At 39.9% G+C, this 144,179-nt stretch overlaps 1 pseudogene; it reads right to left on the reverse strand.

The window, feature by feature from the left end:
• Nucleotides 1-1,261: 1,261 nt before the first annotated feature.
• On the reverse strand, nucleotides 1,262-119,833 carry LOC122033880 (annotated as a pseudogene).
• Between the last annotated feature and the right edge of the window lie 24,346 nt (nucleotides 119,834-144,179).

The raw sequence follows: 144,179 nt of genomic DNA on the forward strand, positions 1-144,179 counted from the left end.
ATCACAACAAGACTTAACTTTAACCTTTGACAACATCAAAACTTAGGTTTGATTCTGGTGCAGCTTGCACCAACAATCTCCCCCTTTTTGATGTTTGGCAACCACGGTTCAAAGTTAAGTTAATAATATGCAAAAAGTAAACAAGCAATTTCAATTCTTATTTCTCCCCCTGAAATAAACTTCTCCCCCTGAATATACTATCTCTCCCCCTTTGACACACATCAAAAATAGGGGAAGACAGAACAAACAAAAATTTAGAAAACTAAATGTTAGAATAAAAAAGAAAACTCTTAGTAAAAAATAACCATTCAAAAATTTACTAAGGTAAAAAGTCTAATGAAAATATTTTTACTAAGTTATAAATTTTGAAAAAAGATTAATTGAAAAATATTTTTTAAGGAAAACAATTTTACTAAAGTGTTTTGTAAGTATATCTACTAAGTTAAAAAAAAAAAAATATATATATATATATATATATATATATATATATATATATATATATATATTTAAACAATTTTGAAATTACACTATAAAAAAATGTTTTTTTTAATAAGATTTTAAACAAAATTTTGAAGAAGATGTTGAAGAAAACAATTTGGAAAATTAAATTTACTAAGTTGAGAAAATATGTAAAGAAAGCACTAAAGTATAAAAATATTTTTGTAAAGATAACTCCCCCTAAAAATGATATTTATCCTAAAAGTCCAAGCATGGGTAATAAAACTAAGGAAATGAGATCCTTATGATGAAATGTCCAACCTTTGTACAATGCTAACTACCATAGGATAGTAGCCATAGACTCAGGTTGGTCAATTTGAGCATTTATAACTAGCAAGGTTTTACTTACTAGTCAACTCAAATTGATCAATGTTTGTTATTTAAAGCCCAGATTTATAGCGATGCACTGACATAAGCATCTGAAATCTAGGGCTAGGACCTAAGCATCTCACCCATTCTAAGTTATCAAACAAGGGATCCTACTGTGCTTGTGAGATGCTGACTCCTAGAACTATAGGATCATGCAATTCTACAGTAAGACCTAGGCTATTCCAGAAAATTTAAAGAATTTTGAAAACAAAAATTTTGAAATGGGGATTCTTACAAAAATAAATTTGAAAATTAGACTAGATAGTAATTTTCCTATTCTACAAAAGTTATCAAAAACTACTAAAGACTGAAAAAAGAAACACTGAAAATTAAACATAGTCATAATTCAAGGTAAGTAATAGATACAATAAGTCACAAAAGATAACTCCTTAAATCACTCATTCTCATCCTCATCATCTCTCAGATAATCAAAAATCCTCTGCTGCTCCTTCTGTAATGCATCAGTACGTTCTATCATCTCATGACGAATATCAGCAACTTGTCCCTGAAGAGAGCTGTACTGATCATCCATTTTTGTTTCCAATGAGTCAAAGCGACTGAAAATATCATCTCGCAGACGGGTAAAGAAGTCACTAGTTGGAGGAGGAGGAGGAGCATATGAACTGCTTTGAGGAAAATCGAAGAAGGGTGTCATGGCAAATCCAGGATCAATGACCACAGGAGGAGGCGCAGTAACGGGAACCGGATCATCCTCATCAATAGGATCGTCAACCACCGGTGGGATGTAGTGTGGATGTGTTCGTTTGTACACAAGGCCTTCAGCGCTTGTCTTAATCCCAGCCAAGGATAATTGCCTAACCCCGACAAGATCAAAGTCAGACAACTCAATCAACTCGCCTCGATGAACTCCTACTCCAAGATTGGCAATATAAGCAGTGAGAACATGACACTGAATCATATGAACCTTAAGTGAAGTACTGTACCCTGAATAGTAAATGATAGATCTGAATACCCAGTAGCCTAGGTCAAAGTCTAGTCTGTGTTTAAGGGCGTACATCAGAAAAAGATGAACTGGACGCAAAACGCCCTGATCTCCAGATGATAAAGGATAAACACAAAACACAACCATCTTACAAAAAGCGTTATCTCTTGGACTAAGAGGTACAGTTGACATTTTTTTAGGACGAGGTCCCTCAAAGAAGTCAGCATACATGAGGTCTAAAGTCAGATGAGAAAAAGGAGCAGGTAATGGATCAGGAAGAGACTTACTAAAAAAGATACGGTTAACTGACGGTCGGATCCGTAGAAATCGAAGAAACATGTCAAGATCAAACAACATGTCTCGAGTAGCAACTCTAGTCCTAAAATGATGGGGATCAAGTTCGCACAAGTTGTGGTAAAATTTCGAACAGAGAATAGGATTGTATGCATGTCTACAAAAGATGACGCTATCAAGTTGATAGTGTTGATTGATCTCTATGACCTCAGGACAAAAGGTTTGATAGAATTGGAGATCCAAACAACGAGTACCGATAACCTTAAATTTTTTATTAGGAAAGGATAGACGCAATTCGTCGGTAGAGAACCTAGGATCTTGGCTAGGATTAAGAGAGCTAGCCTCTCTTTGTGCAATAGCTCTACTTTTCTCACTATATAAAAATAAAATGCAATAAGTAAATTGTGCAAAAAAAAAAATTGTAAAAGGAATAGAATAAAAGAATGTTACCGAGGCATTTTCGGATAGGAAGAGGCTAGAATCGGCGAATAGATAGAGGAGTAGAAGAATTAATTTGGATGAGTTGTGAGGGTTGCTCACGTTTGCTTATATAGAAGATGATCGGTCGACCGATCAAGTGTTCGGTCGACCGATCCCTTAAATCTCTCGTCCTTTTGACCGATGAGTAGTCGTTTGGTCGACCGATAAAAACATTCGGTCGACCGATAATTTAACTTTGGCACAGAGAGAGGGAAGGTGAAGGGTAGTTGAACGGATGAGATTTAATGTTTTCGGTCGACCGATAACCATGCCCGGTCGACCGAATAATTGAATAGTCTTAGTGTGGCATAAACAAGGTTTGGTCGACCGAACCAATTGATCGGTCGACGGAACCAAAATTTTTTTTAAGTGTAAATGATTTTTAAGTAAGTTTAAATAATGTTTTAAAATAATTTTTAATTAAGTTTAAATAATGTTTTAAAATAATTTTAAATTAAGTTTAAATAATGTTTTAAAATAATTTTTAATTAAGTTTAAATAATGTTTTAAAATAATTTTAAATTAAATTTAAATAATGTTTTAAAATAATTTTTAATTAAGTTTAAATAATGTTTTAAATAGAGTTTTAAAATAATTTTAATTTAAGTTTAAATAATGTTTTAAAATAATTTTTAATTAAGTTTAAATAATTTTTAATTAAGTTTAAATAATGTTTCAAAATAATTTAAAATTAAGTTTAAATGATGTTTTCAAAATAATTTTTAAATTAAGTTTAATTAAATTTAAATAAAGTTTTAAAATAATTTTAAAATTAATTTAAATAATGTTTTAAAATAATTTTTAATTAAGTTTAAATAATGTTTTAAAATAATTTTTAAAATAAGTTTAAATAATGTTTTAAGTTTAAATAAAGTTTTAAACTAATTTTAAATTAAGTTTAAATAATTTTTTAAAATAATTTTTAATTAAGTTTAAATAATTTAATTAAGTTTCAAATAATTTTAATAAGTTTAAAACAATTTAATTAAGTTTATAATATTAAGTTTCAAATAATTTTATTAAGTTTAAAATAATTTAATTAAGTTCAAAATAATTTTATTAAGTCTGAAATAATTTTAATAAAGTTTAAGATAATTTAATTAAGTTTAAAATAATTTAATTAAGTTTAAATAATTTAATTAAGTTTCAAATAATTTTATTAAGTTTAAAATAGTTTAATTAAGTTTAAAATAATTTAATTAAGTTCAAATAATTTTATTAAGTTTAAAATAATTTAATTAAGTTTCAAATAATTTTATTAAGTTTAAAATAATTTAATTAAGTTTAAAATAATTTAATTAAGTTTCAAATAATTAAGTTTCAAATAATTTTATTAAGTTTAAAATAATTTAATTAAGTTTAAAATAATTTAATTAAGTTTAAAATAATTTAATTAAGTTTAAATTAATTTAATTAAGTTTAAAATAATTTAATTAAGTTTCAAATAATTAAGTTTCAAATAATTTTATTAAGTTTAAAATAATTTAATTAAGTTTCAAATAATTTTATTAAGTTTGAAATAATTTAATTAAGCTTAAAATAATTTAATTAAGTTTCAAATAATTTTATTAAGTTTAAAATAATTTAATTAAGTTTAAAATAATTTAATTAAGTTTGAAATAATTTAATTAAGTTTAAAATAATTTAATTAAGTTTAAAATAATTTAATAATTTAATTAAGTTTAAAATAATTTTAATTAAGTTTAAAATACTTTTATTAAGTTTAAAATAATTTTATTTAGTTTGAAATAATTTTAATAAAGTTTAAAATAATTTAATTAAGTTTAAAATAATTTTATTGAAAGAGGTTATTGAACTCATGTTAGATTCAAACTTAGCTTTTGGTTAATCAAGCAGGCATCCAAAGGATAAGTTTCAGTTCAGTGGCGAGGCATATGGCCTACTTGAATATCATTAGACCACTTGCTGAAGACTTTCCAAACTGTTCCTGCCCAAAAAACTTAATACTAAATTTTGGTCTAACTAGCCCATGTTTGACTGGGGTAGCTTCGGTCAGATCATTAGACCACTTGCTGAAGACTTTCCAAACTGTTCCTTGACGTACTATCATCCCAATCCATTCCGGTGCTATGTTATAGGGGTTGGTAAACCTTTTTCATCTAACCGTTCTAATAATCCTAATCCTAAGTATTGTGTTTGGTTTAATTAAGTTGGTTGGATTGTTTTTCTAGTTGCTCCCCCTGAGTCATAGCTTAGATAAGGTCTATCTAAGTAATTGATTTGACTCTTAGGGACCAAGTAGTGGTTTGGTTTGATTGGTTTGGTTAAGTGTTTTGTTTGAACCCATGCTTGGACTTGACTTCTAACATTTTGACTGATTAGAGACATGTATGATTTGTTTATTTTGTTCGGTTTATAGCCAAGCCCCGATTTGTTGTACACGGCTCGTTGCGATCCAAGTACCATATTTAGACACTTGGATCTCATTTCGAACCTTTCAAAAGTTTTCTTGAGTCGCTCGACTTGACCTTTCAAATCAGAATTTTCTTCCTCGAGTTTTTCAACTTGAGTCGAAGTTCCGACTTGAACTTGGTTAGTCGAGTCACTCAAGCTAACTTGTTGCTTAAGGTGGTCTATTTCCTTAAGTAACAAGTTATTTTGTTTTTCCGAATTTGCTAATTTTTTAAACAAACATTTAACTACTTTAAGTAAATTTGACTTTGAATAAATCGTTACCATATTCAGATCTTTCGATCCGGGGCTTCTCTCGGAATTGAGGTCGATCTCGGACTCGTATTCTTCGTCAGACTCGGACTCAAAATCTTCGTTCCTTGCCATAAATGCAAGGTGACTCGAGTGCTTCGTTTGTTCCGTGTCGGATTCGTCGGAAGAGGTTTCGTCCCAAGTCGCTTGAAGTGCTTTCTTCCGTCTTGTCGATTTGGGTCGTTCTTCTTTCCGATTTGGGCATTCGTTTTTGAAATGCCCCTTTTTGTTGCATCCATAACAAATCATTTCTGATTTGTTTTGGATCTGGTTCGGTGGAATCTTTTTGGTATTTCTTCTGAACTTTTTCTTAGTCAACAATCTTTGGACCATGTTGACTAGTTCTTCTTCGTTTGTTGAATCTAAGTCTGACTCACTTTCAGACTCGATCTTCATTTTTCATTTTGTCTCTTTGTTTGAACCTACATACAAAGCAACTCCTTTCTCGACATGGCTCATGTTAGATTGCTTGTGTAATTCCAACTCGCAAAACAATTCATCTAACTTAAAAATTGAAAGATCTTTGGAAACTTTGTATGCATCTACAATTGATGCCCACAAAGCATTCCTCGGAAAGGCGTTCAGAGCGTACCTTATCATGTCACGATTTTTGAGTTCGTGTCCGATCAGGTGAAGACCGTTGAGTATGTCTTTCAGTCGGGCGTGTAGTTGCGAGGCCGTCTCTCCAGGAAATATTTTTATATTAAGTAAATTATTTAAAAGAAGATCTCATTTGTTTACCTTTGAGTCGTCGGTTCCTTCGTGTAATTTGATTAGTGAGTCCCACAAGTCTTTGGCGTTGTCATAGGGACCAACTCGGTTCAATTCCTCCATTGTGAGTCCACACTGAATGGTGTTGATCGCCTTGTAATTTAGTTGTGCCTTTTTGACCATTTGTGGAGTCCATTCTTCCGGTTCTAGAGTTGTTCCGTCCTTCGTTGGAGGAGTATAACCTTTCAAGATTGTGAACCAGAGCTCGATGCCAGACTTCAGGAAACACTCCATCCTATTCTTCTAGTAGCTAAAGTTTTCTCCTTTGAATAGTGGAGGTCGGACCGTGCTATAGCCTTCTTGATATGAATTCGACATCCTTGCAAAGCACAGATAAAAAGAAATATTTCCAAGACTTTTGTCTTGGGATTAGTAGTGCTTGAAAAAATAGAGATAATGAAAAATATTAAAGAAATTTTAAGAAAAGAAAAGATTTTAAAGATGCTTAGAAAATCGGCTAAGAAATTTCAGAGCTAACCTTGCTCTGATACCAATTGATAGGATCGAGTAGCGCGATAGAGGGGGGGGGGGTGAATATCGCTTCTTTTTTTTAAAACTATTATTTTCTTTTTAAGTCAGAATCGTGCAGCGGAAAATAAGAAAGGAGATACAATCGTTTACTTCGTTCGGAGCCTAGCTCGACTCCTACTCGAAGGCCCGCGGTCCTTGACCGCACCGATGGGCAAAACACTATAATCCTTCTTTCCGAACTCCTCGGAAAGAAGTGAATCGTACAAGTACAGATATGTAAGATAGTAACACTTCTACTATCTTACAGAATTAAAGTGCAGTACAAAAATAAAGCTATACCGACAATTGCAGAATTTAAGTTGTAGCTCAGTCGACAATCAGATGAAGTCGCTTGCAAATTTGATGAAGACTTGTAGTGTGGACAGATTGCAAACGAGCACAAGAGTTGATCAGAAAAGTTGTTTTCGCCTCTATCTTCGAGCCTGGTTTTATAGGAGTACTGAGGGTTCGGTCGACCGATCCCCTGTTCGGTCGACCGAACCAACTTCGATCACCTCCAGCTGGCAATCTAACGCTGGCTCGTAATTGTGCTTTAATTTGCCTTCAATGGTTCAGTCGACCGAATCCTTTTATCGGTCGACCGAACAAGGTTTTTCCTTGTTCGCTGAAATCTGTCAAGATCACCCTTTAATGCTGATTAAATGTTGATTGGATCGATCGACCGATCCTCTTGTTCGGTCGACCAATCAGCCCTTCTTTCCTTTGCTTGCTGATTCGGTGCTAATGAACTGGCTTGCTGAGTCAATAGGTTCGGTCGACCGATCTTACTTTTCGGTCGACCGATCAAGCTTTGACCGGACTCTAGCTCAGTTCTGATCTGGACTGACTTCTGTGCTGATCTTACTTGGTTCGGTCGACCGGTCCTCTGGTTCGGTTGACCGATCCGCTTAGACCTGCAAAACAGTGTTAGAACAACAAAACACCCTGCAACACAGATGTTAGCATAACAGTATAATAATGCATGAGTAATAAAAGAACAGTAGAACTGTTCTTGATCTCAACTTGGAAACCTTCCCGGTTTTTTCAGTTGGATCAGCGACCTAAGGTTGTTCCCTCGGGGAACCCGACCTCACTGTCGCTCCTCCAGTTTGCTTACCTCAACCTACCTGCCAAACTTTGATCCTCCAGATCTAGTTTGGACTTCTCACTCAGCCTTGATCGGCTCCTCAGGACTTTTCCTTTGATCTTCGGTCCTTCAGACCTCTCGATCACACTGCCAAGCTTCGTCTCCCCTCGACCTACTTGGACTTTCACCTGTGTTCCACGATCTGCTAAGATTTCTCCTGCCTAGCCTCCAACTAGGTCTTTCCCGGTTGAGTAAACATTCTGCACACTCAGTAAACTTGTTAGATCACAACAAGACTTAACTTGAACCTTTGACAACATCAAAACTTAGGTTTGATTCTGGTGCAGCTTGCACCAACACCTTCCTAACCTTAGATGAGGTAATCCTAGCATGAAATGATTTATAATTTACCCTTGGTTTTTCATGCTTTTTATTTTATGATAAATAGTATTAAAATAATAAAATTTATTTCTAGTATGATTTTTATCATTATTTAAAGAAATACCATTAACTAATGGTACTTTAGTATTATTCTTTGAAGCTCACCATTGATTTGATATTTCTTTCTTGTTAAGCCTTCCCTTAGGATATTGATTTAGATAATGTACCTTTTGATTGAAAGAAAAATACACAATGTTCTCCTTGTCTTTTCATACCATGGGGCTGACTTCTTCTTCTTCTTGCCCTTGGGACACTTAGGTGCCACTTGACCCTTCTTCTTGATCAATTTGGGACACTTGCTCTTATAGTGTCATTTTTCCCTACACTCAAAGCATATAATGTGATTTTTATTTTTGTAACTTGAAATTGATTTATCTTCATAATTTTTTACTTTGTTGACTTGTGGAAGTGACACTTTCTTCTTCCTTATTAACTTCGGATGATGATGATGCTTTTTTTTTGTTCCGACGTCAATGGTCTATGCCCCCCAATCCTTGAGGTGGATGCTTCTTAAATTTCTTCTTCGGATGTTGAACATCTTTCAACTTCTGAATTCTCTTCCTCTTGATCCAATGATTCTTCCTCTTTATATTTTTCTTAATTTGGAAAAGTGGAGGGGTCTTCATTAAGCTTGGCAAATTTTCTCCATAACTCATTTGTGCTCTTGTAATTTCCTAGTTTGCATAAGATATTGTTAGGAAATAAATTAAATAAAAATTTGGTTACCTTATCATTTGCCTCAAATTTTCTTAGTTGCTCCTCGGTCCATTGTATTTTCTTGACGTGTGTCCCTTTGCTATCCGTTGGAGCTTGAAATTCTTCTATTAGAGCAAACCATTACTCTATCTCCATCATAAAGTAATTTTTGTCCCTTGATTTCCAAAGATCAAAGCTTCCAATTTTGTATGGTGGAGGTGCTCGCATATCATATCCAAATCCATCTTGACACTCTATTTTTGAACTTGAGCTCCTTGAATGATAATTTCTTAACTTTGAAATTAAAGGCTTCAAGCTTTAATGTCTTCTTCTTCCTCTAACTCGTTGCTCTCTCGACGATTAGTCCAATGAAGAGTGATCTCGCTTTGATACCACTTTTTAGGATACTTCAGGAGCTAGAGGGGGTGGTTAGCTCCAATTGCTTCAATGATGATGATTTGCAGTGGAAACTTGAAACAATGCTAACACCCTTGATTTTACTTAGTATTCATCTCCTTGAGGTGACTAATCCAAGGGTCCACTCTCCTCACTCATAGATACATTATGAAACCTCTTTCGTGGAGGTGGAGAAGCCTCATATAAGCACAATAGGAGAAATATAGCAATAATAAACACATGAAAATACAAAGAAAATTGAACACAATTTACAACAATGAACTCTTGCTTAGCTTGCTTTCTTCTTTCTTGTATTTGCCTCTTGGTGGTGGAAAATACATCAACACTTTGTTTCCAAGCACCCAAGAACCGACAATGAAGAGTGGAAAAGAAGATAACTTCAACCTTTTGCAAAAAAACCTTTTCTAGGATTCACTTGACACCTCTAATCAATTTAACTTTTCCCCAATCAATTGTCATGTCATCTGACTGTTTGCGCACCTACAGACGACTCTTTTTTTATTGGCCTAATCGATTCAGCCATTCTTATCACGATTTTCCTTTGTGAATCTCCCAATCGATTGAGCTTTCTTCTCAATTGATTCAACACTTCTAATTGATTAGGGATACTAGAATCAATTTCCCAATTGATTCCAGCACCTTCTGTGCTCTTGCAAATTAAGTTATGATCGATTAGATTAGGGTCAATTAACTATCCCCAATCGATTTCCGAATCCTAACTTGATTAATCCAAATTTTGAATTCCCTTGCCCAACATTCTGTCAACCATAACCTTTTGGGACTTCCTCACTAAGTGTCCGGTCAACCATTCACCCACTAGGATTTTGCCAACTTCTCGATGGACTTTCGATCATCAATTGCGGTCCTCCTTAACCCACATAGATTTTCCTCTTGCCTAACCATAGTTAGAACTTTCGATCACTAAGTGTGCAGGAACTTAGAAGCACAAGAAGTCGAACGGAAGATGCGACGGATGAGAAGGATGGCACGGAAATCGAGTTAATGAGCTAGGTGTATCCAAGGGATGAGAACCTACGGAATAGTACACCAGTGGATGAGAAGGACACGCACAGTGTATTCGAGGGACAAGAAGCCAGGGAGAAAGCCTACTCAAGGAGAAGGTCATAGTTTGATTTGGGTGAGCTCAACTCCGGATAACCAGAGCATCACCCACGTGAAGAAGACTAGCTAGAGGTTGATCTACCTTGTGGCAGGCTCCTTCTATAGCCTAAGGAAGGCACCCTCAAAGCCCCATGGAAGGTGCCTTCAAGCTTGTTGAAGGCGTCTTCAATAGCCGTTAGCTAAAGATAAAGTTTTAACTTTGGCTGATAAAACTTATCTTATTAAAGGAGCCTTAGACCATCTTAAAGGCGCCTCCGAACAATAGATAGGTTTTTCTCGTGGCTATAAAAGACCCATGAAGCTAGGAATTCAATAACAACTTACGTATTAACTTCGTAGTTACTTTCTTAGCTATCAAAGAGTATAAGAGGCTTCTCCACCTTCAACGAAGGAGAATTTTAGTGTGCTTTCAATTGGCTTGGATTAACAACCTCACTGGTTTTAACCAAGTAATCTCTAGTGTCTCTTAGTCATTTCCCTAAGTTGTTATTTTTTTAATGCTAATTGTTTATACTTAACTAACTTGTATCCTTGCTAAGTTCAAGCAAGAGAAAATTCAAACTTTAGTTTCAGGGCTATTCACCCCCCTTTAGTTGGCCTAACATGGACTAATAATTGGTATCAATCAGAGTCTAATTGCCTCAAAAGGACTAACCGCTGACTAAAGCACCAAGATGATGTCTGGACCTAACATCTATCCACCAAAATGTGAGGGGGAGTTCACTTCATAGAAAGATAAAATGGAGGTATTTTTTAAAGTAGATTTTGATTTATTATTAATAATTAAATATGATTTTGTAGTGTACAAAGATCAACAAGGAGCTAAAAAAGAAGAATACCAATGGACCAAAAAAAAACAAGCGACTTCGTAGTGATCAGACGAGCCGATTTCCATCTGTTGAGTGTACTTCCACCCTAGGAAGTTAATCGGGTCAGAGCCTATGAGATAGCCAAAGAATTCTAGGAGAAATTTTTGGAATTGTATGAAGGAACGTCGGAGGCAAAGCTAGCGAAATAAGACCTATTCTGGAATCAACTAACGAACCTACGGAAGGAAAAGGAAGAAACGGTAGCTCATCTACATGCTAGAATCAAAGAGCTGATCACTGGTCTGACAAACTTCGGATAAACAGTAATGAATCATGACTCTCTCTGATATGTGCTTAACGCCTTAACGAGAACACCGAAGTGGACATCGATTGTCGACTCCTACTACATCTTAAAGGACTTAGAGGTAATTACACTAGAGAATCTTTTTCCTATATTCAAATTACATGAATCTCAATGTGTAAACTCAAGAAAAGAAAAAGAGTCAACATAGAACCTAGCACTAGAAGCCCAGAAGAAGGAACTAGATTTAGACTTATCAGTAAGCGAACACAAGCAAGCATACATGGTAAGAAAACTAAATAAATTTTTTAAGACTAACAAATTTAATAAGAAGCAGGCCAAAAAGTTTCTCCCCGAAAGAAGAAAAGTACGATGTTACAACTGTCAAGAAGAAAGACACATCAAGGGCAACTGCCCGAAGCTGAAAAAAAAGGAAAAAGGGCCAAGACGGATAAAATACAAAAATTGTAAGGTGACGTGGGACGAAACATCAACATCCGAATATCAAATCAAGGCCCACGTTGGAATCGCGCTCACAGCCAACTACCAAGAGGAAAGCATCGATGAAGGGGGAGCCACTTCAGAGGAAAGCAGCAACGAAGGTGGAACATCCAATTTCGAATTCGACATATTAAGTGAGGTATGCCTTTTACCTCCTCACCAATTATACTAAGGTATTAAGTTAATATCTAAATCCTTATGTAAGCTTAAAACTAAGAATATCAAAATAAAAAGGGAGAATTTAGAAGTAAGAATCACCTTAGCAAAATCATGCTTATTAGAGGATTTTCATGAAATAAAAATTGGAAATGAGAAATTAAAAGAAGAGATAGAAAAATTAAAATTAAAAAGAAATCTTACAAGTTCAAATTCATATGCTCCACAAAATAATTTTAGATTTTCTGGAGGACTAAACTAATATTTATAATTTTACAAGGGCCAAATTATAAAAATTCCTAGAAATCATATACCATAAAATTTTTTTATTAATCTAGTAGGAGATATTTTATTTTGGATATCAAAATCATGCTTAGCTCGATAAATTAATTTTTATGCATGCTAGAAAATTAATTTACTTAATTTAATGTTTTGGCAAATTCAATTATTACATCAACTTTTTATTCATATTTTCTATTCAAAATTTTATCGATTCAAAATGGAAATATTATCTACAAATAAAAAAAATTGAAAATTTTGGGCTGTTAATTTATTTTCTATGAATTTCTTAAAGAAAATAGTATTTTAAACATTAAAATTATTTTTCTGATGTGTTTTTATAAAATTTTATTTTTTTATGATCAAACATAATGTTTTCTATCATTGTAAAAATTTTCAATATTTTTCAAATATTATTTGAATTATTATAATATTTTCCCAAAATAAATTGTTTTATTATTAAAAATGATATAACATTATTTTTGAATACTTTAATTTTTTTCTTTGGATAACCATTAAATTTTACATATCCAAAAAAATTATGAAATTTTTTTAATAATTTAATTGTTACAATCAATATTCATGCTCAAAAATATTATTTTAGTTAAAATTAATATTTGTTTATTGTTAAAAATTTTCCACTTATGTATCTCCTTCTTTTTGACCTTGATTAAATTTTTTAGGGTTTCTCTGAAAACATTAATAATTTTTAAATTATTTTTATCAAAATAAAGAATTAATTAGTAAAATTGAGAAGTTTTTAAAAATTATTTTTGAAAAATATTAGTTTACTATTAGTTCTATTAAAAAACCCTTAGTTTTTTTTTAAAAAAAAATTCTAACTATTGTTTGTATTTTTTTCATATTTTTTTTATGTGATCAAAGGGAGATTGTAACGCCCGAAAATTCTCAAAACTGTTTTAGAAATATAGTATGATTTTTCTGGAATTTTTAGATATTTTTCCGGAATTTTCCGAGTAGTGGAAGTAGCAGAAATCAATATAAACGAAAACGGCCTAAGCGGGAATCGAACCCGAGACCTATGATTTAAGGGATAATGTTAGTAACCAGTGAACCCAGCAGGGCTGTGCTGAGAGAAAGGAGAAACATCTATATTTATATTAGAGTTGACCGGAATTACCACTTAATATAAATAGAAGGGTTAAGTGGGTTTGGTTTATTTTGCTTGGTTCGGCAAACTCCTCCCTCTCCAAACCCTCAACGCCGACGCCACCTCCTCCTCCTCCTCCTCTCTCGGCGCCCAAACCCAAGGACTCTCGGCTCATCTTCCGGCAACGACTCCAACACGAAAGAGGTTCTTCTCCGCGAGAGGAACGCGAAGACGTGAGCGGGTCGTCGAGAAAGTCATCTCCACCGGAATTCTAGCGAATAGAATTGTAAGGAATTTAGCGTACGAGGTAAGAAACCCCTCACCTGCGATATAATAGCTCCGGTTGGTTTCCTACGCATTAGTTTTAGCTATATGCAGGTTTTTTCGGCACATAGGGTATGTTTAAACCCTCCTCGAGGATTTAGGGATCTAGTTGAACACCTCTAGACGGGCCGGACACGTTGTTCTCCTTTAGTTGGAGATTCTTGACGTTGTCGGGTGCCTAGAGGTGATCTCCCTATTAGAGGAGAGAGTTGGAGCACACCAAGTGTTCGGTAAAATGTTAGTGTAGCTAAATACCACCTCAGTTGTATTTAATAGCTCAGTTAAATGCATTAGAGGCATTTAAACCAGCACATTAGTTTAGTTCAGTTTTATGGGACTACGGTCCAATGGGTGGGCTCCCACAGTCGCCTCTAGGTTCAGATAACCTAGCTCTAGGTTCAGATAACCTAGAAACAGCATGTTATATCAGTTAGCTATAGATATCAGTATTTTATTTTCAGTGGCACTGTACTGGATTAGATATCCATTGGGTTGGACTCCCACAGTCGTCCCTAGGTTCAGATAGCCTAGACAACCCTGCTAAATTCGGGACTTGCAACCCCGGGTCTAGTAGGGATGTGCGCACAGCAAGTACAGTTGCCGGGCCCAACAACATGTTTAGTATTTTCACCTATTATGTATTAGATTTCAAAACTCAAAATCAATTATGCTAGTTGAGTTTGTTTCCAGTTACAGATTTAGTTTCAGTTAGTTTAGCTTATGTTCAGTTCAGTGTTTTATTGCTTGCTACGATATGATTCAGTGCTCATGCCATGCTTATGTGTTATGCTTTATGATTTCAGTATACCATGACTTAGCAAGTTCAGTGCATATTTTCAAATAGCATGCTTTAAAAACCATATTGCACCGAATGCATGTTTTTGTGATGTAGATGGTTTCTTACTAAGCTTGTTAGTTTACAGATACTACTTTTCTTATACTGCAGATAAAGGTAAAGGAAAAGTGGACTAGCAGTGGAGGCTGGAGGTCAATGCAGATGAGGATGTGTGTGTATGGAACTGGAATCAAAGGTCCTTAGGGGACATAGCAAATTGAGCATTAGACTCTTTAGCATTTACTTTAGCATTTTATTTATTGGTTTTGGTTTCCATGTTCTAGGCACTTTTAGTTATGTGTTGCCATGAATTCCTAAACTATGCCCTATGTTAAGTCAGATTACTAGTTTATGTCGTTGGAATGTTATTATATGTTGTTAGAATAGTTATGATGCATTAGTTAGGTGTTAAGTGGGGTTTTGGCACGCCAAAGTGCTGAAATCCGAGTCCCCGGGTGAAATCAGACTCTGATCGGTCTCCCGACCGATCAGGGCCTGGCTATGTCACTGGATCGGTCAGCCGACCGATCCAGCACGATACAGTAGCGTCCCAGGAGATTTCAGGTGCCTGGATCGGTCAGCCGACCGATCCAGACATACCTGGATCGGTCCGACCGACCGATCCAGCCACACCTGGATTGGTCTGCCGACCGATCCAGTCGGGAACAGAACGTTCCCCAGCTCCGATCGATCCACGGACCGATCCAACCAAGAGCAATCGATCCAATCCAGCTCGGATCGATTGGGAAGCTCAGGTTTCGTCCAAGAAACTTATCAGTCCAGCTCCTTGACCGTAGGGGATGTAGGATACACCAGGTATCCCTTAGATCATCTCCCTTAGCACAGGTAGAACCAATATCATGTATTAGGTCAGATATCAGTAGCATTAAAAACTCAAATTAGATCAATTTTCCGCGCAGCTTAGCACAGTAACCGTAGCGATTCGCCTTACAGCCTAGTAGTGGAAGGTGGGTCGTTACAGAGTGGTATCAGAGCAGTGTTCCATACTTCCTACACACACATCAGCATTGTACCTGCAGCTTCCAAGTAAGAATACCTCCCCTCTCTTTATTGTTCTTGCTTTCTAGTTACAGTTCATGTTTATATGCCTACTTCCTGTTAGTATGAGATAGTCTTTGAACATGATATCAGTAATTATATAACTGTGATAGTATTAGTTATACATATGTTCTCTATGTCTTTAGAAATGGCACGAGGACGCCCAGCTAGAAGGGCACTAGCTACTGAGCCCCAACAAGAGGCAGGCAGTTCAGTGCCTCCTCCAGACCTTACAGCATTAGTGGCTCAGTTACAGCAGCAGCTAGCTGAACAGCAACAGGAAATAGCCACCTTAAAGGCTAATCAGCAGAATACCCCCACAGTCACCCCGGAACCGAACCTGACGACTCCAGAAGTCTTAGAGGTTCCACCAGCTCAGCCTACAGCGCCAACACCAGCACCAGTACCAGCACCAGCAGTCCCAGCAGCTGAGCCAAGAAAGGAAGCCTATCTGATCCAGTGGCAGCGAGTCAAGCCAGAGAACTTCTCAGGCGCTAGTGAACCATGGGATGCACAAGCCTGGTTCAAAACACTGGAGAGCACGATGGAGCTTCTGGACTGGCCAGAACACGAGAAGGTGAAGTGTGCCTCCTTCTGCCTGACAGGAGACGCACGCATGTGGTGGGAAAGAATCAGAACGAAGCGCCCAGTGAACCAGATGACATGGGCCGACTTTGAGAAAGAATTCTTTGAGGAGTTCTTTCATATGCGGGTTACAACCCGCCACTATGACGAGTTCACTGAGTTTCGCCAGGGCAACCTATCAGTTGAGGAAGCCGTGAAGAAATTCAACAGGTTGGCTCGTCTATGGTCAGCACAGAAAAGGAACGGATTAGGTTGATGCTCAAGATGCTGAGGCCAGAGATAGCAGTGAACGTGGCTGGTGGCATACATAGGCCACAAACCACAGAGGAGTTGGTGAGCAGCGCCTTGACCACAGAGCACTACCAGAACAGCATGAAGCAGCAGAGGCAAGTCTTCTCAGAGTCCAAGGGCCAAGGAAACTCTCACACTCAAAAACAGCAAGGCCACAGCTCTAACTGGAAAGGGAACTCCAATAGCAAGCGCAAATCAGGGAGTGACTCAAAAGGAGGACCATCTAGCAAGCGACCCAGTTATCCAAAGTGTGCCACTTGTGGGAAATTCCACCCAGGGGTTTGTCGCAAGGGCACACGAGGATGCTTTGAATGTGGACAAGAAGGGCACATGGCCAAGCAGTGCCCGAACAAGACCGGTCTTCCTCAGCCACAGCAGATCCAGTATGCAGGCCAGCCAGCTCAGTTACATCAGATGTAGGCATCTCTAGAAGGTCCACTCATCAGCCAGGGCCGATTAGAAGCCCCTCCAGCTATGGCGAATGCGAGGATCTACTCACTCACCAGAGAGGACGTAGCAAATGCCTCGACAGTCGTCACAGGTCAGATTAGCATTTTTCAGTATAGTGCTACTGTTCTATTTGATACTGGGGCAACCCATTCATATATAGCCCGGATGTTCTCCGAGAAATTAGAAATACCCCCAGAGGTACTCAGTGGTCAGTTTCTGACGGCACTACCTTCAGGAGAGGTCATGGCATCAACGCACTGGCTCAGAGCAGTGCCAGTCATTATAGCAGACCGGGAACTCTTTTGTGATCTGATCCTGCTGGAAATGACTGACTACGACGTCATCCTTGGAATGGACTTCCTGATCAGATACGGTGCTTCCATAGAGTGCCGTAAACAGAAAGTCGTATTCCAACCCGAAGCAGAAGCACAGTTCGAGTACATCGGAGAACCAAAGAGAAAAGCCAGAAAATTTCTCTCAGCTATGAAGGCACAGAAGTTGATGGATTCGGGATGTACGGGGTACCTAGCACAGGTAGTCAATACCAGCCAGGACCAGGACCAACAGCTAGCAGAGGTCCGAGTTGTATGTGACTACCCAGCAGTCTTCCCTGAAGAGTTACCAGGCCTAGCACCAGTCAGGGAGATTGAATTTGAGATAGAGCTCTTCCCCGGCACAAATCCTATTTCCAAAGCGCCTTACCGCATGGCTCCAGCAGAACTGAAGGAACTTCATGAGCAACTACAGGAGCTGCTTGACAAGGGCTTCATACGCCCTAGTCACTCACCCTGGGGAGCGCTTGTACTGTTCGTGAAGAAGAAGGATGGAAGCATGCGGCTATGCATAGACTACAGAGCACTGAATTAGGTCACGATCAAGAACAGGTATCCTCTTCCCAGAATAGATGACCTGTTCGACCAGTTAAAGGGAGCAGCAGTGTTCTCTAAGATTGACCTCAGATCAGGATATCACCAAGTCAGAGTCAAGGAGGGTGATATACCGAAGACAGCATTCAGGACCAGATACGGACATTACGAGTTCGTAGTCATGCCTTTTGGCGTGACAAATGCTCCAGCTACATTCATGGATCTCATGAACAGAGTATTCAGGGAGTATTTAGATCAGTTTGTTATTGTGTTTATCGATGACATTCTTATCTACTCAGGAACTCAGGAAGAACACTCAGAGCACCTGAAACTAGTATTGCAGACCCTTCAGCAGAACCAGCTATACGCCAAATTCACGAAATGTGAATTTTGGCTAGATTAGGTGTCCTTCCTGGGTCACATCATCTCAAAGGATGGTATTATGGTAGATCCCAGCAAGATAGAAGCAGTAAGTAATTGGAAGAGACCCAAGAACGCCAGCGAGATCAGGAGCTTTCTGGGATTAGCAGGATATTACAGGAAGTTTGTAGAGGACTTCTCCAGGATAGCCTCCCCACTCTTACCAGAAAGAACAGAAAATTTCAGTGGACAGAGGACTGTGAGAACAGCTTCAGTGAGCTAAAAAGGAGATTGACCAGTGCTCCCATTTTGGCTCTACCAGACGACATCAGCAGCTTTGACATCTATAGTGATGCCTCTAAGTTGGGATTAGGAGCAGTACTGATGCAAAATGGCAAGGTGATCGCCTATGCCTCCAGACAACTCATGGATTATGAGAAGAATTACCCTACTCATGACCTTGAACTTGCAGCAGTAGTGTTCGCTCTCAAAATTTGGAGACATTACTTATATGGAGCTCAGTGCAGAGTGTATACAGATCATCAGAGTCTGAAGTACTTCTTCACTCAGAAGGATCTGAATATGCGACAGCGCAGATGGCTTGAGCTGGTCAAGGACTACGATGTAGACATCCTCTACCATCCAGGGAAAGCCAATAAGGTAGCAGATGCCCTTAGCAGAAAATCCAGTGCTACCTTATTATCTCTTACAGCCATGTCACCGCCCCTACAGAAGGATATCGTAGATTTCGGTCTTGAACTCATCGTTGGACAGCTCTCTACTATGACCTTAGAGTCCACCTTGCTTGGTTATATTCAGTCAGCTCAGGAGCAGGACCCTGAAATTCAGAAAATCAAGCAAGGGCTAGCAGAATCAGGAAGTGGAGAATTCAGAGTGTCCGATAGCGGGGTGTTGTATTTTGGTGACAGACTCGGTGTTCCAGATCAGGAGGAGCTACGGAGACAGATTTTAGATGAGGCTCACAGGACTCCTTATGCGATGCATCCAGGTTCCACCAAAATGTATCAAGACCTGAAGAACCATTTTTGGTGGCCCGGGATGAAGCGAGACATCGCCAGATATGTTAGCATCTGCCTCACCTGTCAGAGGGTCAAGGCAGAACATCAGCGACCAGGAGGAGTTCTGCAGCCTATACAGATCCCAGAATGGAAGTGGGAGGATATCTCTATGGACTTCATAGTGGGACTACCCAGAACCACGAATGGTTTTGATGCCATCTAGGTAATAGTTGACAGGTTGACTAAATCAGCCCACTTCTTAGCTATTAGAATATTCTACTCCATGGAGCAGCTAGCTCAGTTGTATCTCAAGGAGATTGTCAGGCTGCATGGAGTCCCACGGACCATTATATCAGACAGAGACAGCAGATTTACATCACACTTCTGGAAGTGTGTGCAGTCAGCTATGGGCACCCAGTTAAAATTCAGCACAGCCTTCCATCCTCAGACAGATGGTCAGACGGAGCGAGTAAACCAGGTACTCGAAGATATGCTCCGAGCTTGTGCCCTAGATTTCAAGGGAAGTTGGTGCAAATATCTGAGTCTAGCAGAATTTGCATACAACAACAGTTATCAGGCCACTATCGGCATGGCTCCTTATGAGGCACTCTATGGGCGGAGGTGCAGATCACCAATCTGCTGGTATGAGAGTGGTGAACATAAGGAACTAGAGCTTCAGACAGATCTAGTAGCAGATACCACAGCAGCCATACAGCAGATTCGCCAGAGGATAGAGACAGCACAGAGCCGTCAGAAGAGCTATGCCGATACACGACGCAGACCCCTAGAGTTTTCAGTTGGGGATACAGTTTTCCTCAGAGTAGCTCCTATGAAGGGAGTCATGCGTTTTGGGAAGAAAGGCAAGCTAGCTCCCAGATATGTGGGACCCTACCTTATCACGAAGAGAGTGGGCAAGGTAGCATATGAGCTAGAGCTACCTCAAGAGATGTCAGCTGTCCACAACATATTTCATGTCTCCATGCTGAAGAAGCATATTCCATACGCCACCCAGGTGATTGAGCCCCAGTTGGTACAGGTCCGTAATGATCTCAGCTATGACAGTCGGCCTATTCAGATAATAGACTGAGCAGTAAAGAAATTACGGAACAAGGAGGTACCATTAGTCAATGTCAGCTGGCAAAATCACAAAGCAGCAGAGGCAACTTGGGAGACAGAGGCCAGCATGAGACAGAAGTATCCAGAATTGTTCTAAGTTCGAGGACGAACTTTTTATAAGGTATGGGGGATTGTAACGCCTGAAAATTCTCAAAACTGTTTTAGAAATATAGTATGATTTTTCTGGAATTTTTAGATATTTTTCCAGAATTTTCCGAGTAGCGGAAGTAGCAAAAATAAATATAAACGAAAACGGCCTAAGCAGGAATCGAACCCGAGACCTATGGTTTAAGGGATAATGTTAGTAACCAGTGAACCCAGCAGGGCCGTGCTGAGAGAAAGGAGAAACATCTATATTTATATTAGAGTTGACCGGAATTACCACTTAATATAAATAGAAGGGTTAAGTGGGTTTGGTTTATTTTGCTTGGTTCGGCAAACTCCTCCCTCTCCAAACCCTCAACGCCGACGCCACCTCCTCCTCCTCCTCCTCACTCGGCGCCCAAACCCAAGGACTCTCGGCTCATCTTCCGGCAACGACTCCAACACGAAAGAGGTTCTTCTCCGCGAGAGGAACGCGAAGACGTGAGCGGGTCGTCGAGAAGGTCATCTCCACCGGAATTCTAGCGAATAGAATTGTAAGGAATTTAGCGTACGAGGTAAGAAACCCCTCACCTGCGGTATAATAGCTCCGGTTGGTTTCCTACGCATTAGTTTTAGCTATATGTAGGTTTTTCCGGCACATAGGGTATGTTTAAACCCTCCTCGAGGATTTAGCGATCTAGTTGAACACCTCTAGACGGGCCGGACACGTTGTTCTCCTTTAGTTGGAGATTCTAGACGTTGTCGGGTGCCTAGAGGTGATCTCCCTATTAGAGGAGAGAGTTGGAGCACACCAAGTGTTCGGTAAAATGTTAGTGTAGCTAAATACCACCTCAGTTGTGTTTAATAGCTCAGTTAAATGCATTAGAGGCATTTAAACCAGCACATTAGTTTAGTTCAGTTTTATGGGACTACGGTCCAATGGGTGGGCTCCCACAGTCGCCTCTTGGTTCAAATAACCTAGCTCTAGGTTCAGATAACCTAGAAACAGCATGTTATATCAGTTAGCTATAGATATCAGTATTTTATTTTCAGTGGCACTGTACTAGATTAGATATTCATTGGGTTGGACTCCCACAGTCGTCCCTAGGTTCAGATAGCCTAGACAACCCTGCTAAATTCGGGACTTGCAACCCCGGGTCTAGTAGGGATGCGCGCACAGCAAGTACAGTTAACAACATGTTTAGTATTTTCACCTATTATGTATTAGATTTCAAAACTCAAAATCAATTATGCTAGTTGAGTTTGTTTCCAGTTACAGATTTAGTTTCAGTTAGTTTAGCTTATGTTCAGTTCAGTGTTTTATTGCTTGCTACGATATGATACAGTGCTCATGCCATGCTTATGTGTTATGCTTTATGATTTCAGTATACCATGACTTAGCAAGTTCAGTGCATATTTTCAAATAGCATGCTTTAAAAACCATATTGCACTGAATGCATGTTTTTGTGAGGTAGATGGTTTCTTACTAAGCTTGTTAGCTTACAGATACTACTTTTCTTATACTGCAGATAAAGGTAAAGGAAAAGTGAACTAGCAGTGGAGGTTGGAGGTCAATGCAGATGAGGATGTGTGTGTATGGAACTGGAATCAAAGGTCCTTAGGGGACGTAGCAAATTGAGCATTAGACTCTTTAGCATTTACTTTAGCATTTTATTTATTGGTTTTGGTTTCCATGTTCTAGGCACTTTTAGTTATGTGTTGCCATGAATTCCTAAACTATGCCCTATGTTAAGTCAGATTACTAGTTTATGTCGTTGGAATGTTATTATATGTTGTTAGAATAGTTATGATGCATTAGTTAGGTGTTAAGTGGGGTTTTGGCATGCCATAGTGCTGAAATCCGAGTCCCCGGGTGAAATCAGACTCTGATCGGTCTCCCGACCGATCAGGGCCTGGCTGTGTCATTGGATCGGTCAGCCGACCGATCCAGCACGATACAGTATGCTACTGTATCCTCCTGGATCGGTCAGCCGACCGATCCAGCACGATACAGTAGCGTCCCAGGAGATTTCAGGTGCCTGGATCGGTCAGCCGACCGATCCAGACATACCTGGATCGGTCCGACCGACCGATCCAGCCACACCTGGATCGGTCTGCCGACCGATCCAGTCGGGAACAGAACGTTCCCCAGCTCCGATCGATCCACGGACCGATCCAACCAAGAGCAATCGATCCAGTCCAGCTCGGATCGATTGGGAAGCTCAGGTTTCGTCCAAGAAACTTATCAGTCTAGCTCCTTGACCGTAGGGGATGTAGGATACACCAGGTATCCCTTAGATCATCTCCCTTAGCACAGGTAGAACCAATAACATGTATTAGGTCAGATATCAGTAGCATAAAAAACTCAAATTAGATCAGTTTTCCGCGCAGCTTAGCACAGTAACCGTAGCGATTCGCCTTACAGCCTAGTAGTGGAAGGTGGGTCGTTACAGAGAAATAGGAAGTAAGTTAAGGGAGAGTTTTTTTGTATTTAATTGAAAATTCTTGGTATAATAACAAATTCATTTACTAAGTACCAATTACTTTATTTTGGGTTACCCGTAACTTTAACTCAGATTGACGCACATAAAAAATAGGGAGATTGTAAATATCCCATGGTAGTTTTGATATGGTCAACCGAGTTAAGTTAGGTCTTGTTGTGTTTGATACCTTGAGTTTAAGTGTGCGGGAACTTAGGAGCACAAGAAGTTGATTGGAGGACAAGAAGGATGACACAGTAATCGATTCAAAGGACTCAGTGCATTCAAGAGACGAGAAGCTGCTGAAGAGTACATTGGTGGATGTGAAGGACATGCGTGACATATCTGAGGGACGAGAATCTGGGGAGGAAGCCTGCTCAAGGAGAAGGTTAGAGTTAGATTTGGGTGAGCTCAACTCCAGATAACCAGAGCATCACTCATGAGAAGAGACAGCTTGAGGCTGATCTGCCTTGTGGAAGGCCCCTTCCATAGCCTATAGAAGGGCCCTTAAAGCCCCAAGGAAGGTGTCGTTAAGCTTGTTGAAGGCGCCTTCATTAGGCTTGCCAAAGATAAACTTTTAATTTTGGCAAATAAAACTTATCTTATTGAAGGTGCCTTGGACCATCTTAAAGGCACTTCCAAGCAATATATAAGTTTTTCTAGAGGCTATAAAAAGACCCATGGAGTTAGGAATTCAATAACAACTTTTATATTAACTGCCTAGTTACTTTTTGAGCTATCAAAGAGTATAAGAGACTTCTCCACCTTCAACGAATGAGAATTTTAGTGTGCTTTCAACTAGCTTGGATTAACAATCTCCTCGATGGTAACCAAGTAATCTCTAGTGTCTCTTACTCATTTCCCTAACTTGTTATTTATTTTTAATGCTAATTGTTTATGCTTAACTAACTTGTATCCTTGCTAAGTTCAAGCAAGAGAAAATTCTAACTTTGGTTTTAGGGCTATTCACCCCCCTCTAGCCGGCCTAACGCGGACCAACATCCTTGACCTAACCCTCGAGTTAAGACTTTACCCTTGCCTATGTGCGGTCCTCCTAGACCCACTTGGGCTTTTCTTTCCCTAACCACAGTTAGGACTTTTCCCTTTCCTAACCTTCAGTTAGAGATTTCTAGTCAAGTATTTAGTCCTTCATGACCTACTTGACTCCCGTTTCACATATCGTCAAATATCCGATTAGCCCTGACCTATTTGACATCTTCTCACATATTATCCCACATATTGTCCAAACATCAAAACTCAAACTCGAACCCACTCGAGCTTAGTCAAATTGGTCAATCTTGACCCGAGGATGATTGCACCGACAATCTCCCAATATTCTCGTGATTATGTTTATCTCCAAGAGCATGATTTTGACATAGGGTTAGAAAGTAATCCTATATCTTTACAAGAGGTCAAACAATGCTCTAACCATGAAAGGTAGATTAATGTCATGCATGAAGAGTTAAAGTCTATGGTAGACAATAATGTTTGGGAACTTATCAAATTTTTTGAAGGTAAGAAGCTTGTTAGTTTGTAAATGGATATTTAAAATCAAGTGGGATTTAAGGGGAAATATCAAAAAGTATAAGACTTGTCTTGTTGCCAAGAGATTCATTTAGAAAGAAGACATTGATTTCAAGGAGAGTTTCTCACCTATGTCGATGAAAGCATCCCTTAGGGTAATTATGACACTTATAGCTCATTATAATTTGGAGCTATATCAAATGGATGTAAAGACTGCATTCATTAATGGAAACATAGAGGAGTCTATATATATGGTGGAACCAGAGAACTTTGAGTCTAAAGACTCAAAGCACCTAGTATGTAAATTAAAGAAGTCCATTTATGATTTAAAATAGGCATCCCGTTAATGGTACTAGAAATTTGATCAAGTGGTTACCTCATTTGGATTTGAAGAGAACCCCATTGATTAGTACATAGATATTAAGTTCATTGGGAGCAAGTTTGTTATACTTATTTTGTACATGGATGATATATTACTTATGAGTAATAATAAGGGTCTGCTGCATGAAACCAAGTCATTTCTATATGGTAATTTTAAAATGAAAAATCTTGGTGAAGCATCTTTTATTTTAGGCATATAGATCTGTTGTGATTGTTCAAGAGGCATTCTTGGACTTTCACAATAGGCGTATATTGAAAAGGTGCTTATAAGGTATAATATGTTGAACTGTACACCTAGTGATATATCTGTGTCAAGAGGAGACAAGTTTAGCTTGCAGCAGTGTTCATAGCTTGAACTTGAAATCAAGGAGATGAAACAATTCCCATATACGTCAACAGTGGGAAGTTTTATGTATGCACAAGTTTGTATTTGATCAGATATAGAGTTTATAGTGGGGTGTTAGGCAGATATATTAGTGACCCAGGACTATTGCTCTAGAAAGCGGTTAAGAGAGTGATATGATATTTGAAAAGAACTAAAGGACATATGCTCATGTATTAAAGGTTAGATCACCTGGAGGATTGGATATTTAGACTCCAATTTTACTAGATGCTTGGATTACAAGAGATTCACTTCGGGCTATATTTTCATGCTTACTGAAGGGGATATATATTAGAAGAGTGTCATGCAGATGCTAGTAACCACTTCTACTATGGAAGCAGAGTTAGTAGCATGCTATGAAACATCCAATCACATGATTTGGCTGTGAAACTTTATCACAACACTGTAAATTATTGAAGGTATTGATAGGATAATGAGGATCTACTGTGATAATAAAACCGCAAAACTTTATGCCAATAATAATCGCAGATCGTCAAAGTCTAAGAATATCAACATCAAGTTTATAGCAATTAAAGAAAGAGTTCAAAGTCGTCAAGTTATGGTAGACCATATTAGTAAAGATTCTATGTTGGTTGATCTACTCACTAAAGACTTGGTGTCTAAAGCGTTTCATGCACATGTTGTGGATATGAGACTTATTGAAGAAGAATTCATCTAGTGGGAATTTATATTTATTTTATTGCTCTATATTTGATGATAAAGAGAAAATTTTTTGTTTTAATTATTGTATGTACTTAAAATTCAAAACATTAATGAGATTTTATTTGTTTGATGGACATTCTAAATTATAATATATGATTTACTACTACTATTAAGAATTTAGTGATTCCTTTTGGAATCATATAGTTCGGATCATAATTTTCTCTTGTAGTTTACATAAAGTATTTACAGATATGATTTCAACTTTTTTGAGGTCATCTTAGGACCAGTTGGAAATTGACATGTACTGATCACATTTCATGTAATTTCCACTTTGCACATCCACATCTTGATCTATGCCATTAATGACATTGGTATTGTGATAATTGTTGGGGCTTGTTACAATCATATATAGTAGTTATGACCTCTTTAGTCATATACCAATGAAGTTAATGGACTAGATTATTGCAGGGGTATCTTGTATCTATAAAGTTTGATATCAACTAAAGTTTTGCTTATATTTTTTATAAAACTCATAAGTAGCTCAAGTGGGAGATAGTTGGTTATTATCTTTAATTAGTTGGCTTAATTGTAAGTTGTGCATATGAGTACAAATCAAATCCATTAAAATGATCTAATTTAAGCTTAGTGAGTTTCAGATTATTAGATGTGGATTGAATGTGTAGAACCCTTTAGTTCAATTTGTTATCATCTATGGGTTGATAACGGATTGGTTGCCTATATAAGGGGAGACCCCCAAGAGTTTAAGCATAATCTTGACAAAGCTTTTTGGTTCTCCATTGACTTAGAGTTTTTCAACGTCATCATCCCCTAAGCCTCTTGGAAGATCTCTTCATTTTGCTTTCACTTCTTCATCTACCTCAGGAATTATTTCTAGATGATGTTAAAGATAAGGATGACTCTTCAATCAGGTTCCTTGTCTTTATATTTATGTATTACTTTCTTATTTCATGTTTAATTGATGAAACTAAATCTTCTTGTTATTGTATTTCCTATATGTGAGTTCTTCATGTTTTAGAATTCATGTGGTTTAGATTTTCCAAGAACTAGCATTAGGATGTAGAGTCATGGGAGTTACTCGGAGTGTCAAGTCATATCAAGGATATGGGTTACTTAGTTAGATAGAATAAGTTGTCAGACACTTTGGAGATTAAGGAAGGTGCTCGAGCTAATGGACGTTCTGTTGTAGCAAACAATGATTACGTTCATCCCAAACGCCCATAGTCTATCCCAGATTATGTGAAGGGAGATAAATCACGAGGTCAGCTTATAGCCGACCGTCAAGTGGCTAGGAGGTGGGAGGAGTTTTTTTCCCGAGCGCATTTACCCACTGGGAATTGATCTCTACCCTATTATAGTAAATCTGTCACCCTCTAACCAACTAGGCACCCCCATGGGGACAAACTAATAAGCACTCCAGAGACTATGGAAGGTGCTCAAGCTATCAAGCACTATAGATGTTGGATGAAGGTGCTCGGACTGCCAAGCATAAAGGCTACCATGACAGGATGTGCTGAGGTCCGACTAAGCTAGGAGGAGTGCTAACACCACATGTACTCGACTTTCTAGCATGGAGTCGAGCTAGGTAGGTTTAGCCTATTGAGCTAGAGAGGGAAGGGTATAATAAGCCCTCCCTTCAAGTCTGGCTAAGGAGCAGAGTCAAACAAAATTTGACATGACCTAACCTGAGCTTATGAGCTCCCTAAATTGCACTTCGTTCCACAATAATGACATGAAAAGTTTGGTAAATTAATGTTATTAAATGAGTTCAAAATTAATTAGCATATGCGATATATATCAAGTGCACATCAAAAGCATATGTGATGGTATACCTTTATGTTTGGTTGTATGCTAATATTGGAAAGTGACCGTGTCATTAAAAAATGATGAACCAGGTAATACCGAACTTGGGATGATCGACAATTGTGATATTATCATGAACACAAAAAAGATGTTTATCAAATACTTCGAGATGTACGTTATGAGACCTACTGATATCATCATAGGGATTAATTCTCTAATACATATGAAGAACTGTCTTAATCCAATCTCACCGTATTATGACAATATTGAGAATGTATGATGCATACAATACAATGGTCCTAGCATCAAAAATTTAATAAACCTTCATGTACACGTAAGGAAGAATATCAGAAACCTATCTCTCAACTCAAACATGGTGGAATCATAGGTTGTCTCTAAAGTATTTGAAGTACATCTTGACCTACGGATTAAATTAAATTAGATATCCAATCATATCTAAATTGTATAGTGATACAAATCCGATACTAAAAATTGAAGACTCCAAGCCTACAAATGGATACATATACTCTAGTGAAGGAGGGGTGTCCTAGTATTCCTCAGAATAAACTTGTACAGTCCACTATAGAATTAGAATTCATTGCATTGCATAAAGCAGAAAGAAGTAAAATGACTCCACTATTTTTCAGAGGACATTTCATATTAATTACAAAATATGTGCCGATAATTATGATATATCAGGATAGTCAAACAACAATAGTAAGAACATAAAGTAGTGTGTATAATAATAAGTTTTGACATTGATATCAAAGACATAATACTATTAAACAATTGATCATAAATAATATTATCTTTATTGATTTCATGAAGCTAAAGGAGAATCTTGTGTATCCACTAAACAGAAGATTTTCTTAGAGATCAAGTATATATCTTGTCAAGGGAAAAGAAGTTATGGCTCACATTATAAAATTAAGTAGGGGATCATATTAGTTGGTTTGTTCCTAACTCATTCCTAGGACAAAGAGGTGTAGAAATTTGCAAATGAGGGTGAAGGTTAAGCGTCAAGCTTTCAGTGATTCATATTTATCTCACTTGGGATAAAGGGAGTGTAACAAGATATTCTTATATAGGAGGAGATTACTCATTTAGCTTTGAGTTGAAAGCACTTAAGAAACCAATGTTGATCCAATGCCAAAATGGGCACAACCAAATGAATACGAGTCCAGGAGGGCTATTACATGGGCATGATCGTATTGATGTGTGCTATCAGATGACAATTCATTGTTCTACCAGGGGCACCTACCATGGGGATTTATAACATGACGTTTATACTATAAATTCCCCATTATAAATCCTACCCTCACTATATGGGTAGGGTTTTAATTTTTTCAATAAACTGGTTCTAAAATCTTGGTATCAATTTATATTTTAAAAAAAATTGCAAAGAGGGTTTATGCTTTCTCTTGATGTGTGCAAGAGGGTAGCAGGCAGCAAAGCAAAGGCCTGCTGCAGTATTTAATATTTTTTTTAAAAATTATTTATTTATATTTTTGTTAAACATTTATTTATTTTTATCGAATTATTATTTTTACATAAATAAATGTATAAAATTTAAAATACTAATATAATTATAAATATTAAATTAAAATATTAATTAATATTATATATAGTAAATAAAATTATAAATAAAGATAAGTGAAAATATAAATAAAAATAAGTAAATTGATAGTGAAGTAATAAAAAAATTATTGGAGAGGTTTATAATAGCGGAGAGGGGTTTTTAAAAGGAGTGAAGTTAAAAAAAAATAGATCCGCTACCTTAACGTTCTCTAGTGTCAGCCTATGGATATGGAAAGAGGTAAATGCAGATTAGAATCAAAGATGTGACATGGCAATTAGAATCAAGATGATATGACAATCAAATTCAAGAAAGAAGAGCATCCCCTCACTTGGCTTTGATTAGTCGCCCAACGCTGAGGTTCTTAGATCCAACCCGACCGAGTTGCATGCCGACTTGGGAGAGGTGGCCAACCCTCGAGCCGATTGAACCCCAATTAAGGATTACTGACCTTGCGTGCCGACTAGAATGATTGATTCACTCCACAATAGACCAATCGTAGGTATGGTCAAAGGGAAAGCTAAACTCCTTACTTCGTATGAGTATCCCTGTACAAACCATGGTGACTTTGATTGTTGGTCATCCTAATTGGTTTCTAGGTGATAGTATGTATGTATACCCGTCTAATTATAAAGTCGGACAAGTTCATACGCCCTAGTCGTACAGAAAGCCAGCCGGGCATAACACAGACCAACTTAACATATTAACTTAACTATTCAGAACATATCTTCATTTCTCTGGCAGCCCATTATACGCCTAGTCAGATAAAAGGATGACCGAGCCTATAGTACTTGGTTTCATATTATTTCTCAAACAGATTTCCAACATGACAAAGACATTATATTTTTCTCCGAACAAATGTTTCAATGATGTTTAGAGGATAACCGAATGACTTAAGGATCGACCGAGATATACTCAGCAGATAACATCCTAACAAGGCGGTCGACTTAAGGATCAGCCAAGATATCCTCAGCAGATAATATCCTAACAAGGCAACTAACTTAAGGACTAGCCGAGATATACTCAGCAGATAATATCCTAACAAGGTGGTCGGCTTAAGGACCGACCGAGTTATGCTCAATAGACAACATCCTAACAACCTGTCATAATAATAACTTTGTGTCAGAGAATATTCTTTTGGAAACTTGTTCAGGGACCATCGTGTCTCCTATTAGTAAACCAGTAATAACAACATAATTCTTCAGCAACATTGGCAATAACAAAAGCTATAAACGATAAAAGAGGTATACATATGGGTAAAAGAAAGGTTCCTCGGACAATTATGGTGTATTACCTAACAAATCTTGACACACTTTGTCATCTCATGATTGCGGAGGTTATGTGAGGTGGTATATAAAAGGGGAGTCCTCTCTTTGGTGGAGGTACGTTCACTGAACATTTGTAACTTTACTCTCACGCACACGCTCTTACTGTTCTTTATCCGCCCATCCGGATTTATACTGACTTGAGCATCAGAGGGCCTTTACTAGGGGCTCCCCCTAGTTTCTAGGTGTTGATGTTTTATTAGCTCGTCTCCTCGTCCGTAAGATTGAAGGAAACCTTCTTCATGGAGAGAAAGGTCTTCTACAGGTCAACCACCAATCCACCGTTCCTAGCACGTCATCTTTGTAGGTTTCAGATAGGATCAAATTTGGCACTGTTTGTGGAAACTTTCACCTAAATTTGAGAATCAAAGATGGAAGAAGCTGGAAGATTCACTACCGTTACTTTGACACAAGAAGTCCTGGATATACTTATCAACTCCCTAGCACAGAGATTACTATAACCGCAACAACAACAATAACAACAAGGAGCTACCGGTGGTACTCTACCAAACCCAACCCCGTCGCATCAACAATGGCTCATCATAGCAGGAGAGAACCCAAGGAGGAATGCCCAGCTCATTAGGCTTGGGCGTCTCATTCACCTGCTCCATCCTACCTAGCTCTCTTTCGCACGCTGCCTAAGCACTTGGGCCAAGAAGGATCACATCAGGAATCTTTTGGAGAAGCACCTATCCGAGATTGATGTAGGGGAAAGGCTCTAGGATGGTCCTACTCCTCGGAAGAAATTGGCACCCTATTCTCTTAAAAGGTGCTAGAAGAAAAGCTGCCAAGGCACTATCAGACTTTGGCGATAGGGAATACTCAGGGTCAACTGACCTTGGAGATCATCTCCTTAAATTTGAGCACACTGCCCTTCTCCATCAATATACTGATGGGGTAAAATGTTGGGTGTTCCTCACTACGTTCGGTGGCTTGGCATAAAGGTGGTTTAAGCGACTACTTGCTGAATCCATTCATTGTTTTAAGAATTTTTGCAAGGTTTTCCTTCATCACTTTGCTAGTAACCGACGATATCAAAAGACCCCCTGAGTCTTTTCTCACTTAAATAGGGGTCCAAGAAATCACTGAGGGCCTATATTTAAAAATTCAATCAAGTGGCTATGAATATTCGTACAACCACTACAAAGATTTTGATGAACGCCTTTTCCCAGGGGCTCAGCAATAATGAGTTCTTTGTCTCCTTGGTTAGGAAACCTCCAAGAAACTTTGATCATCTGTTGGATTGGATGACTAAATTCATTAATGTCGAAGAGGCATAGGCCACTCGGAGGAAAGACACCACTGCACTAGTTGTGACTCTAGTGCCTGAAAGCTAAGTATTACTTGCTCCCTCTCCTAGGGGACCCCATGTAGGTCCTCAACCTCATCAAGAACCATGACCTCAGGTCGTGCAGTATGTGGAGGTCGAGTAAGAAAGATACACTGAGTGCCCCTCTAGGAGCTCTACAATATTGGTGTACCCTCCATCGTTCGGCTACTCATAATATATAAGACTGCTATACTTTAGCCAATCGCCATGGGGGAAATTGGAGATTTTATTGGTGCACTCCATCACCTAACTGCTGCCCCTATCGATAATCAAGTGGCTCACCTAGAAGATATCAACGAGAGGTCGAGCGACACCAAAGGATGCCACCTCCACCCATGGACATGACACCAACTCTCGCTTGAAACCAACCAGAGCTCCTAACTCAACAGGAGGAGAACCACAATAATGTCGACGAGGGCAACATCAATATGATAGCTGGAGATCCGACTGACAGAGGCTCCAACCGAGTAAGGAAGTCACACTCTCGGCGTTTGGAGATTCACGCGGTTGGCTGTAGCACAGAGCAGGTGGCTAGGCCCGAAATTAGCTTTGGGCCCCAAAATCTAGAGGGGGGGTGAAAAACCCCATGATGATGAATTAATAATAATTAAGATTGTTATAACCAATTATAATATTTTCTATACTTTTGTTGACACAGACAACTTTGTGAACATCATTTTCAAGCAAGCGTTCGAGCAATTACAGATAGACCCTAGTGAGCTTTAACCCATAGTGACTCCTTTGTATGGATTCATGGGTAATGAGGTCCAACCGCTCGGTCAAATAAAATTGGTCATATCCTTAGGGGAGAACCCCTAGTGAGGATGTATCGATCAATTTTTATAGTAGTGGACACTCCCTCAGCCTATAATGTCATTTTAGGCTAACTGGCCTTGAATGAGTTTCAGACAGTAGTCTCCACGTTTTACCAAAAAATAAAGTTTTTCATGGATGATCATGTCAAGGAAGTCAGAGGAGATCAACTAGTGGCACGTAAATACTATGTTAATATAATAAAAACTGAAGCCAACTTCGCCTAGAAGATGCAATGGATGAAAGTCAACACCATCCAGGAGGCACCGCCCACCCTGGTCTATGAAGAGAAAGACGAAGTCTAGATTCATCCAGGCTGTCCAAAAGCAATTACACAAGTGGTTGCGGACCTACCTCTATAACTTAAAAAAGAGCCTGTTGCGTGTCTTACACGTAACAATAATATTTTTGCCTGGGCGCCTGAGGAAGTAACCGGGGTGTCACTAATGGTCATGGAGCATATACTTCATGTCTATCTAGGCGCTCGGCCAGTCAAGCAAAGAAATAGGATTTCAGGGCTGAGTAGAATAAGATTATCAAATATGAGGTGGATAAATTACTAAAGGTAAGCTACATTTGTGAAGTCTAATTTCCAAGTAGGTTGTCCAATGTTGTTATGGTGTCTAAGCTAAGAAATAAATGGCGGGTCTGCATCGACTTTAGAGATCTTAACAAGGCCTACCCAAAGATTATTATCCATTTCCTTGCATTGACCAAGTGGTGGATTCCACCTCTGTGTGCGAATTTATCTGTATGTTGGACGCGTATCAAGGATATCATCAAGTCTCGCTTGCCAAGGATGATCAAGAGAAGGTCAGTTTCATAACTATTGAGGGCACTTATTGTTATAACATTATGCCATTTGGATTGAAGAATGCAGGGGCTACATACTAACAGCTCATGAATAAAGTATTTCGAAAGCAGATCGGGCGGAATATGGAAGTGTGCGTCGATGACATCCTTATCAAGTCCCACAAGGCGACCGACATACTTTAAGGTAGTACAGACTAAAACTCAATCCTAGCAAGTGTTTGTTCGATGCCAAGAGTAGGAAATTCCTGGGATACATCATGACAGAGTGGGGGATAGAAGCCAACACAAGCAAGGTGAGGTTGCTCTAAGATATGTCTCCTCCACACAATTTGAATGAGGCATAAAGACTGACTAGTTAGATTATCACCCTTTCTCGCTTCATCTCCTGGTCGGCCAATCAAAGCCTGCCAGTTTTTAAGATACTTCGCTGGCAACTAAATTCCAATGGGATGTCGACTATGATAAAGCTTTTGAGGAGCTAAAGAACTACCTATCAACCCTACCTATACTTGCCAAGTCAATAGTAGGAGAAATGTTGTGGGTGTATTTGTTAGCTAATGATCATGCAGTCGGATTAGTATAGTGAGATAAGAGAGAAAGGAACAGTAGCCTGTGTACATTTTAAGTCATTTAATGAAAGGAGCCAAGTGTCATTATAACGAACTCGAGAAATTAGCGTATGTATTGGTTTTAGCTGCTCAGAGGTTACGTCCTTATTTTCTTTCCCATCTGATCATAGTATTTACTAATAGCAGTTTAGGCCATATACTTGTCAACCTAGAAGCCTCTAGAAGGTTGATCAAATGTACCACTGAGCTTAGTGAGTATGATATATAGTATCAACTCCGAGTAGCCATCAAGGCTCAAGCTTTAGCAAACTTCCTAACAGAGGTTCAAAATCCTGAGCTGGAGGAGACATGAAAAATATATGTGGATGGGTCCTTCATCCGTCAAGGTAGTAAGATAGGTATTCTTATGATATCATCCCGAGAAGATAGAATGCAATTGTTCATTCAGCTGAATTACTGGGATACCAACAATGAGGCCGAATATAAAACATTGATAGCTGGCCTGCAAGCCACCCAGCATGTGGGCGTTGCTCGGGTTTTAATTTATTTAGACGGGTAGCTGCACAGCAGTTATCAGGCAACTTTGAAATTAATAATGAGCATCTCAAGCTCAATGTCGAAGCCTTTGAAAAACTTAGAGAAGAGTTCCAGGAGGTAATTATTCAGAAGTCTCCCCAATTAGAAAATTAAACGGAGAATGACCTTGCCAAGATGGCTTCCACCATTAGTAGCTTGTATTAATAGTAGGTCGATAGAAGGTCGATAGAGCATACACTATTAGTAGCTTGTATTAAGAGACAGGCCGACCTGGAGCTACAAAGCAATTGGAGAATGCCTATAATTTTATTTCTACAACAAGTCATTTTGCCAATAGATGGAGAGCAAGCATGCATGATTAAGAAAAAGAGCCAGTCAATTTACTATGATTGGTGATCATTTTTACAAACGGGCTTTCACATGTCCATTGCTTAAGTGTATCAGACTAGACGATATTCAATACATTTTACAAGAGATATATCAGGGATTGTGTGGAAGTCATGCTGGTGGCCACTCTCTTGCTTGGAGAATTCTATTGACCGAGTATTGTTGGGCTACTTAGCAAGCAGATGCAACTCAGTTAGTAAGAATTTACTTATTCTATCAGAAGCACCAGAATATTCTACATCACCCTACAGAGTTGTTGAAAACTTCTATTATCTCCTATCCCTTCGATCAATGGGGTATAGATATAGTGGGACCTTTTCCCTTGACTCCCACCCAGAGAAGATTCTTGATAGTGGCCATGGATTATTTCTCAAAATGGATAGAGGCTGAACCACTAGCCAAGATAATAGAATAAATGGTTATCAAATTCTTATGGCAATATATCATTTGTTGATTTAGAATCCCATACAAACTAGTGTCAGACAATGGAAGGCAGTTCCAAGGAAGGAGAATCCGAGAGTGGTGCTCAACTTATGGTATCACCCAGGCCTTCACATTCGTCACGTATCCCCAGAGTAACGTCTAAGCAAAGGTAACAAACAAAGAAATTATCAGAGGGCTAAAAACTAAATTGGACCATTTTGGAGAAAGTTGGGTAGTTGAACTACCTAGTGTATTGTGGTCATATCATACAACTCCTAGAGAAGCAACGGGTATTACCCCTTTTCACCTGGTGTACAATGGTGAAGCAATGGTCTCGATCGAGGTCTATATAGAGTCCGATCGGAGGTGAATGCATAATGAAGATAATGACATCCGATGCTTGATGGAGCTCGATTTGATAGAGGAAATCAAAGACAAGACAACATCTCCGTCAATGGCAAAGCGTTAGAGGATGAGGTAAAATTATAATAGAAGAGTTATCTCTTGATTTTTTCAGGTTGGCGATCTGGTTTGAAAGCAAGTCAAGTCGGTTGGGAATGTTAACAAGTTGGAGGCTCAATGGAAAGGACCTTATAAGGTGGTGCAAAAGCTTGCTTCAGGTTCTTACTATCTTGAAGATGTAGAATGCAAAAGGTTGGAGCGACCCTAAAGCGTGAATCGTATACAACCTCAGGACTTAAAAAGTACGCCTATAATTTACTCATGTATTATGTAAATTCTTTTACACTTAATGAGAATGCAGGTGAATTCATCCAAAAAATCGCTTACTTATAGCCCCCGGCTTATAGACCGGGCCTGTCCCAGACTCCCGAGCCACCAGCCAGATTATAAGCGAGCATGATCTCGCGATTTAGAGAAATCCAGAAATTATATCCCCTGGCTTATAAACCAGGCTTATCCTAGACACTTGACCCACCGACTCGGTTATAAGCATGCTCTCACGACTCAGAGAAATCTAGAAATTATAGCCCCTACCTTATAGATCGGGCCTGTCTAAGACTCCCGAGTCACTGACTGAGTTATAAGTGAGCATGCTCTCATGACTTAGAGAAATCTAGAAATTATAGCCCCCAGCTTATAGATCGATATTATCCTAGACTCTTAAGCCACCGACCAGGTTATAAGCAAATATGCTCTCACGACTCAGAGAAATCTAGAAATTATAGCCCCAGCTTATAGATCGGGCCTGCCCGAGACTCCCGAACCATCAACCAGGTTATAAGCAGGCATGCTCTTTTGGCTTAGAGAAATCCAGAAATTATAGCCCCTGGCTTATAGACCGGGCTTGTCCCAGACTTCCGAGCCACCAACCGGGTTATAAGCGAGCATGCTCTTGCGAGTCAGACAAATCCAAAAATTATAGCCCCTGACTTATAGACCAGGCATGTCCCAGATTTCTGAGCCACTGCTAAGTTATAAGTGAGCATGCTCTCATGACTTAGAGAAATCCAGAAATTATAGCCCCTGGCTTATAAACCGGGCCTATCCCAAACTCCTGAGCCACCAACTGGGTTACAAGTGAATATGCTTTAGTGACTCAAACAAATCTAGAAATTATAGCCTCTAGCTTATAGACCTGGCCTATCTCAGACTCCTATGTCACTGATTGAGTTATAAGCGAGTATGCTATCATGACTTAGAGAAGTCCAAAAATTATAGCCCTTGGCTTATAGATCGGGTCTGACCCAGACTCCCGAGCAACAAGCTAGGTTATAAGAGAGCATGCTCTTGCACTTCTATATTTCATATTCTTAAATTCCCGTTCGGTATCATATTCTCGCTCGATTTTATCATTTAATTCGACAGGTGACAATGCAAATTATCGACTACTATATCCTCGATTCCTGAGCCATTGGCCGAGTTATAATTTATTGTTTAGCTCAGAGGTCTACTATAAAGGACCCATTCACAAACCCATTATTCAATAGCTATAATTATTTGGATTGATGGACATGTTCGTCATGATTTCCTTAGCCGGGTTATCATTCGGCTCAACCTGCAGTTATAACAAGTTCACTCAGAAATTATTTCACAAATGTATTAGGAGGTTATGGTCATCCAGTCTAGTTATCCCAATCGGTGTTGATATATATCGTTCATCATATCCTTCAATCCTTATGACACAATTTATTTAGGTGAATTGGTTATTCGGATTATCATTTTTACCACACTCATTCTATGGTGTGAATTAAGAAGTAACTTAAAATACTGGTTGTTCTGAAAATGTGCTAGAGGTGTTCAAAAAAATAGGTGTAATTTAACAATGTTCAACGTGTATTTTAATATTTTGATTTGTACTTTACAACCCATTATAAGTCATGGCGTGATAAATATGGGTATACGCTTAGTCAAACTCACTTAAGATGTAGACAGTGGTAGCTCTCTATTAAGACAATGATGATCTATGAATCGCGGAGGAGGTTCTGTGGACAAATAGCCAACTTCTCATAATTGTTTGGTGGCTCCTCCAGGTGCATGGGAGAGTGTCTTAGAGATGCGTTTTGCGAATATTATCCCAAAATTTGAAGAATTGAGATAAGTCTTTCATCTAGCCTCACAATGTTCATCCTCCCTAGCCTTGTATGTCTCCAACTTAGCCCTTGCTAGGTCTAATTCCGCTCACAATAACCCTAGCTGAGCTTCTTGCACATCTAATTTTTACCGCTGTTCTTCTATCAGCAAGTCCTTGGAGCATGAGTCATCGACTAGATTCAAGGATGCAGGCGGGTGAGAATGTTGTGGCTCCTTTAGCATAGTAGCTTTCTAAGCTAGGTCAGAAATGACCCTAGCTCGTTTAACGCTCTCAGCTCGAAGCTGGGATTCCCTAGTTTGCAGCAAAACTTCTAATCTCTTCTTATCTACCTGATGATAATCTACTAGTCATTGGGATTCCTTTAGGGTCTGCCCCATATCTGATAAGAGCTCGGTCTGGGCCTTAATTTCTTCTCTCAAGTCATTCACTTTAGTGTTAGGAGCAGAGGCAGTAATCTCTAGCTCCTTTGCCCATTCTCTTCAAATTTTGTTGGCATGCTTTAAGTCAATAGTCATTTGACTTAATATATCCTAGAAGCAAAAAATTGAAAAAGAACAACAATAAGGTTTTAGTCTGTGAGGTATGGCAATAAGATCTTAGTCCACAATATATGCTAAGTCACAGACTTACCACGGTCACATTCAGAGCGCTTTCATCTACAACTATTGCACGGTCAATCCTTTTGACTATTCTCGAGCCTTCAACCATGATACGGGTAAAGGATCGTTCAACTTTAATACTCCATAGGAAGGTGTAGTGATATCCTCCATCTCTTGTTGAGTGGGCAATACATAAGATGTTTAAAATGACAAGGGGGACTAGTCGGAGAGCTGTGCCGTGAAGGAAGAGTGATGAAAGTCCTACGTGACTTTGAGCGAGTGGAGGTCAGCCAAGTCGACAAAGGTTCTGAAACTTTCTTGATCGACCCAGGGTCTTGCACGACCACTGAGCGGGCAAGTGTGAGGTCAGCTAGTCTTGTATCAAATGTTTCTTTAGAGCCTGAGATAATTGAAGAAATGGCTAAAACTTGTGGTGTAGTCGGCTGAGTGGGTATTGGCTCGATTGACTGGATATTTACGGTAATTGCACAAGATGCAGATATATGAATGTCCGGCCTCATCATAGCAATTCTAGAATGAGATCAATGATATTTTTAGGATCTGAGCTCTTTACCTCTAGCAAAAGAAACCTTAGTCATATCAAGGGAAGTCCGCTTAGTGGTTGATTGCTCAGGTTACTTAGGTAGATCCAGACTCGAAGCCCCTGATGGGGGCCTTTTGCACTTAAATGTGAGAGGGGTATATGAATTCGAAGAGCTAGAAGAGGAGACTTCTTTGGGAGTATCTATATGAGGTAGACAGCCGGCAGAGGACGACGCCTTCCCAACTTCGTAATCCTTTAGCGGGGCTTCCCCCCGTTGGTTCAAAATATCTCCCTTTAGTTGAGTACATTTGAAAAGGAAGGTTGTGGTGATAGCCTCCGCTGCAATGATAAGTGAAGATCCTAAGAAAAGCTCTTACAAATAACTAAGGAAAAGATGAAGATTTCTTACCAAAAGTGGAACTTAGCCCAAGGTTGACTGGCGTGAGTCCAAACACGTATAACAATCCCTCATGGTTAACTCTGGTAGACTGAATTTTAGGCCTCTCAAAGTCTCTAAAGCCTTGAGTAGTTCTGGGTTGGTGCAGATGTTTGCCAAATCTATGATAGGGGGAAGATGTTGCTGCCAGGTTATGGGACAAGGTAAAGGGGTCGGGAGTCGAATGAAGAAGTATTTATCTCTCCATTTGCCCTAGGCTAGAATCCTATCGAATAAAGCCATCTTAGGGTGAGCACGGAATCAGAATAGGTCATCCATCACTTGTTGAGGATAGAAGTAATGATGAAACAGATGTGGAGACAAAGAAAGATCAAGTAAACAGAAAATAATGGTGGCTCCACTCAAAATACGGAGAGAATTGGGGAGAAGTTGATGAAGTGGTATGTGGAAATATTGGCTCACCGCGACAAAGAAAAGGTGGATAGGGAAATGGAGTCTTGCTACCACCTGCTCTCTAAAGACAGTAATGCTTTCTGTTGGGGAAATATGAGGGTGATCTTCACCGGTAGGTGTAACTATATAAGAGGGTAATACGTAGTTGATGCTGAGGTCGTAAGCATCCATGATGGTAAAGTTGGAGGAGCATTGCATATACCACTCGCTATTCTCAGCTATTCTAGGTAAAAGGAAGGAAAAGAAAACGAGTGCAACAGAAGGTGCGGAAGCAAAGGTTACTTTTTGGGCTTTTTTTTGTGCAAAGCCGTTGAATCATGGTTGATAGGCGGGCTGAATTTTTGACTGTGGGATAGGAAGACAAAACGATGGGTATGGGAACATGCCTTCACTTATAATAATGCATACACACGTGTCACCCGTAAAGAGCTTATAGTAGTAACTGATTCGACAGGTAGTCCTCGTGAAGTGTCAATACTTTTATCAAGGTGGACCATATTTTTTGTGCCACTCTTTTAAAGGCCTAGCTAGTCATAAGACCAAATGGTCAGGGGTCCGAATGGTCATGAGCCCGAACGGTCATAAACCCGAACAGGTTCTTAGGACTCGCTTGGAAGAATACTAAGGAAAATAACAAGGAGGGAGCCTGGCCGGATGCGCTCTGAATTGGCCCTTAATCCCAAGCGAGGCTTAGGTCGAATGGATTTAATCCTGATCAATTCTAGACACCTTTATTCTCAGTATCTTTAGTTATTATAGTCCATCTGGTTTTCAAGCTCGGATGAATGATCTCGTAAATTGTGACCGTCCAGACTTTGGTCTTGACATATGTACAATGTCTTTAGTATATCATGCACATTCAAGTAAAAACACAAGTCATCGAGATTCATGTTATTGGGCAAATAAACATTAAAACAAATACACAAAATAAATTTAAAAGCTTGATCGTTCATAATCACAAAGGTGAATATAGATTCCCAGTTCATCACTAAAGGAAAAGAGGGTTACAAAGTAAATCATGGTGAGTCAGAACAGTTGTGGAAACAGATTGGGTGGAGCTTTATGGTTTATCCTTTTGCGGTCCAGAAAATGGGAGGGAGGATCGAAAGCTAAATACCACCTTTCTTCAATTGTTTCACTGTGCCCTCTGCTCAAGAAGAAGTGTCTTGCTGATGGATCGGGCAGTGGACACATTGAATACAGGAGTTTGAGAAGAGCTATCTTCCTCACTTCGAAGCGCTCATCCTCCCTTGCTTGGTTGGCTTCTAGATATCTGCCTGGGCAACCACTAGCTCGGTTGAAACACCCCTAATTCTGATTCTTTGCCCAATAATGCGGTTTGAGTGGTCATTAGATCTGAGTGTGAGGTATCCTGCTCAGTTTCTCGATCCACCAACTTAGAAACTTTGGTAGCTAACTCAACATCATGAGCGACCTTTTGTTCCTTCAACTGAGAGGATAAGCGATCAGTCTCGGTAATTTTTTTTGTCTCACTCTACCTTTAGGTTTGCCCAAAGGGCTACCTTCGACTAGAGTTTAACCTCAGAGGTCTCCAGGGCAGTCTTTAAGCTAGTCGTCTTCACAAGTTAGGCCTTTGATAATTGTCATGCCTCGCTAAGTTGGTCTTCTAGCTCACTCAGCCATTTAGAGGAGGGGTCTGTAGTAGCTTCAGAAAGCTACTACTTCAGCGATTCATTTTTTTGTGCCAAAGAGTATAACTATTGGGTGGCACTCATCTCAATCGCCCATCTTTGAAGAAAGGGACAAACAACATTAAAAACATTTAATGAGGGAAGTGGTATGATTAAAATACTTTACTTTGGTTCATATGAAAGCATCTTCGTCTGTTAACTCCCAAGGAGTTAGCTCGCTGAACTGATTTCCAGTGTCCTCTCAGGCTTTTGTTAAATGACCCCTTAAAAGTATCTATCCAGTCGGGACAGTCGAGGGGGAAGTGGTGACTTGTGCGACAAGATATCAAAAGTGGTTGAAAAGTGATAAGGTCGTCTCGGCCCGATGGAACCTAAGGGAGTCTTCCCCCGAGGAGATACAAAGAAAGTTAAGTCTATCGGTGCGTCTGGTAGGGAAATAATCTCCTGAGTTCGGGCAGCTGTTGACGTTGGGCTAGTAGAAGGAAGAGCGGACAAGGTTCGCTCAGAAGATTGTTCTTGAAAGTCCTCCTGGACGAGCTCTGTCAGGGCAGGAGATAAGTTAGCTGAAGGTACCTCACTCCAGGGAGCTTCGGTTGACGGTGCTAGTTCTTTAGGGATTGGGGTGTGGATAAGTTTGCATCATTTACGCCTTTTTAGAGGGGCAATCTCCCCTTCTAGGGAAGAGCCTTCAAATGCTAGAAGCGGAAGGGAAGACATTTCCTCTGAAATAGCAGTCGCGCTGAACTCGACCACAAGACTATTGGACGTTCCGCTGGTAGGGGTAGTTGGAGGTAAGCCTCGCTCGGCCTGCGGCTCTTGCTCCTTTGCACGGATTTCTTCCTCATCCAAGTCGATAGAGTCATCGACTACAGCCGAGAAAAGGGCATTCACTATATTAAATAAAGAATATCTTAGTTAGTGATAGTATAGTGACCAAGTTATCAAAACATAAAAAGAGAGCCCGGAATCTTCTTTTGTATAAGACTCAAGAAAAATGAATATAAGAGGACTTCATGTAGCCACGGGAGAATTCTGAATTGTTGGCTGCTTAGCTTGAAGAAATATGTGATGTAAGTAGCGTCCTGCTTAAAATTCCCTATGTTAGGAAGGGGAGGAAGGGAAGATTTCCAGTTGGTCCGGTGAGAGGCAGGCTCTGACATCTCAAGGAAGAAGAAACGGGACTTCCAACCCTTGTTGGAAAAGACATATCCTTGAAAAAAATGAATTTTGAGCGAGATTGAAAGAGGAAAACTTTTTATTCTGATTTTTTAGGATACAAGAACAGGAAGAGGTTTCGAGGCATAGGAGGAATTAATGCTAAACAGACGGAATAACATGAATGTGCCACACAAGGCGCGAATAACGTTCAGGGTAAACTATTGTAGGGGGATGTAGAAATATTGACTCACCACTGAAAGCAATAGGGGAATAGAGAAACGAAGACTGGCTGCTAACTAGTCTACAAAAAAGGTTATGTGGTTAGCAAGAGGATGATAAAGATGAGCGTTAAGAGAAAGGATAACGATTCGATAATTCTTGAGGATTTCGTACCGAGAATAAATGTAAGCTTTGTCGGTGGCATCAAAATCCGAAGAGGTTAGTAAAGGATTCTTCAGCCATGAGGAATGAGAAAGCACGTAGTAAGGATAGAACAAAGGACTTACAAGTTGCTTAAAGAGGAGGAGTGAAAAATACAATAGGTGGAAGGTCGTCGATGAAGAAAGCAAGGAAGACGAAAGGCAAAGTGTGGAGAATAGGGATTGTTTAGGGTATTTATAGAGTACAATTCAATTGTGGACGTTGGATTGAAATGACAAGTAGCAGATTGTTGATCTATACGAAGAGAGAGACTATTTAGTTGTACGAGGAGTCGTGCGTCAGAAGTCGTCTCATAAAATGAACAGGGAGGCCACATGACATCAATCCATAAACAAACATTTATGATGGAGGTGACAATGACATCATTCCTTTATCCATACACCTCTCCGCGCGTCCTTGGTAATCTCTCCTGAACAATTGAACACGGACAAGCAGTTTCTAAGTCCGCAACGCATAAAGGAGAGTGTGAATTTCTGGACGGCTGTAGTAAAAGGGAGTGAACGGATGAACGTAAAACATGGGTCCAGTCAGTCGGTTACACCTACTTTGACTAGTCTTGAAGGGGAGACTATTGATATGGGTTATGACAAGTGGACTAAGGATGTGACGTGGTAGTTAGAGTCAAGATGACAAGGTAGTCAAACTCAAGATGACTTGGTAGTCAAAGTCGAGAAAGGAGAACATCCCCTCACTTGGCTTTGATTAGTCTCCCAACGCTAAGGTTCTCATACCTAACCCGACTGAGTTACACACCAGTCGGGGAGAGGCGGCCAGCCCTTGAGCCGATCGAACCCAAATTAAGGACGATCGACCTTGCGTGCTGACCGGAATGGCTGATTCACTCCATAATATACCAACCATAGGTATGGTCAAGGGGAAAGCTAAACTCCTTACTTCGTATAAGTATCCATGTACACACTCAAGCGACCTTGATTGCTGGTCATCCTAATTAGTTTCTACGTGACAGTATGTATGTATACTAGTCTAATTATAAAGTCGGACATGTTCATCTGACCTGGCCGTACAGAAAGTCAGCTAAGCATAACACATACCAGCTTAACATATTAACTAAACCATTCAGAACATAGCTTCATTTCTCTGGGCAACCCATTATATGCCTGGTCAGATAAAAGGACCACCGGGCCTACAGTACTTGGTTTCATATTATTTCTCGAATGAATTTCCAACATGATCAAGACACTATATTATTCTCTGAACGAATGTCTCAATGCTGCACAGAGTATAATCGAACGACTTAAGGACCGACCGAAATATACTCTTAGTAGATAACATCCTAATAAAGTGGTCGACTTAAGAACCGACCGAGATATACTCAGTAGAGAACATTCTAACAAGGCACTGGCTTAAGGACTGGCCAAGATAAACTCAACAGATAGCATCCTAACAAGGCAGCCGACTTATGGACCAGCCGAGTTATGTTCAGCAGACAATATTCTAATAACCTGTTATAATAACAACTTTGTCTTCTGGAAATTTTTCAGGGACCATCGTGTCTCCCATTAGCAGACCAATTATAACAGCATATTCCTTCAGCAATCTTGGCAATAACAGAAGCTATAAATGACAAAAGAGGTATACATTTGGGTAAAAGAAAGATTCTTTGAACAATTATGGTGCATTGCCTAACAAACCCTGACACACCTTGTCACCTCATGATTGTGGAGGTTATGTAAGGTGGTATATAGAAGGGGAGTCCTCTCCATAGTGGAGATACGTTTACTGAACATCTGTAACTTTACTTTCGAGCACATGTTCTTATTGTTATTTATCCACTCATTCGGATTTATATCGACTTGAGCATCGGAGGACCTTCACCAATGACTCCCCTGGTTTATAGGTGCTAACGTTTTATTGACTCATCTCCTTATGCGCAGGATCGAAGAAAGATTTCTTCTTGGAAAGAAAGATCTTCTGTAGGTCACTATCACTAATCCATCATACCCAGTGCGTCAATTTCTACAAATTTCAAATAAGATCAATAGTGATGTGACAGAAGCATAAATCTATGTAAAAGTTTACACTGTGGATGTGCTAAGTAGATTCAATCGTGTTTCACTTCGGCATTTTTAAATTAAAAAGTTCGATATTGAAGTGCAATAGTCTTCAGACTCTTCAAGTTTGTTTTTATGCATACATTAATTTCATTCGCATAAGGGATTATTGAAAATTATTTTTGTTAACAAATTAATCAAATAAGATTTGATATTTAATAATGGATAACTTATTGAATATGAACAATGTATTTCAGGAGTAGATCAATACTCCAGCTTAAAAAATCTTTAGTAGCTTAAATCAAATCGTTAGTAGATCTGAATGGATATAAAAATTGATCTAATAAATAGATATAAAAATATTTTGGACAGGGTAGTAAGTAGATATTAAAATATAATCAACACAACTTGCAAATTGATAGTCTCTTAAAGTTTATAGAAAGGCATACAAATATTTTAAAAATCATGGACCCCTATTATGAAGAGGAACTTTTATAAATCTTATCAAAATGATCAAAGATAGAACATGACAATTGGTCTGCTGGTTTAAAAAACATCCACTCTTAATCTTAATATTTAAAGACGGCTATGGTTCTAAACCACTAATTATAGTTTGTTATATGGTTTATGACAGTTAAAATATCATTTATATTATAATTTTTTAAAAAATATTTAATTGTTTTATAAATTTGGAAAAAAATAGAAGAATGAAAACATATTTACCTTTTTTAGAAATTTTCCCCTTATGGTAGAGAGGAGAATTAAAATTGATGTAGTTCGCTTACCCTTTTATCCTTATTATTTTAGACAATGATGTTATTTACTCACTTCAATTTCCTATTTTTGTAATGATAGTTCCTTCAGTGTCAAAATTGTCCACCTCTCGTCCTTTAAAAGATGCATTTCTTGTACATTTTTTTCATCTCTGGTCTAATCATCAAAAAAAAAGTTATTTTACTTTCAGTGATTCAGGAGACAAAATATATCATTTTCATTTAAGATATTTTCTTTGGAACTAAATGTTTATTCTAACAATGATTGACATTAGAAAAGTTAGAATTTTCTTTGTTATAATAGAGAAGATGAGATAACTTTGAGTCTTTTACGACCATCATAGTAAAATATTAAAATTTGAATCACTATCTATTTCATTAAAATCAAAGAAATCATAAAATAATTCTTAAATTTTTATCAAAAACTTGAGGATTCTTAGATGTTTCATCCATTCTCATAATAAAAATTATGCTATGTGAGTTTTAAATTACTAATACTACTAATATTATCTGTTTTAGGCACATTACCTTCTAATCTATATTTTAAACTCTAAGATTTATAAATATTATATAGATTATGTTTAGCATTTTGTGTAAAAAAGCTGGATAAGAAGAGGAATCATCTTTAATTGGAATTAAAACACCATAATTCATAACTAATATTTTATATAAAAAAATATCTAATTTAAATGTAGGAATAAAACAAATGCAACTAAATAAATATTAATAATAAATTTTTGTTTTTTCTTGCTTTCATTGCTAATTCGCAAAGAGATTAAAAATCATTTGTAATATATACATTTAAAATTAAAGCTATGTTATAAAATTCATTATTACTAAATGAGAATTATTTAGTCACATTATTAAATATTTTTAAAATTTTATAATACTACTACATATATTTCATTGATGTAAAAAATAAATATACATTGGTGTTATTAATATTTTATAAAAAATAAACACTATAATTTTCTATATTAAAATAAATTTTGTAATAATTTATACATTAATTCCAATGTCAATACATCATGCGAAAAAAATTAGTCTTCTTTCTATTAATTTAACAAGATTAGCCAATTATTTTATTATACTAGAATGTAACACAAATGCTTGAGTAGTTACGATGCAATGATGAGTGATGAGACGAGCTCCTTAGATAATAAGGGTTCAAATTTCACCCAGAACATATTATACATGAGGAGTTCAAATTATTTGTGACACTAGACCTATAACATCACGACCCCTCGGCCCCTTGGGTGGCCACACTAGCGGCCCAACTGGTGGCCCCTGATGGTCTCTTAGGCGGCCACAATGGCGGCCCAACTGGTGACCCCTTATGTCGTCGACCGACGACCCTCGGTCGTGCCGTTACTCACAAGGTCTTCCCACACCTAGCCAGTGGATTTTTGCCTTCCCCAAGATTCGAAATCTAGACCTCCAGGTTAAGTACTAGAGTTTATGAATCCTGGTAGCCAAGTGATTCCCTTCCTCGCCGTGCCGTGTCATCCCCGACGCCGATCCCTTGCCCTATCTGCGATCGGCGGTTTCCTTTCTCTCGAGTACAAAACACAACCCGATCCTCTTCTTTTCCTTTCTCCCCGACGCATCCTCCTCTCTCCCTCCTCGCTAGCGCCTGAGCAAGAGTTGGCCGCCTCCTCCGTGCTAGACACCAAGCACCAATTGACCTCTCCCTCTCCTGATCGTGGTTAATAGAGGCTCGCCGGGAAACCATGTGTCAAGTCGTGCCCTAGGCTCCGCCCTCCTCTCCTCTTTATTAATCATGCCCTAGGTTCATTGTCGGCTTGGGGTCTATTGTGTCGTGCCCTAGTTTGGGCTTCACCTCCTCTTCACAGTAGTGGCGTTAGGGTAAGGTGACAGCAAGGTGAGTTGGGTTGTTGTTGGATCCTTGATCTCTGCTGCTTGATTTTTCTATTTCGGTTGATTCCAGCGATCAATAGAGGGGAAGCAACAGATTTCTGTGGATTCTTCCTATTGCTGATCACTGCTTTCTCCTTTCTTGAAGCTGTGGAGGTCTCGGAGTAAGGTAGGCTCTAGGTATATTGCTTAATTTGTGATCTTCACTGCTTGATCTCTTCTCTTGATTCCATTCAGTGAGGACCTGTTCAAGGTGATCTTGCTTCCAGTGGTGTTTCTTGCCGGCAGCACTCAAACCAGCATCACCAGTGGTTTTGGATCAAGAGCAGAGGTTTGAATTTGAGGTAAGGAGTAGGGAAATTGATCTTAGTTGTAGATCATGGTGTGATTTGATTTCTAGATAGTGATACATATTGTGAATTAGGTTTATATTTGTGTGTTGATTAGGGTTTTTTTCCCTAATTTAGTGTTAGAGATTTTATTTAGCTACTTATTTGAATTTAGCTAAATAAAATATACACATTGATTGGTACAGGACGTTGATTCGAGACGAATATCTCGACGTTGGATTTGACTGGATTGGACTTGCTATTTGAGGCGGGTACCTTGACTTATCTTTGATAATGTCGTGTTGATATGTTTAGTAGGTTATAACCTTTAGTAATTATTATGTTCGTCTTTGCTTCGGTTGGTCACTACCCGATACCTGTTACATGCTTGTTTTGTTTATTTATTATGCACTTCATGTTAGTACCTACCTGATTATACATGCTTATAGGGGTAGTGACACGACCATGTGTTTATTATGTCCAGGATCTAAGATTTTATACCTTATATGATCTATGTACCTTTGATTTGGTTCATTGTCCTATGGTACACATTATATATATATGTGGATATTGCTATGCTGATCAGGATTTTGTCATGCTTAGTGCCATGCATTATCTCGCATGATTGCATGCTGTGCGATAGTTTGCTCTATTATTGTCGAGCACATCGCTAGTTACATGAATCTGCACACACCACCACTCATGGGTTAGTGGTATGTCAGGCAGTTGTGTGACAGTTCTACTGTTAGGCTTCGCTGGTCAGAGGACTCAACATGGTAGCCGGCAGACAGTTCTGCTTTGTTAGGCTCCATTGGTTTAGAGACGCAGCGTGGTAGCCGGCAGACAGTTTGCTCTGTTTGGCTCCGTTGGTCTGCTCATGGGTAGTGGACGTAGCATGGTAGCCGGCAGGGATCCCTCCTCTGGACTAGCTCAGGGAGATGAGAGCATTGAGCCCCCCACTTATGATTTGGGGTAGGAGGATAGGTGTACTCCGAAAGCATCCCGTCCACTCGGTCACTCATTAGGAGCAGTGATGGCAGAGTGCACGGTTGTCACAGCCCTACCCACTCGGTCTCACCATCGTGTGTGAGATGGCTGACTGGCGTCAGGGGTGACCAGGATATGTTATTGGCATCATATGCATTATTTGCATTTATTGCTTGTGTTTGCTGCACTTATATACTGCATTTGGATGGATGCATATGTTTGACATGCATACAGGATTCATGATACTCTTGGTCTGACGACCTGACTATTCTGATAGGAGGCCCTGGTGAGTACAGATCTCTTCAGCCTTTTCTATTGTGCATTTCCAGCTTTTGTCCAGGAGACTATACTCCATAGTTATTACTATTTATTATAGTTTACTATACATGTCAGCTAGGTATCTGCTGAGTTGTTGAACTCACCCCCGTGGGCATTATCTTTTTTAGGTACAAGGTTGTTTATGGAGTCGTTTGGAGTATCCTGCCTGCCGGTCCCCACGTCACATCAGAAGATCTGTCTCCGCTTTTGTTTATTCTTATTTTGGTATATGAAATTTGTGCATTTAGCTTTGTGTTCTGATTTTGTTTCTGGAGTGTTGTTTTGGTTATGTGGTGTAAACCTAGCCGGCTAGCAGTCTTTGTTTTTAGTTTGTATGTGTTGTCCATTGTATTTCCGCTGTGTTTGGTTTTGGTATAGCCGAGTGGGCTATTAGATTTACATATAACTACGTGGTTGTATTTTTATTATATCAGCCGAGTAGGCTGCATATAAACTGCATGGGTGTGTGTATATTCTAGCCGCCTGTGGCTGAGGTATATTGTGTTTGTAGAAATGGTTCAGATGTCACCCGTATAGGGGAGATGCTGTCGGAATTTCTTTTGGCAGGGACTCTCCCGAGGCGTGACAATTTATTTGGTATTAGAGCCAAGTTGGCGATACTTGTTTGTATATCGTGTTACGGATTTCAAGATTTATCTGATACCAATGTATTGGTATCAGAGCCGGTTTACGAGTCTTATTTCCTATGTTTCAGATTACATGTTTTTGTTTTCTCGATGTGACTTTTTCAGATTTTGGGAACAGGCAGCGGCAGGACATCTCCAAGTTATAGGAGGTATGTTGATATATTGTTATCATATATTTCTGTTAGTGTATGCATTGTTGACTATGATAGTTATTACATGTATTAGTATTTTTTATTTAGTACATGTCTGGTTGTTGTAGCACATATTACATGTGATGGGTTAGCTACTGATCATGGTCGACCTTAATAGAGATCAAGGATTATAGTCTCTGGTGATTTTTTTTCATATCATACCACCAGTAGTTTTGGCTTCTGTTACTACTAGTTGGTTAGGAGATGGAGGCACTTACTAGCCTTTGCTATTATTAGCTGGGTAGTGGATAGTATCTACATATTCATGTTGACTTAGTCAGTAGAATATCATTTTTATCTTAGTTAATTTCATCAGTAGATAATTGATTTACTCTTGTTACATCGGTCAGAAGAAGTCTGATTTACACTTGTTGATTTTGGGTAGTCGTGGATTGATATACCTTAGTTGCTTGTGGAGGATTAATGTATTCTTGATTAGTTAGTAGATGACCTATTTAGTTTTGTTGGTCCGATCAGTAGGGGATTGTCATACTCTATTTTTAGAGGTTTGAATCTTTGGGTTATTTGTGCTTAGTTAGGTATTTAGAGCACATTTGAGTACATGGCTTGTATTGACGTGGAAAAGACTGAATTAGCCGTATACCGTTGTCGGTTTGGTCAGTCTATAGAGGATCGATGTATCCTATTCCATGTGGACTTTAATTTTAGACTGTATGTACCTAGTTGGATAACATAGAAGGTAGCATAGGGAATGTCAGGTTGATTGAGTTAAATATGCTGATTATTCATATCTATGTTATGTGTACATATGTTTGGTGTATTTTGGGAGGTATCTTGTTGATTATATTTGTTCTGTGTGTACACTTGTGACTATTATGATTCGTTGAAGGTATTATTTGATTATACTCTTGGCATAGGTGTAAATATGTTAGGTGAGTGTTGTTGGAGGTGTATTGACGATTATACCTATGTTGATATATGCACACGGGTTCAGAATGTATTTTTGGAGGTATCACGTTGATTTATACCTGTGTTATGAGTATGTTTGGTGTGTGCTAATTGGAGGATTATGTCGATTATACCTATGTTGTGTGGGCACATGTGTCAGGTGTATTGTGGGTAGCATCATGATGATTCTACTTGTTAGTTAGAGCCCTAGAGCCAATCATTTGATGATTGTATGGACACATTGTATCATATTCTTGTATATTAATAAAGGCATTTGTTTGGTTATTATACTTATTTGTATTAGTGCCAAATAGACTAAGTATAATAGCGTCCTTGAGTAGAAGGTTCATACATATATCAATCGATTAGTTGAATCAATAGTGAGATGATATAGGGAACACTACTCTAAATCATTCCTAGTCTAGTATTAACATTCAGGGACAATGTTAATGCAATAAGACTAGCATGTAGGTCAGCTCGATGACTTGATCTCACAAGTCATGGATATAGAGATATCATGCTGACACATGGGTATACATTGGAGAATGTATACTGAATGACCCGCCATGAGAAAGTATCATGGATCGTTATATGAGTGTCATATACTTTCTCATGTGGCTATTAGTATGACTATTAGTACTTAGACCTGAAGTCACCATGGATCCCTACATAAGGAGTTACGTACTTTGGTTTCGTCAAACGTCACCCGTAACTGGGTGGACTATAAAGGCGATTACTGGGTATATAACGAATTATGTAGAGGGATGTGAGTGATGTAGATGGGATCTATCCCTCCCATATGACGGGAGCGACATCGGTATTCTTGATAGAGTGAGACCACTAAGTGCATGGCCATGCCCAAATGAGTCAACATTAGATGTTGAGCTCATTTGATCGAGTGAGTCTACTTGGAGTTCAAGATTTAGATTGATTAGAGGATGACACGGTCTATGCCTCATATTGATCAATCTAGATGTCTAGGATAGAAGGACAATGTCACATATTATGAGGAGTCACAATTAGTAGTCACAAGGTGATGTCGGATCTCGACATTCTTGTAACTTGGGTAGTAATGATGTGTTGCTAGATACCGCTCATTACTTATGCTCCTAAATGGGTTTAGGGCATTGCCAACGTTACAAGAACCTATAGGGTCACACACTTAGGGCAATTAGATGGAGATTATGTTCATATGATGAACCAAGAGGATTAGATTCATTTGATGAATCAAATTGTATTAAGAGTAATCCTAATTGGGCTAACTTGAGTTCGACTCAAGTTGATTCATGTGTTCAATGAGTCTAATTTTGATTTTGACTCATTGAATCAATTTAATTAAATGAATTAGATTCATTATATTAAGTTGGCTTGAATCAAATGATTGGATTCGATAGTCATGGCCCAAAAACCCAATATGATTGGATTGTGTTGTAATTCATAATACGACCTGCGTGCCGTTATGTGTTTGCGAGCGTTGTATTATATTCGCGACCTGCGCGTCGTGCCTTCTCTTATATTCTTGTTGTAAATTAGATTTAGACTCGAATGTAACTCGAGTTTCAAATTGTAATGTACAAATTGGAGCGGTGGAGGGTCCACACGAGACGGAGTTCCAAGGCGGGCACGAGCAACACAAGGTGGTCAAAGGGAGGAGCTTGGAGAAGCTGTTGACCCTAGGTTGACCAATCGATCTTCTCATTGGCTTGAGAAGATCGTAGTAGGGCCATGACTAAATCACAAATAAATTAATTAATTGCTTGTGTATGTGATGCATATTTAATAAGTAGCTAATTAATTAGTGCCTTACGATTAGATTAGATCTAAGTCGTGCACATGATGCACCCTTGCGATTAGATTAGATCTAAGTCGTGCACAAGATGCATCCCTTTCGATTAGATTAGATCTCAATCGACTCAACTCTAATGCCTAACCGTGCCGTGATACCTATCACTACCTCGATCACATGTATTGTTGAATCTGCCAAAGCAGAGCAATACATATTATCTTGGTAGGGTACGGAGGGACAATCTTGGTCCCGCCTATCAACACATGGGTGAATACAAACTCAATTAGATTGAGTATTCCTAGTTACTCGGTTGGATCGAGTCAACTATAGACATTCTTCCAATAGTTGGAAAGGTAGGACAAAATCACGTTTATATTAACTCTCGGGCGTATTAGCCAAAGCTAACTCGAGTTTTAATATAAATATGGATCTTTATCCTATAAACAAGAGTTGCATAGAGATGTAATTGGTAATCGTTACCTACCGATCATACTAAGCCTTGGGCGTATTAGCCAAAGCTAACTCAAGGGTTAGTATGATGTGGATCTTGTCCCACATGAATTATAGTATTCAGTGGGAGCATCATTTAGTTAAAGGCCTAATTAAATGATTTTTAAAGAATATGATATTTATTTCTGCAAATTTTCTGTTGTAGATAACCATGACGTCGAACACGAATTCCTTCTCCCTGCGATCTGTCCTTAAGAAGGACAAGCTCAACGGAGCAAATTTCCTGGACTGGTACAGGAACTTGAGAATAGTTCTCACTCAGGAACGTAAACTGTACGTTCTGGAGCAGCCCATTCCGGAGGCTCCCCCTGCCAATGCTCCGCGAGCAGACAAAGATGCTTACAAGAAGCATCAAGACGACGCATTAGATGTGTCCTGTCTAATGCTCGCGACCATGAACTCTGAGCTTCAGAAGCAACACGAGTTGATGGGTGCTTACGATATGGTTGAGCATCTTCGCCAACTATATCAGGGACAAGCGAGGCATGAGAGATTTGAGATCTCTAAGGCACTGTTTCAGTGCAAGATGTCAGACGGGGCTCCTGTAGGTCCTTATGTACTCAAGATGATTGGGTACATAGAGAACCTACAAAGACTGGGGTTCCCACTTGGCCAAGAGCTGGCCACTGACTTGATTTTACAGTCCTTGCCGGATAGCTATAGTCAATTCGTTCTCAACTATAACATGAACGAGATTGACAAGCCACTGCCCGAGCTACTTAGTATGTTACGAACTGCTGAGATTAACCTTAAGAAGGTTAAGCCCATTCTGATGGTCCAGAAGCACAAGGGCAAGGGCAAGCCCAAAGGTAAGGGAAAGTCCAAAACCAAGGGCAAAGGCAAGGCACTGAAGCCTAAAAGAGGGGTCACCAAGGATGCTACCTGCTTCCACTGCGATCAGAACGGGCACTGGAAGAGGAACTACAAGGTATACTTGGAGGATCTTAAGAAGAAGCGAAGTGAGACTTCCACTTCAGGTATATATGTTATAGAAGTCAATCTATCTATTTCTACATCATGGGTATATTAGATACTGGATGTGCTTCTCACATTTGTACTGATGTGCAGGCCCTGAGAAATAGCAGAGCATTGGCAAAGGGCGAGGTAGACCTACGAGTAGGCAATGGAGCACGGGTTGCTGCTGTTGCTGTAGGAACTTATCAGCTATCTCTGCCCTCTGGGCTTGTAGTAGATTTAGATGATTGTTGTTATGTGCCTGCTCTTACTAAGAACATAGTTTCAGTTTCTTATTTAGACAAGAAAGGATACTCTTTTATAATAAAAGACAAATGTTGTTCTGTTTATTTAAAAGATATGTTCTATTGTAGTGCACCACTAATAAACGGACTCTATATTCTAGACCTTGAGAGCCCTATCTATAACATTAGTCCCAAGAGGTTCAAGTCAAATGACATGAACCAAACCTACCTCTGGCACTGTCGCTTAGGTCATATAAATGACAAGCGCTTATCCCAGCTCCATAAGGATGGTTTGCTGGACTCATTTGATTTAGAATCATATGAGATATGCGAGTCATGCCTACGAGGCAAGATGACCAAGACCCCCTTTAGTGGGCATAGCGAGAGAGCAACTGATTTGTTAGGACTCATACATAGAGATGTATGTGGCCCTTTCAATATTGCTGCTAGAGGCGGTTATAGATACTTCATCACATTTACTGATGACTTCAGTAGATATGGTTATGTGTACTTGATGACACATAAGTCTGAATCCTTTGAAAAGTTCAAAGAATTCAAGAATGAAGTACAGAACCAGCTTGGCAAGAGTATTAAGATACTTCGATCAGATCGAGGTGGAGAATACCTTAGCCATGAGTTTCGTGACTACCTAGCTGAGTGTGGGATTCTATCCCAACTCACTCCTACTGGAACACCATAGTGGAATGGTGTATCCGAAAGGAGGAATCGTACCCTATTAGATATGGTACGATCTATGATGAGTTACACAGATCTGCCGACATATCTATGGGGATATGCTCTAGACACGGCAACTTTCATACTCAACCGAGTTCCATCAAAGGTCATGATAAAGACACCATATAGGATATGGACTGGGAGAGATGCCCAGGTGTCTTTCATGAGGATTTGGGGATGTGAGGCTTACGTACGACGTCAAGTCTCAGACAAATTAGGACCCAAATCCGACAAGTGATATTTCATCAGATATCCCAAGGAAACTAAGGGATATTACTTCTACATTCCCAGTCAGCACAAGGTAGTTGTGACAAAGACTGGGGTCTTTCTAGAAAGGGACTTTGTTTCTAGAAAGACTAGTGGGAGCGCGTTCGATCTTGAAGAAGTTCAAGATGCGAACAATAGCACTAATGCCTCGATGGAAATTGAACTGGAACCACAAAGTGTTGTGGATGATGTTGTTCCACAAGGAGTTGAGGAACAACAACCGGTTCAAGTAGATATACCTCTTCGCAGGTCTGATAGGGTACGTCGTCAGCCTGAGAGATACTCTTTTCTCTTGTCTGACCATGATGACATTGTGCTCATAGAGGATGAGCCTACCACCTATCAAGAAGCTGTGATGAGACCATATTCCGAGAAATGGCTAGAAGCCATGAGATCCGAGATGGAATCCATGTACACCAACCAAGTATGTACTTTGGTTGATCCACCTGAAGGGGTAAAACCCATTGGGTGCAAGTGAGTCTTTAAGAGAAAGACTGACATGGATGGACTTATCTATAAGGGTCGCTTGGTAGCTAAAGGTTTCAAGCAGATTCATGGTATTGACTATGATGAAACCTTTTCTCCAGTGGCGATGTTTAAGTCCATTCGGATCATGCTTGGTATTGCAGCCTACCATGACTATGAGATATGGCAGATGGATGTCAAAACCGCGTTTCTGAATGGAAACCTACTCGAGGATGTGTACATGACACAACCTGAGGGTTTTGTAGATCCATAGCATACTAGTAGAGTATGCAAGCTGCATAGGTCCATTTATGGACTAAAGCATGCTTCTCGGAGCTGGAATCTTCGATTTGATGATGCGATCAAACAGTTTAGTTTCATTAAGAACAAAGATGAGCCTTGTGTCTACAAGAAGGTTGTAGGGAACATAGTTGTCTTCCTCATATTGTATGTGGATGACATACTACTCATTGGGAAGGACATCCCTATGCTTCAGTCTGTCAAGACCTGGCTAGGGAGTTGCTTCTCAATGAAGGACTTAGGTGAGGCATCCCGCATTCTAGGGATACAGATCTATAGAGATAGATCTAAGAGATTGCTTGGCCTAAGTCAGAGTATATACATTGACAAGGTACTCCTTCGGTTTGCCATGCAGAATTCCAAGAAGGGATTTCTACCGATGTCACATGGCGTGAGTCTTTCGAAGACTCAAGGTCCCTCTTCTAGAGAGGAGAGAGATCGCATGGATCAGATCCCTTACGCCTCAGCCATAGGATCGATCATGTACGCCATGCTATGTACTCGACCTGATGTCTCGTATGCTTTGAGCATGACGAGCAGATACCAGTCAGATCCAGGTGAAAGTCACTGGATAGCGGTCAAGAATATTCTTAAGTACTTACGAAGGACTAAAGAATATTTCTTGATATATGGAGGCAATGATGAGCTAACTGTAAAGGGTTACAGTGATGCCAACTTCCAGACCGATCAGGATGATTACCGATCGCAGTCAGGGTTCGTGTTTTACTTAAATGGTGGTGCTGTGAGCTGGAAGAGTTCGAAGCAGGACACAGTAGCTGATTCTACAACAGAGGCCGAGTATATTGCTGCATCAGAGGCAGCAAAGGAGGCAGTTTGGATCTGCAAGTTCATCACTGAACTTGGGGTGGTTCCTAGCATCGCTGATCCAATTGAGCTCTATTGTGACAACAATGGAGCTATAGCACAGGCGAAGGAACCTCGCTCACACCAGCGGACCAAGCACATACTACGGCGCTTCCATCTCATTCGAGAGATTATCGATAGAGGAGATGTGAAGATTTGCAGAGTACCTACAGAGGCTAACATCGCAGATCCCTTGACCAAGGCTTTGGCACAGAGGAAGCATGATGGTCACACTAGGTCATTAGGCCTTAGATCCTATACTGATTGGCACTAGTGCTAGTGGGAGATTGTTAGTTAGAGACCTAAAGCCAATCATTTGATGATTGTATGGACTCATTGTATCATATTCTTGTATATTAATAAAGGCATTTGTTTGGTTATTATACTTATTTGTATTAGTGTCAAATAGACTAAGTATAATAGCGTCCTTGAGTAGAAGGTTCATACCTATATCAATCGATTAGTTGAATTGATAGTAAGATGATATAGGGAACACTACTCTAAATCATTCCTAGTCGAGTATTAACATTCAGGGACAATGTTAATGCAATAAGACTAGCATGTAGGTCAGCTCGATGACTTGATCTCACAAGTTATGGATATAGAGATATCATGCTGACACATGGGTATACATTGGAGAATGTATACTGAATGACCCGCCATGAGAAAGTATCATGGATAGTTATATGAGTGTCATATACTTTCTCATGTGGCTATTAGTATGACTATTAGTCCTTAGACCTGAAGTCACCATGGATCCCTACATAAGGAGTTATGTACTTTGGTTTCATCAAACGTCACCCGTAACTGGGTGGACTATAAAGGCGATTACTGGGTATATAACGAATTATGTAGAGGGATGTGAGTGATGTAGATGGGATCTATCCCTCCCATATGACGGGAGCGACATCGGTATTCTTGATAGAGTGAGACCACTAAGTGCATGGCCATGCCCAAATGAGTCAACATTAGATGTTGAGCTCATTTGATCGAGTGAGTCTACTTGGAGTTCAAGATTTAGATTGATTAGAGGATGACACGGTCTATGCCTCATATTGATCAATCTAGATGTCTAGGATAGAAGGACAATGTCACATATTGTGAGGAGTCACAATTAGTAGTCACAAGGTGATGTCGGATCTCGACATTCTTGTAACTTGGGTAGTAATGATGTGTTGCTAGATACCGCTCATTACTTATGCTCCTAAATGGGTTTAGGGCATTGCCAACGTTACAAGAACCTATAGGGTCACACACTTAGGGCAATTAGATGGAGATTATGTTCATATGATGAACCAAGAGGATTAGATTCATTTGATGAATCAAATTGTATTAAGAGTAATCCTAATTGGGCTAACTTGAGTTCGACTCAAGTTGATTCATGTGTTCAATGAGTCTAATTTTGATTTTGACTCATTGAATCAATTTAATTAAATGAATTAGATTCATTATATTAAGTTGGCTTGAATCAAATGGTTGGATTCGATCAACCATGGAAGAGATTTGGTCAAGTTTGACTTGACTTGAGAGGAAGATTAAAAGTCAAGTTTGACTTGACTTTATGCCACCTCATTGGTGAGTTGACATTGAAGTGGACCAATGATGTTACTCCACATCATCATGGGTGCCACCTCATGGAAGTTACAAAGCCATTCTCTTTAATGGCTTCATATTAATTGCAATTAATGCAATTAATTTGGGAGTTTTTCACCATTGAGAGTGGCCGGCCACTTTGGGTTTGAATGTGAATTCATTTTTTCATTCCAAGTGGTGTATCTTCTTCCTTCTTCCACTCAAGCTCTCTTTCTCCCTCTCCTCCTTGCTTGGCCGAATCTCACTAAGGTGCTAGCACATCTTTGTGTGAGGTTTTTCTCCACCTACGTGTCCGTGTGGATACTTCTAGAGGACCGACGCTTGACGGTCTAGAGATCCGGCAACTCCTTGGACGAGCAGGAATGCGAAAGGACACGCAACAAGGGTAAAGCTCTTAACATGTAGATCTAGGAGTAGATCTAAAAGGGTTTTTGAAACTCGTACTCGTAATTTTTCGTTCGACTTTCCTTGCACGGATCTACGGCTTTGGGTGATTCGGGGTTTCCGCGACGCGAAAAGCGGTTTTCGCGGCCCGAAGAACCCAACACTACTTATGTAGAGTGTCTACATTTTGTCATTTGTTGTATTGCCTTATCAACTAATTCTCCTATTAGTGGGTGACCCACTACGATGTTGATTGATTTGACGATGGATTTAATTTGCTTACTGGATTGTGATACCCTTGGTTGCTCATAGTGATATGTGGTAGAGTGATTTCGTGTAGTCACTAGTTGGATAGTTGATGTCTTGTTCACTTATGAATTGATTGTCGTGGAGCGTTGCTCCCACATATTTTAGATGGTTGTGGTGGAGCGTTGCTCACACATGTTATAGATTGTTTGTGGTGGAGCGTTGCTCCCACATATTTGGATTGTGTGTGGTGGAGCGTTGCTCCCACATATATTGGATTGTTGTGTTGGAGCGTTGCTCCCACATAGGTTGCCTTATTGGTGGTAGAGTGTTGCTCCCACATATGTAGTATTTCGTGTGATGGAGCGTTGCTCTTGTTAGACCGATGCGGCCGGCTAGAAGGGGGGGTTGAATAGTCCTGAGTAAAACACAACCCTTTCTCGGACAATTAAACTAACACTTGAAAAAAATAGATTAAGCAGAAAATAAAGCATAAAAACGAGGCACCGGTTTTGACTTGGTTACAACCGGGGAGGTTGTTAATCCAAGGAAGATTGTTGCACTAAAAACTCCTTCATGCGGAGAAGCCTCATTTACAGCAGTGTAGGCACAAAAAGAAAGAAGCTAATCAAAGCAATGGAAGCACACAAGTGTTGTTACAATTTCTGAACTGATGAAAAGCTTCTGGACCAAGGCTATATTTATATCCTTGGTCGGGGCGCCTGGAAAGGTTCCGGGCGCCCTGGGGGGGATAAAATTTATCCCCCAACGTTCAGATCGAGATAATTCTCGATTTGGTCAAAATTACTGTTCCGGGCGCCCGAAAGGGTTCCGGGCGCCCCGGATGGGTCCGGGCGCCCCGGTCAGTTCCGGGCGCCCCGGACCCCGAAAGTCAACACAGTTGACTTTTTCATCTGGGACCGCTTCTCTGGTTCAGTCCCGCTTCGGTCCGGTTCTTCTGCTCCGGATCCGCTCGTTTGGGTGATCTCTACCTTCCGGAAAAGGGCTCACCCGAACCCAACTTCCGGTCTTCTCGAGCGTGCTTCCCTCCGGCTTCTCGTCCCTCGGAATTGCCGCGTGTTTCCTTCTCGTCCGCCAGCGTACTCATCCGCAGTCTTTGTCTCTCGGTCGTCGACCTTCTCGCTAGCTGCGTCTCTTGCTCCCCGAGCAATCTTCCGCTCCGGCTTTCGTCCCTCGGAACCACCGCGCGCTTCCTTCTCGTCCGCCGGTGTACTCTTCCGCAGCGCCTCGTCCCTCGGACGCACAGTGTGCCGTCCTTCTCGCTAGCTGCGTCTTCCACTCGAGTACCTGTGTTCCTAAGCACTTGCACACTTAGACACAAGGTTAAATACACAGGACCTAACTTAACTTGTTGATCACACCAAAACAACCTTGGGGTTCCAACAATCTCCCCCTTTTTGGTGTGATCAACCCAAGTTAAGCTAGGGTTAAAATAGACATAAAATTGAATTAAGTAAATTAACTTAAATTGCAATTTAAGTGCAAAAAGATAGAAAAGAAAAAAAATCTATCTACCTCCCCCTAGACTTATACTTTCCCTTCTCCCCCTTTGATCACAAAAAAATGGGGTTCCAAGAAAAATAATCTAAGGGTTAAGGACTTAGAAAAAGTATTTCAAAAAAAAAATCTAAGTTTTTAAGAAATTTAGAAAAATTTTCTAAGTAATTAAAGCTGAGATTTCTAGTTTCAAGAAAAAAATTCTTAACTTAGAAAAAAATAATTTTTGAGAATATTGAAATAAAATGTTTTGAATAACCTTTTTCAAGCACTAATTAATTCTTGTATTAATGCTTCATTAGTAAGTTAATTAAACATTTATTTCAATATTTTGGCTTCCAGGTCGTGGCGAGGCACTAGGCCTTCTTGGTTATTGGAGCAACAACCACTTCCTTAGACAAAGCCTTATAAAGAAATTCTTTATTTAATTTTCTCACTTAAAGCGCTAATTTTACTTTTAAAATTAATTTAAGCATGATTTAGGAACCCAATATAGGTTCCAACCTACTGGATTAACTAAAAAGTTTTTAGGGACATATTTTCTAGAGATATTTTTGATTTGTCCCTGGTGATATCTATAATACCAATTCAAATTATTGAACCTTCTCAAATTAGATGAGCAAGCAGAGTTTTTCAAGTTTTCTACTTGGATTTTTAAATTTTGAATTTCTAATTTTAATTTTTCATTTTCTAAATTTGATTTATCTAGCATTTCTAACGGACAAGATGTAGCTAATATTGCTTTTAAATCTTTATTTTCATTTTCTAATTTGCAGCAATCTTTTGTTAAAATTTTAATGAATTTAAACATTTTATTAGGAGGAAGAGATCGTACATCACTTACCTTGTCGATCTCGTTGTCGGTTTCTCCCCCTGAACTGCTGCTCTCTTCGGACGTGGCTCCCCCTTCATTGATGCTTTCGATGCTCATTTCGGAAGAGCTTGATTCGCAGTCGTCGTCTTGATGACTCGCCATTAATGCGAGCCCGGAGAACTCCTTGACTTCTGATTCCGACGACGTATCGTCCCACGTCGCTTTTAGGGCCTTGCGATTTTGGATAGGCTTCTTACCCTTGTCCTTCCCGTTGTTCTTCAGTTTAGGGCAATTGTCCTTGACGTGCCCTTCTTCATCGCAATGGTAGCAGCGGATGGTTCTTTTCTTTCTTCCCTGCGGATGGTTAGATTTCCTAGATTTACAAATATTTTTAAATCGTCTTACCATCATTACCATTTCCTCGTCGTCGAGAGAAGATTCTGACTCAGGTTCGTCTCTCGAAACTTTAAGGGCGACATTATTCTTGGGCTCCTTCGGACCTGCACATCTTGACTCATGCACTTCAAAAGTTGAAAAGAATTCGTCTAATGAAATTTTTTCTAGATTTTTTGAAATGTAAAAGGCATCTACTAGTGATGCCCATTTTGAGTTTCTAGGAAAGGAATTTAGGGCATACCTTAGCGAATCTCGGTTACTTACCTCTTCTCCGAGATTCGTGAGTCTGGTGATGAGTTCCTGAATCCTCGAGTGTAGATGTGCAATTGTTTCACCTTCTTCAAATCGGAGGTTTGTAAGCTGGTTACGAAGTAAATCCCGTCTTGCAAGTTTGGCTTCGGATGTTCCTTCGTGTAACTCAAGGAATTTATCCCAAAGCTCCTTTGCCGAGTTGTAGGTACCGACTCGATTGACTTCTTGTGTTGGAAGTACACTTAGCAGATGAAATTCTGCTTTCTTGTTTGCCACGTGGTCAGCCTGCTCCTTCTTTGACCATTGATTTCTTGCTTTGCCCTCTGGTGCTTCATAGCCAAATTCCATTGTTAGTAATAAATCATAATCTGTTTCAAGAAATACCTCCATTCGCTTTTTCCAGCTAGCGAAGTCCCCTTCGAATTTTGGTGCGTGGATGTTGGATCCGGCCATCTTGTTGCTTCGTTCGGCGGTTAGTCCTCCTGAAGCGCCTCGGCTCTGATACCACTTGTAGGACCGATGCGGCCGGCTAGAAGGGGGGGTTGAATAGCCCTGAGTAAAACACAACCCTTTCTCGGACAATTAAGCTAACACTTGAAAAAAATAGATTAAGCAGAAAATAAAGCATAAAAACGAGGCACCGGTTTTGACTTGGTTACAACCGGGGAGGTTGTTAATCCAAGGAAGATTGTTGCACTAAAAACTCCTTCAGGCGGAGAAGCCTCGTTTACAGCAGTGTAGGCACAAAAAGAAAGAAGCTAATCAAAGCAATGGAAGCACACAAGTGTTGTTACAATTTCTGAACTGATGAAAAGCTTCTGGACCAAGGCTATATTTATAGCCTTGGTCGGGGCGCCTGGAAGGGTTCCGGGCGCCCTGGGGGGATAAAATTTATCCCCCAACGGTTGGATCGAGTCAAAGCTTGATCCTGTGAAAAAGTCACTTCCAGGCGCCCGGAAGGGTTCCGGGCGCCCCGGACGGGTCCGAGCGCCCCGGACCCCGAAAGTCAACACAGTTGACTTTTTCATCCGGGACCGCTTCTCTGGTTCAGTCCCGCTTCGGTCCGGTTCTTCTGCTCCGGATCCGCTCGTTTGGGTGATCTCTGCCTTCCGGAAAAGGGCTCACCCAAATCCAACTTCCGGTCTTCTCGAGCGTGCTTCCCTCCGGCTTCTCGTCCCTCCGAATTGCCGTGTGTTTCCTTCTCGTCCGCCAGCGTACTCATCCGCAGTCTTCGTCCCTCGGTCGTCGACCTTCTCGCTAGCTGCGTCTCTTGCTCCCCGAGCAATCTTCCGCTCCGGCTTTCGTCCCTCGGAACCACCGCGCGCTTCCTTCTCGTCCGCCGGTGTACTCTTCCGCAGCGCCTCGTCCCTCGGACGCACAGCGTGACGTCCTTCTCGCTAGCTGCGTCTTCCACTCGAGTACCTGTGTTCCTAAGCTCCTGCACACTTAGACACAAGGTTAAATACGCAGGACCTAACTTAACTTGTTGATCACACCAAAACAACCTTGGGGTTCCAACAGCTCTCACATTAGATGATCTATTCTTTGGTGATTTGTAGTTAGTGATCAAATTTAGGACTTGTTATCGGAGATCTCTGGTTGAAAATATTTGTTGTACAGACAGTATGAGTTTTTGGTAATGCCATTTGGTCTTACCGATGCTCAAGCGGTATTTATGGATTCGATGAACTGCATCTTCATGGAGTATCTAGATCAGTTCGTTGTCATTTTCATTGACGAAATATTGATCTATTTGCGTTCCAAGGAGGAACATGCACAGCATCTTCGCAAAGCCTAGGAGACTCTTCGACGACATCAGCTATACGCGAAGTTCAACCAGTATGCCTTCTGGCTATCTTTAGTCGGTTTTCTGGGTCATGTGGTCTCTAGCCGAGGTATTTCAGCAGACCCATAGAAGATCGAGGCTGTCACCAGTTGGGAGCAACCGAAATCAGTGCAGGAGATCCGCAGTTCTTGGGACTAGCAGGATATTACAGATCTTTCGTCGAGAGTTTCTTCCGTCTAGCTATGCCACTGACACGCCTGACCAGAAAAGGCGTGAAGTTCACTTGGTCAGAAGCTTGTGAGACCAGCTTTTAGAAGCTGAAGCGGAGATTAGTGTCGGCTCCAGTTTTGGATTTTGCCTTCTGGAGAGAACGGATTCGTACTCTACACCGACGCTTCTCTATAGGGTTTGGGCGCTATTTTGATGCAACACGGCAGGGTAGTCTCCTATGCTTCTCGGTAGTTGAAGGAGCATGAGAAGAACTACCCAGTACATGATTTGGAGTTGGCCGCCATTATTTTTACCTTGAAGATTTGGCGGCATCATTTTTTATGGTATTACATTTGAGATTCTCACTTATTATAAGAGTATTAAATATATTTTTTACCAGAAGGAGCTTAATCTCCGACAGAGGAGATGGATGGAGTTCCTGAAGGATTATGATTGTACCATTAGATATCACCCGGGGAAAGCTAATATGGTTGCCGATGAAGTCCAGAGGGACTTTGGCTTGCCACCAGACTTCAGTCACAGACTTGATTCAGGGTTTTTCTGAGTTAGGCCTTGAGGAGCAGGGATAGACAGAGTAAGGTATTCTGGTTACCATGGTTGCTCAGTCGTCGATCAGGACGAGGATCCGAGAGACCCAGGCTGATGATCAGCATTTGCAGTTTATTGGCAGCCAGATAGCTTCCGGGCAGCAGACCGAGTTCACACGAGATGAGGAGGATATTATATACATACGAGGCCGCTTATGAGTACCTCCATCTCACCCGGTCAGGGAGGAGTTACTTCAGGAGGCTCATCACTCATGATTTGCCATCCACCCAGGCGGGACCCGTATGTACCGAGATTGAGGCGTTCCTATTTGTGGAACGGAATGAAGAAAGATATCACATATTTTGTAGCTAGATGTCTTGTCTGTCAGCAGGTGAAGGCTGAGCACCAGAGACCTGCCGGATTACTTCAGCGGATTCCTATTCCTGAATGGAAATGGGAACACATTACCATGGATTTTGTGGAGGGTTTGCCTAGGACACGACGAGGCCATGACGCAATTTGGGTAATCGTTGATCGATTAACCAGATCCACACACGTTTTAGCGATCTGGAAGATTGAATCCCTAAATCGATTGACAGATCTGTATTGCCAGGAGATCATCAGATTACATGGTGTTCCTTTGAGTATCATTTCGGATAGAGACCCTCGTTTTACGTCTTGATTTCTGGCAGAGTCTACAGCAGGCCTTGGGCACTCAGCTCCGATTCATTACAGCTTTCCATCTGCAGACAGATGGACAGTCAGTGCAGACCATTCAAACTCTAGAGGACTTGCTAAGGTCATGTGTATTAGATTTTTGAGGCAGTTGGGAGGACCATTTGCCATTGGTAGAGTTTACCTACAACAATAGCTTTCATTCGGCTATCTAGATGGCCCCGTTTGAAGCGTTGTATGGTAGGCCTTGTCGGACACCCACCCTCTGGGATGAGGTTGGGGAGGCCTAGCTGTTGGGACCTCATAGAGCTCAGCAGGAGGCAGAGTTAGTCCTTATTATCAGACGGAGGATGTCAGAGGTGTAGGATTGCTGGAAGAGTTATGCTGATCGGAGACGCAGACCCCTGGAGTTCTCTACAAGTGACTATGTATTTCTGCGAGTTTCACCCACGAAAGGGGTGAAGAGATTTGACCTCAGAGGTTAGCTAGCTCCGCGATACATTGGACCTTTCCAAATCTTGGAGAGGATTGGAGCGGTAGCTTACCGTCTGGCACTACCACCGTCCCTGGCAGGTGTTCACGACGTATTCCATGTGTCTATGCTGAGGAGATACATACCCGACCTGACACATGTACTGACAGATATCTCAGTTCCCGTCCAGCTTGACGTCACTTATGAGTAGGTTCCGGTACGGATTCTGGACCGGAAAGAGCGTCAGTTGCGGAACAAGACTATCCGGTTGGTTAAAGTCGGATGACAGCATCATTCCGACGAGGAGGCTACCTGGGAGCTCGAGGATACTATCCGAGCTCGATATCCCCATCTTTTCATTTGAGTTATCTAAGTTATGTTTTCGTTCATCATTTATACTATCTATTTGTTGTTAATACTTGCTGATGGTAGATAACAAAATTTGGGGACCAAATTTTTATTAGTGGGGGAGAATGTAAAATATCGAAAAAAAGGCGAATAACGATAAGGGAATTTTTCGGAATTTTTAAAAATTTTCTGGAAATTTTTCGGAGCTTGTATAGACGAGTTTACGAGGATAAGATTGGGTCCCGGGAAAGCCTGTTTAGGCTACCCCATTTAAACGAGGAAAAGTTTATTTTTCTTTTCCTTTATATTTTTCTTTTTCCTTCTCCCCACACGTCGTTTCCTTCGTTCCCTTCCTCGCTGTGCCGTGTCATCCCCGACGCCGATCCCTTGCCCTAACCACGACCGGCGGCTTCCTTTCTCCCGAGTACAAAACACAACCCGATCCTCATCTTTTCCTTTCTCCCCGACACATCCTCCTCTCTCCCTCCTTGCTGGCGCCTGAGCAAGAGTCGACCGCCTCCTCCGTGATAGACACCAAGCACCAATTGACCTCTCCGTCTCCTGGTCGTGGTCAATAGAGGCTCGCCGGGAAACCATGTGTCAAGCCGTGCCCTAGGCTCCGCCCTCCTCTCCTCTTTCTTAATCGTGCCCTAGGTTCATTGTCGGCTTGGGGTCTATTGTGCCGTGCCCTAGCTTCGAGCTTCGCCTCCTCTTCATAGTAGTGGCATTAGGGTAAGGTGACATCAAGGTGAGTTGGGTTGTTGTTGGATCCGTGATCTCTGCTGCTTGATTTTTCTATTTCGGTTTATTCTAGCGATCAATAGAGGGGAAGGAACAGATTTCTATGGATTCTTCCTGTTGCTGATCACTGCTTTCTCCTTTCTTGAAGCTGTGGAGGTCTCAGAGTAAGGTAGGCTCTAGGTATATTGCTTAATTTGTGATCTTCACTGCTTGATCTCTTCTCTTGATTCCATTCAGTGAGGATCTGTTGAAGGTGATCTTGGTTCCAGTGGTGTTTCTTGTCGGCAGCACTCAAACCATCATCACCAGTGGTTTTGGATCAAGAGCAGAGGTTTGAATTTGAGGTAAGGAGTTGGGAAATTGATCTTAGTTGTAGATCATGGTGTGATTTGATTTCTAGATAGTGATACATATTGTGAATTAGGTTTATATTTGTTTGTTGATTACGGTTTTTACCCTAATTTAGTGTTAGAGATTTTATTTAGCTACTTATTTGAATTTAGCTAAATAAAATATACACATTGATTGGTACAGGACGTTGATTCGAGACGAGCATTTTAACGTTGGATTTGACTGGATTGGACCTGATATTTGAGGTTTGTACCTTGACTTATCTTTGATAATGTCGTGTTGATATATTTAGTAGGTTATAACCTTTAGTAATGATTATGTTCGTCTTTGCTTCGGTTGGTCACTACCCGATACCTGTTACATGCTTGTTTTGTTTACTTATTATGCACTTCATGTTAGTACCTACCTAAACTCACTTGGCTACCAGGATTCATAAACTCTAGTACTTATCCTGGAGGTTTAGAGTTCGAATCCTGGGGAAGGTAAAAATCCACTGGCTAGGGGTGGAAAGTCCTAGTGTGTAATGGCATGGCCGAGGGTCGTCGGTAGACGATATAAGGGGTCGCCAGTGGGGCCGCACAAGGGACCGCCAAGGGGCCGCCAAATGGGCTGCCCAAGGGGCCAAGGGACCAAGGGACCAAGGGGTAGGTTCGTTACAATAAAAAGGTGCCTTTTTATTGTAACGACCCGACCCCTTCGCCCCTTGGGCGGCCACACTGGCGGCCCATTTGGCAGCCCCATGGCGGTCCCTTGGGCGGCCCCACTGGCGGTCCAACTGCCGACCCCTTATGTCATCGACTCTAGTATTTATAAACTCTAGTATTTATAAACTCTAGTATTTATCCTGGAGATCTAGAGTTCAAATCCTGGGGAAGACAAAAATCCACTGGCCAGGGGTGGGAAAATCTAGTGAGTAACGGCACGGCCGAGGGTCGTCGGTCGACGACATAAGGGGTCGCTAGTGGGGCCGCCGAAGGGACCACCTAGGGGCCACCAAATGGGCCGCCAGTGTGGCCGCCCAAGGGGCCGAGGGGCCGGGTTGTTACAAGACCGTTCACCTGGAGTCATATGTACTTCCTGATTTATCCTGATAGTCGTTGAAAAATTTTCATGGGGTTGGGATCGTAAGAGTTGGATATATGTGTTAGCAAAAATAATCTGTTGTCAGAAATTTTTTGGGACTTAGTTGAATTTAAAATTACAGAATTTAAATTCACTTAACTGTTGAAATGACCTGAACTGATCATCTCAGGTTGCCAACAGGAGCTGGTGTCTACCAAGTGCTTAACACAAGCTTCACAATGGTCGACCGAGTAAGTTAGCTGCCAACTGAGCGAAATAGGCTAAGGCTGACAGAGCAAATCGAAACCTTCTGCCAACCGAGAGAAATAGGCTAAGACCGACCGAGCGAATTAGACTAAGGCCAAAAGAGTGAATCGAATGCTTCTACCGACCGAGAGAAATAGGATAAGGTCGACCGAACGAAGAGTCCGACCGAGTGAAGAGGTCGATCGAGCGAAGAGGTTGACTGAGCGAAGAGTCCGATTGAGCAAAGAGGCCGACTTAGCAAAGAGTCCGACAAAGCGAAGTGGCCAACCGAGCGAAACTTAAGGCCGATCAGCAAAGAGGCCGACTGAGCGAAGACGTTGACCGAGCGAAGAGTCCGACTGAGCAAAGTGGCCGACTGAGCGAAGCTTAAGGCCGACAGATCGAATCGAAGGCTTCCGTCGAGCGAGTTGCTGCCGAGCAAGTCGAAGGCTTCTACCGAGCGAGTTACTGCCGAGCAAGTTGAAGGCTTCTGCCAAGGGAGTTGTTGGGCGAACAATTGAGTGAAGCCTAGAAAGCGGCCGGACGAGTGAACTGAGTAAACTGAGGCATGCAACGAATGCAATTTCCTTGAAACAGATTCGCTCCACCTCCGACTGTGCTTCAAGACTTTCCTGGGTCGTCTGTTTCCCAGGGTATAATGGTAAACCATGATTCCCACCAAGAACTGATGGTCACGACGAACTAAGAGGTACCCGACTGCTATCACGTGCACTCCATAGAGCAAAAAATGCACGATAGAGGAGATGGGGAACGTAGGTGGAGATTCATCCTTTCGTGTGTGTAACCTCTTGCCATATGATCGCAGCCTCCTTATATAGGAGCTCAGATCAATAACAACGTTAATAATCGATTAATGATCATTACTCATCGAGATATGAAACTCCATCGTTTCACTCTCTGCATTAATCTTTAATTTAATGCTTCAGTTACAAAAAGCAAAAGGTTCATGTGGCAAAATATTGGTTGTTCCACTTGGGCAAATTTTGCCATGACTGGTCTGGCATTCGGTGCGCATAGGTCGTGCTTGAACATGAATCAATATGGTTAAGTGCAATCCGGGCCTTGAATTTGCACCCACTCTGCGCACCCATGTGTGAGAGAGAGTCTCTCCCCATGCATTTGTTCACAACCTCTATGCATGTAAATCAATATAAACTAACCAACATGCCTTGAAGCTCCCAATGTGGGACTAAAGTCCCATTCACAATGGAGCTCCATGCCTCTTACACCACTTCTCCATTCTCATATATTTAACAATCCCCCACATGAATGGAGTAGGGTATGTGATAGCATTCAACAATTGAGTTCAGTATAGGATAGGTAGGTTTTACCCTTTGAACCTTCCCTTGTGGGATCTGTTTACTTACTGGCTGACAGTAGACGTGATGTCTTTGAACTGTTCTATCGTCTGTGTAAGGATTGACATATCTCACCCAAGACTCTCCTTGATATAACTCAGTTCTCATGAGTGTGTTCATTCTTGGCCATGAACACGTCTGGTTCTGTGAGAAGCTCTAAGAATTATACCTCCAATTCCCTTCGAAGCGGTCCCACTTCTTTCTCACATAGGTGATCCCTTAAGAGTATTCCACATTACTCTTCTTGGATCATTAAAATTTGTGTGCTTAACCTCCATTTTTCACTGATTCACTAGGATGTTCCCCCACAGTGTGTTTAGTCAATGCAAATTAGTTGTCCCTTTGAACCTAGTTCTTGGGATCTCCAGCCAGCATAGGTTGGGTGTCCTATGCACTAATCGCTGACAACGACATCAAGCCCATTGCTCGTGATGAGCTTACAACTAACTCTCGATTTAACCCTTTAGTTAGCGGATCCGTTAGGTTATCCTTTTACCTCACATAGTCAACCATGATAACTCCCGTTGAGAGTAGTTGTCTAATGGTATTATGTCTATGACATGTATGTCTAGACTTATCATTATATAGATGGCTTTGTGCCTGACCAATTGCTGATTGACTATCGCAATGTATGCAAATTGCCGGAATAGGTTTCAGCCATCATGGAATATCTTCTAAGAATTGCTGTAGCCATATAGACTCTTCACCACAGTTATCAAGAGCTACAAAATCAAATTCTATCGTGGATCTAGTTATTACAATTTGCATAGAAAATTTCTAGAAAATGACTGCACCTCCCAGAGTAAATACATATCTACTCATAGACTTAGAGTCTTTTATGTTAGATATCCAATTTGCATCGCTGTATCCTTCGATCACAGTAGGATATCTCGTATAGTGCAGACCATATTCACGAGTATACCTTAAGTACCTCATTACTCTTGTTATCCCTTTCCAGTGCTCAACACTGGGATTACTCGTGTATCTACTCAGTTTACTTACTACGTAGGCTAAGTTTGGTCATGTACAACTTATCAAGTACATCAGACTTTTAATCACTCGAGAGTACTCTATCTGAGAGATACTTTCACCTCAATTTTTTGAGCATTCATCATCTCCTTTAGAGTTTGATTCTTTCGCTCAGTGTTACGATTCCACAAGTGCACGGATTCGTCGTCAGCAATAAAGATTATGCTCTGATCTGCCTCTGGATTGGCCGCACGGCCGTGCAAGAGTTGCACGGCCGTGCACTTCTCCTCTCCCGTTTGGCCACACGGCCATGCGAGGTTGCATGGCCGTGTTCTTTGGCTCGTTCTGGTGGGTCGGCAATCGTTGTTTTTGCTCTGAAAGTTGTCCCTGTCAACACATCCCTGTCAACACAAAACCAAATAAAGAGCAGATATCCGCACAAAAGAGTATATATGATGAGTACATGATAAAAGATGCAATCATGCAAAGAATATATACATATAAAGCAAGTAAATGTGCGTTAAAACATGCATAAATGATCATAATATTTACGCACGTCACACCCCCAGACTTGAACCTTTGCTTGTCCTCAAACTATGTTCATGAGCGTCTGGCAGTGTTTCATAATCCCTAGTGCATTCGCCTAAATCTATCATCTAATTTCATTGATATGCACGATTGTAGAGTAACCTAAGTATGGCCTAATCATAAGTTCTATGTGCTCGGTGTAATAAGTAACTCAAACTCTTCAAGTTTCAATTTTCTGTCCTTGTTAGGTCGTCATACAATTGAGTTCCTAATGTTCCCGGTGATAGACACTTACCTGCCATACACTTGGTTCGTTTTCCTTAAATTACACAAGGTCTTAAAGGATACTACTCGAAATCAAGAGAAACATAACATTCATTTCCCCAGTAACCTAACTCGGTCTCAAAGGGGTGAATTGTTAGTTTCCACTCACGATAACTATTTTTTATCCCTTATTAAACATTTTTTTTCTTTTTTTGGTGCTAAAGAGGTGTAACACTAAACACAAATGCGAGATGCATATGTTGGGATTTAGATTTTTCCAAATGAGCTTCAATGATCCGAGGTCGTCCAGTAACCAAAATGTAATAAAGAAATCATCATGGGAACAAAAGTACTAAATAATTTGGATGAATCATAACTATTTCAAAAAAAATATTTCTACTATTCAAGCTTAAGTACTTAAGTGTAGTGAAAATAAGATCCTTAAGGTTAGGCCAAAACTATATTAAACTCCATACAATACTTATTTTATTTCATGCTACTAAAGATAGAGAAAGGAAGTACACCAAACATACTAACACTATCTTGACAACACATGAACTAAGAAAATGCTAGACATTTTGCTATCGGACAAGTAGCAGAAAAAGTGAAAGGTTTGATGTTCTCAAATATGGCTCAAAACTATTTTTTTTAGAAGAAAGAAAGTGCAAATGAGATGCAAATAGAAATATGAAATTGATAAAATGCGAATAAACAAAGCAAAGTAGTAGAATATGCAAAATAGAAAAATAAAATATGTAGAAAGAAAAGAAAACTCGACTCGACTCAGGTTGTTCAGACAGACATAACACCCCCAGACTTAGACTTTTCATCATCCCGATGAAATCAAAATGGTCGATGAGGCCGAAGGTCGGGGAGATCTGGAAGCTCAGGATAAGTCTTACCTACCCATCTTATGTCCCTTACCCGTTTATGATATGCGAACAACACATCAATATTGCCCTAAAAGTTCCTCATATACCACCTAAAATCTTCGTTCCAAACCATTCTCTTTCTATGAGCCTCCATAAATTCAAGCATTCGTGCGCATAACTCTCTCTCACTCTTAAAACAGTCCTACAGTTGCTTAAACTACTCATCCTCCAAGCAAAAATTTCAAGTAAGCAATCCATTATTTTGTTCTAGATCATGATGAAGAGAGTCAATGATAGGGCTAAACTCTTGGAAATCAAATCGTAAAATATCTCGACTAACCGAAGGCATATTTCTAGGAAGGGAGATTGGAGGTGGCCTAATTTGTCGTTTTGCTAAAGTCAAATGGCAATTCTCCTTAACGTGGATCGTAGTCAAAGCCGGGTTGGGCAATCTGAGGGGAAAACTATGTTGGACCCCGTGGTAGTTTTGATGTGATCAAACAAGTTGGTTAGGTCCTGCTGTGTTTGATCCCTGTGTCTGAGTGTGCAGGAGCTTAGGAACACAGGAAGTTAAGCGGAAGACGCAACTAGCGAGAAGGACGGCACGGGAAGGGAGCCGACGGGCTCGGTGCGTCCGAAGGACGAGAGAGCTACAAAAGAGTACTCCGGTGGGTGTGAAGAGCGTGCGCAGCGTTTGAGGGACGTTAAGTCAGGACGGAAGGCTGCTCGAGGAAAAGGGCGGGAATTGGGTTCGGGTGAGCCCTATTCTAGTTGGCCGCAATCACCCAAAAGAACTTAGAGGCGCCTCCAGCAGGCTTGGAGGCGCCTCCATCAGGCTTGGAGGCGCCTCCATCATGAAGGCGCCTTCAACCCTGTTGAAGGCGCCTTCAACAGGTCAGATTTGACCGTTTGCGTTGCGGATAAAGTTTTATCCGCTGACCGAGCTGGAGGCACCTTGAACCTTGTTGGAGGCGCCTTGGACCCTTGGGATAAACTTTCCAAGAGCTATATAAAGGCCCCGGGAGCTAGGAATCCAACAACAACTTCTACATTCAACTCTGTACTTAATTCCTAGCAATAGTTCTGAGCCGTTAGTGTGTAAAAGGCTTCTCCGCCTTCAGCAAAGGAGATTCTTCTAGTGCGCTTTTTCATCGCCCTGGATTAACAACCTCCTTGGTTGTAACCAGGTTAATTGCTAAGTCTCTTTTTATTTCTGTTGATTTAATTGTTATTATTTTACTATTGCTTTTCTGAGTTGAAATCCGAGGAGGGTATAGTTTATTTTTGATTCCAGTAATTCACCCCCCTCTTGTCGGCCACCGCTGCACCTACAATTGGTATCAGAGCCAGACCCCTCATAAGGACTAACCTCCAACTGAAGCACTACGATCAAGATGATGGCCAGAGTGAACATCCATCCCCCGAAGTTCGACGGAGACTTCGCTACATGGAAGCGTAAAATGGAGGTATTTTTTAAAACTAAATTTGACATTCTTTTAATAATGAAATATGGCTATGCAGTTCCAAAAGATAAGGAGCAAAATACCTGGATGAAAAAGGAGCAAGCAGACTTCGTCGCCAACGGGAAGGCTAAGTTCCATCTACTCAGCGTTTTGCCGCCTCAGGAGGTAAATCGGATCGGAAGCTACGACTCTGCAAAAGATCTCTGGGAAAAATTCATGGAGCTCCACGAAAGCACCTCCGAAGCGAAGCTAGCAAAGCGCGACATCCTCCGGAACCAGTTGACGAACCTCCGGATGAACCAAGGCGAGAAGGTAGCGCAGCTCCAAGCAAGGATCAAAGAACTGATCACGCAACTATCTAATCTTGGAGAAGAGGTAACTAACCGAGACTCTATCCGGTACGCGCTCAACGCCTTCCCCAGAACTCCAGAGTGGGCTTCCTTAGTAGATGCATATTACATCTCTAAGGATCTCGAGGTAAGTACTTTAGAACAATTGTTTTCGACTATTGAACTTCACGAATCTCGAGTTTCAGAGCCCAACGGAGCAGAGAAGACAAGTCAGAACATTGCCTTAAAGGCCAAGATGAACAGTTCTGACTCCGAAGCCTCAGTCGACGAATCCGAAGCAGCACTACTAGTAAGACGCTTCAATAAGTTTTTCAGTACTAACAAATTTAAATCGTAGAGGCATCATCGAAAGAAGAGGATGGTTCGTTGCTATAACTGCAACGAAGAGGGGCACATCAAAGATGACAGCCCAAAGCTAAAGAGAAAGGAGAAAGAAAAGGAAAAGTCAAAATACAAGAAACCAGAAACCTCCAAGCACAAGAATCTGAAGGCTACTTGGTCAGATTCGTCATCCTCTGAGTCGGACATCGAAGAATTCTCGGGGTTAGCGCTACTGGCGAACCATCAACCGGAAGAAGACTCAAGCTCAGAGATGAACATCGATGAAGGGGGAGGAACATCAGAAGAAGAAAGCAGCAGTGAAGGGGGAGCGTCACCAGATCAGGTAAGTAAGGTACGCAATCTAACCCCGTCTCAGTCGTTTCGATTTATTAAATCGCTTTCTAAAGATTTATTCGAATTAGAAAAAGAAAATAAAGAATTAAAAATGAAATTAGCAAAAGCATGTCCACTTGAAATGTATGATAATATAAAATCAGAAAATGATAAATTAAAATTAGAAATTGAAAAACTGAAATCTACTGCATGCTTAAATCAATTTCCAAACTCAAAATTAAGAATTTATGGAAAATTGAACTGGTACATTAGAAACCATCAGGGTCAACTTAGAAAAGTGCCCAAAATTTTTGTACCCTCTAGATTTTTGAATAATCCTATAGGAAGGAACCTCTATTGGGTTCCAAAATCTGTACTTAATTAATTATTCAAAAATTAAAAGCTTACAGTGAGAAAATTAAACATTGAAATTCTTTATGGAAGATTTGTCTAAGGAAGTGGTTGTTGCTCCAATAACCAAGAAGGCCTAGTGCCTCGCCACGACCTGGAAGCTAAAATATTGAAAGAAAATGTTTAATTAACTTTCTAAAAAAGCATTAAACAAGAATTAAATAATGCTTTGAAAGTTTATCAAATATTTGTTAAAATAAACAACAATTCCTTAGATTTTTTTTTTATGGGTAAGAAATTTTCTTCTGAAAATTCTAAAAGTTCATTCACTTGACTTAGAAATTTTTTTTGGGAACATTCAAAAAGTTTACATAGGATTTGTTTTTTCCTTAGAATTTTTTTTAAAAAAACTTAGGATTTGTTCTGTAAAATTCTAAAATGTTCATTTTTCTTTCTTAGAAATTCTTTTTTCACTTTGAAATTTTTTCAAAAATTCAATCTTACTTGAAAATATTTTTAAGACCCCATTTTTGCTGTGATCAAAGGGGGAGAGAAAAATACAAGTTTAGGGGGGGGTTAGATAAATTTAAAATTTCTTTTATTATTTTTATAAATGTTTAGGGGGAGTTAGACAAATTTAAGATTTCCTTTATTTTTATAAAAAGTGTTGTAATTTTACTAATTGCAAAAATTATGTTTAACTTGTTAGTTTAGTAATTTTTCTTTAAAATTACTTTTTATGTCTATTTTAACCCTAACTTGAACTTGGGTTGATGGAAATCAAAAAGGGGGAGATTGTTGGACCCCGTGGTAGTTTTGATGTGATCAACCAAGTTGGTTAGGTCCTGCTGTGTTTGATCCCTGTGTCTGAGTGTGCAGGAGCTTAGGAACACAGGAAGTCGAGCGGAAGATGCAGCTAGGGAGAAGGACGGCACGGGAAGGGAGCCGACCGGCTCGGTGCGTCCGAAGGACGAGAGAGCTGCGGAAGAGTACTCCGGTGGGCGTGAAGAGCGTGCGCGGTGTTCGAGGGATGTTAAGCCGGGATGGAAGGCTACTCGAGGAAAAGGTCGGGAATTGGGTTCGGGTGAGTCCTATTCCGGTTGGCCGCAATCACCCAAAAGAACGGAGCGTCGGAAGATGGAAAAACCAAACTGGAAACTGTGCTGCCAGCTTGGAGGTGCCTCCAGCAGGCTTGGAGGCGCCTCCATCATGAAGGCGCCTTCAACCCTGTTGAAGGCGCCTTCAACAGGTCAGATTTGTCCATTGCGTTGCGGATAAAGTTTTATCCGCTGACCGAGCTGGAGGCGCCTTGAACCTTGTTGTAGGCGCCTTGGACCCTCGGGATAGACTTTCCAGGAGCTATATAAAGGCCCCTGGAGCTAGGAATTCAACAACAACTTCTACATTCAACTCTGTACTTAATTCCTGGCAATAGTTCTGAGCCGTTAGTGTGTAAAAGGCTTCTCTGCCTTCAGCAAAGGAGATTCTTCTAGTGCACTTTTTTATCGCCCTAGATTAACAACCTCCTTGGTTGTAACCAGGTTAATTGTTGAGTCTCTTTTTATTTCTGTTGATTTAATTGTTATTATTTTACTATTTCTTTTCTGAGTTGAAATCCGAGGAGGGTATAGTTTATTTTTTATTCCAGCAATTCACCCCCTCTTGTCGGCCTCCGCTGCACCTACAAACTATCCTTAATCACAAGACTATACCCATATTCCTCTTGACGAATCAAACGAGTGGTTAAAAAAAAAATTTAAATCCATTCGAGAAATATCTTCAATCATTTCAAGACCACTCAAATCATAGCCTAATACTACTGCAATATGAGTAAGCAATCCACCTAAAACAATGGAGGTAGGGGAGGAAATTTTCCCTAATTTTACCAAGTGCTTCAAAAAGGAATATGCTGAGTTAATAAGCACATTTTCTACCATTCCCCATAAACAATACAAGTCTGAAAGTCTTACAATTCCATCTTTACCGTCCCTTCCAAATATCGTGTTCCTCATCATCATATGGGCATATCAAAAAATTGGGTTTATGATACTACTACCACCAGAAACATGTGGATTAAAGCAAGACTCTCCACCAATTTTCTCCCATAAATTCAATTTTTCAAAAGCAGGTAGGATTATGTAAGTTCCATCCCTAGACAAATCATAGCATATATTAAAATCCTCAAGACTCCATTCACAGACATCATTAAATAAACAAAATTTTAATTTCCCTCCTTGAATATTATCAACAGTAATGGAGCTTAAAATTTCCAAGACAATACGAGAATAAGTTGGGTACCTTAGGGCTATTATGCTAGTCCAACCTATTCTATCAAGAAACCAATCAATATCATTTCCAAACCCCAATACTTCTAAGGTTTCTCGGTCCATAAACCTAGTGCTCAAAATGGAACGTTTAGATAAAGAATGATAACGATGCAATTGATCATCATTAGAGAAAGTAATACCAAAGTTGTTCGATATACCTTCGAAGCGTGCAATCTCCTCATTCGAGACGACCAACACTTCTTTTACTTTCCTTTGACGAGAGTTCCTTTTGACAAAGCTCGACATCACGGATGATAGATTGGAGTGAGATGAACGTGGGGAAGGGGTTGTAGCACCTTGGGAAGTTGAAGGGAGGAGAAAAAAGAGGTATAGGGAAAAGGGTGAAGGTGGCGGCACGTGCATGCAAGCCTCCGCACACCCGTGCCCTAATAAAGGAGGGGTTTGGGACGAGCTGTGTAGGGATGCACGACCCCTTCATGGTGATTCTGTATGGCCGTGCCAATTGGCATGACCTCCTCGCTTCTCCACTCGGCCAAAGTTGCACGGCCGTGCAAGTTAGCACGGCCAGCTCCTTCATCCTCTCTACCTTGATCGCACGGTCGTGCCTATTGGCACGACCTGTGGCTTTTTCTCCACTGGTGGCCTTGCATGACCATGCTAATTGGCACGACCCGTGCCTTCCTCCTTTTTGCATAGGCCACACGACCGTGCAAGGTTGCATAGCCAGTGGCCTTTGCCTCTCTGTCGGTTTCGCACGGTCGTGTGTGATCACACGGCCGACTCCTTTAAGCGCACGGAGACTCACCTTTCGCCATTTTGGTTCCTCTGACACCTCCACGCCCATGAAATGCTCACGACCAGCTCGTGGAGGCTCTGCACACCCTGGAAACGAATACCCAAAAATAAAGAAATAAGAAAAGTACTCGACTTGAACTTGCTAGAGAAATAAAATAATGAACGGAATGATGAACTAAAATGAAAAAAAAACCCTTGGGTTGCCTCCCAAGAAGAGCTTGTTTTAGGTCTTTAGCTCGACCGTATTTTAACTCATTCAGTTGGGCACGGATCTGAGAAATATATCAGCATATCTTCCTTTGTCGGCATATCGTGGAGGTATTTTTTTAAACGCTGCCCATTTACTTTAAACACTCCACGCTCCTCGCTCCAAATGTCAACAACTCTGAATGGGTAAACCTTCTTGACTTGGAATGGTCCTGCCCATATTGATTTTAAATTTCTAGGAAAAAGTTTCAATCTTGAATTAAACAATAGCACTGAACCCCCTTCCTTGAATTCTCTCCGCATGATATGTTGATCATGCCATCTCTTTGTTCTCTCTTTGTAGGATTTGGCATGTTCGTAGGCATCCATCCTCAACTCATCAAGCTCATTTAATTGGAGTTTTCTTTTGTCTCCTGCTAACTTCAGGTCCATGTTAAGCTGTTTTATCGCCAAGTAAGTTTTGTGTTCTAATTGTACTGGAAGATGACACGACTTTCCATATACAAGTCGAAATGGGGTCATACCGATTGGAGTTTTAAAAGCAGTACGGTACACCCATAAAGCATCATCCAATTTCAATAACCAGTCTTTACGGAAATTGAACACTGTCTTTTCTAATATTGCTTTGATCTCCTGGTTGGAAATCTCAGCTTGTCCATTGGTCTGGGGATGGTAGGGTGTCACTACTTTGTGGCTAACTCTGTATTTCTTTAGCAAATTTTCAAATTATCTTTCATTGAAGTGCGAACCGCCATCGCTAATAACTGCCCTAGGCACACCGAACCATGGAAAAATCACTTTTTAAACAGTTTAATTACTGTTTTGGCGTCACTAGCAGGAGAAGCTATGGCTTCTACCCATTTCAATACATAGTCCACTGCCACTAAAATATAATTGTTTCCACATGATGAAGGAAAGGGTCCCATAAAGTCTACTCCCCATACATCAAATAGTTCCACCTCGAAAATGCAATTTAGTGACATCTCATTTCTTCTAGTAATGTTCCCGATATTTTGACATTGGTTGCAAGACTGCACAAAATTTTTCGTGTCTTTAAATAGACTTGGCCAAAAAAATCCTGCTTGTAAAATCTTTGCAGCTATTTTTGACACTCCTAAATGTCCACTGTAAGATGATGAGTGACAGTGAAATAAAATGTCCTTGATCTCGTCTTCCGGCACAAACCTTCGGTAGATTATATCTTCGTATTTCATAAAAGCAGTGGTTCATCCCATATATAGTGTTTGACGTATGAGAAAAACTTCTTCTTCTGTTGCCAGGTGAATTTTGGGGGAAGTACTCCACTTGCAAGATAGTTAACAAAATCTGCATACCAAGGAACTCTCTCAGAATTTACTGCCAACAAATGCTCGTTAGGGAAAACATCATTTATGGGTGGATCAAAATCCACGTCTTTTTGCCCATTTGGCCATGTTTGGGATAGATGATCTGCCATAACATTTTCAACCCCTTTTTTGTCTCTAATTTCCAAATTGAATTCCTAAAGAAGCAAGATCCACCTGATCAAACGAGGTTTGACATCTTTCTTATTAAGCAGATATCTTATGGCAGCATGATCGGAATACACTATCACTTTTGAGCCCACTAGATAGGACCTGAACTTGTCGATTGCAAACACTATGGCCAACAATTCCTTTTCAGTGGTAGAATAATTCATTTGGGCTGTATCCAATGTCTTGCTTGCATAGTGGATTGAATGCAGTACTTTGTCCTTTCTTTGTCCTAAAACTGCACCCACTACAAAGTCCCTGGTGTCGCACATGATTTCGAATGGGAGTTCCCAGTCTGGAGCTTGAATTACGGAAGCTGAGATGAGAGCACTCTTTATTTTCTTTAACGCCTCATTACAATCATCATCAAAACAGAATGCAGCATCTTTAATCAATAGGTTAGTTAGTGGCTTGGAAATTTTTGAGAAATCCTTGATGAAACGCGTGTAAAATCCAGCATGCCCTAGAAAGCTCCTAACCCCTTTTACATTAAGAGGCGGAGGTAGTTTCTCAATTGTCTCTATTTTGACTTTATCTACCTCAATTCCTCGTTCTGAAATCTTATGTCCTAAAATAATTCCCTCTTTGACCATAAAGTGACATTTCTCCCAGTTTAGAACTAAGTTCACATCTTCACATCTCTGAAGAACTTTAGAAAGATTTAGAAGACAGGAGTCAAAGTCATTATTATAAACTGAGAAATCGTCCATGAATACCTCCATAATTTTTTCTATGAAATCTGAGAATATTACCATCATACATCTCTGAAATGTAGCTTGTGCATTACAGAGTCCAAATGACATTCGTCGATAACCATAGGTACCAAAAGGGCACGTGAAGGTGGTCTTTTCTTGATCTAGGGGATGTATTGGAATTTGAAAGAAGCCAGAGTATCCATACAGATAGCAAAAATAGGAATGTTTCGTCAATCTTTCTAGCATCTCATCAATGAATGGTAAGGGAAAATGATCTTTTCTAGTCTCCTTATTTAGCTTCCTGTAATCAATACACACCTGTCATCCTGTAACTGTCCTTGTTGGAATCAATTCGTTATTTCCATTTCTAACCACCGTCATTCCCCCTCTCTTAGGGACCACATAGACTGGATGATACGAACCCCACCAATAAATGTGATGGAACCCGAAACAAAGGTGGATAAAACCCCAAGAACTAAACGACAAGAGTGTGAATCTTGACCCGTAACCAAGAATTGGCACGAACCAAGCCTACGAAGGAAAGAAACGCCACACCTAGGGGTGATAAGTTTCGATAGGTTGAACGCCACGAGAGTAGACTCGATAAGTTCAGCAAGTTCTTTCAAGAATTAAGAGAGCACATAATCTCACCAAAAACTAAGTTGCTTCATACTAAGATGTCCCTCCCTTATATAATGGGAGTGAACAAGGAAAATACAAGATAGGTACATGCACAATTAGAGTCCCAATGTTGCATGCCTCATGCAAGCTATCTAGAAACCCAAAAAAAATAAATGTATGCACAATTAGAGTCCCAAGTCGCATGCTTCATTAAACAATCTAAAATACTTAAGTCTTCATGTATGAACGAGTTCCCATGCTTTGCATGCTTATTAGCGTTCTTCCGTTAAGCGCGACCGATCATGGATGGTTATGCCCGATTACGTGGATTAGGCCACGACTAGCAGTTGTGATTATCTTGGTTTCTCCTTGCTCATAGTCATCCCAATGTTTTTGATTATCCCATTTAGTGCTTCCTTGAAACGCTTTGCCCGTAGTCTTGTAATTGGGCCTTCCGAAAGTGATAACTGATCTCTCCTATCTTCAGCCCTTGGGTATACATCATTCTCCCCTTCTTGAAAAGGATTTATCCTCAAATCATCACCTGCATGAAACGGGGATAAGTCAGCAACATTAAAAGTGGAATGTACGCCATACTCACCTGGTAGTTCAAGTTTGTAGGCATTATCATTGATGCGCTCTAATACTTGAAATGGGCCGTCCCCTTGAGGTAGAAGTTTAGAATGACGTTTGTCTGGAAATCGCTCCTTTCGGAGGTGCAACCAAACCCATTCTCCTGGTTCAAACACAATTTTCTTGCGCCCCTTATTAGCTTGTTGCATGTATTACTGATTTCTTTTCTCAATATTAAGTCGTGCTTGTTCATGAATCTTCTTTACGAATTCGGCCTTCTGCTTACCATCTAAGTTTATATGCTCACTTATAGCTAAAGGAATCAAATCTAATGGTGACAAGGGATTGAAACCATAAACAATTTCAAATGGAGAAAATTTAGTCGCAGAATGTATGCTCCTATTGTAAGCAAATTCAACATGAGGTAGACAATCTTCCCATATTCTCAAATTCTTATTAAAGACCGCACGAACTAAAAAGGACAAGGTTCGATTGACCACTTCAGTTTGCCCATCAGTTTGGGGGTGACAAGTAGTAGAGAACAACAATTTAGTTCCTAATTTCCCCCATAAAGTCTTCCAAAAATAACTCAAAAATTTTGCATCCCTATCAGAGACAATGGTCCTAGGCATGTCATGCAACCTAATAACCTCTTTAAAGAACAATTCAGCTATATGCGATGCATCATCGATTTTGTGACATGGAATGAAATGCGTCATTTTAGAGAATCTGTCTACCACAACAAAAATTGAATCTCTCCCCCTCCTGTTCCGGGGTAATCCCAAAACAAAGTCCATTGAAATATCAGTCCAAGGTTCACTAGGTATAGGCAAAGGAGTATACAAGCCATGGAGTTTCAATTTAGATTTAGCTTGTTTGCAAGTGATGCACTTCTCATAGATTCTTTCCATGTCACGTTTCATATGAGGCCAAAAGAAATGATCCTGTAAAATCCCTAAAGTCTTAGTAACGCCAAAATGACCCATCAATCCACCACCATGGGCTTCCCTAGTTAATAATTCACGTAACGAACACATAGGCACACACAATCTATTTTCACGAAATAAAAACCCATCATGCCTATAGAACATACCAAATGCAACCTTATCGCATGCTTTGAACTCATCATAAAAATCAATATCGTTAGTATATAAATCCTTGATATATTCAAATCCAAGTAACTTCGTATCTAAAGTGGACAGTAAAGCATACCTTCGAGATAGTGCATCAACAACTACGTTCTCCTTTCCTTGCTTGTATTTGATCACATAAGGAAATGTCTCAATGAATTCTACCCATTTAGCATGGCATCGGTTCAACTTATGTTGGCTCTTCAAATGCTTTAGAGATTGATGATCTGTGTGAATCACGAATTCTTTTGGCCATAGGTAATGTTGCCATGTCTCCAATGCTTTCACCAATGCATACATTTCCTTGTCATATGTGGGATAGTTTAGAGTGGTTCCACTCAACTTCTCACTGAAATAAGCAATGGGTCTCATTTCCTGCATTAGCACAGCACCTATACCAACACCAGAAGCATCACATTCGATTTCAAAGGTTTTATAAAAATCTGGTAGGATTAGTAAAGGAGCATAACTTAGCTTTTCTTTCAAAGTGTTGAAGGCCCTCACTTGCTCCTCTCCCCACTTGAATGACTCATTTTTCTTGATGACTTTAGTAAGAGGAGCTGCAATATTGCTAAAATCACGAATAAACCGTCGATAGAAGCTGGCCAAACCATGGAAACTCCTCACTTAGATAATTGTTGTCGGTGTTGGCCACTCTTGGATTGCTTTCACCTTTTCCTCATCCATCTCAACACCTTTAGTACTAACAACAAAACCAAGAAACATGACTTTCTCCGTACAAAAGGTGCATTTATTGATGTTAGCTAAAAGCTTTGCTTCTTTTAGCACACTCAAAACTAACCTTAAATGTGTAACATGCTCTTCAAAGCTTCTGCTAAAAATCAAAATATCATCAAAATACACAACTACAAATTTTCCTAAGAAATCACGCAAAACATGGTTCATCAAACGCATAAAAGTGCTAGGAGCATTAGTTAAGCCAAAAGGCATTACTAACCATTCATCACCTTCCTTCATCCTAATCTAATGATATCCACTCCTAAGATCAATTTTTGTGAACACACAAGAACCATGCAATTCATCAAGTATATCATCAATCCTAGGAATTGGATGGTGATACTTTATCCTGATGTTCTTGATGGCTCGACAATCCACACACATCCTCCATGTTCCGTCCTTCTTGGGAACTAGTAACACAGGCACGGCGCAAGGACTCATGCTTTCTCGAACATACCCCTTTTCTAATAATTCATTAACTTGCCTCTGAAGTTCCTTTGCTTCCTTCGGACTGCTTCTATAGGCAGGTCGATTCGGAATGGATGCACCAGGTATGAAGTCAATTTGGTGCTCAATTCCTCTAATGGGAGGTAAACTATGCGGAACCTCTTCAGGAAAGACCTCCTCGAATTCCTATAAGAGAGAAACAATAACACTAGGCAAAGAATCGTTAAGGTCGTTAGTGCTTAGGAGTGCCTCCTTATACAAAAGGATAAGGGGCAGCTGATTTGAAAACAAAGCTCGTTTAATCTCACTTTTTTTTTGCATAAAAACTATTTTTCTTTCACTCTCCTTTTTTTTCCTTGCCCACTCCTTTTGTCTCTTTCCTCTCATCTTCTTTCCTCTCATTTTTCTTTTCCTCTACTTCTTTTTTTTTTCAAGTTTTTTTCTCTCAATTTCTTTTTCTCTCTTCTTTTCATTTGCTTTTTGTAATCTCAACTGGTCCTCCATATCTTGTCTTGGAGTCAATGATACAAGAATAATAGGTTGTCCCTTCATAGTAAAAGTATACCTATTTGTGAGGCCATCATGTGTTACCTTTCGATCGAATTGCCAAGGTCTCCCCAACAATAGATGGCATGCATGCATGGGAATCACGTCACACAACAGCTCATCTTCATATTTGCCCATGGAAATTGCTACCAAGACTTGTTTTGTTACCTTGATTTCTCCGCAATCATTTAGCCACTGGAGGCGATAAGGTTGCGGATGTTTCCGAGTTGGTAGTGACAATTTCTCCACCAAATCAGTAATTGCCACATTGGTGCAACTCCCCCCATCAATAATAACACTACAAACCTTGTTATTGACAAAGCAACGGTTATGAAACAAGTTTTCCCTTTGATTACCTTCCTCCTCCTTAGCTTGTAAATTGAGAACTCGTCGGGCCACCAATATGTCTCCGATAACAGCATGTTGTTCATCATCACTGTCCTCTTTTTGTGGCACTTCTTCAAATTTCATCCTCATCTTCCGACTCAAGTTCACCTTGGGCGTTTATTACCATCACCCTTTTGTTCACACATTGACTAGCTATATGACCATGCCCTTGACATTTAAAACACTTGATATCACGAGTTTTGGAGGAAATGAGCTTGCAATTACCTTGAGTAGTAGATGGTGTAGGTTTGGGCTTCTTGAAGGGTTCAAACTTTGGCTTATTTTGAGGTTGCTCCTCCTTTCTTGGAGCTATCCGCCATGTGGCATGAGTAGTCATTGGTTGTCCCTTCCTAGCCAATCCTCTCCTCTTGAGTTGTTCTTGCACTTTTTGTGCTTGGTGGACCATGCCCGACAGCTCAACATAATGCTACAATTCAACAATATCAGTAATTTCTGGGTTTCAACCATGTAAAAACCTGGCCATAGTGGCTTCCCGATCTTTATTGACATTAGCTCGGATCATGGACAACTCCATGTCCTTGAAATATTCATCCACACTTTGGAGCCTTGAGATAACCTTTGAAGTCGCTGATATAAGCTTCTATAATAATGGCTGGGTACAAACCTCCTTCTCATGAGTACTTTCATCTCCTCCCAAGTGGATACAGGTTGCTCTCTATTCCTTCTCCGAGTCATCACCACTTGATCCCACAAAACAATAGCGTAATCAGTGAATTCAATGGCAGCTAACTTTACCTTTTTAAACTTTGAGAATTCATGATAGTCAAATACCATTTCCATCTTAGTTTCCCATTCCAAGTAAGCTTCTGGGTCATTTCTCCCTTGGAAGGTTGGAATCTTCATCTTAATCCCTCCTAAATCATTATTTCTTCTAGTTTCATTTCTATCTCCTCGATATCCAATCCTGCTCCGATTGTAGTTTTGCTCATCAAAGTCTTCCACAATAACCTCTTCATCTTCTTCGACATCAATCCCTTGGGCATGTCTTCGTTGTGGTCTAGTAATACGGTCTTGTTGATGTCTTCTTGGTGTCCCATCCTCCACCCGATCCAACCTCTCATGGATAGATTCTAATTCCGCTCTCATCATCCGCTGCATCTCCCCCATCAATGCTTGCAATTGCCGGTTCGGAAGTGGCCTAGCCCCCTCATTTGCTCCATCCTCTTGGTTGTTGGACATGGCTGCAAAATGAAAGAAAAACCTCACAAGCACTCAACTCACGTTTGGGTGGTAGCTCTCAATTGATGATCTCTCTTAGTTCTTAAGAAAACTCTAGAACAAATCAGAATATCACGTAGCAATTCAAAAGATACCACCAAAACTTATAAAGGCAGAATTTTTAAGAGAAAATGAAAGAGTAGAAGTTTGAGAGTAAGGAAAACAAGAAAGGGATGGTTGAAGACAATTTACTTCGATTCGCACAAGCAGTTTTTTTTTCTGCGCTTTCTTCTTATTCTTTTTTTTTTGTCTTTTCGTTGCGCGGTCTTTTTTTTCATGATTTTTTTTTTGCTTTTGGTTGAGCAACAAGTAAAGATAGACTTGCACTTGCCTTTGAACCGAAGCTTTGATACCAGATGATACGAACCCCACCAATAAATGTGATGGAACCCGAAACAAAGGTGGATAGAACCCCAAGAACTAAACGACAAGAGTGTGAGCCTTGACCCGTAACCAAGAATTGGCACGAACCAAGCCTACGAAGGAAAGAAACGCCACACTTAGGGGTGATAAGTTTCGATGGGTTGAACGCCACGAGAGTAGACTCGATAAGTTCAGCAAGTTCTTTCAAGAACTAAGAGAGCACACAATCTCACCAAAAACTAAGTTGCTTCATACTAAGATGTCCCTCCCTTATATAATGGGAGTGAACAAGGAAAAAATATAAGATAAGTACATGCACAATTAGAGTCCCAATGTTGCATGCCTCATGCAAGCTATCTAGAAACCCAAAACAAAATAAATGCATGCACAATTAGAGTCCCAAGTCGCATGCTTCATTAAACAATCCAAAATACTTAAGTCTTCATGCATGAACGAGTTCCCATGCTTCGCAGGCTTATTAGCATTCTTCCATTAAGCGCGGCCAGTCATGGATGGTTATGCCCGATTACGTGGATTAGGCCACGACTAGCAGTTGCGATTATCTTGGTTTTTCCTTGCTCATAGTCCTCCCAATGTTTTTTGATTAGCCCATTTAGTGCTTCCTTGAAACCCTTTGCCCATAGTCTTGTAATTGGGCCTTCCGAAAGTGATAACTGATCTCTCCTATCTTCAGCCCTTGGGCATACATCACTGGACTCACCCATTCACTATCTGATATAGGATAAATAATTCCAGCATCAAGAAGTTTCAATACTTCTTTCTTCACAACTTCTTTCAAATTCGGATTTAATCTTCTTTGATGCTCAATCGAATTTTTATATCCTTCTTTGAGCATAATTCTGTGCATGCAAATCGAAGGGTTGATCCCTTTAATGTCATCAATGGTGTATCCGATTGCTTTTCTGTATGTTCTCAGCTCTTTGATCAATTTATGTGTCTCCATCTCAATCAAATTTGCATTAATTATTACTAGAAAGGTGGAATCTGGACCAAGGAATGCATATTTAAGGTTAGGCAACATTGGTTTTAACTCCACTTGAGGTGGTACAATCTCAGGCAAGGCTGGTTCCTGGTCTAATAACCGTATTTCCTCGTTTACCATGACTTCTTCTGGCACTCCCCCAATTTCTTGAGCCATTCTCTCAATATGATCGTCATCATACAAGTCCTCCTCCATAAATAATTCTGAGGTAGATATCAAACCTCCCGGTGATTTTAGTAAGACCTCTCCACACCAAGGAAACATTTTTTGTACATCCTTGCACTGCACACTGATGGATTCCTCTAATTCTTCCTGAACCTCATTCTCTGCGTGTCTTAACTTGTTTTCATAAATCGACACTCCCATATCCTCTCCTACTTCGATCGGGTGTAGAGATAAGTTTAGCCCATCTTGTCCCGACCACTCGCTGAGATTTGATACCACTATATGGATTATTTCTTGTGCTTCATCTAAACTTTTTTTCATGAGTGCCCCCCCAACCGCTGCGTCCAGAAGGCTCTTGTTCTAGAACGAGAGTCCAATGTAAAATAAGTGAAGAATCAACCAACTCTCAATACCGTGATGTGGGCACTGATATAGAATTGATAGGTACTTATCCCAAGCTTGATGCAATGTTTCTTCGTCACGTTGCTTGAAGTGCAGAATCTGATCCCTCAACTGAGCAGTTGATCCTTTTTGGGGGAAAGTATTTATTTAAAAATTTCCTCTCTAATTCATCCCATGTCCTGATGCTTCTCGGTTGTAGAGTGTTGAACCAAACCTTCGCATTACTTCTGAGGCTGAATGGAAAAGTTATAAGTTGTATTGAATCAGCCGGAACTCCCTCAACTCTCAGTGTATTGCATTCACTGTGGAAATCTAGGAGATGCAAGTAAGGATTCTCTGAATTTGATCTCCCAAGCTGATTTTCTTGAACTTTAGAGATGAACGAAGGTCTGAGCAAAAAATTCTTCACAGGGATTTCTGGCAACACAATGGGTCCTAGCTCTTTAGCAGACTTCGGTGCTCCATAATCCTTTAATGGTCTTAACATCATGTCCTATCTGAATAGACCTGGAGTGCGAAATAGACATACATGTGGGGTAGTTGAATCTCCTGTAAGGTTAGTGCTTCGCATGCACGAACAAGATATAGAATATAGTAAAGAGAAGAGATGAAATAATATAATTTTTTTTAGCGTTTTAATAAAAATGTAGAAAATAAAGAAAAACAAGAATAAAATTATTTATCTCTAAATATAAAATATTAGAAAAAGAAAAGATAAAGGAAAAGAAAACAAACTCTAGTCTAATCTAATATGATTATCACTAATGTTATAGCCGCAGTCCCCGGCAACGACACCAAAAACTTATTACGATTCTGCAAGTGCACGGATTTGTAGTCAGAAATAAAGATTATCGATCCCACGAGCACTGGTTATAAGCACTTGTTAGCTAGAGCCCTAGAGCCAATCATTTGATGATTGTATTTTGGACTTGTTGTATCATATTCTATATAAATAAAGGCATTTGATTTTTGGTTATTATACTTAATTGTATTGGTGCCAAATAAACTAAGTATAATAACGTCCTTGAGTAGACGGTTCTCACCTATATCAATCGGTTAGTTGAACCGATAGTGAGATGATATAGGGAACACTACTCTTAATCATTCCTAGTCGAGTATTAACATTCAGGGACAATGTTAATGCAATAAGACTAGCATGTAGGTCAACTCGATGACTTGATCTCACAAGTCATGGATATAGAGATATCAAGTTGACACATGGGTATACATTGGAGAATGTATACTGAATGACCTGCCACGAGAAAGTATCATGGATCGTTATATGAGTGTCATATACTTTCTCATGTGGCTATTAGTATGACTATTAGTCCTTAGACCTGAAGTCACCATGGATCCCTACATAAGGAGTTATGTACTTTAGTTTCGTCAAACATCACCCGTAACTGGGTGGACTATAAAGGCGATTACTGGGTATGTAACGAATTATGCAGAGGGATGTGAGTGATGTAGATGGGATCTATCCCTCCTATATGACGGGAGAGACATTGATATTCTTGATAGAGTGAGACCACGAAGTGCATGGCCATGCCCAAATGAGTCAATATGAGATATTGAGCTCATTTGATTTAGTGAGTCTACTTGGAGTTCAAGATTTAGATTGATTAGAGGATGACACAGTCTATGCCTCACATTGATCAATCTAGATGTCTAGGATAGAAGGACACTTGTCATATATTGTGAGGAGTCACAATTAGTAGTCTCAAGGTGATGTTGGATCTCAACATTCTTGTAACTTGGGTAGTAATGATGTGTTGCTAGATACCGCTCATTACTTATGCTTCTAAATGAGTTTAGGAGCATTACGAACGTTATAAGAACCTATAGGGTCACACACAAAGGGCAATTAGATGAAGATTAGGTTCATTTGATGAACCTAAAGGATTAGGTTTATTTGATGAACCAAATTGGATTAAGAGTAATCCAAGGTAGGCTAATTGAGTTGGACTCAATTTGGTTCATGTGTTAAGTGAGTCTAATTTGGACTTAGACTCATTTAATTAATTTAATTCAATGAACAGAGATTCATTAAATTAAAATTAACTTGAACTAATGGTTAGATTAGATCAACCATTGGAGAGAAGTGGTCAAGTTTGACTTGACATAAGTAGGAAGATGAAGAGTCAAGTTTTGACTTGACTTTGTCTTGACCAATGCCACATCATCAAGGCTTCTTCATTTGGTCAAGTTTGACTTGACCAAATGCCACCTCATGGGAGTTACCAAGAGTGGTGACTCTTGATATTCCATGGGAGTTACAAGCCAAAAATGTGGCCGGCCACTTTTATTCATGAAAAGGAGTTTCATTTTTCATATGTAACTCCATCTTCTTCTTCCTTGGTTCTCTTCTCTCCCTCTCCTCCTCCACTACTGATCTCTAAGGTTCCTAGCACATCCTTAGAGGTTTTTCTCCATCTCTTGCTTGTGTGGACACACATAGAGAAGTGTCTACTTTGACACTTTCGAGATCCGGCGAACCGAGGACGAGCGGGATACGCGAAGGGCTTCGCTTCAAAGGTATAACCCCTTTTCCATGTAGATCTAGGAGTAGATCTCGGTAGAAACTCGTATTCATAGTTTTTAAAATTTTTCTTTGCACGGATCCGTTGGGTTTGGGGCTTTTGGGGTTTCCGCGACGCGAAAACGCGATTTTCGCGGCCCGAAAAACCCAATATCAGAGCCACGTGCGAAGCTTGTACGAGTTTAGTTTTTGTTTTTATGAAAAAAATTCAGTTCTGTGATATTCTGTAATTTTATGGTTTTTAGAGTTGTTATGGGTATTTTTCTCGTAGAAGCGAAGCACAAGTGTTTCGGCACTTGTAGGCTTCGACTACCGAGAAGAATTTTTCAAAACGGCAAAATTTCGCCACAAAAATTTTTGGGACAGCGGGCTAAGGCGCTCTTGGATCGCTTAGGAGCAACTCGCGATAGTTAGATCACGGGTAGGGGTACTGCCCCTAACCCCGCAAGGGGATTTGCTCCGCGATTGCGCCCGAAATCGCTAATCGGGACCGCCAGGAAAAATTTACTCATAAAATCTGTAAAATTATAAAAAAATTACAAAAAATTATAGAAATATATAATTTTGAATTATATATTAATTTTGTGATAGTCATGTCCCAAACGACCCAAATTGGATTTGGAAATGTGTTGTAATTCATAATACGGCCTGCGTGCCGTAATGTGATGTGCGTGCTGTATTTATTTTATTTTTATTTTATTTTCACGGCCTGCACGTCGTGCATTTCTCTTATATTCTGGTTGTAAATTAGATTTAGACTCGAATGTAACTCGAGTTTCAAAATTGTAATGTAAATTTTGAGGCGGTGGAAGGTCCACTCGAGACGGAGTTACGAGGAGGGCGCGAGCAACACGAGGTGGTCAAAGGAAGGAGCTTGAGAAGCTGTTAACATTAGGTTGACCATCCGATCTTCTCATTGGCTTGAAAAGATCATAGTAGGGCCATGACATAATCACAAAATTATTTAATTAATTGCTTATATGTATGTGATGCATGTTTAATTAAGTAGTTAATTAGTGCCTAGCGATTAGATTAGATCTAAATCGTGCACAAGATGCACCCTTACGATTAGATTAGATCTACATCGTGTACAAGAAGCACCCTATCGATTAGATTAGATCTATATCGTGTATATGATACAACATCGACGTTTAGATTAGATCTAAATCACGTCAACTCTAATGTCTACCATGCCGTGATACCTACCACTACCTCGATCGCATGCTGTTGTTGAATCTGCCAAAGCAGAGCAACACATACTATCTTGGTAGGGTACGGAGGGACAATCTTGGTCCCTCCTATCAACGCATGGGTGAGTACAACTCAATTAGATTGAGTAACTAGTTAACTCGGTTGGATCGAGTACAACTATAGACATTCTTCCAACGGTTGGAAAGGTAGGACAAAATCACGTTTATATTAATTCTCGGGCATATTAGCCAAAGCTAACTCGAGTTTTAATATAAATGCGGATTTTGATCCTATAAACAAGAGTTGCATAGAGATGTAATTGGTAATCGTTACCTACCGATCATACTAAGTCTTGGGCGTATTAGCCAAAGCTAACTCAAGGGTTAGTATGATGTGGATCTTGTCCCACATGAATTATAGAATTCAGTGGGAGAATCATTTAGTTAAAGGCCTAATTAAATGATTAAGAATATGATATTTATTTCTACATTTATTTCTGTTGTAGAATTGCCATGACGTCGAACACGAACATCTTCTCTTTGCGTTCTGTCCTTAAGAAGGATAAGCTCAACGGAGCAAATTTCCTGCACAGAATCGAGAATAGTTCTCACTCGGGAACGTAATACGTTCTGGAGCAGCCCATTCCGGAGGCTCCTCCCGCCACGAGATGACCGTGATGCTTACAAGAAGCATCAAGATGACGCATTAGATGTGTCCTGTCTTATGCTCGCGACCATGAACTCTGAGCTTCAGAAGTAACATGAGTTGATGGGCGCTTACGATATGGTTGAACATCTTTGTCACCTATATCAAGGACAAGCAAGGCACTGGAAGAGGAACTCCAAAGAATACCTGGAAGATCTTAAGAAGAAGAGAAATAAGATTTCTACTTCAGGTATACATGTTATAGAAGTCAACCTCTCTATTTCTTCATCGTGGGTATTAGATACCGGATGTGCTTCGCACATTTGTACTAATGTACAAGCGCTGAGGAAAAGCAGGGCATTGATGAAAGGTGAGATAGACCTACGAGTAGGCAATGGAGCACGGGTTGCTGCTATTGTTGTAGGAACTTACCATCTATCTCTTCCCTCTGGTCTTGTACTAGAATTAGATGATTGTTGTTATGTGCCTGCCTTGACTAAGAACATAATTTCAGTTTCTTGTTTGGACAAGAAAGGATTTTAATTTACAATAAAGAACAAATGTTGTTCCGTCTATTTAAACGATATGTTCTATTGTAGTGCACCTATGATAAACGGACTATATATTCTAGACCTTGAGAGACCTATCTATAACGTAAATACCAAGAGGTTCAAGTCAAATGACATGAACCAAACCTACCTCTAGCACTGTCGCTTAGGTCATATAAATGACAAGCGCTTATCCCAGCTCCATAAGGATGGTTTGTTGGACTCATTTGATTTTGAATCATATGAGATATGCGAGTCATGCCTACGAGGCAAGATGACCAAGACTCCCTTTAGTGGGCACAGCGAGAGAGCAACTGATTTGTTAGGACTTATACATAGTGATGTATGTGGCCCTTTCAATGTTGCTGCTAGAGGCGGTTATAGATACTTCATCACATTTACTGATGACTTCAGTAGATATGGTTATGTGTACTTGATGACACATAAGTCTGAATCCTTTGAAAAGTTCAAAGAATTCAAGAATGAAGTACAGAACCAGCTTGGCAAGAGTATTAAGATACTTCGATCAAATCGAGGTGGAGAATACCTTAGCCATGAGTTCCGTGACTACCTAGCTGAGTGTGAGATTCTATCCCAACTCACTCCTCCTGGAACACCACAGTGGAATGGTGTATCCGAAAGGAGGAATCGTACCTTATTAGATATGGTATGATCTATGATGAGTCACACAGATCTTTCGACATATCTATGGGGATATGCTCTAGACACGACAGCTTTCATTCTCAACTGAGTTCCATCCAAGGCCGTGATAAAGACACCATATAGGATATGGACTGGGAGAGATGCCCAGGTGTCTTTCATGAGGATTTGGGGTTGTGAGGCTTATGTTCGACGTCAAGTCTCAGACAAGTTAGGACCCAAATCTGACAAGTGCTACTTTATTGGATATCCCAAGGAAACTAAGGGATATTACTTCTACATTCCCAGTCAGCACAAGGTAGTTGTGGCAAAGACTGGGGTCTTTCTAGAAAGGGACTTTGTTTCTAGAAAGACTAGTGGGAGCACGTTCGATCTTGAAGAAGTTCAAGTTACGAACAATAGCACTGATGCCTCGATGGAAGTCGAACTGGAACCACAAAGTGTTGTGGATGATGTTGTTCCACAAGGAGTTGAGGAACAACAACCAGTTCAAGTAGACATACCTCTTCGCAGGTCTGATAGGGTACGTCGTCAGCCTGAGAGATACTCATTTCTCTTGTCTAACCATGATGACGTTGTGCTCATAGAGGATGAGCCTACCACCTATCAGGAAGCTGTGATGAGACCAGATTCCGAGAAATGGCTAGAGGCCATGAGATCCGAAATGGAATCCATGTACACCAACCAAGTATGGACTTTGGTTGATCCACCTGAAGGGGTAAAACCCATTGGGTGTAAGTGGGTCTTTAAGAGAAAGACTGACATGGATGGACTTATCTATAAGAGTCGCTTGGTAGCTAAAGGTTTCAAGCAGATTCATGGTATTGACTATGATGAAACTTTTTCTCCAGTAGAGATGTTTAAGTCCATTCGGATCATGCTTGCTATTGCAGCCTACCATGACTATGAGATATGGCAGATGGATGTCAAAATCGCGTTTCTGAATGGAAACCTACTAGAGGATGTGTACATGACACAACCTGAGGGTTTTGTAGATCCACAGCATACTAGCAGAGTATGCAAGCTGCATAGGTCCATTTATGGACTAAAGCAAGGTTCTCGGAGCTGGAATCTTTGATTCGATGATGCAATCAAACAGTTTGGTTTCATCAAGAATGAAGATGAGCCTTGTGTCTACAAGAAGGTTGTAGAGAACATAGTTGTCTTCCTCATATTGTATGTGGATGACATACTGCTCATTGGGAAAGACATCCCTTTGCTACAGTCTGTCAAGACTTGGCTAGGGACATGTTTCTCGATGAAGGACTTAGGTGAAGCATCTCGCATTCTAGGGATACAGATCTATAGAGATAGATCTAAGAGATTGCTTGGCCTAAGTCAGATTACATACATTGATAAGGTACTCCTTCGGTTTGCCATGCAGAACTCCAAGATGTGATTTCTGCCGATGTCACATGGTGTGAGTCTTTCGAAGACTCAAGGTCCCTCTTCTAGATAGGAGAGAGACCGCATGGATCAGATCCCTTATGCCTCAGCCATAGGATCGATCATGTACGCCATGCTATGTACTCGACCTGATGTCTCGTATGCTTTGAGCATGACGAGCAGATACCAGTCAGATCCAGGTGTTTGGATAGCGGTCAAGAATATTCTTAAGTACTTAAGAAGGACTAAAGAATATTTCTTGATATATGGAGGTGATGATGAGCTAGCCGTAAAGGGTTACGGTGATGCTAGCTTGCAGACCGACCAGGATAGATCGCAGTCGGGTTCGTATTTTGCATTAATGGTGGTGCCGAAGAGTTCAAGTAAGATCGAGTGATTCTACAACAAGTACATTCTTTGCATCGGAGGCAAAGGAAGGCGTTGGATCCGCAAGTTCATCACCGAACTTGGGGTGGTTCCTAACATTGCTGACCCCATTGAACTCTATTGTGACAACAATGGAGCTATAGCGAAGGAACCTCGCTCACACCGGCCAAACATACTACAGCGCTTCCATCTCATTCGAGAGATTATCGAGAGAGGAGATGTGAAGATTTACAGAGTACCCACAGAGGCTAACATCGCAGATCCCTTGACCAAGGCTTTGGCACAGAGGAAGCATGATGGTCACACTAGGTCATTGGGGCTTAGAGCCTACACTGATTGGCACTAGTGCTAGTGGGAGATTGTTAGCTGAGCCAATCATTTGATGATTGTATTTTGGACTTGTTGTATCATATTCTATATAAATAAAGGCATTTGGTTTTTGGTTATTATACTTAATTGTATTGGTGCTAAATAAACTAAGTATAATAACGTCCTTGAGTAGATGGTTCTCACCTATATCAATCGGTTAGTTGAACCGATAGTGAGATGATATAGGGAACACTACTCTTAATCATTCCTAGTCGAGTATTAAAATTCAGGGACAATGTTAATGCAATAAGACTAGCATGTAGGTCAACTCGATGACTTGATCTCACAAGTCATGGATATAGAGATATCAAGTTGACACATGGGTATACATTGGAGAATGTATACTGAATGACCTGCCATGAGAAAGTATCATGGATCGTTATATGAGTGTCATATACTTTCTCATGTGGCTATTAGTATGACTATTAGTCCTTAGACCTGAAGTCACCATGGATCCCTACATAAGGAGTTATGTACTTTGGTTTCGTCAAACGTCACCCGTAATTGGGTGGACTATAAAGGCGATTACTGGGTATGTAACAAATTATGAAAAGGGATGTGAGTGATGTAGATGAGATCTATCCCTCCTATATAACGGGAGAGACATCGATATTCTTGATAGAGTGAGACCACGAAGTGCATGGCCATCCCTAAATGAGTCAATATGAGATATTGAGCTCATTTGATTTAGTGAGTCTACTTGGAGTTCAAGATTTAGATTGATTAGAGGATGACACGGTCTATGCCTCACATTGATCAATCTAGATGTCTAGGATAGAAGGACACTTGTCATATATTGTGAGGAGTCACAATTAGTAGTCACAAGGTGATGTTGGATCTCAACATTCTTGTAACATGGGTAGTAATGATGTGTTGCTAGATACCGCTCATTACTTATGCTTCTAAATGGGTTTAGGAGCATTGCCAACGTTACAAGAACCTATTGGGTCACACACAAAGGGCAATTAGATGAAGATTAGGTTCATTTTATGAACCTAAAGGATTAGGTTCATTTGATGAACCAAATTGGATTAAGAGTAATCCAAGGTAGGCTAATTGAGTTGGACTTAATTTGGTTCATGTGTTAAGTGAGTCTAATTTGGACTTAGACTCATTTAATTAATTTAATTCAATGAATAGAGATTCATTAAATTAAAATTAACTTGAACTAATGGTTAGATTAGATCAACCAAGGGAGAGAAGTGGTCAAGTTTGACTTGACATAAGTAGGAAGATGAAGAGTCAAGTTTTGACTTGACTTTGACTTGACCAATGCCACATCATCAAGGCTTCTTCATTTGGTCAACTTTGACTTGACCAAATGCCACCTCATGGGAGTTACCAAGAGTGGTGACTCTTGATATTCCATGGGAGTTTCAAGCCAAAAATGTGGCCGGCCACTTTTATTCATGAAAAGGAGTTTCATTTTTCATATGTAACTCCATCTTCTTCTTCCTTGGTTCTCTTCTCTCCCTCTCCTCCTCCACTACTGATCTCTAAGGTTGCTAGCACATCCTTAGAGGTTTTTCTCCATCTCTTGCTTGTGTGGATATACATAGAGAAGTGTCTACTTTGACACTTTCGAGATCCGGCGAACCGAGGACGAGCGGGATACGCGAAGGGCTTCGCTTCAAAGGTATAACCCCTTTTCCATGGAGATCTAGGAGTAGATCTCGGTAGAAACTCGTATTCGTAGTTTTCAAAATTTATCTTTGCACGGATTCGTTGGCTTTGGGGCTTTCGGGGTTTTCGCGGCCCGAAAAACCCAACAGCACTAGCGATGACTCACTTAGGATTAGCTAAACTACTGATGGTTGTAAGTTATCTAAAGAAATGAGGTTTGGAAACAGAAAAGAGAACTAGCAAAGAAGAAGTAATATACTTGGTTTATGAAGAGTCCTAGGAGTTTGGTTTCATTGTGGTGGTATTGATGTATCACATTCTATCCTTTACTCATTGTCCATCAAGATGCATTCGCTAGAAGCTGAAGTATCTATTCTTAGGTACCAAATAAAGAAGATCCCTATGAAATCCTGTTACGGTTAACCTCTGTCACTAGGGCGCCTCGGTAGATCACAAGAACACTACTCTAATTGGTGTCACTAAGGATAGAGATAAGGAGCTTAGTTTGGTCTCTTACCTCCTTGTGGAGGAGTTGTATCCCCTTTCAAGGAAGTACCCTAGATGTCCATGAACGGGTTACCCTTATCACTAGGGCCCCTCAGGTGTACGATCTAGGATATTCTCTCTACGAGATAGGCAATTCCTACACAATCAATTAACACGATATAGAGATCTAGTAGTCGAAACAAAGAAATCGAAATCATCCAATGAAATAGAGGCAAAAGTATGAGTTTTACATCAAACCAATCCACAACTACTCCCTCATTCTAGAACAAGGAATCTACTCCATAGATGCTGGAGAAAGGCCCAAAGACATAATGTTAACCATACAATTCTCAAACAAGAAGAGAGAGAGAGAGAGAGAAAAGACGCTTATCCAACGATGAGAAGTGATCTTCGGATCCAATCCTTTACTTCTGGAGTTGATGTGGTGAAGAAGGATCACTGGACGGAGGTCCTGTACGACATGGAAAGACACCAAGTCGATTCTCTTCCTAACGGCTCGCTTCCCGGATCCCTTGAGGAAAAGGGTTAATACCCTTTTATAGGCTAGGGCGCGGCTGCGGCGGCACGACAATGTAAGGATGGCATGGCCATTCCCTTTCTTGTCTCTAGCTATGCTGCACGGCCGTGCCAATTGGCACGGCCATGTGAACCTGGGGCTCAGCTTGTGGGACACGGTCATGCAGGATTGCACGACCGTGTACTGCTTGGTTGCGGTCATGGGGGCACGATCGTGCAAGTACGCATGGTTATGCTCTGATCTGCCTCTGGGTTGGCCGCACAACCGTGCAAGAGTTGCATGGCCGTGCACTTCTCTCCAATTTGGCCACACGATCGTGCGAAGTTGCACGACTATGTTCTCTGGCTTGTTCCGGTGCGTCGACAATCATTGTTTTTGCTCCGAAAGTTGTCCCTATCAACACAAAACTAAACAAAGAGTAGATATCCACACAAAAGAGTATATATGATGAGTACATGATAAAAGAGGTGATTATGCAAAGAATATATACGTATAAAGGAAGTGAAAGTGCGTTAAAACATGCATAAACGATCATAATATTTACGTACATCACTCAGCACTCCATTTTGTTGAGGAGTATAAGGAGTTATTATTTCATGGTTGATCCCATATTCAACACACAACTCAGCAAACGGTGATACATATTCACTGCCTCGGTCAATTCAAACCACCTTAATCTTTCTATTAAGTTGGTTTTCAACCTCATTCTTATAGAGAGAAAATTTCTCTATAGCTTCATCCTTACTTTTGAGAAGATACACATAACAGTATTTTGTGTTATCATCTACAAAAGTGATGAAGTATTTATTCCCACCACGTGTTGGTATACATTTGAGGTTGCACATGTTAGTGTGAATTAGCCCGAGTAGTTCGTTGCCTCTTTCAATATGTTGAAAGGATGACCTTGTCATTTTCGTTTCAACACAAATCTCACACTTGTGTTTTGGGTCAAGGTGGAATGTAGGTATGCTTTGCATGTTTATTAATCTACACAACACATCGTAGTTAACATGTCCTAGTCTACCATGCCACAAACATGAAGACTCAAGCATATAAGTGGAAGAGCTTTAATTTTTATTTATCTTAGGTCTAATCGCCATTACATGGAGCTTAAATAGCCCATCAAATACACAGCTTCTTCCTACGAACATTTCATTCTTGGACAATGCAACTCTGTCCGACTCAAAAATAATGTGAAAGTCATGCTTGCTTAACAATGATACAGACACTAGATTCTTTCGAATGTCTAAAATATACAACATATTGTTCAGAGTAAGGTCCTTGCCCGAGGCCATCTTCAGCACCACTTTTCCTTAACCCATGATGTTTGATGTTGCTGAGTTCCCCATGAATAATTTGTCTCCCGTGACTTCTTTGAAGTTGTGGAGTAGCTCCTTGTTGAAACACACAAGTCTGGTGGCTCTAGTATCGATCCACCATTACCGCGAGTTTGAACCCGCCAGGTTCAACTCAGAGACCATAGTGCAGAGGTCATCCATTTCTGGTCCCTCATTCAGGTTGGCCTCCTGCTTCTTATTCTTTGGCTTTCTACACTTAGAAGATTTGTGACCCACTCGGTCACAGTTAAAGCACTTCCCAGAGAACTTCTTCTTGCTGATACCTCCTCTTGGTCCCATCTTGGAAGACTTGGGATTCTTCTATTTCAAGCTTTGACCATGCTCGACCAGGTTGGCTTTTACAGTAGCCTGGGAGAACGCCTTTCTCTCTGAACTCTTGTTATCTTCTTCGATGCAAAGTCTAACAATGAGTTCCTCCATATTCATCTCCTTTTGCTTGTGCTTCAGGTAGTTCTTGAAGTCCTTCCACCCGGGAGGCAACTTCTCAATGATAGCAGCCACCTAGAAGGTTTCACTCAGAACCATCCCTTCTGAGTGGATCTCATGCAAGATCACCTGAAACTCCTGGACTTGGCTGATAACCGTCTTGGAGTCAACTATCTTGTAATCTAGGAATTGACTCATGATGAACTTCTTGACCCTTGTATCCTCCATCTTGTACTTCTTGTCCAAGGACTCCCACAACTTCTTAGCTGTTCTCTTCATGCTATACACAGTGTACAGTGAGTCTACAAGGCAGTTGAGGATCTAGTTTCAGAAAAGGAACTTAGAGTGAGTCCATCCTTCCACTACACTGATGGTTGGAGCATCAGCATCCTCAGCATGCTTGGGAGGGTCCTCGGTCAAGAACTGAGCCAGATTGAGCATGGTCAGGTAGAAGAGCATCTTCCGCTGCCACCTCTTGAAGTTCAGTCCACTGAACTTCTCTAGCTTTTCCTCATGACTGATTGACACAGTTCCAATCAGGGCGGAGGGGGCTTACATGTGTTGAGTCTGTTGCACCTCAACATTCTATTCTGTCACATCTCAGCAAAATCGAATCTATTTCAAGATTGTTAGCAAAAATAATTTGTTGCCAAAAATTTTTTGGGACTTAGTTGAATTTAAAATTACAGAATTTAAATTCACTTAAATGTTGAAATGGCCGGAGTTGATAATCTCAGGCTACCAGCAGGAGCTGGTGTCCGTCAAGTGCTTAATGCAGGCTTCACAGTGGCCGTCCGAGCGAGTTAGTTACTGACCGAGCAAAATAGGCTAAGGCCAACCAAGCGAATTAAAATCTTCTGCCAACCGAGAGAAATAGACTAAGGCTGACCTAGCGAATTAGGTTAAGGCCAACTGAGCGAATCATAGGCTTCTGTCGATCGAGAGAAATAGGCTAAGGCCAACTGAATGAGAGTCCAACCGAGCGAAGAGGTTGACCGAGCGAAGAGATCGATTGAGCGAAGAGTCCGATCGAGAGAAGTGGCCGATCGAGTGAAGAGTCTGACCGAGCGAAGTGGCCGATTGAGCGAAGCTTAAGGCTGATCGAGCGAAGAGGTCGACCGAATGAAGAGGTCGACCGAGAGAAGAGTCTGACCAAGCAAAGTGGGCGACCGAGCGAAGATTAAGGCCAACCGAGTGAATCGAAGGCTTCCGTTAAGTGAGTTGAAGGCTTCTACCGAGCGAGTTGTTGTCAAGAAAGTTGAAGGCTTCTTCTGAGCGAGTTGCAGGGCGAATAGTAGAGCAAAGCCTAGAAAGCGGTCGGACGAGTGAACTATGTAAATCAAGGCCTGCGATGAATGCAGTTTCCTTGAAACAGATTCACCCCACCTCCGGCTATGCTTCAAGGCTTTCTTGGGTCGTTTGTTTCCCAAGATACAATGGTGAACCTTAATTCCCACCAAGCACTGATGGTCACGGTGAATTGAGAGGTACCCGACTGCTATCACAGGCACTCCACCGAGTAAGAAATGCATGATAGAGGAGATACGGAATGTAGGTGGAGATTCATCCTTTCGTGTGTGTAACCTCTTGCCATATGATCGCAACCTCCTTACATAGGAGCTTAGTTCAACAACAGCGTTAATGATCGATTAATGATCATTACTCATCGAGATATGAAACGCCAGCGTTTCACTCTCAGCATCAATCTTCAATTTAATGCTTCCATTACAAGCAGCAAAAGGTTCATGTGGTAAAATATTGGTTGTTCCACTTGGGCAAATTTTACCTCGACCGATCCGACATTTAGCGCGCTGAATCAGGGATACAGTAGACGATAATTTACATTGCCGACTATCGAATTAAATGAGAAAATCGAACGGGAATATGACACTCAATAGGAATTTAAGAATATGAAATATTGAAGCACAAGAGCATGGTCACTTATAAACTGGCCTGTAGCTTGGGAGTCTGGGTTAGGCCCGGTCTATAAGCTAGGGGTTATAATTTTTGAACTTCTCTGAGTCATGAGAGCATGCTCACTTATAACCTGGTCAATGGCTCGAGAGTCTAGGATAGGCCTGGTCTATAAGCCGGGGGCTATAATTTCTAGATTTGTTTGAGTCACGAAAGCATATTCACTTATAACCCATTTGGTGGCTTAGGAGTTTGGGATAGGCCCGATCTATAAGCCGGGGACTATAATTTCTTGATTTCACTGAGTCATGAGAGCATGCTCGCTTATAACTTGGCCGGTGGCTCAGGAGTCTGGGACAGGCCAGGTCTATAAGTCAGGGGATAAAATTTCTGGATTTGTCTGAGTCACGAGAGCATGCTCGCTTATAACTTGGCCGGTGGCTCGGAAGTCTCGGACAAGCCCGGTTTATAAGCCAGGGTCTATAATTTCTAGATTTCTCTGAGTCATGAGAGCATACTCGCTTATAACCTGGCTAATGGTTCAGGAGTCTTGGACAGGCTCGATCTATAAGACAGGGGCTATAATTTCTAGATTTCTCTGAATCGTGAGAGTATGCTCATTTATAACCCGGCCGGTGGCTCAGGAGTCTGGGATAAGCTCGGTCTATAAGCCGGGGGTTATAATTTCTAGATTTCTTTGAGTCACGTGAGCATGCTCACTTATAACCCGGTAAGTGGCTCGGGAGTCTTGGACAGGCCCGATCTATAAGCTAGGGCTATAATTTCTAGATTTCTTTGAGTCGTGAGAGCATGCTTGCTTATAACCCGACTGGTGGCTCAGGAGTTTGGGATAAGTCGGGGGCTATAATTTCTGGATTTCTCTAAATCACGAGAGCATGCTCGCTTATAACCCGACTGGTGGCTCAGGAGTCCGGGACAGGCCCAGTCTATAAGCCAGGGGCTATAAGTAAGCGATTTTTTGGATGAGTTCACCTGAATTTCCATTAAGTGTAAAATAATTTACATAATACATGAGTAAATTATAGGCGTACTTTTTAAGTCCTATAAGGTTGTATATGATTCGTGCTCTAGGGTCGCTCCAACCTTTTGCATTCTGCATCTTCAAGATAGTAGGAACCCGAAGCGAGCTTTAGCACCACTTTATAGGGTCCTTCCCATTGAGGCTCCAACTTGTTGACATCCTCGACCGACTTGACCTGCTTCTATACTAAATCGCCAACCTGAAAAAAATCACGAGATAACTCTTCTATTATAATTTTACTTCATCCTCTAACGGTATGCCATTAGCCGAAATGCTGCCTTGTCTCTAATTTTCTCTATCAAATCAAGCTCCATCAAGCCCCGACTGACATTATCTTTGTTATGCATTTGCCTCCGATTGGACTCTACACCGACCTCGATCGGGACCACTGCTTCACCACCGTACACCAAGTGAAAAGGGGTAATACCCGTCACTTCTCTAGGAGTTGTATGATATGCCCATAATACACTAGGTAGTTGCTCTACCCAACTTCCTCCAACATGGTCCAATTTAGTTTTAAGCCTTATGATAATTTCTTTGTTTGTTACTTTTTCTTGGATGTTACTCTGTGGATACGTGATGAATGTGAAGCTCTGGATGATACGATAAGTTGAGTACCACTCTCAGATTCTCCTATCTTGAAACTGCCTTCCATTGTCTGACACTAGATTGTATGGGATTCCAAATCTACAAATGATATGCTGCCATAAGAATTTGATAACCATTTATTCGATTATCTTGGATAGTGGCTTAGCCTCTCTGGGTGGGGGCCAAGGGAAAAGGTTCACTATATCCATACCCTACTAATCGAAGGGATAGGAGACAATATAAGTTTTCAACAACTTTATAGGGTGATGTAGAATATTCTGGTGCTTCTGACATGATAAGTAAATTTTTACTAACTGAGCTACATCTGCTTGTAAAGTAGCCCAACAATACTCGGCTAATAGAATTCGTCAAGCAAGAGAGTGGCCACCAGCATGACTTCCACACGATCCCTGATGTATCTCCTGTCAAATGTATTGAATATCATTTGGTCCGATACACTTAAGCAATGGACATGTGAAAGCTCATTTGTAAAAATGATCACCAATCATAGTAAATTGACTGGCTCTTTTCTTAATCATGCGTGATTGCTCTCCATCTATTGGCAAAATGCCTTGTTGTAGAAATAAAATTATGGGCGTTATCCAATTGCTTTGCAGCTCCAGGTTGGCCGGTCTCTCAATACAAGCTACTAATAGTGTCTGCTCTATCGATCTTCTATGTTCTAGAGAACTATGATGGAAGCCAGCTAGGCAAGGTCATTCGCCGTTTGATTTTCTAATTGGGGAGCCTTCTGGATAATTACCTCCTGGAACTCTACTTTAAGTTTTTCGAAGGCTTCAACATCAAGCTTGAGACGCTGATTATTAATTTCGAAGTTGCTTGATAACTACTATGCAGCTATTTGGGAGTCTGGATAAATTAAAACCTGAGCAGTGCCCACATGTCGGGTGGCTTGCACAACCTCATTGTTGGTATCTCAATAATTTAGTTGAATGGACAATTGCATTCTATCTTCTCGAGGTAATATCATAAGAATACCTATCTCACCACCTTGCTCGGTGAAGGACCCGTCCACATATATTTTTCACGCCTCCTCCAGCTCAGGATTTTGAACCTCTGTTAGGAAGTATGCTAAAGCTTGAGCCTTGATGGATGCTCGGGGTTGATATTGTATATCATACTCACTGAGCTCAGTGGTCCATTTGATCAACCTTCTAGAGGCTTTGGGGTTGACAAGTACTCGACCTAAAGTGCTATTAGTAAATACTATGATCGGATGGGAAAGAAAATAAGGATGTAACCTCCGAGCAGCTAAAACCAATACATACACTAATTTCTCGAGTGCGGTATAACGACACTTGGCTCCTTTCATTAAATGCCTTAAAATTTACACATGCTACTGTTCCTTTCTCTCTTGTCTCACTAATACTAACTTGACTGCATGATCATTAGCTAACAAATACACCCACAATGTTTCTCCTACTATTGGCTTGGCAAGTATAGGTAGGGTTGATAGGTAGTTCTTTAGCTCCTCAAAAGTTTTATCACAGTTGGCATCCCATTGGAATTTAGTTGTCCAACAAAGTATCTTAAAAAATGGTAGGCTTCGATTGGTTGACCAAGAGATGAAGTGAGAAAGGGCGGTAATCTAACTCGTCACTCTTTGTGCCTCATTAAGATTGTGTGAGGAGACATATCTTAGAGCGACCGCACCTTGCTTGGGTTGGCTTCTATCCCTTGCTTGGTCTTGATGTATCCTAGGAATTTTCTACTCTTGGCATCGAACAAGCACTTGTTGGGATTGAGCTTTAGTCTATACTACCTTAAAGTATTGTAGGTTTCCTCCACATTGACACACTGGTCGATCGCCTGGGGGGACTTGATAAGGATGTCATCCACGCACACTTCCATATTCTGCCCAATCTGCTTTCGGAATACTTTATCCTTGAGCCATTAGTATATAGCCCCTGCATTCTTCAGTCCAAATAGCATAATGTTATAACAATAAGTGCCCTTAGTAGTTATGAAATTGAGCTTCTCTTGATCATCCTTGGCGAGCGGAATTTGATGATATCCTTGATACACGTCCAGCATATAGATAAATTCACACACGGAGGTGGAATCTACCACTTGGTCAATGTAAGGAAATAGATAATTATCTTTGGGTAGGCCTTGTTAAGATCTCAAAAGTTAATGCAGATCTGCCACTTATTTCCTAGCTTAGACACCAGAACAACATTGGCCAACCAACTTGGGAATTGGACTTCACAAATGTAGCCTACCTTTAGTAATTTATCCACCTTATATTTGATAATCTTATTATGCTCGACCCTGAAATCCTATTTTCTTTGCTTAACTGGCCGAGCTCCTGGATAGACATGAAGTATATACTCCATGACCGTTGGTGACACCCCGGTTACTTCCTCAAGCGCCCAGGCAAAAACATTATTGCTACTTGTAAGACACACAACAAGCTCTTTTTTAACTTCTAGAGGTAGTCCGTTGTTAGAGTGTATATTAAAAGCCTAGCTTTTGTAAACATTTATTTATGAAATAAAAGAATCACATTGGTCAAAAGTCTATATTTTATTTGTTAAGTGCAGTTGTTCAATTAATTTATAATGTAGATAACATGGTGAGTGGTGTCACTCATAGAAGATCATTTTATCAGTTCTATATAAATTATAAACAGTTGCTCACGACTAAGATGGAAAGGAACAAACCATTGGAATAGTCATAGTGTAATTAGGTATTAGTTTATCTTGAATAATAAATTACACTAGTACACTCTAAGTGTATTGAGTAGGACCATTTTAGGTAAGTTCTTTTTATACTGACTTAATAAAAGAACTAGACCTTAGCTATTATGGAAGTATGTGCTCTTAATTCTAATATAATAACAAGCACATATATTTAGTATTTATTTCTTTAACTTATCAAAGGGTGAGATTTAGCTCGATATATCAATAAGGCCGATAAGTTGGGAAATGATATTACTTATAGTGTGTGTTGTTGATTATAGAAGGAAACTATGTCCTAGTTATCTAGGTTGAGAATGTCCCCAAGAGGAGCTCACAAGGATTGTCATGTTAACCCCTGAAGGTGGACTTAGTCCAACATGACAATGAAGTTGAGTGGTACTACTCTTGGAGCTAGATATTAATTAAGTGAAGTTGTCAGTAACTTACTTAATTAGTGGACATTCGTTATCTTAAACACAGGGAGACTAACACATTCATATATGAAGGAGCCTATAATGTAATTTGTGATTGGTGCGATAGTGCAATAATAACTCTCTAGTGGAATGAGTTATTATTGATGAACTTAAGTTGTGTGTTCGGGGCGAACACGGGATACTAAAGCTCATCGGAAGGCTAAAACCAATTTCTCCTCTAGGTCCCTGTCGTAGCATCATTAAAGCCTCAAGTCCACCCATATAAAGCCCTTCTTGGTGTCCAAGAAGAGGCCGGCCCATGGCTTGGTGACCAAGCCAAAGGGGCCGGCCAATCTCCTTCACAAAAGGGTCGGCCCTTTGCTTGGTGTCCAAACAAAGAGGGGCCGGTCATAATATGTGTCACATTCTGCAAGTGTACGGAAAATGTCGCAAGAAATATAAAAGATTATCATATCCACAGGAACTAGAATAAGCACTAGAAATATCTCAAAGCGAATTAGCTAAACAACTAATCAATTGGTTTCAAATGCTAAGGTTAAAAAACAAATCTAAAATGAAAGATTAACAAACAAGAGTTTGGGGTTTGAGTTATGATAAAGGGAGGTTCTAGGTGTTTTGTTTCTTTGTAAGATCTCTTGAATGTATATGGTTTACCAATTCTTATTTCTCAATTGTCTAATGTTTGTAGAAGGTTGTCGGTTCTCTCTTGCAATAGATAACCGGCTTAGGACTGAAAAATGTACCTAAACTTGATCAATTAGATATGAACCTACGTTGTCCTTACACAGGATTGCACCTATTACAATGCTTCCCTCGGATATCAACATAGAAGTTCATAGCATCTTAACCCATAAAGATACAAGGATTGAATCATAAAATCTATCCTACTCTCTTGAATATTCTCATTTCCCCTTCAAGGTTATCCCTCAAACGTCCTTACACGGGCTTGCACCTGTCACGTGGATCCCTCGGAAAATCCAGTGAGAGTTAATCTCTACAAAGTCTATAAGATATCCAAACAATCAATCAAGAATGAGAATTAAGCCCTAATCATAATTAATCATTCAAGATCCAATCGATACAAACTAGGCAACATCATAGAAACAAAGAAAAGGAAAATCCACAAGAATTTACATCAATTTCTCTCACAAATACTCCCTCCATCCTAGAACAACAAGATCTACTCCATAAAACGAAGAAAGAAAACCAAAGATAAGAAGATTACAAGCATTTCTTCAATCCCAATCCAAGAAGAGGAGAGAAAGAAAACTTATCTACAATATAGCTCCATCTTCGGATCCAATCCTCGCTCCCGGAGTCGAATTCGCCAAGATCTCCCTTTAGATCACCTAAAAATCCTCCCAAGAATGGGAGGAATCCACCAAATCTTGATTTCTCCCAAAGGGGAGAAGATCCCCTTTCAAAGCTTCAAAGAGACTTTAAATAGGGGGGCTTTCGGGCGCCACACGACCCCGAGGCATGGCCGTGTGAGGTTCACACAGCCAGAGCCTTTCCCCTCTCTACCATCCATACACGGCCGTGTGGTGTACACGGCCGTGGACAACTCCCATCAAGACCTCCAAGCACGGCCGTGTAGATCCACACGACCTGGACTGCCCCAGCTTCTAGAAACCTGGCTCGGCCATGGGGTGCACACGGCCAGAACACTTTTAAGCGCTGGGAACCCTGCACGACCGTGCGGTGCACACGACCAGGGCCTTCTTGGTCTTTGGAAACGTTACACGGCCGTGTAGATCCACACGGCCATGTAAGGATTAAACTCTGATTTGCTTCAAGACTTGGCACGGCCGTGTGAGGTTCACACGGCCAGGCCAAGTTCCTTGTCTGTTTCTCCTGGTTGACCACACGGCCAGAGCACTCCACCCAGGCAGGGGCCGTGTGTGGCACACGACCAAGTGCTTTCTCCAATGCTTAGCTCATAAGTTTTCCAAGAATGTAGAATCTTTACCAAATTCGACTCCTGTGTACAAAAAATACACAAAAAGCAGATCTCTGAACAAAAAGAGTAAATATGCTAAAAGGAAAGTTGGAAGTATAAAAATGCATAGATCAAGCAAGCTCAAAGTATGTAAATGTGCGTCAAAACATGCATAAAAGTATATAAAATCTACGCACATCACACCCCCAGACTTAAACCTTTTCTTGTCCTCAAGCAAATTGTTGCAATCTACATTCATATGTTGTACAACGCATTCATAAACCCTAATGTACTTTCCTAACTCTATCAAAGAGTTCCAATAACAAGCATAATCATAGAAACAAATCAAGTATGGCTCAAGCTTAAGTATCCTGTGCACAGTGTAAAAGTAACTCAAAAACCCTTCAAGTTTCAATCTATGTCCTAGTCAAGTCGTCATCAAATTTGAATTCCTAATGTTTCCAGTGAGAGACAAGTAACCAGTGATAGGCACTTACTGTTGGAGCAATCTGGGTACCCTAGGTTTTGATGTTTGGGTAAAGGTTTAAGTTAGGTTTATTGTTGTATTTGACATGCATTGTGAGTATGCAGGATACAGGTACAACAAGGAAAATCGAAGGGTGAGTCTTGGCGGTGTAAGTCCAAGCATGTAGTCTTGGCAACGTAAGTCCAAGTGTGATCTTGACAAAGGAGGAAAGTCCAAGGATGAGTCTTGGCGGTGTAAGTCCAAGCATGTAGTTTTGGCAACGTAAGTCCAAGTGTGACTTGGCAATGGATAAAGTCCCGGAGGCGCGACCTCTTGGCAAAGGAAGACCCGACAACAATGACAAGGCCGATGGAAGCTCCAGAAGGCAAAACGTGAAGGATGGGGAGACATCCGAGGGACGCAAGGTTGATGGAGGAGGCTAGAAGGCTAGGTCTAGGTTGGTCGGGCGAGAACGAGTGCTGAGTGAATGTACTCGGGGTAAAATTCCAAAATTACAGTTTACTGTAGCATTACTGTAGCAGTACAGTAGCAGTCGACTGGTGGTTTCATCATTCGACTGGTGCAGTCGACTGGTAGCGAACAGAGGGTTGGTATCGAGTCGTTGGACTGCAACGGTTGAATTTCCACGAAGGGCAGTCGACTGCATGGTTTGGCAGTCGATTGGTAGGCGGGATTTTCTAACCCGTGGCCTATATAACCAAGCATTGGAAGCTTGGTTGAAGTTGACGAAATTAGTGGTGGTTAACCCTAATTAGAGTCTCCTAGTGCCCAAGTGATCTAGCGTGCTTGTACAAGGTTGTGGCGAGGTTTCTCCACCACAAGGAGCTACACGAGCTAACCGGAGGTTTTCCGGTTAGTCATCCACCGACGGATCAGGATCGTCCACCTTACGGACAGCCATGGAGTAGGAGCTTCATCTCCTAACCACGTTAAACAACGTGTCATTGGGTTATCTTTCATTTTGTTTGTTAGTATTTTTGTTTCCGCTGTGCACTAACAAGCGTAGGAAGCGACGATTTGGGTGAGATACTATTCATCCCCCCTCTAGCGGACGTCAAGGTCCCAACAAGTGGTATCAGAGCAAGGTGAGCTCTTGTTGGACTAATTGCCAAGAGAGCGGCTAGAGGAAGAAGATGGAGTCGGAGGGACCTCTCGGATGGGACATCCAAATCCCACCTCCATACGAGCGCGAGGACTTTGACTATTGGAGGAAGCGCATGAGATGTGGTTCCAAATGAATTGGGACCAATGGATTGCATTGGAGGAACCGTTTAAAACTCCAACGGACAAGAAGGGAAAACGTCTCCGACGTCGATATTGGACCAAGGAGCAAAGGGAGCAATCGGAGACGGACAAGGAGGTAACTAGAATTTTAATTAATTTATTATCTCTTAATGCGATATTGAATGTAGGTGAATATGAGAACGCAAGTGACCTTTGGAAAAAGGTAATTGCGCTTCATGAGAGTTCTACACCAATCCAAGGAGAGGAGGAGCCCAAGGAGAATGACTCATTGGTCCAAGAGGAGAAGGACCAATCGGATGTTGATACGTGTTCAACATCCGAGGAGAAGGAAGATGAGGAGGTATCATCCACATCTTCAAGGGAGGAAGAAGTGGAGCCGTCCACATCTTCAAGTGAAGAGGAAGAAGAGCAATCCAAGGAAGAGGAGATCTTGGAAGCTCAACCCTCCACCTCAACTACCAATAAGAGCACAAAGGACCATATCAAATGTTTTGAGTGTGGTAAGATGGGGCACTACAAGAGTAGGTGTCCTTCGCTCAAGAAGGTAAAGGAGGTAAACCCTAAACTCACTAAAGTTAATTTAGAAACTAATGTGAGTTGTAGGAAGAAGAAGAAGGAGAAGAAGCACATTAGGTGTTTCACGTGTGGTGTGTGGGGACACTACCACACAAAGTGCCCAAGGAGAGGAGAGCTCAAGAAATTGGCGCACTTGAAGAAGTGGGAGAAGAAGTGGAGGAAGAATGGAGGCTTACGTCAAGGGGGAGCTCCAAAGGTAAAGGGTAAGGTAAACCCTAATTTGAATTTAAGTTCGAATTCAAATTCCTCCATGCATGTTAAAAATAATATGAATTATTTTCCCATGCATATTTATTGTTTTAGATATAATGATAGGAATAGGGTTAATGTAGGTGATAACACTAGGAAATCATTTTCAAATGATAGACCTAAAAGGAAACAACCTATCTTGCCTAAGGAGAAGAAGGTGGTTGAAAACCTAGGCATTAATCCCAAGAAAGTGAGACATATGCCTAGGAAGGTGGGTAGGTCTAGGGATGCCCAAGGTGGACATGTTGACTTTAGGGTTAGAACCCTAGAATTGGAAAATCAAGCCTTGAAGACAAAGCTTGAGGAAATGGAGAAAATCCTAGAGAGGTTCATTATTGGACCTAAAGGACTTGACATGTATTTGGGTGGTCAAAGACTCAAAAATGTCAAATTATGTCCCTCCAAGACCAAAAGGAGGTCAAGTGCTAAGGTAGCACATGACATTGGTAAGAGAGGTGTGACCAAAGACAAGGGAGAGTCATCCAAGGCCAATAAGAAGGGATATTCTAGGGTGGCATATAATTATGGCAAGGATGGGATGTCCAAGGTTAAGGACAAGAAGAAATTAACCAAAGACAATGTGTCTAAGGTTAAGAAGGTGAGTTTTGTAGGCCAAGTATTACCCGAGGTGCACCGAAGTGGTCTAGCCATAGTGGATGAGTCACCAAGGGAGGTGACTAAGGTTAAGATTCCTAAGGTTAGGAAGAGCCTTTGGGACCCATGGTAGATGGGTTATCAAATGTGCCAAGTGGTTAGGAGACGGACTTAAGTCTCTAACATAGTGGGTTGGCACAATTGAGTTGAGTTTCATGCATAGAAATATGAATTGGGTTCATATTGCATGAAAATTAGTTTTTGATATATAGATGCCATATAAACTAATGCTAGTGATGCATTATGGTTTAGTATGGGCAGATACATCAAGAGAAAGCCAAAACTAGGACTTTAAGTCAAGGTTTAATTGAACCATTTAGCTAGTTTTGAATTTTATGTCAATCTTGGGATCTGTGATAAATATATTTATATATATATTTTTCCCAAGTAGACAAGGTTAAAATAGACCTCTCCATAAAATTTGGGAATTTTTGGAGGTATGTGGAATTTCTGGTGCATTTTTGAAGTTAGATTAAAAAGGTTGATTTTTGCTAACATAATATACCAATCGACTGGTACAGTTACCAGTCGACTGGTAACAGTAATTTTCAGTACAGAGGACCTCTGTAAGCTCATTTTGACGAGGCCAGTCGATGGATGGTTTTACCAGTCGACTGGTAGCACTGTTCATGAGCACAGAATGTCTCTATAAGCTCTTTTTGATGATGTCAGTCGACTGGTACTTATAGCAGTCGACTGATACGATTTGAAAATGTTTTTCAAGCATTAGAAAATGACCAAAAGAGTGGTGAACATGTATGTAATCTTATGGGGGATTAATACATGGTGTTTATGGTCATTAGAGGTCAAAGAGTCCAATAATTGAGATATTGTTGGAGCTCTTTTTGATGTATGGCAAAGGGGGAGAAGTTTAGGTTTAAGTGGGAAACTTACATACCTTTGCAAGAAATCCTAGATCAAGGGGGAGCTTAGGTGAAGGGGGAGCGATTGCTCATTTATTAGCAAAGGGGGAGAAGTTTACCTTTGCAAGAAATCCTAGCTCAAGGGGGAGCTTAGATGAAGGGTGAGCCTAGGATTAGGTTCCATGATTTATGCATGTGTAGATTACATATATTTATTTTCATATGTATTGCTATATTGTTTCCCTAACTTAAAGGGGTTTCCAAACATCAACAAGGGGGAGATTGTTGGAGCAATTTGGGTACCCTAGGTTTTGATGTTTAGGCAAAGGTTTAAGTTAGGTTTATTATTGTATTTGATATGCATTGAGAGTGTGCAGGATACAGGTATAACAAGGAAAGTCCAAGGGTGAGTCTTGGCGGTGTAAGTCCAAGCATGTAGTCTTGGCAACGTAAGCCCAAGTGTGATCTTGGCAAAGGAGGAAAGTCCAAGGATGAGTCTTGGCGGTGTAAGTCCAAGCATGTAGTCTTGGCAACGTAAGTCTAAGCGTGACCTTGGCAAAGGAGGAAAGTCCAAGGATGAGTCTTGGTGGTGTAAGTCCAAGCATGTAGTCTTGGCAACGTAAGTCCAAGTGTGACTTGGCAATGGATAAAGTCCCGGAGGCGCGACCTCTTGGCAAAGGAAGACCCGACAACAATGACAAGGCCGATGGAAGCTCCAGAAGGCAAGACGTGAAGGATGGGGAGGTATCCGAGGGGCGCAAGGCTGATGGAGGAGGCTAGAAGGCTAGGTCTAGGTTGGTCGGGCGAGAACGAGTGCTGAGTGAATGTACTCGGGGTAAAATTCCAAAATTAGGGTTTACTGTAGCAGTACTGTAGCGTTACTGTAGCAGTCGACTGGTGGTTTCATCTGTCGACTGGTGCAGTCAACTGGTGCAGTCAACTGGTAGCGAACAGAGGGTTGGTATCTAGCCGTTGGGCTGCAACAGTCGAATTTCCTCGAAGGGCAGTTGACTGCATGTTTTGACAGTCGACTGGTAAGCAGGGTTTTCTAACCCGTGGCCTATATAACCAAGCATTGGAAGCTTGGTTGAAGTTGACGAAATTAGTGGTGGTTAACCCTAATTAGAGTCTCCTAGTGCCCAAGTGATCTAGCGTGCTTGTACAAGGTTGTGGCGAGGTTTCTCCACCCACAAGGAGCTACACGAGCTAGTCGGAGGTTTTCCGGGGAGTCATCCACCGACGGATCGGGATCGTCCACCTTTCGGACAGCCGTGGAGTAGGAGCTTCATCTCCGAACCACGTTAAACAACGTGTCATTGGGTTAGCTTTCCTTTTGTTTGTTAGTATTTTTGTTTCCGCTGTGCACTAACAAGCGTAGGAAGCGACGATTTGGGTGAGACGCTATTCACCCCCCCCCCTCTAGCGGGCGTCAAGGTCCCAACACTTACTTGCCACTCACTTGGTTCATATTTCTCAACAAACCCAAGGTCTTAAAGGTGTGCTCAATCTCAACAGAAGCTAAGCAGTCATTTCCCCAATAACCTAACTCGGTCTCAAAGGGGTGACTTGGTAGATTCCACTCACGACAACTATTTTTTATATCCCTTTTTTTTTCATTGCTTTTCTTTTTCAATTTTTTTCTTAAGTTTTGCATTGGACAAATCTTATTTCACAAGTGTACTTTTAGCACAAATGTTGGGATATTTTGATTTTCCAAATGAGCTTGCATGAGTTGAGCCTCATCCAGTAACCAAAATGAAGTTTGAAAAATCACCATGGAAACCAAGTACTAAGCAAACAAGATGAATCATGACTATTTCAATGATATCAACCATTCAAGCATCAAGTCAAAGTGTAGTGAAAGTAAGATTCTTAAGGTCAAGCCAAGACTAAAACTCATCTCCATATGATTCTTAGCTTATTTCATGCTACCCAAGATAGAGAAAAGAAGTACATAAAGCTTACTACTAGCATCATTTACAACATCATGAATCTAGATAATGAACGTGCTAACATTTTATCTTGAAGACAAGAAAACATAAAAGTGAAGATTGATGTTCTCAAGATGTTTGCCAAAATTATTTTAAAAGATAATCAAATGACTATCAAAACAAACACTCAAGGAAGACAATCAAAATAGAATGCAAAACAAAAACTACACATGCAGAAAACAAGAAAACAATCAAAAACTGAAACAAAAAGAAATCAGGTTTGACACCCCCCCCCCTAGACTCAAACTTTTCATCGTCCCGATGAAATCAATATGGTGGAGGTGGAGGTAGATCAGGAAATTCAGGCAGAATAAAAGGGAAATAATCCATAAACCACCTTACTTCATTTCTAACAAACATATGATACTCGAAAAGTTTGTCAACATCATCTTGGAAAAACCTCATATACCCCCGAAAATATTTATTAAATTCAAAATGGGTCCTATAGGAATTCATAAATTGAGAAATCTTTTCATACAATTCCCTCTCACTCCTAAAACAATCTTGTAACTTTTTAAATTGTTCCTCTTCCCTCTTACTTGTAAGGAATTCATTAATCGAGTCTAGATCATTATGAATATTGTTCAAAACAGAGTGAAGTTCTTGGAAAATAAAACTATGGACATCTTGACTAGCCTTGGGAACATTCCTTGGAGTAAAAGATGACAATGTTCTAGGTTGTTGCCTAGCTAATTTCGAACACGAATTTTCTTTATCATGGATGGTAGTAAGATCATGATTTGGTAATTTCAAAGGAAAACCATTTTTAATAATTAGACTGAATCCATGTTCTTCACGCTTAATCATTTTAATTGCTAAACATGAATCTAAATCCAATCCTCAAGAATTTTCAACCATTTCCAATTCACTTAAATCATACCCTAATACTAAAGCCACTTGAGTAAGTAATCCTCCTAGAACAATAGGTGTAGTAGAATCCGATTTTCCTAATTTCACCAAATGTTTAAGAAAGAAATAACCAGAATTAATTGGTGCATTTTCAACCATTGCCCATAAGCAATACAAATCCATAAGTCTTATCGATCCCTCTTTATCTTCTCTTCCAAATATGGTATTCTTCATGACTAAATAAACATATTTAAAAATCGGGTTAATAATGTGAAGAGCTCTGGAATTATGAGGGTTAAAATGTGATTGTTCAAAAATGTGTTGCCAAAAACGTGAATTTTCAAACTGAGGTAAAATTGTACACAAATCATTCTGAGGCAACTCATAACAAGTGTTAAAATCGCTTAATGTCCATTCATAATCATCATTAAAAAGGCGAAAACTTAGTTTACCCCCACCTTGAACATTATCAACTATTATAGAACTTAAAAATTCAAAAACAATTCTAGGGTAGGTAGGGTATTTCATATTCATCAAACCATTCCAACCTATTCTTTCAAATAACCAATTCAAATCATACCTAAACCCTAGAGTTTCCAAAGTTACTTCATCAATAAACTTAGTGCTCACAAGGGAATGTTTACATAAAGAAGTATATCTAAGTTGTTGCTCTTCACTAGAGAAAATGATATCAAAGTTATTAGAGATACCTTTAAAACAAGAGTTCCTCCCTTTTATTGCAACCATCTTCTCTTTTCCTTGCCCTTGGATGAAGTCTCCTTAATCACATTTGCCATGAAGAAACGATTCAATCTTCTCAGGAAGAATGAGAAAGAAAAGTTAGAAGAAGTAGTTTGAAACCTTAGAAATAGAAAAATGAGAAAAGAGGATAAAGAAGAAGATGTGCGGCGGTACATGGCCGTGTACCACCCACACCCTTTGCCCTAACCCTTTTAGAGGGTATAGACTGGGCTGTGTTTCATTACACGACCTTATTCACGCCCCATCACACGGCCGTGTCTAAGACACGGCCATACCCATCTTCTTTTCTGGAATTCTTCACACGGCCATGTCTGGGACACGGCCACAACTTCCTTCTTCTCGGCTTTCCTCACACGGCCGTGTCTGGAACACGGCCGAAGAACTCTCCTTCTCTGGATTCTTCACACGGCCATGTTTGGAACACGACCATGTTTGGAACACGGCCATGCTCCCTTCCTTCTCTGCAAACTCCACATGGCCGTGTTTGGTAGACACGACTAGATCCTTTTCCTTCGCTGCTTCGTTTGCTTGGCTGTGTACAGCACACGACCATGCCCTGTTTTATTCCATTTGATGTTTATTCTCCTAATCCACTTCTCCAATACTTCCATGCCCATGAAGAAGTCATGGCCAACTCATGGAAGTAGATTTTAACCTGAAAACAAAAAAAAACAAACTAAAACACAACAATGAATTTATACTAACTAAAAGAATCAATCTGGAGGACGAGGTTCAGAAAAATATAACCTTTGTACCTCTTCTAATTCCATACCATGAATATATTTTTTCAAGCGTTGACCATTTACCTTAATTATTCCAAGCTCTTTTTTCCAAATATCTACAGCCCCAAAAGGATAAACCTTCTTTACCTCAAATGGACTCGTCCACCTTGACTTCAGCTTCCCTAGAAAAAGCTTTAATTTTGAGTTGAACAACAAAACTAAATCTCCTACATTAAAATCATTACGAAGAATGTGCTAATCATGCCATTTCTTCATCCTTTCCTTGTAAGATTTAGCATTCTCATATGCATCCATCCTTAATTCATCAAGCTCATTTAACTGAAGCTTCATTTTCTCCCCTGCTTCCTTTAAATCCATGTTCAAATTTGCAATTGCCCAATAAGCCTTATGTTCTAGCTCAACTGGAAGATGGCAAGGCTTTCCATAAACTAACCGGAATGGAGTCATTCCAATGGGAGTTTTATAAGCAGTACGATATGCCCATAAAGCATCATCTAATTTTAGTGCCCAATCCTTTCTTGAGGTGGATACGGTCTTCTCTAATATGGATTTAATCTCCCGGTTAGATATCTCTGCTTGACCATTAGTTTGAGGATGATAAGGTGTTGCTACTTTATGCTTCACTCCATATTTTCTGAGTAAATTTTCAAACTGTTTTTCTATGAAGTGTGATCCTCCATCACTAATGACCACCTTAGGCACCCCAAATCTCGGAAAGATTATACTTCTAAATAATTTGATAACTGCTTTCGCATCATTCGTAGGAGATACTACAGCTTCTATCCATTTGGACACATAATCCACCGCCACAAGAATAAACCTATTCCCATATGAAAGAGGGAAAGGTCCCATGAAATCTATTCCCCATACATCAAATAGCTCAACCTCAAGAATGTAATTTAACATCATTTCATTCCTCTTAGTTATATTCCCAGTTCTCTGACACTGATCACAAGATTGAACAAATATCTTAGCTTCTTTGAATAAGGTTGGCCAATAAAATCTTGCTTGAAGAATTTTTGTAATCGTTTTTGAACTACCCAAATGTCCACCATAAGATGAAGAATGACAATGAAATAGGATATCCCTAACTTCTTCTTCAGGCACACATCTTCGATAAATCACATCATTACACTTCTTATATAGGAGAGGTTCATCCCAAACATAATTCTTAACTTCTGAAAAAAACTTTTTCCTTTGTTGATAAGAGAAATTCGGGGGTAAAACTCCACTAGCAAGGAAATTCATAAAATCTGCATACCAAGGTGTTTTAACACTTGATAAAGCTAATAAGTGTTCATCCGGAAAAATGTCATCAATAGGTAAATCAAAATCTACTTCTTTTTCTAAATTTTGAGATATTCTGGATAAATGATCAGCTACTACATTTTCAGCTCCTTTCTTATCTCTAATCTCAAGGTTGAATTCTTGTAGTAATAAAATCCATCTGATGAGCCTAGGTTTAGCATCTTTCTTTCCCACTAAATACCGGATAGCCGCATGATCAGTATATACAATTACTCTTGAACCCACTAGATAAGATCTAAATTTAACAATAGCGAATACCATCACTAGGAGTTCTTTCTCTGTAGTAGAATAGTTTACTTGGGCTGCGCCAAGTGTTTTACTTGCATAATGGATTGCATGTAAAACCTTATTTCTTCTTTGTCCTAAAACTGCTCCTATAGCAAAGTCACTAGCATCACACATTATTTCAAAAGGAAGATCCCAATCCGGGGCTTGAATAACTGGAGTTGTTGTAAGAGCACTCTTTATTTTGTTGAAAGCTTCAGTGCATTCACTATCAAAACAAAACTCAACATCTTTAATCAATAGATTAGTTAATGGCTTGGAAATCCTTGAGAAGTCCTTAATAAAACGTCTATAAAAACCAGCATGCCCTAAAAAACTCCTAACTCCTTTTACATTGATAGGTGGGGGTAACTTCTCTATTACTTCCACTTTTGCTTGGTCTACTTCAATACCACACTCTAAAATTTTATGCCCCAAAACTATTCCTTCTTTAACCATGAAATGATATTTTTTCCAGTTTAACACTAGATTTGTATCTTTGCATCTTTGAAGAATAGTAGAAAGGTTTGACAAACAAGAATCAAAGTCATTTCCGTAAACTGAGAAATCATCCATGAATACTTCCATAATTTTTTCTATTAAATCTAAAAAAATTGTCATCATACATCTCTGAAAAGTGGCTGGAGCATTACAAAGCCCAAACGGCATCCGACGATAAGCAAAAGTGCCATAGGGATAAGTAAAAGTAGTCTTCTCCTGGTCTTGAGGATGAATTGGAATTTCGAAAAATCTTGAATATCCATCCAAGTAACAAAAGTATGAGTGTTTAGCTAATCTTTCAAGCATTTCATCAATAAATGGTAGAGGGAAATGATCCTTCCTAGTTTCTTTATTCAACTTCCGATAATCAATGCACATTCTCCACCCTGTCACTGTACGTGTTGAAATTAGCTTATCATCTTCATTCTTGATAATAGTCATTCCCCCTTTCTTTGGAACCACATGAATTGGACTTACCCATTCACTATCCGAAATTGGGTAAATGATCCCTGCATCAAGAAGTTTAAGTACTTCCTTCTTTACCACCTCTTTTAAGTTTGGATTTAATCTCCTTTGATGCTCAATTGAATTCTTGTACCCCTCTTCAAGTAAGATTCTGTGCATACAGAGAGAAGGACTAATCCCTTTTATATCATCAATCGTATATCCAATTGCCTTTCTATGCAGCTTTAATTCCTCTATCAGTCTCTTTGTTTCAAATTCATTTAGATGAGCATTAATTATAACTGGATAAGTAGAATTTGGCCCAAGAAATTCATATTTAAGATTTGGTGGTAATGGTTTAAGTTCAAGTTGAGGTGGTACTATTTCTGGAAAAGCTGGCTCTTGTTCTATCAACTTAATCTCCTCCTTAACCAATCTCTCTTCTAAATACTCTTCATTTTCTGAAAACTGATCTTCCTCTCTATAATCACAAAGACATTCCTCTTTTTCTGTTGAAAATGCTTTTTCATCAAATATTTTTGATAATGATTCACAGCACCAAGGGAATAAGGATTGAAAATCATTTTGATTCAAAATAAGCCCTTTTTCACCATTCTCCTTTTCTCCAATAATATCAACTGTTAGGAATGAGTTATCTTGCTCTGACCAATCATTGGAATTTTATGTAATTCTACAAACTATCTCGTAGGCCTCTTCTAAACTCTTTTTCATAAATGATCCTCCAGATGCTATATCCAGTTGATTTTTATTTGAGAAAGAAAACCCAACATAAAACAAATGCATTATTAACCATTTCTCAATTCCATGATGTGGACATAATTGCAAAAGGGAAGAATATATTTCCCAAGCTTGATATAATTCTTCTCCATCTAATTGCTTGAAATTCAAAATTTGACTTCTCAAATAAGTAGTCTTCTTTGGAGGAAAATATCTATCCAAGAATCTTTGCTCTAACTCATCCCATGTTTTAATACTTTGAGATTTTAGAGAATTATATCATCTTTTTGCAGCATCCTTCAGACTAAAAGGAAAAACAAGCAGTTGTATAACATCAGATGGAACCTCTTCGTATTTCAGAGTATAACAATATCTATAAAACTCCATCAAGTGTGAATAAGGGTTCTCAATCTCCAATCCTCCAAACTGAGTTTTCTGAACCATTGAAACAAAAGATGGTTTGAGTATAAAATTTCTTGCTTGTATATTAGGGTAGACAATTGGTCCCAATTCTTTTGCAGACCTTGGAGCTCCATAATCCCCTAATGACCTGCACACCATGTTTAAATCTGTAACGACCCACCTTCTGGGTACTGACTGTAAGGCCGGTCGCTACAATTATGCTAAACGATACTGTGCGGAAAGCTGGGCTAATTAAAATTTTACTCTAGAAATGACGGATACAACTGATAAGAAAGGTCTAAAGACCTTCTTTGCTGGTGTACATATGCTAAGGAGGGGAAACTGAACATCCCAACTGAGCTAGGAACTAGAAACTAAACGTCCCAACTAACTACAGACTTGCCGATCGATCCGCAGATCGATCTAAGCTATGGGGCATTCTGTTCCCAACTGGATCGGTCGGCAGACCGATCCAGGTGTGGCTGGATCGGTCGGCAGACCGATCCAGGTATGTCTGGATCGGTCGGCCGATCGATCCAGGCACCCGAAACCCCTGGAACGCTACTGTATCGTGCTGGATGAGGATACAGTAGCGTACTGTATCTGTCTGGATCGGTCGGCTGACCGATCCAGAAGCCTGGCACACTACTGGATCGGTCGGCAGACCGATCCAACGTCTGATTTCCTGATACGAAATCAGAGATGCTGATTTCGACACTTTGTCGTGCCAAAACCACCTGCAACCACTCTAAACCAATGCAAATCATACTAATATCTATTCTATCATGCATTGGGCAACATTCAAGACATAATATAATTCATGTTCACTAGTCCATACCATTAACCATACTAGAATGCGAAGCATAAGGGAAAAGAGAACAAGACTTTAATAACTAGACTTGCTACAAGTTCTAATGCGTAGTAAAATAAAACTAGATCCCTAGGATCTTTATTCCAGTTCCTGCCACACACATCCTCATCTGCACTGACCTCCAGCCTCCACTGCTAGTCCATTTTCCTTTTACCTGTATTTGCAGTATAAGGAAAATAGTATCTGTAAGCTAAAAAGCTTAGTAAGAAACCATCTACCTCACTAAATCATGCATACGATGCAATTATGCTTTTAAATCACGCTGTTTGAAAAACATACTGAATATGCAAGCATGGCATGGCATGGTATCATACAAAGCATGGCATAACATAACCTGAACATAAAATAGAAACTGATCATAACATGTCTAGAACGGTATATGAAGCTATCACATTTAACAACTGAAATAAGCTGAGTTAATACAAAAGTGAGCTAAGTTGAAGCTGAGCTAATACTGAATTCCATTATGTTTTAAAACTGATTTGGAAAACTATTATACATAATAGATAAAAATACTAAACATGCTGCTGTAGGGCCCTGGCAACTGTACTTGCTGTGCGCACATCCCTATCTAAACTCGGGATTGCAAGTTCCGAATCTAGTAGGGTTTACTAGGTTAGCTAAACCTAGGGACGATTATGGGAGTCCAGCCCAGTGGATATCTAATCCAGTACAGTGCCGCTGCTGAAAGTAAAATACTGAAATGCTAATTAGCTGAATCTAGGTTATCTGAACCTAGAACTAGGTTGTCTGAACCTAGAGGCGACTGTGGGAGCCCACCCATTGGACATCTAGTCCCATAAAGCTGAAATAAAACTGATATGCTGGTTTAAATGCTTCTATGCATTTAACTATGCTGTTAAAACTGTCTAATGTTGCGCTAAACATTTTATCGAACACCTAGTGTGCTCCAACTCTCCTCTCTAATAGGGAAACTACCTCTAGGCACCCGACGACGTCTAGAACCTCTATCTGAAGAGGAAAAACGCGTCCAGCCCATCCAGAGATACTCAACTAACCCCTAAATCTGCGAAGAGAATTAAATACACTCTAGATATCGATAAAAATCTACATATAACTAAATTATAAGCATGCAATCAAACGAGAGCTACTTATACTATAGGTGAGGGGTTTCTTACCTCCTATTCGTAATTTCTTACGATTCTATTCGCTAGAACTCCGATGGAGATGATCTTCTCGACGATCCGCTCGCGTCTACGTGTTCTTCTCGCGAAGGGGAACGTCCTCGTATCGAAGATCTCACCGGAAGAAGTTCCCTTGGCCCTTGGGGCTTGGTGTGTCGTGAGAAGGAGGAGGAAAGGAGAGGGCGGCGTGAGGCTAGGGTAAGTAGAAAAGTTCACGGTGGAAATCAAGAAATAACCCTCACTTATTTATTTTCCCATATTTATATTAAGTGGGTAATTTCGGCCCAACTTAAACTTAAATATAAATGTTTCCCTTCTCTTTCAGCACGGCCCTGCTGGGTTCAACTGGTTACTAGCATTATCCCTAAGCCATAGGTCTCGGGTTCAATCCCCGCTTAGGCTATTTTCATTTTCTATTTATTTTTGCTATTTCTGCTACTCTAAAAAATTCCAGAAAAATATCTAAAAATTCCAGAATAATTGTAGAATATTTCTAAAATAGTTTTGAGAATTTTCGGGCGTTACAATCATCTCACTTGGTTACCAGGATTCATAAACTCTAATACTTAAGCCTGGAGGTTTAGAGTTCGAATCCTGGGGGAGGCAAAAATCCACTGCCAGGGGTGGAAAGTCCTAGTGAGTAACGGCACGGCCAAGGGTCGACGGTCGACGACATGAGAGGTCGCCAAATGGGCCGACGACATAAGGGTCGACGGTCGACGACCCGAGGGTCGCCAAATGGGCCGCCAAATGGGCCAAGAGGGTCGGGTCGTTACAATAAAAAAGGCGCCTTTTATTGTAACGACTCGGCCCTCTTGGCCCATTTGGCGACTCTCGGGTCGTCGACCGTCGGCCCTTATGTCGTCGGTCCATTAGGCGACCTCTAATGTTACTCGGATGATCTCACTTGGTTACCAGGATTCATAAACTCTAATACTTAAGCCTGGAGGTTTAAAGTTCGAATCCTGGGGGAGGCAAAAATTCACTGCCAGAGGTGGAAAGCCCTAGTGAGTAATGCCAAGGGTCGTCGGTCGACGACATTAGAGGTCGCCTAATGGACCGACGACATAAGGGCCGACGGTCGACGACCCGAGAGTCGCCAAATGGACCGCCAAATGGGCCAAGAGGGCCGAGTCGTTACAAAATCGTACAAGAAAAAAAAACAATTACGAAGACAATATTCTAAAGATTATTTTTCAACTATACAAATGAAAAGAAATAGAAATGTTATGTTTAGTCTAACACAATTGATAATCTCCAATGTTATAGCGCAGTCCCCGGCAACGGTGCCAAAAACTTGTCACGTTCCGCAAGTCTACGGAAATGTCACAAGTAATATAAAAGATTATCGTATCCACAGGGACTGGAATAGGCACTAGAAATATCTCAAAGCGAATTAGCTAAACAATTAATCAATTGGTTTCAAATGCTAAGGTCGAAAAACAAATCTAAAATGAAAGATTAACAAACAAGAGTTTGGGGTTTGAGTTATGATAAATGGAGGTTCTAGGAGTTTTGGTTTCTTTGTAAGATCTCTTGAATGTATATGGTTTACCAATTCTTATTTCTCAATTGTATAATATTTGTAGAAGGTTGCCGGTTCTCTCTTGCAATAGATAACCGACTTAGGACTGAAAAATGTACCTAAATTTGATCAATTAGATATGAACCTACGTTGTCCTTACACAGGATTGCACCTATTACTATGCTTCCCACGGATATCAACATAGAAGTTCATAGCTTCTTAACCCATAAAGATACAAGGATTGAATCATAAAATCTATCCTACCCTCTTGAATATTCTCATTTCTCCTTCAAGGTTATCCCTCAAATGTCCTTACACGGGCTTGCACCTGTCACGTAGATCCCTTGGAAAATTGAGTGAGAGTTAATCTCTACAAAGTCTATAAGATATCCAAACAATCAATCAAGAATGAGAATTAAGCCCTAATCACAATTAATCATTCAAGATCCAATCGATACAAACTAGGCAACATCATAGAAACAAAGAAATGGCAAATCCACAAGAGTTTACATCAATTTATCTCACAAATACTCCCTCCATCCTAGAACAACAAGATCTACTCCATAAAACGAAGAAAGAAAACCAAAGATAAGAAGATTACAAGCATTTCTTCAATCCCAATCCAAGAAGAGGAGAGAAAGAAAACTTATCTACAATATAGCTCCATCTTCAGATCCAATCCTCGCTCCCAGAGTCGAATTCGCCAAGATCTCCCTTTAGATCACCCAAAAATCCTCCCAAGAATGGGAGGAATCCACCAAATCTTGCTTTCTCCCAAATGGGAGAAGATCCCCTTTCAAATCTTCAAAGAGGCTTTAAATAGGGGGGGCTTTCGGGCGCCACACGACCCCGAGGCATGGCCGTGTGAGGTTCACACGGCCAGAGCATTTCCCCTCTCTGTCATCCATACACGGCCGTGTGGTGTACACGACCGTGGACAACCCCCATCAAGACCTGGCACGGCCGTGTGGTGCACACGGCCAGAACACTTTTAAGCGCTGGGAACCCTGCACGGCCGTGCGGTGCACACGGCCAGGGCCTTCTTAGTCTCTGGAAACCTTACACGGTCGTGTAGATCCACACAGCCATGTAAGGATTAAACTCTGATTTGCTTCAAGACTTGGCACGGCCGTGTGAGGTTCACACGGCCAGGCCAAGTTCCTTGTCTGTTTCTCCTAGTTGACCACACGGCCTGAGCACTCCACCCAGGCAGGGTCGTGTGTGGCACATGACCAAGTGCTTTCTCCAATGCTTAGCTCATAAGTTTGTCCAAGAATGTAGAATCTTCACCAAATTCGACTCCTGTGTACAAAAAATGCACAAAAAACAGATCTCCGAATAAAAAGAGTAAATATGCTAAAAGGAAAGCTGGTAGTATAAAAATGCATAGATCAAGCAAGCTCAAAGTATGTAAATGTGCGTCAAAACATGCATAAAAGTATATAAAATCTTCGCACATCAATATGTTAAATAAGGAGGGGTGTTTTGAATTTTTAAAATCTTTTCTTTGTAGAAAACTAGAAGTTTTAAAAGAGAGTTTTTAAAATATAAAACTTTCCTTATTTGAATTAGGCCACATGGTTTAATAGAAAGTTTAAAAGTTTTAAAACTTTCCTTTTTTAACCATCCTCATGGTTTTTAGAAAAAAGGAAAAGAAGTTTTAAAATTTAATTTTTCTATTTTTGTACCCATGTTAAAAAAAGAAAATTTTAGAAGAGAAGTTTTAAATTTTAAAACTTGGTTTTAATTTTTAAAACTTTTCTTTTTTAACATCCACATTGGGAAATTTAAAACAGAGCTTGTAAAATTTAATAAGAGATTTTCTTCTTTGCTTATAAAATTTTTACAAAAGTATTTTCTTCCTTTTAAGTGGCTGGCCACCCTTGCTTGGTGCCCAAGCAAGGGGCCGACCAATCAAGATAAATCAATCCATGTTTGATGATTGATTCAATCAAGAGGAAAGAAAAGGAAAAATAAAAAGGGAAAAGGAAAAACAAGAGGAAGATTTTAATTTTTGTTAAAAGTCTTTCCTTATTTGCCTTGGGCAAGTAATATAAAAGAAGGGGAGGAGAGACCTCATGACATAACAATTCTTATTCTCTTGTTGGTGCTCCTCTTGTGGCCGACCCTCTCCCCTCTTCCTTTCCCTTTGCTCTCTTGTTCCCTTAAGGTGGTGGTGGCCGAAACATAGAGAAGGAGAAGAAAGCTTTTGGGTGGTGTTCATCTTGGAGGATCGTCGCCCACACGACGTCCAAGGCGAGGTGAGGAATATGGCAGAAGATCTCGAGGTCATTAGCATACAAAAATAGAAGGTATAACTAGTAATTTTCTTCCGCATCATGCTAGTTATTTTTCTTTGTATGAATTCCAAACACAAGAGGCATTAGATTCTAGTTTTTCGGATTTGTTTTGAAGTTGTATTTTTTTTTGTTTTTCGAATTTGTGATTCGATTGTTCCTTTTGGTTAAACCTAGAGTTATATAAGGAAATTAAATATGAGCTTTCCTTAAAAGGCTTTGTCTAGGAAGTGGTGGTTGCTCCCATATCCAAGAAGGCCTAGTGCCTCGCCATGTTTAACCTAATAGCCAATTTTGAAAATTAATATTTAATTGAATTTATAACATAGGTGGATTTGGATCAATAGTGTTAAGTTCCGCTTGTGATCCAAGTCTAAACCATTAAGAATAGATAAGTTAAATTTGGAATCAATAATGTTAGGTTCCGTTTGCGATTCCTAATTTAACTTCTAAAGAACACAATAGGTTATTTAGGAAAGGTTCGACACTTGTACAAAATTTTTGTACAGTGGAACCGGTACGATCTTCCTAGGACTAACCAACATCCTCCACCACTTATGTAATTGCTTTTGGACGGGCTGGATGAATCTGGACTTCCTCTTTCTCTTCATAGACTAGGGTGGGCGGTGCCTCCTGGATGGTGTTGACTTTCATCTATTGCATCTTCTAGGAAAAGTTGGCTTCAGTTTTTATTATATTAACATAACATTTACGTGCTGCTAGTTGATCTCCTCTGACTTCCTCGACTTGGTCATCCATGGAAAAACTTTATTTTTTAGAAAAACATGGAGACTACTACTCGAAACTCACTCAAGGCCAGTTAGCCTAAAATGACATTATAGGCCAAAGGAGCATCCACTGCTATAAAGATTGATCGATGCACCCTCACTAGGGGTCCTCCCTTAAAGATATAATCAATTTTGTTTGACTGAGTGGTTGGACCTCATTACCCGTGAATCCATACAAAGTAGTCACCATGAATTAAAGCTCACTTGGGTCTATCTGCAATTGCTCGAACGCTTGCTTGAAAATGATGTTGACAAAGCTGTCTATGACAACAAAAGTAAAAAAAATATTATAATTGGATATAACAACCTTGATTATTAATGCATCGTCATGGGGTATTCCCACCCCCTCTAGATTTTGGGGCCCAAAACTAATTTTGGGCACAGCCACCTACTCTGTGCTATAGGCAACTGTGTGAATCTCCAAACACCGAGAGTGTGACTTCCTTACTCGGTTGGAGCCTCCGTCAGTCAGATCCCCAACTATCATATTAATGTTGCCCCGGGTGACATTATTGAGGTTCTCCTCCTGTCGAGTCGGGAGCTCTGGTTGGTTTCAAGCGGGAGTTGGTGTCCTGTCCACGGGTGGAGGTGGCGTCCTTTGCACTGGTCGACCTCTTATTGATGTCTTCTAGGTGACTTGGTCGATGATAGGGGCGGCAGCTAGGTGATGGAGTGCACTAGCAAAATCTCCAATTGCCCCCATGGCGAGTGGGAAAAGTATAGCAGTCTTGTGTATTATGAGTAGCCGAACAGTGGAGGGTACACCACTGTTGTAGAGCTCCTCGGGGGGGGGGGAGGCTCAGTGTATCTTTCTCACTTGATGAGGTTGAGGACCCGTATGGGGTCCCCTAGGAAGGGGATCAAGTAATACTTAGCTTTCAGGCACTGGAGTCACAACCGGTGCAGTTGTGTCTTTCTTCCGAGCAGCCTACACCTCTTCGACATTAATGAATTTAGTCGCCTGATCCAACAAATGATCGAAGTTTCTTGGAGGTTTCCTAACCAAGGAGACAAAGAACTCATTATTGCTGAGCCCCTGGGAAAAGGCGTTCATAAAAATCTTTGTAGTGGTTGTAGGAACGCTCATAGCCACTTGATTGAATTTTTAAATATAGGCCCTCAGTGATTTCTTAGACCTCTATTTAAGTGAGAAAAGACTCAGGGGGTTTTTTGATATCATCGATTACTAGCAAAGTAATGAAGGAAAACCTTGCAAAAACCTTAAAACAACGAATGGATTCAGCAAGTAGTCGCTTAAACCACCTTTATGTCGAGCTGCCGAATGTAGTGAGGAACACCCAACATTTTACCCCATCAATAAATTGATGGAGAAGGGCAGCATGCTCAAATTTAAGGAGATGATCTCCAAGGTTAGTCGGCCCTAAGTATTCCCTATCACCAAAGTCTAATAGTGCTTTGGTAGCTTGTCTTCTAGCACCTTTTGAGAGAACAGGGTGCACATTCTTCCAGGGAGCTATTGTAAGGAAATAGGTTGCTAAACATGCAAATGCACAGCAGAAAAACATATTTCCTCCAGAAGATCCATGTAATGGGAGAAGTAAAATATACTAAGTTTATATCTAAGAACATGATAGAGTATACCTTTGTAGTGTGCACTCGATCTCCCGACTGCTCGGATCTCAGCACGATCAAAGCTCCCGTGCCTCTTTCGGTATCCACACGAACAAGTACTCCTCCGTTTGTCTTACAAACTCTCAAATATGGAGAAGAAAAATCACATATGGTTCTGCTAGCAACCAAGAGTGATTTCGGCCAAGGGAGGAAGAAGAAGAGAAAAGAGAATGAAGAAGTAAGGAAAAATGAGAGAAAAATGGTTTAAGTATTTTCATCTAATGAAAAACACTTAATGCTCATTAATCACATTAATGAGCCTTAATTAGTATTCACTCTTCATTAAGGACCATTTTGAAAACTCCTCCTTTCATATTTAATTTCAAAAATTGAATATTGTGATTCATTGAATTTCAAAAATTCAATGAATACTCTCTCATTTCATATTCACTTGAGTCTAACTCAAGTCTAATTTACTCGAGTCTAACTCATGTCTAATTCAATCGAGTCTTACTCAATTAATTCTCATGCAATTCAAATTCAATGAATCACTATTTCATTAATTTGAATTGACTTCCTCGAGTCTAGTTTGAATTGGACTTGATCCAATAATTAGATCCAATTGAGTCTAACTCAATAAGTCCAATTTAGATTAGACTTAATTCAATTATTCATCATATGAATACATCTCCAAATCTACTTGTTCTTTGTGTGTGGCCCAAAAGGTTCTCGTAACATTGGCAATGTACCCAAATCAACATTTAGATACATAAGCAATGTGTGGCATCTAGCAAGGCATCATTGCTACCCAAGTGACGAGAAAGTCAAGATCCGACCTAATCTTTCGGTGGCTATTATCTTGTATGACTTCGTCCCTCTATTCTTGATATCTAGATTGATCAATGAGGCATAGACCGTGTCATCCTCTTATCAATCTTTGTGTTTCTTGATCTCTAAGTAGACACACTCAATCAAATGAGCTCAATATATTATATTGACTCATTTGAGCATGACTATACTTTCTTTGTGCCCTACTAATCAAGGGGCCCACAGATATCGCTTCCAATATATGGAAGGGATAGATCTCATCTACATCACTCACATCCCTCCGCATAATTCATTGCATACCCAGTGATCGACTTTATTGTCCACCTTGTTACAGGTGACGTTTGCCGATACCAAAGTACACAACTCCTTATGTAGGGAACCGTAGTGAATTCAGGTCTAAGGAATATTCATACCAATAGTCACATGAGAATGTTTATGACACTCATATAACGATCTATGAAACATTCTCATGGCGGGTCATTCAGTATATATTCTCTAATATATACACATGTGTCAACTTGATATCTCATATCCATGACTTGTGAGATCAAGTCATCCGTTGACCTACATGCTAGTCTCAACGCATTAATATTGTCCTTGTATATTAATGCTCGACTAGGAATAGTTAAGAGTAGTGTTCTCTACAATTTCTCACTATCAATTCAACCAATTGATATACTGTAGATAAGAACCTACTACCCAAGGACATTATTATATTTATTCAATCGACACTAAACTGAAATAAATATAATAACCAACTTTTCTTTTTTATTTATAATAAAATATGATACAATAATGTGCCCTTTACAATCATCTCATAATTGATACTAGGCCTAATACTAACAGCTACACCATGATAGAGCCTTTCCCCTAAGTTAATCTCGGATAGGTAATTCTCCAGAAGATTCCTGATGTGGTCCTTCTTGGCCCAAGTGTTTAGGCAGTGTACGAAAGAGAGCTAGGTGGCATGGAGCAGGTGAATGAGATGCCCGAGCCAAATGAGTTAGGCCTTCCTCTCTAGCTCCTCTCCTGCTATAATGAGTCATTGTTGATGTGACAGGGTTGGGTTCGGCAGAGTGCCACTGATAGCTCCTTGTTGTTGTTGTTGTTGTTACTGTTATAGTAATCTCTGTGCTCAGGCGTTGATAAGTATATCCAGGTCATGTGTCAAAGTAACGGTAGTGAGTCTTCCAGCTTCTTCCATCTTTGATTCTCAAATTTAGGTGAAAGTTTCCACAAACGGTACCAAATTTGACCCTATCTGAAACCTGCAAAGATGACGTGCTAGGAATGGTGGATTGGTGGTTGACCTGCAGAAGACCTTTCTCTCCATGAAGAAGTTTTCCTTCAATCATTCGGACGAGGAGACGAGCAAATAAAACATCAACACCTAGAAACTAGGGGGAGCCCCTAGTAAAGGCCCTCTGATGCTCAAGTCAGTATAAATTCGGATGGCCGGATAAAGAACAGTAAGAACGTGTGCGTGAGAGTAAAGTTACAGATGTTCAGTGAATGTACCTCCACCAAGGAGAGGACTCCCCTTTTATATACCACCTCATATAACCTCCGCAATCATGAGATGACAAAGTGTGTCAAGATTTGTTAGGTAATACACCATAATTGTCCGAGGAATCTTTCTTTTACCCATATATATACCTCTTTTATCATTTATAGCTTCTGTTATTGCCAAGTTTACTGAAGAAATATGTTGTTATTACTGGTTTACTAATAGGAGACACGATGGTCCCTGAAGAAGTTTCCAAAAGAATATTCTCTGACACAAAGTTATTATTATGACAGGTTGTTAGGATGTTGTCTATTAAGCATAACTCAGCCAGTCCTTAAGTTGGCCGCCTTGTTAGGATGTTATTTGCTGAGTATATCTCGGTTGGTCCTTAAGCTATCTGCCTTCTTAGGATGTTATTTGCTGAGTATATCTCGACCGATCCTTAAGTCGACCGCCTTTTTAGGATGTTATGTGCTGAGTATATCTCGGTCGATCCTTAAGTTGTTCGGTTATACTATAAACATCATTAAAACATTTATTCGGAGAATAATATAATGCCTTAGTCATGTTGGAAATCTGTTTGAGAAATAATATGAAACCAAGTACTATAGGCTCGGTTGTCCTTTTATCCGACTAGGCATATAATGGGCTGCTAGAGAAATGAAGATATGTTCTGAATGGTTACATCATTAAAACATTTATTCGGAGAATAATATAATGCCTTAGTCATGTTGGAAATCTGTTTGAGAAATAATATGAAACCAAGTATTATAGGCTCGGTTGTCCTTTTATCCGACTAGGCATATAATGGGCTGCCAGAGAAATGAAGATATGTTCTGAATGGTTAAGTTAATATGTTAAGTTGGTATATGTTATGCCCGGCTCGCTTTCTGTACAACCAGGGAGTATAAACTTGTCCGACTTTATAATCGGACGGGTATACATACATACTGTCACCTAGAAACCAATTAGGATGACCAACAATCAAGGTCACCATAGTGTGTACAGGTATACTCATATGAAGTAAGGAGTTTAGCTTTCCCCTTGACCATACCTACGATTGGTCTATTTTGGAGTGAATAAATCATTCTAGTTGTCACACAAGGTCTATCATCCTTAATTGGGGTTCTATCGGTTCGAGGGTTGGCCGCCTCTCCCCAGTTGACATGTAACTCGGTCAGGTTAGATCTGGAAACCATAGTGTTGGGCGACTAATCAAAGCCAAGTGAGGGGATGTTCTTCTTTCTTGAATTTGACCGCCACATCATCTTTACTTTGACTACCTCGTCATCTTGATTCTAACTGCTATATCGAAAGTTAAACCTATATCAACTGCTATATCGAAAGTTAAAAATCTCACTACTGCTCCTAGGGCGTAGCGCAGACAATGAGTACTTGAATTCTCTGGTGTAATGGTCAGGGATAAATTCTCAGGAACTGATGACTTGGGATTTAGTTGGTTAATCTTAGAAAAACGTACCGATTCCACTCTACAAAAAATTTTATACAAGTGTCAAACCTCTCCTTAAATAACCTATTGTGTTCTTTAGAAGTTAAATTAGGAATCACAGACGAAACATAACATCATTGATTCCAAATTTAACTTATCTATTCTTAATGGTTTAGATTTGAATCGCAAGCGGAACTTAACACTATTGATTCAAATCCACCTTTGTTATTAATTTCATTAAATATTAATTTCCAAAATTGGCTTCCAGGACTGCATGGCGAGGCACATGATCTTCTTGGATATGGGAGCAACCACCACCGCCTAGACAAAGCCTTTTAAGGAAAGCTAATATTTAATTTCCTTAAATAACTTTAGGTTAACCAAAAAGAACAATCGAATCACAAATTCGAAAAAGAAGAAAACACAAACTCGAAAAACTAATTCGAAAAACAAGATCTAATTGCCTCTTGTGTTTGGAATTCATACAAGGAAAAATAAACTAGCATGATGCGGAAAATAAATACTAGTAATACCTTTCTTTGTAAACTTTAATGACCTCTTGATCTTCTACCGTATTCCTCTTCTAACCTCAGACATTGTGTGGGCAACGATCTTCCGAGATGAGAACCACCAAGCACCTTCTTCTTCCTTCTAGGTTTCGGCCACCAAGATATCTCCATGAAAAGATGAGGTTCGGCCACCACCAAGCTCCAAGGGATGCTAGGAAACAAAGCCTCCTTCTTCTTTTTCTTCCTCAAGTAAAATCCGGCCACCAACCATGCTTCTAGAGAAGTTGCCGCCGGCCACAAGAAGAAGAGAAGAGGGAGAAGCTAGGGCCGGCCACCAAAGAAGAAAAGAGAGGAAGAATAGAATAGAGTCGTTAGCCATTAAGACACCTCTACCCCCCTCTTTTATAATCCTTGGTCTTGGCAAATAAGGAAATTTTAAATAAATTTCTTTGCCATGAAAAAGAAAAATTATTTTAATTAAAAAACAATTTTCTTCTCTTAATAATAATGGCCGGCCACCACAAGCTATAAACAAGAAGAGTTTTAATTAATTAAAACTTCCTAATTTGTCTCCAGAAATTTATAAAAATTTCTCCAATAATTTTAATCCCTTTATGGTTAGTAAAAAAGAAATTTTATAAATTAAAATATTTCTTTTAAACATGTGGATAATTTCCAAAAAGGAAAGTTATCTCTAAAAATTAAAATCTCTTTTCAATCTACAAATAAAGAAAGATATCAAATCGTTTCTTAATCTTTTGTAGAAACTAATAAAAGAGAATATTTAATTTTTAAACTCTCTTTTAAAACATGAACATGGTTAAAAAAGGAAAGTTTTCTCAAAATTAAAATCTCCTTTCAATCTACAAATAAGGAAAGATTTCAAATCTTTTCTTAATCTTTTGTAGAAAGCTATAAAAGGAAAGATTTAATATTTAAACTCTCTTTTAAAATTATGATATCCACATAAGAAATAATTTTAATAAAAATTCCTTTTAATTTTCTAGTGGCCGACCACCTAAGCTTGGGACCCAAGCTTTGGCCGACCACTAACTTGGCTCAACCTTTGGTTCTTGGCCGGCCCTAGCTTGGGTTTCAAGCTAGCTTGGCCGGCCACCAAAAGTGGGTAAGAAGGTGGGTATAAACCTTTATATACAAGAGGCTACGATAGGGACCGAGAGGAGGAATTGGTTTTGGTCTCTCAATAAAATTAAGCTTCCCGTGTTCGCCCCGAACACACAATTTAACTTCATCAATAATAATTCATTCCACTAAAGAATTATAATTGAACTACCGCACCAATCCCAAATTACATTTTTGGGCTCCTTCTTATTATGAGTGTGTTAGTGTCCCTATGTTTAAGATGTCGAATGTCCACTAATTTAAATAAGTTACTGACAACTTATTTAATTAATATCTTAGTCCAAGAGTAGTACCACTCAACCTTATCATCATGTCAGACTAAATCCACCTGCAGGGTTTAACATGACAATCTTTATGAGCTCCTCTTGGGGACATTATCAACCTAGATTACTAGGGCACAGTTTCCTTCTATAATCAACAAGTCACACTATAAGTAACATCATTTCCCAACTTATCGGGCTTATTGATTTATCGAACTAAATCTCACCCATTGATAAATTAAAGAAATAAATATCAAATATATGTGCTTGTTATTATATTAGGATTAAGAGCACACTTCCATAATAACTAAGGTCTAGTTCTTTTATTAAATCAGTATAAAAAGAACTTACCTTAAATGATCCTGTTTAATACACTTAAAGTGTACTAGTGTAATTTATTAGTCAAGATAAACTAATGTCTAATTACATTACGACTATTCCAATGGTTTGTTCCTTTCCATCTTAGTCGTGAGCTACTGTTTATAATTTATAAACAATCGATAACACAATCTTCTGTGTGTGACACCACACACTATGTTATCTACAATATAAATTAATTGAACATCTACATTTGGTATATATAAATGTAGACACTTGACCAATGTGATTCTTATAAATGTTTATACAAAAGCTAGGCTTTTAGTATACACTCCAACAATCTCCCACTTATACTAAAAGATTATGCTGCCATAAATGCTACCATACATCTGATTCCCAACCCTTCAACATGCCAATCAAAAGCTCTTGCCTTAAGGACCTTAGTGAAAGGATCTATAGATCATCACTTGATGCAATCTAGGCAGCAACAACTTCTCCTCGTTTATACGATTTCTCGTATTGGGTGGTACTTGCGCTCTATTGTGTTTACTTGCTGTATGGACTCATGGTTTCTTCGAGTTTGTTACTGCACCAATATTATTACAATAAATTGTAATAATCTTTGGACAAACCAGAAATCATATCTAAGTCCATCTTGAGGTTACTGAGTCATTCAGCTTCTATGCCTGTCTCTAAGGCTACCAAATATTCAACTTCCATAATGGGTCTGAAAGCACCTATGCTTAACACTCCTCTATAGTTATGGCTTTACCTCCTAAAGTAAACACAAAAATGCCGAGGTTGACTTACTATTGTCCCTTATCTGGTTGGAAATCAAAATTCGTGTAACCCACAGGGATCAAATTATCTGCCTTGTAAACTAGCATATAATCCCTAGTCCTTCTCATGTACATCAATATATGCTTTACGGCAGTCTAGTGTCCCGGTCCTGGGTTACTTCGATATCTGCTAACTATGTACTGGGCAAAACAGATATCCAATCTCGTGCATAACATACATTAGGCTTTCCAACAGCCGAAGCATAAGGAACTTGCTTTCATGTCCTTTATCTGCTTTGATGTCTTTGGAGACATCTCTTTAGATAAAGTTTCTCCATGTCCAAAAGGTAGAAAAACCTTTTATGGAGTCTTGCATGCTAAAACGAGCTCATTGTATGAAGCTTGGGATAAGCACAACATTCTTTTCCTTGTGATCCTTTTGATCCCGAGAATATGTGTGCACTCTCTCAAGTCCTTCATATTGAATTGTTCGGACAACCATACCCTTACTTCCGACAACACTTTGATATTATTTCCAACTACCAAAAATGTCATCTACGTATAGTACAAGAAATATCACCATGCTTCCATCACTACTTGTATACACAAGACTCATCTGGACACTGAATAAATCCATAGGTCTGGATTACTTCATTAAACCAGATGAACCAAGATCTTGAAGCTTTTCTTCAGTCCATAGACTAATTGAGCTTGCACATAAGATGCTCTTTGCCCTTTGCAATGAACCCTTCTAGATGCTTTATATGGATATTTTCTTCAATACTTCCATTAAGGAAAGCTGTCTTGTCATCCACTTACCAAATCTCATAGTCCATATAGATAAAAGAATCCGGATAGACTTAAGCATGGCTACCGGTGAAAAAGTTTCCTTTTTCAACAAGCCTTGTTTTGAAAGTTTCCACCTTCCTGTCTATCCCTCTTTTCCTATTGTTGACCTATTTCACACCAAATAGCTTTTACACCATTTGGTGGTTCTATAAGCTCCCAGATTTTATTAGAATATATATATTCTAATTCTGTATTCATTGCTCTTTACAAAGATATTGTATCTTTATCTTAGAGCGCTTCGTCATATGTCTGGGAATCAGGTTCATGTTCACCAGGGATCAGGTCCAAAGACTCTCCCAAAACATGAATCTTTTAGGTTGCCTAACAACCCTCCCACTATGACGAGGCACTTTCTGTAATTGTGTATCATTTGTGATACGTGTTGCAGTTTCTTGTGATATTTCATCTTGTACAGTTGGTACTAGATTAGACGTGTCCTTTAATTTCCTTAAGAATAATTTTTTACTCATGGACTTGTGGTTCATAGTATATTCCTTTTCTAAAATCGGGCATTGGTGCCAATAATGACCTTCCGATTTTAAGGTCTATAAACCTCTTTTCATTTTTCTAAGATAACTCACAAACAAGTGAACTCATGTCCAATCTTATCAATATCTCTCATGTGCTAGACCACCCAAATCCGAATATGCCTTAGACTAGGCTTACGCCCATTCTACAATTCTATGGGAGTAGAGAGTTCTGACTTAGAAGGTACTATGTTTACTTCTGTTTCCAGTGTATATCCTTAAACGGTTTTGGTAATTTTCTGAATAACTCATCATTGATCTAATTATTCCATAAGAGCCTTATACCTTCTTTCTACTACACCATTCTGTTGGGGTGTACCAGGTGCAGTTAGTTGAGATTGAATCTCGACTTCTGATAAGTGACTCCTAAACTCTCCTAAGAGGTACTTGTTACTACGATTTCACCGTAGTATCTTGATACTTTTACTTTGACGTTACTCCACATCAGCCTAGTATTCTTTGAACTAATCAAAGCACTTAGACTTGTGGCGAGTCAAGTAAATGTATCCTTATCTCGAATAGTCGTCTATAAAAGAGACGAAATATTCGAAACAACCTCTTGCCTGGATAGTCAAAGGTCTACATAAATCAGAATGAACCAATTCCAACATATCTTTGGCTCTATACCCCTTTAAAATCTTCTTGGTTATTTTTCCTTCCAAGTAAGACTCACAAGTTGGAAAGATTTCCACTACCAATGAAACCAAGAGTTCATTGGTTATTATCCTTTGAATCCTACTCAAGTTAATATAACCTAGCCTTGGATGCCAAACATATGATTGGTTTATTTCCAAAGGTTACTTTCTCTTAAAGATAGAAAATGTGTTATTAATTTCCATTAATTGCATCGTGGGAGATATTGGATTATAAATTGTCAACCAACGTACCAGAACAGATAACTTCCCTATTTTTCTTGATAACAAGTTTGTTATTAAAATAGACAAAATATCTATTCTTTAATAGTTTAGAAATTGAAATCAGGTTCTTTCTAAACTTAGTACGTAAAGACAATTTCTAATAATCCATATTTTATTCCTATCAAAGGATAAACATCTCCCACTGCAATAGCTGCTACTTTTACAGCAGTGCCCTTGTGGACTGTGATTTATATAGTTGTCGGATTTCCTGGAACCCCTGCAATGAATTGCAGACATAATCAGTGGTTCCTGTATCTACACACCAGGTACTAGTAGATAACACCACTAAATATGTTTCAACAACTAATAAAATATACCGTTATTGTTTTCAGTTCTGTGAGGACAGTTTACCTTAATGTCCAAGTTTTTCAATCATTATAATTGGGACTACTAAGTCTATTCTATAGTATAACAACTAGGGGATTGACTAACATTTGAAATCCTAAGAATCACAAAAAATATTTGGTCAAGACCAACACTTTAAAATCCCCGTGAATTTTGTATGCCACGATATTGTGGACGTATACAAAACCAAACATTTGTAAGAGGGGTTTTTCCCATTAATTTTATTTCCTTGTCATCCTGACAAATAAAATTACCTCATACATCGTGAATTTTGTATGCCACGATAGTGTGGACGTATACAAAAACTCGACATTTTTAAGAGGGGGTTTTAATTTTATTATCTTGTCAACTTATCTTTTTGGCAAATTAATAGTTGGTTTTCCTTTGGTCACACAAATAATAGCAGTGACTCCGATGGGGAGGATACTATTAGACGTGCCTAAGTGTATACCATTACTTGACACTAAGTCCATTAATAAGATTGTGCCCCTTCCGATGGGGAAGATCACACGCTCTTAATTAATTTCCTATAGTCATCCTAAATGGAAGTTTGATCTAGTGATCCGCAAACAGGCTCATCCGATATGGAGGAAGGCACTCAGAGCCAACGCGCAAGCTTGTTGCATCACTTACAAACCAGTAATGGAGACCATGGGATTCATATACTAATCCCTCTCCCACTTAGTTATTTATGGTAAGGAATTTTAACCTAGCTATCGCACACATGCACACATATACAGTAAATAAAAAGCAATAAATTTGGAAATTATTTTCCAACTATTATGGTCCTTTTCCATCACTGCCCTCCGTGTGCTCCAACCCTAGCTGCTGCCATCTTTAGCCACCGCCATTGGGTCGAATCATCGCATCCATCTTGCTTCTTATTCCGCTGTGCCTCTAGTGCTCCAAAAGTACCACGCTTCGCAAGCATCCAATCCGCGATAAAAATAGAATTTTACATGTGTCGATCCTATATTCCTCGAGAGAATGTACATGAAATCTAGATCTAAAATAAAATTCTAAAATCCTAGAGCTAATACAGCTCCTACTGTATTAGTTACATACAATCATGCACACACACAATAATGCCCTTGACATGTCCAAGGGTTTAATCACACTCAACATCTATAAGTCATAATAGTTGGAGCCTGCAACCAAAAAGTTAGCACATCCTACTATTATCCTGCCTAAATTATGTATGACATGTGCATAACCTATTTGAATTCAAAACACACAGAGGCAAACCCTAGCTCTGATACCAATTGTTGGTTTGTCCTAGGAAAATGTACCAGTTCCACTATACAAAAAATTTTGTACAAGTGTCGAACCTTTCCTTAAACAACCTATTGTGTTCTTTAGAAGTTAAATTAGGAATCGCAGACGAAACTTAACATCATTGATTCCAAATTTAACTTATCTGTTCTTAATGGTTTAGATTTGAATCGCAAGCGGAACTTAACACTATTGATTCAAATCCACCTATGTTATTAATTTCATTAAATATTAATTTCCAAAATTAGCTTCCAGGACTGCATGGCGAGGCACATGATCTTCTTGGATATGGGAGCAACCACCACCGCCTAGACAAAGCCTTTTAAGGAAAGCTAATATTTAATTTCCTTAAATAACTTTAGGTTAACCAAAAAGAACAATCGAATCATAAATTCAAAAAAGAAGAAAACACAAACTCGAAAAACTAATTCGAAAAACTAGATCTAATTGCCTCTTGTGTTTGGAATTCATACAAGGAAAAATAAACTAGCATGATGCGGAAAATAAATACTAGTAATACCTTTCTTTGTAAACTTTAATGACCTCTTGATCTTCTGTCGTATTCCTCTTCTAACCTCGGACGTTGTGTGGGAAACGATCTTCCGAGATGAGAACCACCAAGCACCTTCTTCTTCCTTCTAGGTTTCGACCACAAAGATATCTCCATGAAAAGATGAGGTTCGGCCACCACAAAGTTCCAAGGGATGCTAGGAAACAAAGCCTCCTTCTTCTTCTTCCTCAAGTAAAATCCGGCCACCAACCATGCTCCTAGAGAAGTTGCCGCCGGCCACAAGAAGAAGAGAAGAGGGAGAAGCTAGGGCTGGCCACCAAAGAAGAAAAGAGAGGAAAAATAGAATAGAATCGTTAGCCATTAAGGCACCTCTACCCCCTCTTTTATAATCCTTGGTCTTGGCAAATAAGGAAATTTTAAATAAAGACATCCTTAATTTCTTTGCCATGAAAAAGAAAAATTATTTTAATTAAAAAATAAGTTTCTTCTCTTAATAATAATGGTCGACCACCACAAGCTATAAACAAGGAGAGTTTTAATTAATTAAAACTTCCTAATTTGTCTCCAGAAATTTATAAAAATTTCTCCAATAATTTTAATCCCCTTATGGTTATTAAAAAGGAAATTTTATAAATTAAAATCTTTCTTTTAAACATGTGGATAATTTCCAAAAAGGAAAGTTATCTCTAAAAATTAAAATCTCTTTTCAATCTACAAATAAGGAAAGATATCAAATCTTTTCTTAATCTTTTGTAGAAACTAATAAAAAACAATATTTAATTTTTAAACTCTTTTTGAAAACATGAACATGGTTAAAAAATGAAAGTTTTCTCAAAATTAAAATCTCTTTCAATCTACAAATAAGGAAAGATTTCAAATCTTTTCTTAATCTTTTGTAGAAAGCTATAAAAGGAAAGATTTAAAATTTAAACTCTCTTTTAAAATCATGATATCCACATAAGAAATAATTTTAATAAAAATTTCTTTTAATTTTCTAGTGGCCGGCCACCTAAGCTTGGGACCCAAGCTTTGGCTGACCACTAACTTGGCTCAACCTTTGGGTCTTGGCCGGCCCTAGCTTGGGTTCCAAGCTAGCTTGGCTGGCCACCAAAAGTGGGTAAGAAGGTGGGTATGTGGTAGGTATAAATCTCTATAAACAAGAGGCTACGATAGGGACCGAGAGGAGGAATTGGTTTTGGTCTTCCGATGAAATTAAGCTTCCCGTGTTTGCCCCGAACACACAACTTAACTTCATCAATAATAATTAATTTCACTAAAGAATTATTATTGAACTACCGCACCAATCCCAAATTATATTTTTGAGCTCCTTCTTATTATGAGTGTGTTAGTGTCCCTGTGTTTAAGATGTCGAATGCCCACTAATTTAATTGAGTTACTGACAACTCATTTAATTAATATCTTAGTCCAAGAGTAGTACCACTCAACCTTATCGTCATGTCAGACTAAGTCCACCTGCAGGGTTTAACATGACAATCTTTATGAGCTCCTCTTGGGGGCATTATCAACCTAGATTACTAGGACACAATTTCCTTCTATAATCAACAAGTCACACTATAAGTAACATCATTTCCCAACTTATCGGGCTTATTGATTTATCGAACTAAATCTCACCCATTGATAAATTAAAGAAATAAATATCAAATATATGTGCTTGTTATTATATTAGGATTAAGAGCACACACTTCCATAATAACTAAGGTCTAGTTCTTTTATTAAATTAGTATAAAAAGAACTTACCTTAAATGGTCCTGCTTAATACACTTAAAGTGTATTAGTGTAATTTATTAGTAAAGATATACTAATGCCTAATTACATTACGACTATTCCAATGGTTTGTTCCTTTCCATCTTAGTTGTGAGCTACTATTTATAATTTATAAAGAACCGATAACACAATCTTCTGTGTGTGACACCACACACTATGTTATCTACAATATAAATTAATTGAACATCTATATTTGGTATATATAAATGTAGACACTTGAACAATGTGATTCTTATAAATGTTTATACAAAAGCTAGGCTTTTAGTATACACTCCAACAATCTCCCAATTATACTAAAAGATTATGCTGCCATAAATGCTACCATACATCTGATTCCTAACCCTTCAACATGCCCATCAAAAGCTCTTGCCTTAAGGACCTTAGTGAAAGGATCTATAGATCATCACTTGATGCAATCTAGGCGGCAACAACTTCTCCTCGTTTATACGATTTCTCGTATTGGGTGGTACTTGCGCTCTATTGTGTTTACTTGCCGTATGGACTCATGGTTTCTTCGAGTTTGTTATTGCACCAATATTATTACAATAAATTGTAATAATCTTTGGACAAACCAGAAATCATATCTAAGTCCATCTTGAGGTTACTGAGTCATTCAGCTTCTATGGCTGCCTCTCAGGCTACCACATATTCAACTTCCATAATGGAGTCTGAAAACACCTATGCTTAACACTCCTCTATAGTTATGGCTTTACCTTCTAAAGTAAACACCAAAACGCCGAGGTTGACTTACTATTGTCCCTTATCTGGTTGGAAATCAAAATTCGTATAACCCACAGGGATCAAATTATATGTCTAGTAAACTAGCATATAATCCCTAGTCCTTCTCATGTACTTCAATATATGCTTTACGGCAGTCTAGTGTCCCGGTCCTGGGTTACTTCGATATCTGCTAACTATGTACTGGGCAAAACAGATATCCAATCTCGTGCATAACATACATTAGGCTTTCCAACAGTCGAAGCATAAGGAACTTGCTTTTATGTCCTTTATCTGCTTTGATGTCTTTGAAGACATCTCTTTAGATAAAGTTTCTCCATGT

The sequence above is a fragment of the Zingiber officinale genome, chromosome 11B (genome assembly GCF_018446385.1).
Source record: "Zingiber officinale cultivar Zhangliang chromosome 11B, Zo_v1.1, whole genome shotgun sequence".
Classification (NCBI taxonomy): domain Eukaryota; kingdom Viridiplantae; phylum Streptophyta; class Magnoliopsida; order Zingiberales; family Zingiberaceae; genus Zingiber; species Zingiber officinale.